The sequence below is a fragment of the Staurois parvus genome, unplaced genomic scaffold (assembly GCF_062004578.1).
Source record: "Staurois parvus isolate SC_StPar_1 unplaced genomic scaffold, SC_StPar_1.0 ptg000879l, whole genome shotgun sequence".
Classification (NCBI taxonomy): domain Eukaryota; kingdom Metazoa; phylum Chordata; class Amphibia; order Anura; family Ranidae; genus Staurois; species Staurois parvus.
This window is the reverse complement of record NW_028318675.1, coordinates 2,164,555-2,308,733: the sequence shown is the minus strand read 5'-3', so window position 1 is coordinate 2,308,733 and position 144,179 is coordinate 2,164,555. Positions and strand designations below refer to the sequence as shown.

The 144,179-nt window shown below is 45.4% G+C and overlaps 2 protein-coding genes across 2 annotated transcripts; one reads left to right on the top strand and one right to left on the bottom strand.

Moving 5' to 3' along the window:
- The first annotated feature begins 28,769 nt into the window (after positions 1-28,769).
- On the top strand, positions 28,770-139,374 carry LOC149443046 (uncharacterized). The gene is made up of 12 exons (XM_089655976.1): positions 28,770-28,799; positions 31,349-32,314; positions 36,346-36,535; positions 37,101-37,337; positions 38,137-38,862; positions 39,940-40,145; positions 50,871-52,183; positions 59,254-59,290; positions 86,218-87,299; positions 88,604-89,030; positions 133,997-134,152; positions 137,152-139,374. The coding sequence occupies exons 1-12, from the start codon at positions 28,770-28,772 to the stop codon at positions 138,346-138,348; spliced, it is 6,567 nt and encodes a 2,188-aa protein (XP_089512102.1). The 3' UTR covers positions 138,349-139,374.
- LOC149443047 (uncharacterized) lies at positions 99,440-102,406 on the bottom strand. Its single transcript, XM_089655992.1, has one exon. It carries the CDS (start codon positions 102,238-102,240, stop codon positions 101,008-101,010), a length of 1,233 nt encoding a protein of 410 aa, XP_089512118.1. The 5' UTR covers positions 102,241-102,406; the 3' UTR covers positions 99,440-101,007.
- Positions 139,375-144,179: the final 4,805 nt, after the last annotated feature.

The following is a 144,179-nucleotide window of genomic DNA, read 5'->3' as shown; positions in this document are numbered from 1 at the left end:
GTTCGTTCTGCTGCACAGCCGCTGAGAGGTCTCCGCTGCGGCAAGACTCTCACGGCCACTCTGCAAGAGCCTGATACTGGGTGAATTAACCCCCGCTGCCACTCTGCAATAACTAGGGATGTGGGGGAGAATTACCACCCACTGTCCCCTGGCTGTCGTCTGCTGTGATTCCGGGCATCCCTGCCGGAGCCGTGAGTGTATGCACCCATTTTATTCCCCTGAACTGTTCCTGTACTCTATCCCCATTTCCCTGCTTGGATTACAAACTGTTGTAGAGACTCTAACTTTGCCCCTGGGATCCGATTACAACTGTTTTGATCCCTCTCCTTGCTACTTCCCCATACCAGGTACTGCCACACTCCCTGCAGACCCCAACTGAGTGACTGTCATTTGCTTTAATAAAGCTTTGTGTTTGCCATCTGCTTTGTGTGTTCTGTCCTGCCTACCCTCCGTCACAATATCATTCTGTAGTTCAGAAAGCTGAATGTCTTTCGTTTGAATTGCACTTTGCAGGTTAACTATTTGCTCTAAGTCTGGCAATTAGCACATACACTGTTATCTTCCTCTGACTTATTCTTTACACAAGCAGCAATCCTAGGAACCTCCAAAATCATGGCGTTAAAAACATTAACTCACTTCATTACATTTCTAACTTGTTTGCTCAATTTCTTAAAGGAAAACCTAGATTTTTCTATGTTAATATTAGCCTGTAAGCACTCATTATACATGTACCGCCAAAGGTCATCATCTTTAACAAATTTAGACAGATTTTGGAATTCTAATTTACTCTCTCTAGATAATTCATCGATAAAATCCATTACTTACCGATTAAGAAGGTCTTTCTTCATGTAACGTTCCTTTTCTCTCTTGGTGGGAAATTACATCACCAAGGAACAGCGTTTTCTTGCATCTGCACAAAATTCTCACCAATTCTGATTCTAGGCTGATTTTGATTATGTCAAAGGGTCATCTGCTGAAGGCTTTTATTTCTCCTGAAAGCTTGACTTCATATTTTGCTGACCTTGCAGCCATCTTCTCTCTCATCAAGGTGAAGGATAAAAAAAGTAAAAAACGATCGATATTCGAAAAAAATCAAACTGGTCTGACTCGCCACTGTAAAATACCAGATTTTCTCGATGTTTTGTTAACTTGTATTGATGAGAAAAGTCCAAAATAGAAAGTCCTTCCAACTCTTACATGACCTCAAAAATGTGTTTAATAATAATATTGCATACAATTAGAAATAAAATATTGGAATACAAAATGTTTAGATAATGTCCAAAAAATAGAGTTATGTTCTTGAGATACAAATTGTATGTAAAATTGTTTGTGTAGTATGAATCTGTAGGCTCCTTAGCCCAGCTTCTAAAAAGTGTGCCACCAAAAAGTCTTTGTTCTGCTCTATAAAGGAGCAATTCAGCCCCCACCTTCTCCTAAAAGTTGGCTGGTTTTCCTCTCTGGTTCTTATAGTCCCACAATAATATCTGGTGACAGATGTATAGAACAAACCTTCAGTCTTCTCCCCTCCCCTAGGAGAGAGTCTGAAAATGAATCCTTGGGACCTCTAATCAAAACTTCACTGACATTCCATCAGTCAGGGGGGATGGGATGTGTTACACATACTGTATATACTATATATATATATATATATATATATATAAAATATTTCCTAAAAATATTCTTAATATAAAAGTTATATCATATATAAATATCCTAATCAAGAAATATTACAGTATAAAATGTGTATGCTTAACATGTATCAAGTAGATTCTTACAAATCTCTATTAGTGAAACTTTAGCTCCTACCCACAGAGATGGGGGAGGAAAGCTAGCAAACCAATTCATGACTAATTACTACCATGTTACTAGAATGTAGAGAAAAGATCCAACACATTCATACATATGTTAGTAATGTCAATAAGCAGATATTAGGTTATGGAAGGCTTCTAACAGGAACATTTCCCTCACTCAGGACAGGAAAGTGGCTTCTCTCCCGTGTGAGACCTCTGATGTGTGTAAAGACTGGACTTCTCTGAAAAACATTTCCCGCAATCAAGACAGGAAAATTGCTTTTCAACCACATGAGACTTCTGATGTCTGACAAGTTTTGATTTTACTACAAAACATTTCCCACACTCAGGACAGGAATATGGCTTCTCTCCTGTGTGCAATTTCTGATGATAATAAAGATTGGGCTTCTTTGAAAAACATTTCCCACACTCAGAACAGAAATATGGCTTCTCCCCTGTGTGAGATCTCTGATGTGTGTACAGACTGGACTTATCTGAAAAACATTTCCTACACTCAGAACAGGAATATGGCTTCTCCCCCGTGTGGGATCTCTGATGCCTGGAAAGATGGGACTTCGCTGAAAAACATTTCCCACACTCAGGACACAAATATGGCTTCTCCCCCGTGTGGGATCTCTGATGTCTGGAAAGATGGGACTTCACTGAAAAACATTTCCCGCACTCAGGACAGGAATACGGCTTTTCCCCCGTGTGACATATTTTATGCACATTAAGATTGTACTTAGAACAGAAACCCTTCCCACACTCAGTACAGGAGAATCGCTTCCCTGTTGGAAGGCTAGCCCGGTCCCGCACAGTCTGAGGTTCCTCAGGATACGAGGAATCCGATGGTCCATCTACACTGGGTGGTGCCGGATGGACATTGGAGGGAGTCGGGTTTTCTCCTGGACTATACTGTGTGATGTCCTCATCTTCTACTTTCCAGTCTGGAGACAAAGTGAGACAATCCTCGGAGGTTTTCCTCATCTCCCGGCCATGGACTAAAATACAAAGACAAAGAGGATTACTAGACAGGAGCTGATTGGTTCCCCCAAACCAGGACTCCGCCCACATCAGGCAGCTTGGTCTCTGAGGAGCTTACAATTCCACCCTCAAGGGAACTAGGAAATGGCTCCTCTGATCTCCTACCAGGTCATTTCTTTATTCATGGACCTTAGTCAGAGAGTGAGGAAACAACCAGAACTGTCTTTTATAGGAGGGACAGTGATGAGGGGATTATAGGACGAGGGTCCCCACCCCCTCTATCACTCATCGCCATCTTCCCAACACAAGAAGTACTGCACTTCCTTATTTAGTCCATGATTTAGTCATGAAGAACAGCGGGGCTGAGCCCCACCAGAGGTCAGAGAGTGAGGATGGGGGGAGAACAACCAAGATGAAGACTGGACTGATCCTGAAGACCACCATCATTGGGGTATTGACTCCTCCCTCATTATCACTTTCTGTTTAAGGGCCCAAAGTTGGAGGATGTTATCACATTATTATCACCATGTAAAAGTCTGTGCTCCAATCACATCATCCGATATAAAATGTCCAGCTGGGAGGAAATGGGTGTAAAATAATTAAGACCTATGTAATGTCCAACTTATATAGGATACAAAAGTTAGGACTATACAGTATTAGTTTTCTTCTATATTTATCTGGTGATCTAGCCAGTAAATCTGTTGTTTTATAAAGACCATTTACCACTGACAGGGGGCTTATAATGATCAGCTTTTATTTATTCATGTAAAACTTTTATCCCAAAAAGAAAAACCTGTTTGATGAAACTGATTATGAAGTGTGAGCTGGAGTTTGGCTTCAATTAGTTACTGTTTTTAAATCTGCTAGTACATCTAAAACCCTCCTGCCCCCAGACTGACCATGCTGCTGTCTCCACAGTGGGGGCGCTCTAATACAGAAGGTGTGTTACTGGCCAGATCACCAGGTGAACACAGGGAAAGAAGCCAAAGAAAAGGAAAGCAGCCTCCACATCCAATGATTGGTAAGCTATAATATGGGACATTTGTGGTTTATCCGCTTGCCGACCCTCCCACAGTGTTGTTACTGCAGCAGGGCGGCACCTGTACGCACAATGCCGTCTTTTAACGTCGCTGTGCAAAACGGGTAAGGGGCGCGCGTGAGGCGTGTTCCCGCCCTACCCTACCCGCCGATCGTGGCAGCGGGTGTCTGTCACCAGCTCCAGGCAGGTCATTTCCCACGGGGTGCCGGTGATTACAAGTAATCACTGACAGATAGCAGGGCTGCAGTGTTTACGTTGCAGCTCTGCTATCTGTCAGTTCCAAACACGCTGAACCTGAGAGCAGACTTTATCTCTAGGGATCAGTGTGTTCCTGTGAAGTACACACCCCCGCCCCCTAGTAAAACACTCCCCTCACAGTTAACCCTTTCATTACCTAAAAAATGTTAACCCCTTCCTCCCCAGTGCCATTAGTACAGGGTCAGTGGTTTTTTTTGCACTGATCACTGTATTGGTGTCACTGGGGATGTCAGTGACCCCAAGTCATTTCCCCCCTATGTCAAAATGTCTGCCGCAGTCCCGCCATAAGTCGCTGATCACTGTCATAAATCGCTGATCACCGCAATAAGTTCCATTATTAGTATAATTAAAAATAAAAATCCCAGTATCTTTCCCGCCATTTGTAGACGCTATAACTTTCACATAAACCAATTAATTTACACGTATTGGGATTATTTTTAAGCAAAGACATGTCGCAGAATACATTTTGGTAGAAATTTATGACTAAATTTGATTTTTAAATTTTTTTACTGGACATGTTTTATAGCAAAAAGTCCAAAATATTGTTTTTTTTTCTCAAAATTGTCAGCCTTTTTTTATAGCGCAAAAAATAAAAAAAACGCACAGGCGATTAAATACCACCGAAAGAAAGCTCAATTTGTGGGAAAAAAAGGATGTAACTTTCATTTATGTACCGTATTGCATGACCGCGCAATTGTCTGTTAAACTAGCACAGCGCTGTATAGCAAAAAATTGCGTAAATTCCATTATCTATCCCATAGTTTGTAGACGCTATAACTATCACACAAAGCAATCAATATACACTTATTGGGATTTTTTTACCAAAAACATGGAGCAGAATACATTTTGGCCTAAATTTATAACTAAAACTTTATAGTTTACTATATATTTTTTATAGCTGAAAGTAAAAAATATTGTTTTTCTTCAAAATTTTTGGTCTTTTTTTATATATAGTGTGAAAAATAAAAAGTGCACAGATGATCAAATTACACCGAAAGAAAGCTCTATTTGTGTGAAAAAAGGACGTAAATTTCATTTGGGTGCAGCATTGCATGACCGCGCAATTATCAGTTGAATTAGTGCAGCGCTGAGTAGCAAAAAGAGGTCATTAAAGGGGGTAAATCCTGAGGGCAAGTGGTTGGTGAAATCTCATCCTATGTCCAGTGATAGCAGTGACATCTACTGGCCACAGTGAGACATCACAAGACAACCTAAACTTAGGGAGAAACCAAGTGAAGAACTATACAATCATCCTGAGCCAAGTACAGCCCAGCCACAAACTAAACCCACATAGTACCTCTATTCAGGACAAGGGGGGCGATACTAATAAATAGTGTAAGGATCACATCAAATTGGTGTTTAGTAATCAGAGATCACTTACAGGGGTTGTAACCCTCAGACATGGAATATGAACAAGGCATATCCCTCTACAGTGTGTACTTGTCTCACTCCAGAGCAATAAGAGTCATTTCTGTCTGCTGTCTCCTTCCTCTGCGATCAGCAGCTGAGTCACTTCTAACAAATCTTCCTGACACCAAGAAAAAAAAAAGATGACAGGGGAGGGAGCTCCAGCACATAGCCTCTGATTGACAGCCTCAGCTCTGTTCCTGTGTGAAGGAAGTGTGTCCCTTCCCATCAATTGTTTCTCAGAGCTCATTTCACTGAGCTCTGAAGAGAGTGACTTCAGCTCTCTGCCCCCTTTTTTCTGACTTCTCAGACAATCTGTAAATATTCTAGACTTTGAACAAATATAGAGAAGAAAGTGCTACAGATACACAGGTACAACGTATGTAGGAGGATTTTTTTTCATCTCTGTGTATCACCTGAGGCCGGTCACTTCTCTGGGTATATGGAGGGTTTACAACCACTTTAAATGCCTACACTAGACAAGTTGCAGAGATCCCACACCGCTGCCTCCCATCTCCTGAGACTGCACTCAGTGACTTGGGGCTGAGACACTACAGACATATCCCTCCACCCGGCACAGCCAGCAGATAACAGAGAAGGTCCCCTGGAGGAGTCAGGCACAAGGCAGGAGACCCCAGTCACATGTCCTGGGTGCCTACATTATGCAATGCTTAGAGTAAAAACCAACATTTTTCTGCCAGCTGAACCCCAGAACCTCCATAAATCCAGTCTAGAGACATAAATTGTGTCTGCAGCACAGAGAAGGAAGATTATCCGAGAGAAATCCAGGAATACAGGACGGGGAACACAGCTCAGGAAAGTGACCAGGGGATTACAGGCTGATATCACCCAGTCCCCGCCCTACTCTGGACCAATCAGTGAGCAGTATGGGTGGAGGAATGGATTTAGTGTTCATGACCCACCTGTGCTGATCTCTGTAGGAGTGTCCTCCTCTATAAATGTCCCCGTTATTCCATCCTCCTCCATAGACTGCTGATCATCCCTCACATACGCCTCTTCTTCTTCTGCTTTCACCTCAAATTCTATATCGATTGGATCTCCACTCTAAATCAAGGAAATGAGAGAGAATATCATCTGTAAAATGTAAGGTCACATAAAATATCCACACATTGTCTCTATGAGTCCATGTTCTAGATGCTCCATCCCACCAACCTTGTAATAGTGAGGGATGGTGTGACCTTCCTGTGTGGAATCCCGGGAATACAGAGGACGGGGACATCTCTCTGGTGGGTTCCTGGTATTAGGTGGCTCCATCATCTCCTTGTGTCCTTCTGAAAACTCCTCCATCACTCCATACTCCTCATCCTCCTCTTTATACTCTTCTTTAACATCAATATTATCATCCCCGAGGATTCCACTCTGAAAGATATAATAAAACATTCATTGTAACAAACATGCTGTGTATAAATCACAACTACCAATAATTGTCAATCATCTACCTGATGATGGTGAGGGATGGTGTGACCTTCCTGTGTGGAATCCCGGGAATACAGAGGACGGGGACATCTCTCTGGTGGGTTCCCATGACTGGATCCATCTGTAGGAAACACACACACTGACTGAATCCATTGTTTCTATGTGTTTATCAGATGATGGGGGATCTAGGTGGATCCTCCGTACTGCTCTCTCCTTTACAATAAAGTCTCCTCTTACCCGGTGATGTGAGGGGCGGCTGATTGTCCATCATGACGTCCTTGTAGAGATCCTTGTGTCCTTCTAAATACTCCCACTCCTCCATGGAGAAATAGACAGTGACACCCTGACACCTTATAGGAACCTGACACACACAATGATACAGTCACCATCCAGACACATCCCTTGTCTGTTACTGGAGAATGTCCCAGAATTCCCGGCACCGCTCACCTCTCCTGTCAGCAGCTCCATCATCTTCTTGGTGACTTCTAGAATCTTCTGCATGTTGTCTCTCTCAGGGTTTAGGGAGTCACATGGAGGCACTGTGATGGTCATATGATCACCTGACTTCAGAAGAGGAAATCTCTGTATTGAGGAACCAATAGGAATATCATGTTAGAATCCCAGAATCCTCCTCACCTCTCCGGTCGGGTCTGTGTGTAGCAATTGTGCACACAGAGATGGACGCGGCCCCCCATTTTGTTAAGAATTTTCTATGTTATACAATTTCTAACTCTCAAGGCAGGCTACCCCCTCCATCTTGTAGATCTCTCTTCCCCCTCCCTCGCTGTGGGGTGACATGTGGCCTGAGTGATGAGAAGGGTCACAGGCAGCCAAAGCACAGCAGAAGCTCCAAGCTATAAAACCTTATGAGCTGGGTGCCTAGCTGTCTAAGAAACTGTGCAATCTGGCACATCGTAAAAGTATAAACTGAGTCCCTCACTGAACTTCAAAAGACCTTCCAAGGGGTTGTAAAAACAGACTTACTTTTAAAAACTCACTTTACATATAAGTTGATATCTTCACGTAGGACATAACTACCTAAACATGGAGCCTATATTCGGAAGGCTCAGATTGAGGCCATTCTCCTGGTATGTGACACCCCTTAGCTGACATACAGAGAAAAACAGAAAAGTATATCTCTTGAACCATTCAAGTGCATATTTCATGTTTCATCTCTAACCATTCCGCAGATGCGGCTGAGTATTAATATACTAGTGACCAGGCCGGCAAATGTACCTAGGAAAAGTTATGAGCCAAAATATTAGCTAGGAGAGATTCTGGTTGTAACTTAGGTCTCCACCCAACACCCCTCCCCAAAAGGAGACCATTGGTTACTACTCCAAAGAGACACCCTGCTGGGATTTGCTAGAAAAAGGCTGTTATGCTTGGAGTGTGGGTGAGAGAAGAGTCTCCTGCTTTTAACATCGAAACTAGCAGTAGAGATAAGAAATCCTTTTTGTCTCATGAGACTTGAAGCTGCTTAACACAAGGCTTTTTGGCTAGTACTTCTCTACCTAAACTTCTTTCTGTTGTCTCTTTGCTGTGTTATTGCTCTCTGTATATTTATATATATTGGTTACATCTTTTTTTTGTAAATATTTTTATTGCACCCTTTTGACCTTTTAGTAATAAAACTTACTTTCTGAAAGTGTTGAACTGTTTCTAAAGCTCTTTAATGCAACTTACGAATTCATGCTGCTGAAGAGTGCTACTGTGTTGTTTAACCCTCTGTATAACCTGCCTGCGGTGACAGTGGTATACAGACGATTATTTCAACCACCCTAGTGTTATTGCTGATATTGTCAAGTTTCCTCTTTCTCTGTACAAAAAGGAGGTGGTGGCAGTGTGAAGGGTTAATTGCGTAATTAACCTGACCCAGTAACAATTGCGCTCAGGCTGCTGGTACATCGATTTGTGGTCCAGTGAGTTGGAAAATCGTTGTGCAGGGTGCAGCTGGCCGTGGCATTGTTACGCATGTGACATTGCGGTTTTAGATTGGCTAGTCCTTCGGTCATGAGTCTGGTGAGAGGGGCAGGGATTTGACATCGCAATCGTCACACTGTGTATTATTAATAGACATAAGAGTGATGTCATGTGACTTCCCAGAATCCTCCTCACCTCTCCGGTCAGGTATGTGTTTTATTAAGAGATAAGAGTGATGTCATGTGACCTCCCAGAATCCTCCTCACCTCTCCGGTCAGGTCTTTGTTTTATTAATAGAGATGAGAGTGATGTCATGTGACCTCCCAGAATTCTCCTCACCTCTCCGGTCAGGTCTGTGTTTTATTAATAGAGATAAGAGTGACGTCATGTGACCTCCCAGAATTCTCCTCACCTCTCCGGTCAGGTCTTTGTTTTATTAATAGAGATGAGAGTGATGTCATGTGACCTCCCAGAATCCTCCTCACCTCTTCGGTCAGGTCTGTGTTTTATTAATAGAGATCAGAGTGATGTCATGTGACCTCCCAGAATTCTCCTCACCTCTCCGGTCAGGTCTGTGTTTTATTAATAGAGATAAGAGTGACGTCATGTGACCTCCCAGAATTCTCCTCACCTCTCCGGTCAGGTCTTTGTTTTATTAATAGAGATGAGAGTGATGTCATGTGACCTCCCAGAATCCTCCTCACCTCTTCGGTCAGGTCTGTGTTTTATTAATAGAGATCAGAGTGATGTCATGTGACCTCCCAGAATTCTCCTCACCTCTCCGGTCAGGTCTGTGTTTTATTAATAGAGATGAGAGTGATGTCATGTGACCTCCCAGAATCCTCCTCACCTCTGCGGTCAGGTCTGTGTTTTATTAAGAGATAAGAGTGATGTCATGTGACCTCCCAGAATCCTCCTCACCTCTCCGGTCAGGTCTGTGTTTTATTAACCTCCCTGATGGTATTCCCGAGTGTAGCTCAGGGTAAGGTTTCAGTACCACAAGCGGTAACCCCGAGCTACACTTGGGAATACCATGTGGCGCTGCTCCGTGATCCCTCGATCTCCCACCTTGTCCTCCGCTCCCACGATGTCCCTCCTGCAGTGTCCCAAGCAATGTTGTTTAACCCTCTGTATAACCTGCCTGCGGTGACAGTGGTATACAGACGATTATTTCAACCACCCTAGTGTTATTGCTGATATTGTCAAGTTTCCTCTTTCTCTGTACAAAAAGGAGGTGGTGGCAGTGTGAAGGGTTAATTGCGTAATTAACCTGACCCAGTAACAATTGCGCTCAGGCTGCTGGTACATCAATTTGTGGTCCAGTGAGTTGGAAAATCGTTGTGCAGGGTGCAGCTGGCCGTGGCATTGTTACGCATGTGACATTGCGGTTTTAGATTGGCTAGTCCTTCGGTCATGAGTCTGGTGAGAGGGGCAGGGATTTGACATCGCAATCGTCACACTGTGTATTATTAATAGACATAAGAGTGCTGTCATGTGACCTCCCAGAATCCTCCTCACCTCTCCGGTCAGGTATGTGTTTTATTAAGAGATAAGAGTGATGTCATGTGACCTCCCAGAATCCTCCTCACCTCTCCGGTCAGGTCTTTGTTTTATTAATAGAGATGAGAGTGATGTCATGTGACCTCCCAGAATTCTCCTCACCTCTGCGGTCAGGTCTGTGTTTTATTAATAGAGATACGAGTGATGTCATGTGACCTCCCAGAATTCTCCTCACCTCTCCGGTCAGGTCTGTGTTTTATTAGCCTCCCTGATGGTATTCCCGAGTGTAGCTCAGGGTAAGGTTTCAGGACCACAAGCGGTAACCCCGAGCTACACTCGGGAATACCATGTGGCGCTGCTCCGTGATCCCTCGATCTCCCACCTTGTCCTCCGCTCCCACGATGTCCCTCCTGCAGTGTCCCAAGCAATGTTGTTTAACCCTCTGTATAACCTGCCTGCGGTGACAGTGGTATACAGACGATTATTTCAACCACCCTAGTGTTATTGCTGATATTGTCAAGTTTCCTCTTTCTCTGTACAAAAAGGAGGTGGTGGCAGTGTGAAGGGTTAATTGCGTAATTAACCTGACCCAGTAACAATTGCGCTCAGGCTGCTGGTACATCGATTTGTGGTCCAGTGAGTTGGAAAATCGTTGTGCAGGGTGCAGCTGGCCGTGGCATTGTTACGCATGTGACATTGCGGTTTTAGATTGGCTAGTCCTTCGGTCATGAGTCTGGTGAGAGGGGCAGGGATTTGACATCGCAATCGTCACACTGTGTATTATTAATAGACATAAGAGTGATGTCATGTGACTTCCCAGAATCCTCCTCACCTCTCCGGTCAGGTATGTGTTTTATTAAGAGATAAGAGTGATGTCATGTGACCTCCCAGAATCCTCCTCACCTCTCCGGTCAGGTCTTTGTTTTATTAATAGAGATGAGAGTGATGTCATGTGACCTCCCAGAATTCTCCTCACCTCTCCGGTCAGGTCTGTGTTTTATTAATAGAGATAAGAGTGACGTCATGTGACCTCCCAGAATTCTCCTCACCTCTCCGGTCAGGTCTTTGTTTTATTAATAGAGATGAGAGTGATGTCATGTGACCTCCCAGAATTCTCCTCACCTCTCCGGTCAGGTCTGTGTTTTATTAATAGAGATACGAGTGATGTCATGTGACCTCCCAGAATTCTCCTCACCTCTCCGGTCAGGTCTGTGTTTTATTAGCCTCCCTGATGGTATTCCCGAGTGTAGCTCAGGGTAAGGTTTCAGGACCACAAGCGGTAACCCCGAGCTACACTCGGGAATACCATGTGGCGCTGCTCCGTGATCCCTCGATCTCCCACCTTGTCCTCCGCTCCCACGATGTCCCTCCTGCAGTGTCCCAAGCAATGTATTCCGGAGGATGCCGTCATCTGTTTTCTGGGTTCCATCCCCTGCGAGCGTCGGGACGTACGAGAAATTTGAAAATGGCAAAAAGTGACATTCACTAAAATCACATAGTATAACATTCCTGTATCAACCCATTTCACATACATTTTGTCCCGAGTGCTTTGTCCGGTGCCCTGACTGCATTTTTACTGTTCTTTCTACCTGGAAACTGAGAAACGTCCATGGCGTCCAAAAAGCGTCCCTTTAGGTCAGACGTAGTTATAGACCGGCTAGAGAACAGCGATAGTAAATCAGAACCACTTGCAGAATTGAGTGATAATGATTCGTGGGGGAAATTCATCATCAGACACTGAAAACGATTCTGTGACTGAGCTCAGCGATGTGCGAACTTGGCGCTATATTTCACATTTCAGTGTTTTTGGTTTGATTATATTATTGAATTAAATGTATTATTATTATTATATTATTATTTTTTATGATTATTTATTAAATTATTATTTATGATTTTGTGTTTCAAGTTTTATCCTCCCCGGGATGTTTACTAGACTCTTGTTCGGACAGATTTCAGTGAGTTATTCCTAAGAATTATAGCCGACAATAAAAAAAATACATATTTCCATGCAAAAAAATGTTCCGCTTTCAGCACAGAAATACTGACATAATCAGACCGCTAGGGAGGTTAATAGAGATGAGAGTGACGTCATGTGACCTCCCAGAATCCTCCCCACCTCTCCGGTCAGGTCTGTGTTGTATTAACAGAGATGAGAGTGATGTCATGTGACCTCCCAGAATCCTCCTCACCTCTCCGGTCAGGTCTGTGTTTTATTAACAGAGATGAGAGTGATGTCATGTGACCTCCCAGAATCCTCCTCACCTCTCCGGTCAGGTCTGTGTTTTATTAATAGAGATGAGAGTGATGTCATGTGACCTCCCAGAATCCTCCTCACCTCTCCGGTCAGGTCCGTGTTTTATTAATAGAGATCAGTGATATCATGTGACCTCCCAGAATCCTCCTCACCTCTCCGGTCAGGTCTGTTTTATTAATAGAGATAAGAGTGACGTCATGTGACCTCCCAGAATCCTCCTCACCTCTCCGGTCAGGTCTGTGTTTTATTAATAGAGATCAGTGATATCATGTGACCTCCCAGAATCCTCCTCACCTCTCCAGTCAGGTCTGTGTTTATTAATAGAGATATGAGTGATGTCATGTGACCTCCCAGAATCCTCCTCACCTCTCCAGTCAGGTCTGTGTTTTATTAATAGAGATAAGCGTGGTCATGTGACCTCCCAGAATCCCCCTCACTTCTCCGGTCAGGTCTGTGTTTTATTAATAGAGATGAGAGTGATGTCATGTGACCTCCCAGAATCCTCCTCACCTCTCCAGTCAGGTCGGTGTTTTATTAAGAGGTACGAGTGATGTCATGTGATCTCCCAGAATCCTCCCCACATCTCTGGTCAGGTCTGTGTTTTATTAATAGAGATGAGAGTGATGTCATGTGACCTCCCAGAATCCTCCTCACCTCTCCGGTCAGGTCTGTGTTTTATTAATAGAGATAAGAGTGATGTCATGTGACCTCCCAGAATCCTCCTCACCTCTCCGGTCAGGTCTGTGTTTTATTAATAGAGATCAGAGTGATGTCATGGGACCTCCCAGAATCCTCCTCACCTCTCCAGTCAGGTCTGTGTTTTATTAAGGTATACGAGGGATGTCATGTGACCTCCCAGAAACCTCCCCACCTCTCCGGTCAGGTCGGTGTTTTATTAAGAGGTACGAGTGATGTAATGTGATCTCCCAGAATCCTCCTCACCTCTCCAGTCAGGTTTGTGTTTTATTAATAGAGATGAGAGTGATGTCATGTGACCTCCCAGAATCCTCCCCACCTCTCCAGTCAGGTCTGTGTTTTATTAATAGAGATCAGAGTGATGTCATGGGACCTCCCAGAATCCTCCTCACCTCTCCAGTCAGGTCTGTGTTTTATTAAGGTATACGAGGGATGTCATGTGACCTCCCAGAAACCTCCCCACCTCTCCGGTCAGGTCGGTGTTTTATTAAGAGGTACGAGTGATGTAATGTGATCTCCCAGAATCCTCCTCACCTCTCCAGTCAGGTTTGTGTTTTATTAATAGAGATGAGAGTGATGTCATGTGACCTCCCAGAATCCTCCTCACCTCTCCAGTCAGGTCTGTGTTTTATTAATAGAGATGGGTGATGTCATGTGACCTCCCAGAATCCTCCTCACCTCTCTGGTCAGGTCTGTGTTTTATTAATAGAGATAAGAGTGATGTCATGTGACCTCCCAGAATCCTCCTCACCTCTTCGGTCAGGTCTGTGTTTTATTACTAGAGATAAGAGTGATGTCATGTGACCTCCCAGAATCCTCCTCACCTCTCCGGTCAGCAGGTAGATGATCTCCAGGGTGAGGTTTAGTATCTTCTCAGTCATGTGACTCCGGTCCTCCTCCATCCTCATTGGTGCCATCATGTGATCTATACAGGTCTCCTTGTAGACGGATAACTTTGGGAAATGAAAGTAAGAATGATTTGGATGGTATTGGTCACACAATAATAGGATGTGGATGTGAGGGGGGAATAGGAGGGTTGCTGGACATATAAGATCTACTTCCCCATGCGAAGACAGTAGTCTGGACTGTTTAGTATTTGCTATATTTTGGAGGTCCCGGGACCCTCTTGACCTGTCAGATCAGAAATCCCCTTTTCTCTGTTGGGTTTGTTTGGTCTCTGAACTGGTTTTGATGAGTATTAGATCTGCAGACAAGGAATGATAAATACGATCCTTCCTATGACTTGTTTGCTCTGAGGCAGTGCTGTGAGGTCAATGTCGGCTCATCATGATGTCCAGGAAGAGGAACTTACTGACTTTTGGCCGGAGTTGCTGGCTAATCAGGACAATTGGCAGACCTCCGGCTGCAGGGCTCCAATCTATGGCAGCCTGCTGACTGACAAGAGTGATGTCACTGTCACTCTCTGCAGTAAGAAAAGAGATTGGATTGGGTAGAAGGAGGATGGTGCTGGTGGAGTAGAGAGCTGTCAGGAAGGAGCCTATTCTGTTCCCTCCAATGACAGCCTAGTGTGGGTAGAAGGAGGACAGCAGGAGGGTTTGAGTATCAAGTATACTGTAGTTTCCAGGACATTGTACAGAGTGGTGGTGGGTTCCTGGGGCTCTGAATTCCAGCACCGGGCACTGCCAGAGCCTGTGTCATGGGAGGTATTAGAGTGTCTCCTGAAGATGTATAGCACTGACCCCCACTTACCTTTTAGTCAAAAATGCACCAAGAGTCCTCCTCTAAGAACAAGTGCCCACCAAGGGGTGAAGGACTGTCCTTCTGCATCCCATTTGGTATCTTGGAATATATTATTTGACCAGTGAGATGGTAAGAAGGTGAAGGTTGTCTTCCTTTCCTGGTAGAAGCTCTGTAAGGAGGTCTGGAAAGTAAGTGCAGGTAAGAGGACAATCAGAGACCAAGAGCCCCCCTCCCTGCCTCAGTGTCCCCCTGAGCCTGACAAACTTCTCTTTCCTCAGAGCCCTGCTCCCCACCAACCCTATCCTACCAGATTCCTTTAGCTACTCTACCCCCTTAAAACCCTTTAACTTCACTATCCCCTCAGGGGCCCCAAAATCTCTCATCCTCAGTAACCCCTGAGAGACCCCTCAGCTCCTCTACTTCCCTCAGACCCCTCAGTATTTCCCTCCCTCTGACACCAATGATGGAACATATTCTTCATGGCCGGCTGGGGAATGTTTCCTTCCTCCTGAGCAGCAATGTAAGGGGCTCTATGCTCCATACTCCTGACCCCGGCACTCCATCATTGTGTTGGCTGCATAGTGTAATGATTGCCCATTGGCTGCCTGTGTAGTGTCATCATTGCCCTTTGTAGGTCATGTATGGTCAGGATGGTCCTTGTCTTGTCTATTTATTGTCAGTGCTGTTTGTTTAGAGGACCATATTACTAGAATTTATCTCCACAATGAGGAGAATGTTCCGGCCCCGGAAGTGGGGGAATGTTCTGCCCCTGAAGGGGTTCATCTGGGTTCCCACACAATATATGTGTGTATCATCATCTGCTGGAGATAAAAGACGTCACAGTGACTATGGAGGAAGAGGATGGACGTGACTACAGAGGAAGAGGACGGACGTGACTACGGAGGAAGAGGACGGACGTGACCGTGGAGGAAGAGGACGGACGTGACCGTGGAGGAAGAGGACGGACGTGACCGTGGAGGAAGAGGACGGACGTGACCGTGGAGGAAGAGGACGGACGTGGCCGTGGAGGAAGAGGACGGACGTGGCCGTGGAGGAAGAGGACGGACGTGGCCGTGGAGGAAGAGGACGGACGTGGCCATGGAGGAAGAGGACGGACGTGGCCATGGAGGAAGAGGACGGACGTGGCCATGGAGGAAGAGGACGGACGTGGCCATGGAGGAAGAGGACGGACGTGGCCATGGAGGAAGAGGACGGACGTGACTATGGAGGAAGAGGACGGACGTGGCCATGGAGGAAGAGGATGGACGTGGCCATGGAGGAAGAGGATGGACGTGACTCTGGAGGAAGAGGACAGACATGACGGGGGTTACTGGGTGTAAATAGAACATAACATCTTATTACCTCCTCTGCTGCCACTTCCAGCAAGGTCTCCTCTCCACTTTCTATGGTATACAACTTCCTGTCTTTATTCCAGATGACTTCCTGTCTGTGCGACATCACTTCCTGTCTTTGCCTGACATCACTTCCTGTCTGTGCCTGACATCACTTCCTGTCTGTGTTCTATAATAACTTCCTTTCTGGATAGAAGTGAGATCACCACCTTGTGGAGTTCACAGGAACTGCAGCCCCAAGAAACATTAAAATAACCGTTCCTGTGGTTTCCATGAAAGATCAAAAATAACTAAAAAAAAGGGGAGGGGAGTCAAATCAGGAAGTAGTAGGGCATGGAGATGTATGGCATCCATGGATCCCATATTTTATCACATTGGTGATGTAGCCGGGGCAGTGTTGTGGATGGCTTTGTACGTTGTGGTTAGTATTTTTGAATTTTATATGTTGGGTTAGTGGAAGTCAGTGAAGGGATTGGCAGAGAGGGGCAGCAGTCACTGATTGGTTGGGTTGTCTAATGAGAGCGATCCCACCAAACCTGATCCTTCTGGGGGAGACAATGCAGAAATATATATCAATCCACTCATAATGACATCATCTTCTGGGAGTGTCTGCACATCCATCCATTTCATACACATTTCATTGTCTCAGCAGATCTCCTGCAGCCTATTAGCACCCATTTCCCTCTCTATGTCTCAGCAGATCTCCTGCAGCCTATTAGCTCCCATTTCCCTCTCTATGTCTCAGCAGATCTCCTGCAGCCTATTAGCGCCCATTTCCCTCTCTATGTCTCGGTAGATCTCCTACAGCCTATTAGCGCCCATTTCCCTCTATGTCTCAGCGGATCTCCTGCAGCCTATTAGCTCCCATTTCCCTTTCTACATCTCAGCGGATCTCCTTCAGCCTATTAGTGCCCATTTCCTTCTCTACGTCTCAGCGGATCTCCTGCAGCCTATTAGTGCCCATTTCCTTCTCTACGTCTCACCGGATCTCCTGCAGCCTATTAGTGCCCATTTCCTTCTCTACGTCTCAGCGGATCTCCTGCAGCCTATTAGCACCCATTTCCCTTTCTACGTCTCAGCGGATCTCCTGCAGTCTATTAGCTCCCATTTCCCTCTCTATGTCTCAGCGGATCTCCTGCAGCCTATTAGGTCCCATTTCCCTCTCTATGTCTCAGCAGATCTCCTGCAGCCTATTAGCGCCCATTTCCCTCTCTATGTCTCAGCAGATCTCCTGCAGCCTATTAGCTCCCATTTCTCTCTCTATGTCTCAGCAGATCTGCTGCAGCCTATTAGCTCCCATGTCCATTTCTATGTCTCAGCAGATCTCCTGCATCCTATTAGCTCCCATTTCTCTCTCTATGTCTCAGTAGTGGTGTGACTACAGATGATCCCTCAATATCACCTCTCCAAGAATAATGTCCCTTCAATCTAATATTCCTGAGACATCTATACAAGTCCTGAGCCAACAACTTCTTCATGATACCTTTAGGGCTGAAGCCCAAACCTTTCCCCAGAAGGTCCATCTTCCCCGATGTCAGTCCAGCTGAGGAGAAGGTGACAATTCCGTCTATTTCTGTTGATGATGAATCGTCTGTTGGGATGGTTGGATGAGTGGGAGATCCCTTGTTGCAGCGTTGATGTTTCCTAGCTCCCCTGTGGCCGGATCTCTGCTGTTTCCTTGATTCCGATGTACAATATGAGGTGGGAGTTGTCCCTCTATAGATCCTAATAAAGTGCCTCCAGCAGAGGAGGGAAGTGATGGGTCAGAGGCTGTAGAAGAAGCTCTAGTGAGCAGTCTAGATGGACGAGGTGAGTCTTGTGTAGGTGGTGCTCCAAGAGTACGCCTGATTAGTAGACGTTTAGATGTTGGACTCCTTCAGCTGCTCGGCTGACAATGCAGACTGCAGTGTAGACTCCACCTGTGTGATCTGTACAGCCAGAACAGGTTCTTCCTTCTGGAGAAATGAAACTCAGAGAACAATGGAGCTTTTGTTTAGGACTTGTGTAAACAGACCACTGGACCCTCCCTGTCTACAAACAGACCATTAGACTCCTCCCTGTCCACAAACAAACCACTGGACTCCTCCCTGTCCACAGACCACTGGACTCCTCCCTGTCCGCAAACAGACCACTGGACTCCTCCCTGTCCACAAACAGACCACTGGACTCCTCCCTGTCCGTAAACAGACCATTAGACTCCTTCCTGTCCAAAAACAGACCACTGGACTCCTCCGTAGCTGCATACAGACCATTGGACTCCTCCCAGTCCACAAACAGACCATTGGACTCCTCCCAGTCCACAAACAGACCACTGGACTCCTCCCTGTCCGTAAACAGACCACTGGACTCCTCCCTGTCCGTAAACAGACCACTGGACTCCTCCCTGTCCGTAAACAGACCACTGGACTCCTCCCTGTCCGTAAACAGACCACTGGACTCCTCCCTGTCCGCAAACAGACCACTGGACCCCTCCCTGTCCGCAAACAGACCACTGGACTCCTCCCTGTCCGCAAACAGACCACTGGACTCCTCCCTGTCCGCAAACAGACCACTGGACTCCTCCCTGTCCGCAAACAGACCACTGGACTCCTCCCTGTCCGCAAACAGACCACTGGACTCCCCCCCTGTCCGCAAACAGACCACTGGACTCCTCCCTGAACACATACAGACCAATGGACTCCTCCCTGAACACATACAGACCAATGGACTCCTCCCTGTCCACAAACAGACCACTGGACTCCTCCCTGTCCGCAAACAGACCACTGGACTCCTCCCTGTCCACAAACAGACCATTGGACTCCTCCCTGTCCGCAAACAGACCACTGGACTCCTCCCTGTCCACAAACAGACCACTGGACTCCTCCCTGTCCACAAACAAAGCTGGGGTCAGTTTACCTCATAGCCCCCTTGGAATACGCTGTGCTTCTAATATTCAGCTAAAGTTATCTTTTTACATAGACAAGACAGCTGTCTTTAGGAACTTCTCAGGAGGACTTTGATCTGGTGTCATTTACCCAAAAAACCCTTCCCCTCCTCCACTAAGAACACCCTCTTCCCCACTAAAGACACCCCCCCCACACACAGAGGACACCCTCCCCCACTACAGACACCCTCTCCACTGAAGACACTCCTCCCCCTCCTTTCCTGTGCTGGGGACACTCTTCTCCTTCTGAGGACACACCTCTCCCTTAGTGTTGTCACCCCTCCCCCACTGAAGACACTCTTTCCACTGAGATCACCCCCTCCAGTTTAACCAGTTGCTCTCCAGTCTATAGCCAGATGGCGGCTGGATGAACAGCTCGCCCCTCCAGGTGGTGCCATATGGCATCCTTTCTGGAGCGTGCACCCTGCAGGGCTGTGGTGCGATCTGTCACCGGCCATGTACCTCAGACACGGCCGATGACAGATCTGTGTACCGGCCCCGTTGCCAGTGCCATGTGACCAATCACTGTAGGTCACATGACAGTTGTATACAATGGATGGCTTCCTTTCATGCCATCCATTGTATACAAGTGTGTCTAGCTGTGAATGGTCACAGCGATCACATGCACAAGCTGCACCAATCACAGCCCAGCTGTGTCATGTGATTAGCTGTAGCCAAATCACAGCTAAGCACAAAAAAACCCCTGAATGAATCAATGTCATTCAGGTAAATGCATAAAACCTCCAGCAGCACTGAATGTCCATTCAGAAAGCATGCTGGGTGCAGGACAGGCCAGTAGCTTGATGGCATATTGAGCAAGTTCTGGCCAGTGATCCATCCTCAAGACCCAGTAACCCAGTGGATGATCAGTTGGAAAGGTCTCCAAGTCTACTCTTACCCCTAGATAATCCTGCACTATATGATGCAGACCCTGCCGATGGATGCTTAAACCTAACAGCCCCGGGCGCTGAGGACTAAAGAACTGTTTAATCAGTCAGCTGACCGCCTTCTCCACCGCTCTTCATTTGACAGAATGAACCCTCAGAAACACGTTGTCCAGGAAATGGTGACCTCCCAGTGTCTGGAAAGGTGTTGCACAATTTCAAGGCATCCTCAGGATGTTTCATCCTCTGCTCCCTCTGGGAAGACTGGATGAGCTCTGCACCTTTACCCTTGTAACGTGGATCAAGAAGGGTTGCCAACCAGTATTGATCCCTCTTCTTGATAACACACATCCTCAGGTCCTTACACAGACTTTGCAGAATCAGGGAGCCCATGCAGTGTAAGTTTGAGGAGGCAGGAGATTCTGAGTCCTCTGGGTCACTGAGGATGACATTGTCAGGAACTACCTCCTCCCAGACATGTACTACTCCTGGCTGGGTTTCTGAGGACTGAAAAGTGTCCCTTGAATACTGCTCTATGTGATCCTCTACTTCCATGTTGCTGCAGTCCTCCTCCTCCTCCACTTCCTCCTCCTGCTGTGTGTTCTGCGGCCCCACAGGAATGGTTTCTGCATAAAGAGAGCCTTGAGAGGACAGGAAATCCTCCTCTTCCTCCCGATGTTCTGCCTCCAGTGCCCTGTCCATGATTCCATGCAGCGTGTGCTCCAGCAGGATGACTACAGGGATAGTGTCACTGATGCATGCAGTGTCACAGCTCACCATCCTTGTGGCCTCCTCAGATGGTGACAGGACAGTGCATGCATCCATTGTCAGCAGCCACTGGTGAGGTGAGAAGAAGCCAAGCTGCCCTGAGCCTGTCCTTGTGCCATTTTCACACAGGTACTCATTGATGGCCCTCTGCTGTGTGTGCAGCCACTGCAGCATCACCAAAGTGGAGTTCCACCGAGTGGACATGTCACAAATGAGTCGTTGGTGGGCAGGTTGAATTTCAGCCAACTGAACACAGGCCGTGTATGACCACCAGAAATGGCCAGACTTTTCTGGCCTGCCTCAGAAGATCTTGAAAGCCTGGGTACCTGTTCAAGAAGCACTGCACCACCAAATTCAGCTTGTGTGCCAAGCATGGAACATGTGCCAAGTGTCCCTGTTGGAGGGTGGAGAGCCCCTTCAGAGCTGACAGAATCTCTGACCTGATGTGGCTCCTGTCCCTTAGACAGACCAGCTGAAGCACCACGTGGCATCTTTTAGCCTGACTGCTTGCAGAGCCCCTTGAACGCTTATGGAGCACTGCTGGTTCAGATGACAATTCAGCAGAAGAGGCCATAGAGGAAGAGGAAGGGGAGAGGGTGGAGCAGACAGATGTGGCAGAATCACCACCAGGTTTTTGGAGGCATGGTGGTGGAACAAGCTCCAGAACTGAACCCTGTCCTGCATCCTTCCCAGCTGCTAGCAGAGTCACCCAGTGTGCCGTGACGGATATGTACCATCCCTGACTGTGCCTGCTGGACCACGTGTCAGTAATGTGGACCTTGCTGCTGACCTCCTTGTCCAACAAGGCCAAAACATGACCTTCCACATGATGGCACAGAGCTGGAATGGCCTTGCATGAAACAAATTGTCTTTTCGGAACCTGTCACTGTGATACAGCACATTCTGCAAATTCCCGGAAGGGGGAAGAGTCCACCAGATGGAAAGGCAGCAGTTGTAACGCAGCAATTTGGCCAGGATAGAATGTGGATGGCTGGGACAGTCTTTTTTTTCATAGTTCAGCAAATGGGGTAGTGAAATGTTCCTGCTGAAATGAACAGGTGGTGTCCTGCTGTCAGATGGGCCACCCACTGCTGTACCATCACTCCTCTCAGTGGAGGCTGTTGAGAAGACCTGACGTTTTACAGTAGAGATCCCAGATGAGGAGCAAGGAGAAGTCTGCACTTTTTCTGGGTCTTTCAGGTGCTGTTACCAGCGGGCTGCATGGCAGCTCATCATACGTCTTGTCAATCATGTGGTGCCCAAGTGGCTGGTGTTTTGGCCACGCTTGGTCTGCTTCAGTCAAAGACTGCAAACAGCAATGCTGCACATGTGTTGAAGAAAGCCCACACCAGAGAACTTGTGGAAGTCTGCCTGGAGTCAGCAGCGCCCCCCACCTGTGGATCTCTGTCGTGTGATGCCATTGGTTGGCTGCCCTTATGCCTGTCCCTGGAGGACATCCTGCCTTGTTGGAGTTCTGCCTCCTCCTCACTGTCCTCCTCTGTTCTCTCAGGCACCCAAGTATGGTCAGTGACCTCATCATCTCCTTCCTCCTCATCAATGGAGCCAACTTGGCAGTGTGCTGCGGCTGGGGGAACAGGACTGACAATTTCTTTTCCCTCACTGGCGCCCCCTCTCTCTAGGCTCACGTCACTCCTTTCCTCATCCTGGGAACCAACATCACAGCATTCAGATTGCTGCACATCCTCCAGCAGCATGGGACTGACACTATGATCCAATCATTCTGGTGACTCCTCCATGCATGATGGTGGGGCTACGGAAGGAGCAGCTGTGGTGGACAAGGAGCCGGAGGAACAGACCACTTTGGCAGCTGTGGTGGAAGGCAAAATAGTATGAGCCTGGATGACAGAGGATGAGGATGACTGACTTATCCACTCCACCACCTCTTCTGCATGTTGTGGATCAATAATACAGTCAGCACTTTGGCCAATCATGGCTCTTCCTGAGAACTCAGCTGTTATTGGCCAAAGCATTGCACCTGACCTGTGGTCAGGTGCAATGCTTTGGCTAATCACAAAGCATGTTTTACATTGTTTGGGAACGCGGGCAAACTTCCTGCATAATGGTGAATACGCAAATGGCTAATGTTCGAGTCAAACTTATGTTTGACTCAAACCGTCATCCCATCCCAACTCAAAATATTATTCTCTGTGGATCTACTGCTTCCACTTTACACCTACTTCAATTGATCTTGTGTTGTTTGCCAGTAAATTGAGAATACTGAACCATGTGCAAATCCATATACAACAAAGTGTTTGTGCTCGGGATGCAGTTCCCTGCAGATCTACTGCTTCCACTTTACACCAACTTCATGTAGCACTACCTCAGAAGGAGCTGAATGTTGCCCCTGGTTTCCCTTTGCTTTGCCCCACAGCAAGGCAAACACACACACTTCTGCTCGTTGTCTCCAATGACCAGTCTAGGGGATGTTTTGTGTTTGGAGTTTATTGTAGAACTGGGGATAGGGATGGGGAATGTAGTCGGATCCTCCAGAATCAGAACTCTTCACACTGAGGACATCTAGCTGATCTCTTAGTAGAACACTTGTGAAGTCTCGGCTGACAGTAGATAGCAGACTTCTCAGTAACAAATAGCAGCAAGTAGTTGTAGGAGAGCCAAGTCCCATTAGCAGTAGCAATACTTGGACAAGCTCTTCAGAACACTAGGCAGGGCTCCCTTTCTCAGACCCAGGCTGACTATCAAGCACCAGAGGGGTAACAAGCACACAGAGCCCCCCAGATCTCTCAGAGTTTGCACTCACAGGTCCAAGGACAGAATGGTTGCCTCCTTCCAATCTTCCAAGCCACTCTCTCCAGTGATACCAGACAGAGCTTTGGCAGACAGCTCCCCTCAGTCAGCTTACTGTAGAATCAGGGTCACTCTCTCTAACTTCAGGCCCTCAGGTCACCCACCCGAGGCCACATAACAGCAAGTGCCAGGCGAGGCAGCCTGCCTCCAGCCTGGCTGGTGCAATCCTCTCCGAGGAAAGACACTGAACCCATGTGCTCTCAGAGTATAAATACCACTCCCAGCATGCAATGGGGCCACCCTCCTCTGCAATTGGCCAGGACTGTATCCATATTCATGCTGGTCATTTGTCTAGCCAATTCCCATGTTCTGGAAGACTCTCATAGCTTCCTGAAGGCGGGCAGAACTCAGACAAACTCCAACAGAACCAGAGCAGCATGAGCAGACCTGACTAATCAATCACAGCTCTCTGTAAATCAGAATACCGACTGAATTTACCTGACAGCCTCTCTGATGAGCAGAGAAACACAGCTATGCTTTACCTGACTCTACACATCCTAGACCTGACCAGGAGGGGGCGCTACATTCATGAAGTGGTGTAAAGTGGAAGCAGTGGATGTGCAGAGAATAGGATTTGGAGCCCCGAGCTCTTTATCTCTGAATGTCTCCACATATTTGTAGTGTATTTGTGATGATTTCTGTGCACACACAATAGGACAGCGCTGTGACACATAATGCTCTTCTAGATGACAGGGAATCCTTCCCTTTGTTACAGCAGCAGTCCGCTAGAAGGTTTTTGTAGGTTTGGAGTTGTTACACATAGCGCGGGTTTTATCCATTTATAGTGATGACATCATTGCCCAAATCTGGGGGTCACCAGCCATTTCCACCCTTTACTCCCAGCTGGGGGGCTTTGTATCCATATACCAGATGTTCTACAGGACTAAATCTGCCATCAATGTTACTGCAAAATCAAAGGAGCCAAAACCCCTCCCCCGAGGAGTCATATATTTCTGTCCCCCTTGGTGGGAGTGGAGGTGACCCCTCTATAAGGATCTACAGTCCATACACACCCAGCACAAGGCCGGGGTCACACTACCAGACGCTTCTCGGGGCTGCAGTTCCTCTGAGCTCCACAAGGTGGGGATCTCACTTCTACCCAGACAGGAAGTCTCTATGGAAGACAGGAAGTGATGTCAGGTACAGACAGGAAGTGATGTCAGGTGCAGACAGGAAGTTATGTAAGGTACAGACAGGAAGTCTCTATGGAAGACAGACAGAAGTGATGTCAGACAGGAAGTGATGTCAGGCACAGACAGGAAGTGATGTCAGGTACAGACAGGAAGTGATGTCAAGTACAGACAGGAAGTTCCATGAATGAGGAAGTAGAGAGGAGACATTCCTGGATCTGGCAGCAGAGGAGGTAATATGTAGATTAACCCCTTCAGGGGGAGGAGTTGATGATAATATATTTGCCCCCAAAGCTGGCCTACATGGTTCAGTTTTATCGTTCAGCCAGCGGGATGACCATAAAAACTGAAGTGATTCCCCCATCCACACATTGGAGGTGAATGGGGGAATCCTCCCCGCTGCACTCTTGTATTCTGAAAATGGGGGGACTCCTCTGCTCTCAGAATACACGGATCAGCACTGAAGCTATTGGCTGCAGCCGATGGGGGAGTGGCTTTTATCCGGCAGTGGCCACACATGGATGGAAATGTGAGCGATCCCTGCTGAACCAGCTGAATTTCCATGGATCTATGGTCACCTTCAGGGACTTCCTCCCCTCCCCCTCATCTCCTTTATGATGGAAGTCATGCTGAGATCATCTCCCATTGGCTGAGCAATATTCTCATTTGTCTCTCAGCTCCTTCTTGCTATTCCTCGTCCTGCCTGTTGTTTCCTTGGATTGATTTTCTGTGTAGTGACCCCGGCTTGGTCTCTTGGATGCGCTCGTCTGTTGCTTGCCCTGACCTTTCTCCTGATTCCTGGATCTCCTCCTCATCTCTCCTCCATATCCTCTTACACAGCTTTTCTCCACACCTGCAGTGACCCTGGGGGGTGGAAACATCACACTGACCTCACAGCTCCTCCCCCCAATGTCCCTCCATCCAGAGTCAGAATCCTATGACATCACACTGACCTCACAGCTCCTCCTCCCAATGTTCCTCCATCCGGAATCAGAGAATCCAATGACATCACACTGACCTCACAGCTCCTCCTCCCAATGTCCCTCCATCCAGAGTCAGAGAATCCTATGACGTCACACTGACCTCACAGCTCCTCCTCCCAATTTCCCTCCATCCAGAGTCAGAGAACCCTATGACATCACACTGACCTCACAGCTCCTCCCCCCAATGTCCCTCCATCCAGAGTCTATATGTCCTATGACATCACACTGACCTCACAGCTCCTCCTCCCAATGTCCCTCCATCCAGAGTCAGAGAATCCTATGACATCACACTGAGCTCACAGCTCCTCCCCCCAATGTCCCTCCATCCAGAGTCTATATGTCCTATGACATCACACTGACCTCACAGCTCCTCCTCCCAATGTCCCTCCATCTAGAGTCAGAGAATCCTATGACATCACACCGACCTCACAGCTCCTCCTCCCAATGTCCCTCCATCCAAAGTCAGAGAATCCTATGACATCACACCGACCTCACAGCTCCTCCCCCAATGTCCTCCATCCAGAGTCAGAGAATCCTATGACATCACACTGACCTCACAGCTCCTCCTCCTAGTGTTCCTCCATCTGGCTTTTTTCTGATGCTCTTAGGATGTGGGGCCCCTTGGTATCCTCACATGTAAAGTGGGACTGTTGGTCCTGCGTTGTATGTAATGACATCAGAATGCTGCAACAAGCCTATACCCTGCGTAGTGTGGGGGTCCTGTGGGGGGGAATTATACCTCAGCCTGAAGTGGGGCTTTAATAAAATGGAGACCTGAATGGAGAGGTGAGGAGGATTCTGGGAATATCATTTGATGTGACTCTTTGTGTTCAGATGTAGAGTTTTCCTCCTGTGAAGTCTGGAGATCATATGACATCACATTGCCTCCACCTCCCTCCCTGATAGAAGAGAGAAAGAAGAAGAAGATTCTAGAAGTCACCAGAGAGATCACTGAGCTGCTGACAGGAGAGGTGAGCGGTGCCGGGAATTCTGGGACATTCTCCAGTAACAGACAAGGGATGTGTCTGGATGGTGACTGTATCATTGTGTGTGTCAGGTTCCTATAAGGTGTCAGGGTGTCACTGTCTATTTCTCCATGGAGGAGTGGGAGTATTTAGAAGGACACAAGGATCTCTACAAGGACGTCATGATGGACAATCAGCCGCCCCTCACATCACCGGGTAAGAGGAGACTTTATTGTAAAGGAGAGAGCAGTACGGAGGATCCACCTAGATCCCCCATCATCTGATAAACACATAGAAACAATGGATTCAGTCAGTGTGTGTGTTTCCTACAGATGGATCCAGTCATGGGAACCCACCAGAGGGATGTCCCCGTCCTCTGTATTCCCGGGATTCCACACAGGAAGGTCACACCATCCCTCACCATCATCAGGTAGATGATGACAATTATTGGTAGTTGTGATTTATACACAGCATGTTTGTTACAATGAATGTTTTATTATATCTTTCAGAGTGGAATCCTCGGGGATGATAATATTGATGTTAAAGAGGAGGATGAGGAGTATGGAGTGATGGAGGAGTTTTCAGAAGGACACAAGGATATGATGGAGCCACCTAATACCAGGAACCCACCAGAGAGATGTCCCCATCCTCTGTATTCCCGGGATTCCACACAGGAAGGTCACACCATCCCTCACCATCATCAGGTAGATGATTGACAATTATTGGTAGTTGTTATTTATACTGTGAAGTGAATACAAAGAGCGCACCAACCTTGCGCATTACCTCAGTAAGCCAAAATGTATTAATTACAGAATAATACTCACAAACACGGAAGTATATCATGTAAGTCCTCAAAGGGACTAAGGATAAAAGCAGCCTGCGCGAGTCCCATCAGAGGAGTGGACACTCAGGAACAGCTGATGCGTTTCGAAGGGCAAACCTTCATCATCAGAGCTTCTGTTCCCTGAGTGTCCACTCCTCTGATAGGACTCCTGCAGGCTGCTTTTATCCTTAGTCCCTTTGAGGACTTACAGTGGGGCAAAAAAGTATTTAGTCACCACCAATTGTGCAAGTTCTCCCACTTACAAAGATGAGAGAGGCCTGTAATTGGCATCATAGGGAGACCTCAACTATGAGAGACAAAATGAGAAAACAAATCCAGACAATCACATTGGCTGATCTGGAAAGAATTTATTTGCAATTTATGGTGGAAAATAAGTATTTGTCACCTACAAACAAGCAAGATTTCTGGCTCTCACAGACCTGTACCTTCTTGTTTAAGAGGCTCCTCTGTCCTGCACTCATTACCTGTATCAATGGCACCTGTTTGAACTTGTTATCAGTATAAAACAGCAATCACGGAGGTTGCCGGGGGCACGCAGGAGAGCGCGATCAGGGAGGACGTCATATGATGCCCACCCAGAACTGTCCAGTCGCAGTGTACCCATCATTCGGCTATCTGCGGTCAGCAAGTCGTTAATACGCATGCAGCATTTTGCCTATATAAAGCCCTATGTCACGTCATGGCGTCAATGGTATCTTCCTCTGATGAAGTGCGTGCACATGTAACTCGTAAGGAGGAGCCAGGACGTCATGACGCTACGCCGCCGGAGCCACGTGGAGGCCCGGCGGCCATCTGTGACTCTGGAGGGTTAGTTCATCTCTGCAATAAATATTATATTTGAATTACTACACTATGGGCACCCTTCCCTGACTCCTTTTGAGGAGTATTTATTTGCAGAGCCCACTTGTGTGATCCAGTTGCCTTCCCATCCTTATCCAGAGAAGGAAGTTATCCTGTAAGTAGGCAGCCTCTCCTACCTATCCCTTAAAGGGACCTCTGGTTACCTGGATCCATGTAATCTGTTACTGGGCATTGCTGACCACAACCCTGAGGGAGGACCATCTAAGCCCTGACCACACCTTTATCTGATGAGGACACCCTGAATATGATACTGCGTATAACTATTACAAATCTGGTGAGTGCGTAATGCTGCCATATTTCTCAGAGCACCACCACAAATTATAACCAGTCACCTGGCACCTTATAGTCACATAGACTGTCATTTATATTGAACTTTTATTATCAGTTTGTTGTCTAATAACTCCTTTTCATGTGATTTATACACAGCATGTTTGTTACAATGAATGTTTTATTATATCTTTCAGAGTGGAATCCTCGGGGATGATAATATTGATGTTAAAGAAGAGTATAAAGAGGAGGATGAGGAGTATGGAGTGATGGAGGAGTTTTCAGAAGGACACAAGGATATGATGGAGCCACCTAATACCAGGAACCCACCAGAGAGATGTCCCCGTCCTCTGTATTCCCGGGATTCCACACAGGAAGATCACACCATCCCTCACTATTACAAGGTTGGTGGGATGGAGAATCTAGAACATGGACTCATGAAGACAATGTGTGGATGTTTATGTGACCTTACATTTTACAGATGATATTTTCTCTCATTTCCTTGATTTAGAGTGGAGATCCAATCGATATAGAATTTGAGGTGAAAGCAGAAGAAGAAGAGGCGTATGTGAGGGATGATCAGCAGTCTATGGAGGAGGATGGAATAACGGGGACATTTATAGAGGAGGACACTCCTACAGAGATCAGCACAGGTGGGTCATGAACACTAAATCCATTCCTCCACCCATACTGCTCACTGATTGGTCCAGAGTAGGGCGGGGACTGGGTGATATCAGCCTGTAATCCCCTGGTCACTTTCCTGAGCTGTGTTCCCCGTCCTGTATTCCTGGATTTCTCTCGGATAATCTTCCTTCTCTGTGCTGCAGACACAATTTATGTATCTAGACTGGATTTATGGAGGTTCTGGGGTTCAGCTGGCAGCAAAATGATGATTTTTACCATAGACGTTACTAGACCTAGGCACCTGGGACATGTGATTTGGGTCTTCTGCCCCATTTCCGGGTCTAGTAAGATCTCTGACCACACAATTCTCCAAGGGTTCCTTGCTCTGTTATTTCCTGGCTGTGCCGGGTGGAGGGATATGTCTGTATAGTCTCAGCCCCAAGTCACTGAGTGCAGTCTCAGGAGATGGGAGGCAGCGGTGTGGGATCTCTGCAACTTGTCTACAGTAAACATTTAATGTTCCTCTGATTACTGAATACCAATATTATGAGTCCTGACCCTTACACTGTATAATTTATATTGTACATTACATACTCCTGACCCCTGCACTATATACTCTATGTTGTACATTACATACTCCTGACCCCTGCACTATATACTCTATGTTGTACATTACATACTCCTGACCCCTGCACTATATACTCTATGTTGTACATTCCATACTCCTGACCCCCGCACTATATACTCCATGTTGTACATTACATCCTCCTGACCCCTGCACTATATACTCTATGTTGTACATTCCATACTCCTGACCCCCGCACTATATACTCCATGTTGTACATTACATACTCCTGACCCCTGCACTATATACTCTGTGTTGTACATTACATACTCCTGACCCCTGCCCTATATACTCTATGTTGTACATTCCATAGTCCTGACCCCTGCACTATATACTCTGTTGTACATTACATACTCCTGATCCCTGCACTATATACTCTATGTTGTACATTACATACTCCTGACCCCTGCACTATATACTCTATGTTGTACATTACATACCCCTGACCCCTGCACTATATACTCTGTGTTGTACATTACATAGTCCTGACTTCTGCTCTCCCCCCTCCCCCCACTGCTATATATACACATAATACGGATCCTCTTTTGTTGCACCCATTTCCTCCCAGCTGGACATTTTATATCGGATGATGTGATTGGAGCACAGACTTTTACATGGTGATAATAATGTGATAACATCCTCCAACTTTGGACCCTTAAACAGAAAGTGATAATGAGGGAGGAGTCAATACCACAATGATGGTGGTCTTCAGGATCAGTCCAGTCTTCATCTTGGTTGTTCTCCCCCCATCCTCACTCTCTGACCTCTGGTGGGGCTCAGCCCCGCTGTTCTTCATGACTAAATCATGGACTAAATAAGGAAGTGCAGTACGTCTTGTGTTGGGAAGATGGCGATGAGTGATAGAGGGGGTGGGGACCCTCGTCCTATAATCCCCTCATCACTGTCCCTCCTATAAAAGACAGTTCTGGTTGTTTCCTCACTCTCTGACTAAGGTCCATGAATAAAGAAATGACCTGGTAGGAGATCAGAGGAGCCATTTCCTAGTTCCCTTGAGGGTGGAATTGTAAGCTCCTCAGAGACCAAGCTGCCTGATGTGGGCGGTGTCCTGGTTTGGGGGAACCAATCAGCTCCTGTCTAGTAATCCTCTTTGTCTTTGTATTTTAGTCCATGGCCGGGAGATGAGGAAAACCTCCGAGGATTGTCTCACTTTGTCTCCAGACTGGAAAGTAGAAGATGAGGACATCACACAGTATAGTCCAGGAGAAAACCCGGCTCCCTCCAATGTCCATCCGGCACCACCCAGTGTAGATGGACCATCGGATTCCTCGTATCCTGAGGAACCTCAGACTGTGCGGGACCGGGCCGGCCTTCCAACAGGGAAGCGCTTCTCCTGTACTGAGTGTGGGAAATGTTTCAACTTTAAATCCAATCTTAGTAGGCATAAAAGATCTCACACGGGGGAGAAGCCATATTCCTGTCCTGAGTGTGGGAAATGTTTTTCAGATAAGTACAGTCTGCGCACACATCAGAGATCTCACATGGGGGAAAAGCCATGTTCCTGTCCTGAGTGTGGGAAATGTTTTTCAGATAAGTCCAGTCTGCACACACATCAGAGATCTCACACGGGGGAAAAGCCGTTTTCCTGTCCTGAGTGTAGGAAATGTTTTTCACAGAAGTCTAATCTTCATAGTCATCAGAGATCTCACACGGGGGAGAAGCCGTATTCCTGCTCTGAGTGTGGGAAATGTTTTTCACAGAAGTCCGATCTTTACAGACATCAGAGATCTCACACGGGGGAGAAGCCATATTCCTGTCCTGAGTGTGGGAAATGTTTTTCAGTGAAATCCAGTCTTTCCAAACATCAGAGATCTCACACGGGGGAAAAGCCGTATTCCTGTCCTGAGTGCCGGAAATGTTTTTCAGATAAGTCTAGTCTGCACACACATCAGAGATCTGTCATGGGGGAACAGCCGTATTCCTGTCCTGAGTGTGGGAAATGTTTTTCACAAAAGTCCCATCTTTTCAGACATCAGAGATCTCACACGGGGAAGAAGCCGTATTCCTGCCCTGAGTGTGGGAAATGTTTTTCACAGAAGTCCCATCTTTTCAGACATCAGAGATCTCACACAGGGGAGAAGCCATATTCCTGTCCTGAGTGTGGGAAATGTTTTTCACAGAAGTCCAGTCTTTCCAAACATCAGAGATCTCACACGGGGGAGAAGCCATATTCCTGTCCTGAGTGTTGGAAATGTTTTTCACAGAATTCTCATCTTTCCAAACATCAGAAATCTCACATGGGGGAGAAGCCACTTTCCTGTCCTGAGTGAGGGAAATGTTCCTCACTGAAGTCCTGTCTTCCTGTACATAAGGGGTCCCACACAACCCTGGAGGTGTATTAGTGCCCTGAGTGCGGGAAATGTCTTCTAGATGAACGTTGCTGGACATCCCAGCTCTCGTGTGGGGAAGAAGCACACCCTGATATACACCTCAGATATACTCCATGGCTGATCTTCATCATGGAAGAAACAGTTCATGAGGAGATCAGAGGTTCCCAAAGACATGGATGAAGTGTGGGACCGGGTTGGCAATTGATAGCAGGAGAAGAATAAAAATAGTCCTTCCCTAGAAAATAAAAAAAGAGTCCTTCCCTAGAGCACTGGGCTGACTTCTCATTGGGGTGCAGCCTATATACTAGAGATGATTTGCACCTATATGGAAGGGGGTCTGCTGTGCTGGGGGAGGGGTTTATTGGAAGACTGGAGGAGTATATAAACTAGGATGGAGGGGGGAGGGAGAATTCAATTATAACGGGGTAGACAGATCAGACAGGTCAGTACTTATTGGGGGGTGGAATGGGGAAAGATGGGGGAGGGCTATGACAGATGATAAGAAGGTTCCCATGTTACAACCAGTGGAATTGGTACCATTTGTATGAAAATAAAAAATACACAAAATCCATGTGAACAAGGTGTCAGAGAATGGACAAGGTGTCAGTGAATGGAGAAGGTGTTGGTGAATTAACAAGGTGTCGGTGAATGAACAAGGTGTCGGTGAATGAACAAAGTGTTGGTGAATTAACAAGGTGTCGGTGAATGAACAAGGTGTCAGTGAGTGAACAAGGTGTCGGTGAATGAACAAGGTGTCAGTGAGTGAACAAGGTGTCAGTGAATGGACAAGGTGTTGGTGAACAGAAAAGGCGTCAGTGAACAGACAAGGCGTCGGTGAATGGACGAGGCGTCAGTGAACGAACAAGGTGTCAGTGAATGGAAGTGTTTGTTCCCCAATGCCAGAAGTGTGCCCAGCACAATCGGTGAGTTGGAAGGTTTGGTGCATTTGATGTAAATCCTAGTTTTCTACATAAAGACTAATTCTTCTGGTATAACTTTAATATACAAGTAGATGAAGATTTTTAGAATAACAACTTTTCATATTAGTTTTTTTCTCCCCAGTTTAATAGGTTAATCATTCATATTTGGACAGCTTTTCTGTTACTTCGGAAGGAGAAAAATAATCATTACCTTAATAATAACAATGTAAATAGATTTATTCATCTGAAACATTCCAGCATTTGTGATTTCCATCCATGTTTGGTCACTAATTTGGCTAAACAAAATATATACAGTTGCGTTCACAATAATAGCAGTGTGATGAAAAAAGTGACTAAAGCTGCAAATCCTTCTAATCCTTTTATTTCCATCCACACAAATGCATTGGGAACACGACACATTCTATTCCAAATCACAACATGAAGAAAAATACATCAAATTTGTGTTGTTCCTCTAAAAAAATGGAAGAAAAGTGAATATTAGACTGTTCAAAAAAATGGCCGTGTTTGTATTCTTCTTTACAAACTCCAACATTCACTATATAAACTGAGAAATGTTTGAAGATTTTGCTTTCCTTTGAATGACTTCATGAATATTTGGTTGTAGTCGCACTGTTTCTGAGAACTGCTGCACATCTGTGTTGCATGGAGTCCCCCAACTTCTGGCCCCTGTGATCAGGTATTCCAGCCCAGGATGATTGGACCACATTCCACAGTTCTTCTCTATTTCTTGGTTTGGCCTCAGAAACGGCATTTTTGATGTCACCCCACAAGTTTTCTATTGGATGAAGATCCGGGGATTGGGCTGGCCACTCCATAACGTCCATCTTGTTGGTCTGGAACCAAGATGTTGCATGTTTACTGGTGTGTTTGGGGTCGTTGTCTTGTTGGAACACCCATTTCAAGGGCATTTCCTCTTCAGCATAAGGCAGCATGACCTTGTGATGGATTTGGTAAAATGCCTATTTCGTTTCCTACTGAATATATATATATATATACGCTATTTCTATAAGTTTTATAAATATTTACTTTTATACTTTAATACATATGTTGTGTGAATATTTTCTGCCTGCTGGGCTTTGTGGTACTATAAGAAATCCTTGCTTAAGAAATGTCTGCTCACACACACAGACCCCCTCCCACCGTGTGATTTGGAAGACAAAAGAATGTTTTCCTATAAGATAAGACTGAAGAAGATCACACCTATACCATGACGGAGATTGTTTTCGTGTGGAAATGACCAATCAAAGACTAATATAATGCTTATGCTGTTGTCACATGACTCTTGCATAATTCTGCATATATAAGCTCACTTTCTCATTATAATAAACTAGAAGTGTTCATAGACTGAACTTGTGTGTCAGCGTGAGTCTCTTCCAGTGTGCGCACATTCCAAAGCTAGCGTCATAAATTAGGACAGGAACAGATAAGCACTGGACATATTTAGTCCTCTACTAAATCAATATGAAGGATGGGACATTCTGGGTAGTCTGTCTCTCTCTGACAAGAAGGACGGGACATTCTGGGTAGTCTGTCTCTCTCTGATATGAAGGACGGGACATTCTGGGTAGTCTGTCTCTCTCTGATATGAAGCACGGGACATTCTGGGTAGTCTGTCTCTCTCTGACATGAAGGACGGGACATTCTGGGTAGTCTGTCTCTCTCTCTGATATGAAGGAGGGGACATTCTGGGTAGTCTGTCTCTCTCTCTCTGATATGAAGGAGGGGACATTCTGGGTAGTCTGTCTCTCTTGGTCTCTGATATGAAGGACGGGACACTCTGGGTAGTCTGTCTCTCACTCTGATATGTAGGACGGGACATTCTGTGTAGTCTGCCTCTCTCTGATATGAAGGACGGGACATTCTGGGTAGTCTGTCTCTGTCTGATATGAAGGACAGGACATTCTGGGTAGTCTGTCTCTCTGATATGATGGACAGGACATTCTGGGTAGTCTGTCTCTCTCTGATATGAAGGATGGGACATTCTAGGTAGTTTGTCTCTCTCTGATATGAAGGGTGGGACATTCTGGGTAGTCTGTCTCTCACTCTGATATGTAGGACGGGACATTCTGCGTAGTCTGCCTCTCTCTGATATGAAGGACGGGACATTCTGGGTAGTCTGTCTCTCTCTCTGATATGAAGGGTGTGACATTCTGCGTAGTCTGCCTCTCTCTGATATGAAGGACGGGACATTCTGGGTAGTCTGTCTCTCTGATATGATGGACAGGACATTCTGGGTAGTCTGTCTCTCTCTGATATGAAGGATGGGACATTCTAGGTAGTTTGTCTCTCTCTGATATGAAGGGTGGGACATTCTGGGTAGTCTGTCTCTGTCTGATATGAAGGACAGGACATTCCGGGTAGTCTGTCTCTCTCTGATATGAAGGATGGGACATTCTGGGTAGTCTGTCTCTGTCTCTGATATGAAGGGTGGTACATTCTGGGTAGTCTTTCTCTCTCTGATAGGAAGGACGGGATATTCTGGGTAGTCTGTCTCTGTCTCTGATATGAAGGACGGGACATTCTGGGTAGTCTGTCTCTCTCTGATATGAAGGACGGGACATTCTGGGTAGTCTGTCTCTGTCTCTGATATGAAGGATCGCTTCTCGGCCTTTTGGCTAAGATCAAGTGCAGTTTTGGCTCCTTGTTTCTTGGCCAGAAGGTGCCTGGGGTACCCGAAGGTCGGCCTTGGGGGGAGCGTCCCTTTTTGGAGGCCCCCCCCTTGCTGCTATTGGCCTAAGGCTTAGTCCCCAGGCAACGAGTTGCGATCGCCCCCACCAGTCTCCCTAGGGTGACTGGTGGTGGGTTGGCGGTAGGCGGACTGCAGGTATGGCGTCAGGTGCTCCGGATGCACCTAATACCTTGAGGCTGGTGGTGGCCGAGCCTAGAAGACGGAATGTCGGTTTGTACTTCATTCAGAAGGAATTGATTGAAGACTGTCTAGGTATGGCGAGAGAATCTATCTTTTGCGTGCAATGTTTCCCCAGTACTGGCTTGTATGATGTTACATTCTGGAAGAGGGAAGATTTGCAGACAGTGTTGCTACGGATGGGCGAGAAGGAAGGTGAGGACATACTGGAAGGTATCACGGTCATGAGCAGTGAGACAAAGGTACGGGTGCCAATAACTGTTCATATGTTTATCCCCTTTGTGAGAGATGAGGAGATTCGGGCTTTCCTCATGCGTTACTGCGTGTCTGTGTCAGCAGGTGTGAAACAGACTAATGTGCTGGGCACATTTAATGGGCATCGGAAGTTCTGGGTGATCTTTAAGCCTGACTTGGGGGGTGCAGGAGGCGTGTGCCACCCCCTCAGACCTTCTCCATTGGCAGTAATAGGGGATACTTATGGTATCCAGGGCAACCCCGATTCTGCAGGCAGTGCTTTGCCTTCGGTCATACCAAGGACCAGTGCGAGGCCGGGCTGGTGTGTCGCAATTGCTTTAAACAGGGACACAGGACATCCGATTGTACGGAGAGAAGGAAATGCCACTTATGTGGCAGTTGTGACCACTTGGCAAGGCAGTGTCCCAAGGTGCCAAAAACCACAGCGGAGGTGGTTGAGGTAGAGGGCAGAAGAACTGAGCCGGAGACACTGTCTTATGCGGATGTGACAAAGGGGGCGGCCCCTGGACAAAATCAAACCATCCTAGAGGGGACCGAAAGGCTGCCTGAGGAAGAGGTGGGGCGAACTGATGTTTGCCTACCTACGGAGGGTGAGCCAGGTCCCCGCCTGTGGAGGCCAGAGGCTTAGAGGGGGCTTCTCCTGGGATAGAGGAGGATGTCCCTGAGAGCTTGATGGCGGAGGGGGAAGTGTTGAAGGATGTGGAGGAGATGGATGAGGAGGAGGTCGCCAAGATGGAGGTGGAGCAACTCTCCTTAAAAAGGAAAATGGAGGCCGCGGGGCCTGTCGCTCCTTCTCAGGAGATTGAGGAATTTCCAGATAGCCCGGCCTCAGGGGTGTCAGAGATGGCGACTGAGTCCGACTCATCGCAGGCCTACGCTAGCACTGGTCAGGTAGCCTGTTTGCAGGAGGTAATGGGGTATGGGAAGACGGAGCCTAAGGAGAAGGTCAAAAAAACAGAGGCTGAGAGATTAGACATGCCCGGTGTTAGGTTGGAGGAGGGGCCCAGGACTCGAAGCGCAAAAGCCAGAGGGAAAGCAAGCAAGAGATGACAAGAAGTATGATCCTTTCCACACATAAGACATGCAACTACGGCTATCCTCTTTGAACGTGAGAAGCATCGGATCGGTACACAGGAGAGCGGCAATTTTTTAAATTTTTGCCAGGTACCATACAGATATCCTTTGCGTGCAGGACTGCAACATGCAAGAGGAGCCGTCGGTTGCAAAATGGAACTATGGGGAAGCTATATGGTCCTTGGATCAAAAAAAATCTAGTGGTGTTGGGATTTTGTTTAAAAATTCAAAAATAAAAATTCTAAGGGAGGTGGAGGTGGGAAGGTGTTTAATAGTTTTCTGTGAATATGGGGGGGTTATGTTTAAAATTTTTTGTGTTTATGCACCTACTGATGGGAAAGGGAGGGTGGAGTTATTCTGTAAAATGAAGTTGTTTTTGGGAGGGAGGGACCCGACTATAATTTTGGGGGATTTTAATTGTATATTGCATGCGGGTGATAGGTGTGGGGGTGGAAGTGGTGGCGGTGTAGATAAATCGGGGAAGGATTTAGGGGATATTCTAAAAATTTTTGGATTAAGGGATGTAGGTGAGGGAGGGGGGTGTAAATATTTTTCGGATAGGGGGAAATTACAATCGAGGATTGACTTTTGCTTTCTGTCTAAAAATTTAGGAGTGGGGTCCTATGCGATTCAGAGGGAGGCCTTCACGGACCATGGCCGGATTGAATGTGTTGTAAGTATGAAGTCAGAGGTAATGTATGGAAAGGGAGTATGGAAATTGAATGTAGAGTTATTGGAGGATGAAAGGATTCAGAATGAATATGTGGTGTTGTTTGAAAAACTGAAAAGAAGGAGGAATGATTTTAAGAATGTGGTGGAATGGTGGGAATGGGTGAAGGTGAGGACGAAAGTATTTTTCATAAAAAAAGGGTGTGAGAAAGCAAAGAAAGAAAGAGAGACGTATGAATGGTGGCAAAAAAGATTGAGGTATTTGGAAGAATTGAGAGAGTGGGGAGAGAATGTAGGGACTGAATTGGTGGAAGCAAGGGAGAAATTGAGGATGTTTTTGGAGCGGAGGGGAAGAGAGATTGTGTCACGAGCAAGAATGGTGTTGAAAGAGAAGGATGAGAAGTGTACAAGTTTTTTCTTTAAGAAGGTGTATGGTGGGAAAGTGGAGATGTCTGGAGTGTTGGATGAGAATGGGTGTGAGGTGAAAGAAAATGAGAAGATGAGTGGAGAGGTTTGGAAGTTTTATAAGAATCTGTTTACTGAGAAGAAGAGGGATGAAAGAATTGAAAGTGAAGTACTGAATGAGGTGAAGGGATGTTTGGAGGTGGAAGATAAGGAATGGTTAGTTGAGGATGTAAGGAAGGAGGAGGTGGAAGAGTGCATGAAAGGTATGAAGAAAGGGAAGACGCCTGGGAGTGATGGACTGCCTGTTGAATTTTATAGTATGTTTTGGAAAGTGATTGGAGAGTGTGTGTATGAGGTGATTGAGAGAGTTTTGGTGGAAGGAAGGATGGCGAGATCGATGGCAGAAAGTGTGATTGTATTATTATATAAGAAGGGGGATAAAAAAGACCTAAAAAACTGGAGACCGATATCATTGTTGAATGTCGATTATAAGATTGTGGCAAAAATGTTGGCGAATAGGATACGTATGGTGGTGGAGAAGTTGGTTGGGGAAGAACAGGTGTGTGCGGTGCCAGAAAGGTCGATTGGTGAGAGCTTGGTAAGTTTGCGAGATGTGTTGTGGTTATGTAAGGAAAGGAAGCAAGAGGTGGCTGTGTTAGCAGTAGATTTTGAAAAGGCGTATGATAGAGTTTTGCATGAATTTATGTTTAAGGTTTTGGAGAAAATGGGGATGTCTGAAAGATTGATAGAATGGGTGAAGTCATTATATAGAGGGATGGTGAGCAAGGTTTTGGTGAATGGATGTTTGACAGAGGAGATAGGTATTGAATCTGGTGTAAGGCAGGGCTGCCCATTGTCGCCCGTGCTGTTTGTCTGTGTGATAGAGCCGTTAATAAGGATGTTGGTTAAAGATAAATGTGTGAGAGGGGTGGAGGTGCCTGGAAGTAGTGGGAAGAGTTTGAAGGTGATTGGATATATGGATGATGTGATGGTGGTGTGTAGAAATGTAGAAAGTTTAAAGAGGGTGAGATTGTTGATAGGGATTTTTTGTATGGCAAGTGGTTTCAGTGTGAATATGGAGAAAAGTGAGTGTAAGTTGTTTGGTGAATGGAGGGAGCGTGAACAATGTGGATGGAAGTTATGTGAAGGGGGGGTAAGGGTGTTGGGTGTTAAGTTTGATGGAGATTTGTATGGGAGAGAGAGTTGGCAAGATGTGTTGGTGAGAATGAAGAAAAAAATAAATTTTTGGTCTATCAGGACTCTAACGTTGGAAGGGAAGGTGTTGATTGTGAGATCGGTTGTGATGCCTATGCTATTGTTCTTGTATTATGTGTTTCCAGCCCCGGATAGAGTGTTGAAGCGAGTGATAAGAATGTGTTATGTGTTTCCAGCCCCGGATCGAGTGTTGAAGCGAGTGATAAGAATGTGTTATGTGTTTTTTTGGTCGTCAAAGATGGAGAAATTGCGGAGAGTGAAAGTGATGAAGAGTGTGATGAATGGTGGAAAAGGAATGATAAATATTGAGAGATTTCTGGTGATAAAGTATGTAAGTATGTGTGTAAGGTTGAGTGGGAAAGAGAATTTGGCAGGATGTATGGTAAGGTATGCTGGGGGGGAGTGTTAAGAAGATGTAAGTTGTGGGAGGTGGATCTGAGGAAGCCAGTATGTTTCAATGCGCCGTGGTTTTATGTGAGGATTGAGAGGTGTGTAAGAAGGTATGAATTACAAGAGGTAACGCGTGGAAAGTGGTGTGAGAGTAGAAAAGTGATGAAAGTGTTGGATGAGAGGGAAGAATTGGAAGGGATTAGTGGGTTGAATGTGGTGCAGAGTGAAAAGGTATGGAAGAAGGTAGCATGTAAATGGTTGGATAATAGACAGAAAGATATTGCATGGATGAGTGTGCATGGATGTTTACCCACAAGAGAGTTTCAGAGGAGAAGAAGATTGGTTGACAGTGAAGTATGTCCGAGAGAGGGGTGTGGAAGGATTGAAAGGGTGGTGCATGTTTTTTGGGAATGTAGTTTTGCTAGGAAAGTATGGAAGAAAATGGAAAAAATGGTGGAAGGGCTGACTGGGGTGGTAAGAGTGACATATGAAATGGTTTTGTATGGGTTGAGTAATGTAGGGGGGAGGAGGAAAGAGTGTTGTGGATAATTGTGAATTGTGTGAAAGAATGCTTGTGGGATGTGCGTAATATTTTGGTTTTCAGACAAGAAAGAGTGGACGTGAAAAATTGTGCGGCCATGGTCCGTGGAAGGATCTATAACTACGCATATTTCGATTTTAAAAAACGAGGAGAAACGGAAGCAAAAGTCATCTGGAAAACTCAAGAGTGGAAGAACTGGTGTACATAGGATGCTTTTCTGAAGTGTTTTTGTACAGTTGTTTTTCTTGGTTCTTGTATATAATTATTTTTGATTTTGTGTGGGGGTTCTGTTGGATATGGAGGGAGGAAGGGAGGAGGGAGGGAAGTTATGTAAGAAATGGGGGTGGGTTTTTGGATTTTTGAATTTTGGTTTTGTATGGTTAGGCTTGGTGGGTGGAATTGCATATGTAATAAGGGGGAGGATGGTATAGGAGGGATTATGTAAATGTATTTTTTCTGGGTTACTTATGGGTTGTTGGTATATGGTTATGTTGTATTATAAGTAAGGGAGAGGGAGGGGGGAGGAGGGGGGGGGAATAGGGAATGTGATGATGTGATATATGGTGATGGGTTTTTGATTGTTGTGGGTGGTTTTTGTATGTAATAAAGGGGAGGGTTTTTTGAGGGAGGGGATATGTAAATGATGTAACATGTTTTGTATCTGATGTGAAGATTGCCTTTTGTTTACTATGTATTATGATATTTTCGTTTGATATATACAGTGGGGATGGAAAGTTTGGACACCCCAGCTAAAAATGTGTATTAATGTGCATAAAGAAGCCAAGGAAAGATGGAAAAATCTCCAAAAGGCATCAAATTACAGATTAGACATTCTTATAATATGTCAACAAAAGTTAGATTTTATTTCCATCATTTACACTTTCAAAATAACAGAAAACAAAAAAATGGCGTCTGCAAAAGTTTGGGCACCCTGCAGACTTAATATCTTGTACTGCCCCCTTTGGCAAGTATCACAGCTTGTAAACGCTTTTTGTAGCCAGCCAAGAGTCTTTCAATTCTTGTTTGAGGTATCTTTGCCCATTCTTCCTTACAAAAGTCTTCCAGTTCTTTGAGATTTCTGGGCTGTCTGTCACGCACGGCTCTTTTAAGGTCTATCCATAGATTTTCAATGATGTTGAGGTCAGGAGATTGTGAAGGCCATGGCAAAACCTTCAGTTTACGCCTCTTGATGTAATCCCCCGTGGATTTCGAGGTGTGTTTAGGATCATTATCCATTTGTAGAAGCCATCCTCTCTTTAACTTCAGCTTTTTCACAGATGGCATCAAGTTACCATCCAAAATTTGCTGAAATTTTATTGAATCCATTTTTCCTTCTATTCGTGAGATGTTCCCTGTGCCACTGACTGCAACACAACCCCAAAGCATGATTGATCCAACCCCATGCTTAACAGTTGGACAGAGGTTCTTTTCATTAACTTCTGTGCCCCTTCTTCTCCGAACGTACCTTTGCTCATTCCGGCCAAAAAGTTCAATTTTAACCTCATCGGTCCACAGAACTTGTTTCCAAAATGCATCAGGCTTGTCTATATGTTCATTTGCAGAGTTCAAATGATGATTTTTGTGGTGAGGACGTAGAAGAGGTTTTCTTCTGATGACTCTTCCATGAAGACCATATTTGTACAAGTATCCCTTTATAGTGGAATAGTGTACCACAACTCCAGTGTCTGCCAGATCTTTCTGGAGGGATCGTGCAGTCAAACGTGGGTTTTGAATTGTTTTTCTTACAATCCTGCGAGCTGTTCTGTCTGATATTTTTCTTGGTCTTCCAGATCTTGCTTTAACTTCCACTGTTCCTGATGACTGCCATTTCTTAATTACATTCCGAACAGAGGATATTGACATCTGAAAACGCTTTGCTATCTTCTTATAGCCTTCTCCAGCTTTGTGAGCGTCAACTATTTTCAGTTTCAGTTTTCTAGACAACTGCTTAGAAGAACCCATGGTGTTGATTGTTGGGGCAAGGTCAGATGAGTCTGGGCATTTAAAACCTTTGAGATTGACATCAACTGGTCTTCCCAGACGATGATTGAGAACAATCCATGACACTGGCAGGTCTCAGCTTGGCAAAGGGGGCAGTGCATGCTATAAATTCTGCAGGGTGCCCAAACTTTTGCAGACGCCATTTTTTTGTTTTCTGTTATTTTGAAAGTGTAAATGATGGAAATAAAATCTAACTTTTGTTGACATATTATAAGAATGTCTAATCTGTAATTTGATGCCTTTTGAAGATTTTTCCATCTTTCCTTGGCTTCTTTATGCACATTAATACAATTTTTTAGCTGGGGTGCCCAAACTTTCGATCCCCACTGTAATTTGGAATTTATGTTTTTATGTTTTTACTTGCAAATTTTAAATAAAAGAATTAAAAAAAAAAGACTTTTCTATCTGTAGTAAAATATATTTTTTAAACAGTTGATTGCATGAGAGTTAGGTTTATTGTTTCTTACATTTTTTAGTTGTTTTTGATCTTCCCTGGTATCTCTGTAAGGTAGATACAATGCTGGAATGGTTATTAGGGGACATTTCTCTTGGCTGCAGTTCCTCTGAACTCCACAAGATGGTGATCTCATTTCTACTACCCAGACAGGACTTCTCTATGGAATACAGACAGGAAGTGATGTCAGGAACAGACAGGAAGTGATCTGGATTTAAAGATAAGAAGTTCCATGCGGTCTGAAGGAGATCGGAGAGGTTGCTGGACGTGGCAGTAGAGGAGGTAATTATTATTATACAGGATTTATGGCACCAACAGTTTGCTCAGCGCTTTACAATATAACGGGAGACAATACAGCAACAATACAGATCAATACAAGAGGGATAGGAGGGTCTGATCCTGGGAGCTTACAATCTAAAAGGGAGGGGCTAGTGGTACAAAAGGTAGTAACTGTGAGGAATGGACTGGTAGGAGGAGTAGAAGATTCCAGTATTAGCTGAGGGCAGGATAGGCTTCCCTGAAGAGAGAGGTTTTCAGAGATCACCTAAAAGTGAACAGAGTAGGCGATAGTCTGATAAATTGGGGTAGAGAGTTCCAGAGGATGGGGGAAGCTCTGGAGGAGTCCTGGAGACAAGCATGGGAGGAGGAGACAAGGGAGCTAGATAGTAGGAGGTCTTGCGAGGGGCGGAGAGGATGGTTTGGGTGATATTTAGAGACAAGATCGGTGATGTAATTTGGGGCAGAGTTATAAATAGCTTTATACGTTATTGTTAGTGTTTTGAATTTTATCCGTTGGGCAATGGGAAGCCAGTGGAGGGATTGGCAGAGAGGGGTGGAGGACACTGAGTGGGGGCCAGTGTAGGGATTGGCAGAGAGAAAAGGGGGTGTTTGTGAGGTTGTAGGGATTGCAAAGATGGGAGAAAACAAGGACTAATGTATTCCCATCAGAGTGAGTGGAGGACCGTATACATTGTGCTAATGCAAAAGATGAGGTTATGTTGAAGAGTTGGGATGTAGCCGGGTTGTTGACATTAATAGGGATGGTAAAATCTCTGAGAATGATAGCGGATAGTTCAGAGGAGAGAAAGTAGGATGTCCAGGCGCAGAAATCATCAAGAAAGCGGGACACGGGTCCAGGAGGCCGATAGATCACTGCAATCTTCAGAGAAATGGGAGAAAACAGCCGGATGCAGTGAACCTTGAAAGAAGAGAAGGATAGAGAGGGAGGGTTAGGGGGGACTTGAAAGGTGCTCAGTGGGGATAGAAGGTCTGGGTGAGTGGGTCCAGAGGAGGCCTCCACAGGAAAGTGCTGTGGGGGAAGCAGAATCTGCTGTTTGGAGCCAGGTTTCTGTAATCGCTAGTAGGTTAAGGGAGCGGGAGACAAAAAGGTCATGGACAGAGGTGAGATTATTACAGACAGAGCGGGCATTCCAGAGCACACAAGAAAAAGGGAGGGTGGTTTTTGGGAGCACGGGAACTCATATTAAATTGAGGGGATTGCGGCTATTCCTGGAGGAAAGAGGGTGCCTGGTGTGGGGGTGAGATACTGGAGAACCAGGGTTTGGGGAGATCCCCAGAGGTTAGGAGAAGAAGGATGCCTGGTGCGGGGGTGAGATAGTGGAGGACCAGAGTTTGGGGAGATATCTCCAGAGGTTAGGAGAAGAAGGGTGCCTGGTGTGGGGGTGAGATAGTGGAGGACCAGGCTTTGGGGAGATATCCCCAGAGGTTAGGAGAAGGATGCCTGGTGTGGGGGTGAGATAGTGGAGGACCAGGGTTTGGGGAGATATCCCCAGAGGTTAGAAGAAGGAGGGTGCCTGGTGTGGCGGTGAGATAGTGGAGGACCAGGGTTTGGGGAGATACCCCCAGAGGTTAGGAGAAGGAGGGTGCCTGGTGTGGGGGTGAGATAGTGGAGGAGCAGGGTTTGGGGAGATATCCCCAGATGTTAGGAGAAGGAGGTTGAGGAAAGAAAGATGGGAGCGGGATGTACACGAGCGCACATGCCTTCCAGACCTGGTGTTTGGGTCAGCAGGAGAGTGAAGTATCAGCAGGAGGTGATGAGAGCAGTAGTAGGGAGATGGTAGCAGTGAGGGGGAGATGTACAAGTTTTGGGGTGGATCAGAGGGGTAAAGAAGTGAGATTTTTGGAATGCAGGAAATTAATATGAAAAGGAGGAGTAGAGGGGACACGGAGTGGCACTCGGACTTGTAAGAGATGTTTCCCGGGGTGTTTGCTTGAAGTCTGTCCAGCATGCAGTAGAGTTTCTTGTATCCTCCTGCTGTTTGAGCTCTTCTGCTTTAGTTCAACTGCTTCTTAGCACTCCATCAATGCAGCACTCACTCAAAAGCAGCACCCCATCAGTGATTGTGCCCCACCATCAGTGATCTCCCCCCATCAGCTGAACTAAATTTATATGGGAGATGGCCCAATGAGCACTCATCTCCGCCCCAATTAGGAACTGATAAGGATCACATGAATAGGGGGGATGATTCTCGAATACAGACCAGACACAGACTACAGTCATTAACCGGTAATAAGATGTTATGTTCTATTTAAACCCAGTAACCCCCCGTCATGTCCGTCCTCTTCCTCCATAGTCATGTCTGTCCTCTTCCTCCATAGTCATGTCCGTCCTCTTCCTCCATAGTCATGCCTGTCCTCTTCCTCCATAGTCATGCCTGTCCTATTTCTCCATAGTCATGCCTGTCCTATTTCTCCATAGTCATGCCTGTCCTATTTCTCCATAGTCATGCCTGTCCTATTTCTCCATAGTCATGCCTGTCCTATTTCTCCATAGTCATGCCTGTCCTCTTCCTCCATAGTCATGCCTGTCCTCTTCCTCCATAGTCACTGTGATGTCTTTTATCTCCAGCAAATAATGATACACACATGTTGATGATACATATCAATATTTAGAAGGACACAAGAATCTCTACAAGGACGTCATGATGGACAATCAGCCGCCCCTCACATCACCGGGTAAGAGGAGACTTTATTGTAAAGGAGAGAGCAGTACGGAGGATCCACCTAGATCCCCCATCATCTGATAAACACATAGAAACAATGGATTCAGTCAGTGTGTGTGTTTCCTACAGATGGATCCAGTCATGGGAACCCACCAGAGAGATGTCCCCGTCCTCTGTATTCCCGGGATTCCACACAGGAAGGTCACACCATCCCTCACCATCATCAGGTAGATGATTGACAATTATTGGTAGCTGTGATTTATACACAGCATGTTTGTTACAATGAATGTTTTATTATATCTTTCAGAGTGGAATCCTCGGGGATGATAATATTGATGTTAAAGAAGAGTATAAAGAGGAGGATGAGGAGTATGGAGTGATGGAGGAGTTTTCAGAAGGACACAAGGATATGATGGAGCCACCTAATACCAGGAACCCACCAGAGAGATGTCCCCGTCCTCTGTATTCCTGGGATTCCACACAGGAAGGTCACACCATCCCTCACTATTACAAGGTTGGTGGGATGGAGCATCTAGAACATAGATTCATAGAGACAATGTGTGGATTTTGTGTGTGATGTCACAATCATAAATCCTATATTTTACAGATGATATTTTCTCTCATTTCCTTGATTTAGAGTGGAGATCCAATCGATATAGAATTTGAGGTGAAAGCAGAAGAAGAAGAGGCGTATGTGAGGGATGATCAGCAGTCTATGGAGGAGGATGGAATAACGGGGACATTTATAGAGGAGGACACTCCTACAGAGATCAGCACAGGTGGGTCATGAACACTAAATCCATTCCTCCACCCATACTGCTCACTGATTGGTCCAGAGTAGGGCGGGGACTGGGTGATATCAGCCTGTAATCCCCTGGTCACTTTCCTGAGCTGTGTTCCCCATCCTGTATTCCTGGATTTCTCTCGGATAATCTTCCTTCTCTGTGCTGCAGACACAATTTATGTATCTAGACTGGATTTATGGAGGTTCTGGGGATCAGCTGGCAGCAAAATGTTGATTGTTACTCTAAGCATTGCATAATGTAGGCACCCAGGACATGTGACTGGGGTCTTCTGCCTTCTTCTCCACCACTGTCCCTGTCAGACACCGCCTGGCGGTACCTCTAGCAGTCCACAGGACAGGATTCCCCAGAGCGCGGCGTCTAAGTCAAAGTCTGCTTTTTCACCAGGACCCCTGATGGTGGGGATGGACTTGGAGCAGACAGTGACCAGGTCGCGGCCCCTGAGTACACCCGCCCGTGGCAGAGGGATCTGCCAGAGGTATAATCAGGTAGAGAGCCTGATGTGAGGAGGTGGAAAGCTGGAGCCATGATGACTTGATCCGTTCAGGATGGATGGATGGCAGAGTGAACATGGTCAGACAGACCAGTTCGGTAACAGTGGGGTCAGCGTGGTATAAGGCAGCAGGCAAAGAGTAGTCGGGTCACTCGCCGGGTTCAGTAACAGGAGTTCAGATCAAATAGGGATATCCAGGAGAGAAGTCAAACAAGCCAGAGGTCTGAGCAGGAGAAGTCAGCAGAGGTCAGAGCAGGAGAAGTCGGCAGAGGTCAGAGCAGGAGAAGTCGGCAGAGGTCAGAGCAGGAGAAGTCGGCAGAGGTCAGAGCAGGAGAAGTCGGCAGAGGTCAGAGCAGGAGAAGTCGGCAGAGGTCAGAGCAGGAGAAGTCGGCAGAGGTCAGGATCAGGAGAAGTCGGCAGAGATCAGGAGAAGTCGGCAGAGGTCAGGATCAGGAGAAGTCGGCAGAGGTCAGGAGAAGTCGGCAGAGGTCAGGATCAGGAGAAGTCGGCAGAGGTCAGGATCAGGAGAAGTCGGCAGAGGTCAGGATCAGGAGAAGTCGGCAGAGGTCAGGATCAGGAGAAGTCGGCAGAGGTCAGGATCAGGAGAAGTCGGTAACAAGTCATCAGCAGATACACAGGAACAGGAACACAGGATACAAGACCATACGGCAATGAGAGTCTGTGCAGGGCAGGTTTAAATAGTGCGCCCTGCCCTGTCATTGGTGCCAGGCGAGCGTCCGCGATCAGGAGTGCGCATGTGTGGCCGCCCAGGTCCTAGTGCCCGCCGGATAGAATAAATTGGTGTTCTGCGCTTGCATAGACTCACTTGCCGCTGCGATCCCTGACAGTCCCTCATATCCTTTTCCACCATTGACCCCCACAGATCCTTCTCCCCCATTGACCCCCCACAGATCCTTCTCCTCCATTGACCCCCCACAGATCCTTCTCCACCATTGACCCCCCACAGATCCTTCTCCACCATCGACCCCTTCAGATCCTTCTCCACCATTGCCCCCCCCAGTTGTACCCCCCTAGTATGTATGGTGCATATTCTTAGCCCCCAAGTGCAGAACCTTACATTTATCACCATTAGCCCTCATTGGCCCCATAGTCCCCCAATTACACAGAGCATTGAGGTCGGCTTGTAAGTTGGAGACATCCTGTAAGGACGTTATTCCCCGGCACAGCTTGGTGTCATCTGCAAAGACTGGAATGGGGTTTATAATCTCACACCCCATATTGTTTATAAATATTAAAAAGTAGGGGTCCCAACATTGTACCCCACTAATGACACTGAACCTTGGGGTACACCACTAATAACACTGAACACTGGGGTACACCACTAATAACACTGAACCTTGGGGTACCCCACTAACACTGAACCTTGGGGTACCCCACTAATACTGAACCTTGGGGTCCCCCACTAATAGCACAGAACCTTGGGGTACCCCACTAATAACACTGAACACTGGGGTACACCACTAATAACACTGAACCTTGGGGTACCCCACTAACACTGAACCTTGGGGTACCCCACTAATACTGAACCTTGGGGTCCCCCACTAATAGCACAGAACCTTGGGGTACCCCACTAATCACACTGAACCTTGGGGTACCCCACTGACACCCCCAGACCATTCAGAGTATGAATCATTAACCACTACTCTCTGAATACGATCTTTCAGCCAGTTTTCTATTCATTTACATTCAGATTTTTCCAGCCCATAGAGCTTACCTTACACATTAGCCGTGTGTGGGAAACTGTGTCCAAGTATACCACGTCCACCGCCACCCCTCTGTCCAAGTGTACCACGTCCACCGCCACCCCTCTGTCCAAGTGTACCACGTCCACCGCCACCCCTCTGTCCAAGTGTACCACGTCCACCGCCACCCCTCTGTCCAAGTGTACCACGTCCACCGCCACCCCTCTGTCCAAGTGTACCACGTCCACCGCCACCCCTCTGTCCAAGTGTACCACGTCCACCGCCACCCCTCTGTCCAAGTGTACCACGTCCACCCCTCTGTCCAAGTGTACCACGTCCACCCCTCTGTCCAAGTGTACCACGTCCACCCCTCTGTCCAAGTGTACCACGTCCACCCTTCTTTCCAAGTGTACCACGTCCACAGCCACCCCTCTGTCCAAGTATACGACATCCACAGCCACCCCCCTGTCCAAGTGTACCAATCCACCGCCACCCCTCTGTCCAAGGATTTGCTTACCTCCAATCTAACCTGTTTCTTGATGGTTTAATCCCAGCTCACCTCTACATGTTGTCTACAGTAAACATTTAATCTTCCACTGATTACTGAATACCAATATTATGAGTCCTGATCCTTACACTGTATAATTTATATTGTACATTCCATACTCCTGACCCCTGCACTATATACTCCATGTTGTACATTCCATACTCCTGACCCCTGCACTATATACTCCATGTTGTACATGACATACTCCTGACCCTTGCACTATATAATCCATGTTGTACATGACATACTCCTGACCCCTGCACTATATAATCCATGTTGTACATTACATACTCCTGACCCCTGCACTATATACTCCATGTTGTACATTACATACTCCTGACCCCTGCACTATATACTCCATGTTGCACATGACATCCTCCTGACCCCTGCACTATATACTCTATGTTGTACATTATATACTCCTGACCCCTGCACTATATACTCTATGTTGTACATTACATACTCCTGACCCCTGCACTATATACTCTATGTTGTACATTCCACAGTCCTGACTTCTGCTCTCCCCCCTCCCCCCACTGCTATATATACACATAATATGGATTCTCTTTTGTTCCTCCCATTTCCTCCCAGCTGGACATTTTATATCGGATGATGTGATTGGAGCACAGACTTTTACATGGTGATAATAATGTGATAACATCCTCCAACTTTGGACTCTTAAACAGAAAGTGATAATGAGGGAGGAGTCAATACCCCAATGATGGTGGTCTTCAGGATCAGTCCAGTCTTCATCTTGGTTGTTCTCCCCCCATCCTCACTCTCTGACCTCTGGTGGGGCTCAGCCCCGCTGTTCTTCATGACTAAATCATGGACTAAATAAGGAAGTGCAGTACTTCTTGTGTTGGGAAGATGGTGATGAGTGATAGAGGGGGTGGGGACCCTCGTCCTATAATCCCCTCATCACTGTCCCTCCTATAAAAGACAGTTCTGGTTGTTTCCTCACTCTCTGACTGAGGTCCATGAATAAAGAAATGACCTGGTAGGAGATCAGAGGAGCCATTTCCTAGTTCCCTTGAGGGTGGAATTGTAAGCTCCTCATAGACCAAGCTGCCTGATGTGGGCGGAGTCCTGGTTTGGGGGAACCATCAGCTCCTGTGTAGTAATCCTCTTTGTCTTTGTATTTTAGTCCATGGCCGGGAGATGAGGAAAACCTCAGAGGATTGTCTCACTTTGTCTCCAGACTGGAAAGTAGAAGATGAGGACATCACACAGTATAGTCCAGGAGAAAACCCGGCTCCCTCCAATGTCCATCCGGCACCACCCAGTGTAGATGGACCATCGGATTCCTCGTATCCTGAGGAACCTCAGACTGTGCGGGACCGGACCGGCCTTCCAACAGGGAAGAACTTCTCCTGTACTGAGTGCGGAAAGAGGTTCCATTCTACATACCATCTTAATAGGCATAAAAGATTTCACACGGGGGAGAAGCCATATTCCTGTCCTGAGTGCGGGAAATGTTTTTCATGCAAGTACCGTCTTTCCATACATCAGAGGTCTCACACAGGGGAAAAGCCGTATTCCTGTCCTGAGTGTGGGAAATGTTTTTCAACTAAGTATTATCTTTACACACATCAGAGATCTCACACGGGGGAGAAGCTGTATTCCTGTTCTGACTGCGGGAAATGTTTTTCATGCAAGTCCAGTCTTACCATACATCAGAGGTCTCACACAGGGGAAAAGCTGTATTCCTGTCCTGAGTGTGGGAAATGTTTTTCAACGAAGACCTATCTTTACACACATCAGAGATCTCACACGGGGGAGAAGCCATATTCCTGTGTTGAGTGCGGGAAATGTTTTTCATTTAAGTCCAATCTTAACACACATCAGCGATCTCACACGGGGGCGAAGAAATTTTCCTGTCCTGAGTGCGGGAAATGTTTTTCATTTAAGTCCTATCTTTACAAACATCAGCGATCTCACACGGGCGAGAAGCCGTATTCCTGTCCTGAGTGCGGGAAATGTTTTTCAGTGAAGTCCCATCTTTACACACATCAGAGATCTCACACAGGGGAAAAGCCATATTCCTGTCTTGAGTGCGGGAAATGTTTTTCACAGAACTCCAATCTTTACAAACATCAGAGATATCACAAAGGGGAGAAGCCGTATTCCTGTCCTGAGTGCGGTAAATGTTTTTCATGGAAGTCCAGTCTTTACACGCATCAGAGATCTCACGTGGGGGAGAAGCCGTATTCCTGTCCTGAGTGCGGGAAATGTTTTTCACAGAAGTCCGATCTTTACATACATCAGAGATCTCATACGGGGGAAAAGCCGTATTGCTGTCCTGAGTGTGGAAAATGTTTTTCTCAGAAGACCCATCTTTCCACACATCAGAGATCTCATACAGGGGAGAAGCCGTATTCCTGTCCTGAGTGTGGGAAATGTTTTTCATGGAAGTCCAGTCTTTCCAGACATCAGAGACATCACACAGGGGTGAAGCCACTTTCCTGTCCTAAGTGAGGGAAATGTTCCTCACTGAAGTCCTGTCTTCCTGTACATCAGGGGTCCCACACAACCCTGGAGGTGTATTAGTGCCTTGAGTGCGGGAAATGTCTTCTAGATGAATGTTGCTGGACATCCCAGCTCTCATGTGGGGAAGAAGCACACCCTGATATACACCTCAGATATACTCCATGGCTGATCTTCATCATGGAAGAAACAGTTGATAAGGAGATGAGAGGCCCCCAAAGACATGGATGAAGTGCAGTAAATGTCGGGGTGCAGAGTGGTCAGTAGATCCTGGAAATGAAGGACACAACTTCAGCCCTTCTTGGGTGTCGGAGTTGCGTTTCCTGATAATGATATAGCGGGTTACAGAGCTAGAAGCCGGGAGAGCCCAGATCTCGTTATCGGGGAACTTTACACAGACAACAAGAACTTCTGAAGTTGATGTCCTTCATTTCAAGGCTCTACAGAACAGTGGTGACCCCGAAGCGTCTCTCTGTCTTCAGTCCATCCTTCTCCCATCCCCCAACAGGAGGGAAGGAGAACTCCGCCCCAAACTAGGGGGGAACTTTCCTCTCATTATTTCCCTTGGCTTCTGTGTGGGTTTGGGTGGTTGGAGGAGTGCGGCACGAGAGGGAACACCGCTTGTTGTTCTATGTCTACATATGGGGTCTGGGTAGAGGGGATCCACCGGAAAATGTTTCTACTCTTTGATGTTCTGCAAATCGTTTCTGTTTTCACTTTGAAGGGCGATATTATGTGTGATTTGTAAAAGGGATTGCCCAATAGATACCGCCCCACTTAGAGAATAGATGAAGTAATATGACCAGCATTCATTCAGCCATGTCACATGTTGATCTTTTCATACAGGGATTTCCTATGATCATTGGCTCCAACTAGTGGCAATAATGTGGTATTAAACTGTTTTTCCTGATTGAGGTATTTTGGAAGTAATACATCATTATGGCCACTAGAGGGAGCTGACGATTATAGGAAATCACTGAGTTTATTAAGATATGGCCAGAATTTGTCACAGCTGGACACATACTTGTCACACTCCCCCAATATATATTTTGCATAGTCCCCTTAGTTTACTATGTTAGGGGTAGTTCTGTACAAATACCTGAGATCATACATTTTCAAACATTGAAGATATAAATGACATAAAACCACAGAATTAAACCAACTATTGATTTAAAACCAAAAATACCTCATTTGGCCTTTAGATGACGCTAAGTATCCTAGCAATTAGCAACATCTAGTGTCCAAAGTGTCAGGGAACACCTGAACAATTGATTTAGCTGACTAAATCAATTGTTCAGGTGTTCCCTGACACTTTGGACACTAGATGGTGCTAATTGCTAGGATACTTAGCGTCATCTAAAGGCCAAATGAGGTATTTTTGGTTTTAATCACAGTGTCTCCAATACAAAAAATGATTTATAAAAATAACTTAATCTGAAAAATTCTTTAAATACTCAAACAAGATCTGTGTAGGTATAGACTGCAGAGTATGAAAATCAATATTTATTTACATAAGTCACTTACAAACACCATAAACAATAGTCAGATTGTGATTTACACTGACACTAAGATGTTTCTGTAAAAGCTCTAAAATAGAGTGAATTAAATTCAATAATCAGTCTCCCTGTAAACATCATAACCAATAAAAATGGACAATAGTCTGTCTCCTGCAGAAGGAATAAACTGCAAAATAGTCCACCTGTATGGCCTAAGAACAGGAACATTTTTATAAATGACTTAACTTGAAGTGATGTTATCATGGGGAGAGTTATTAGGTTACAAAGGAATGTGGCAATTGACTTACTAATCTAAGCAAGCAAAATCAACAGAAAATATATAAATACCCTCCAAGTATCAGGTCATCTTTTTGGAGAACTGATGATCAGACTCAAAGATGGCTGCCAATTAACGGTTGGGATTGAGCTTCCACAAAATGGTCTCTTCTTCAGTTGATGAGTGTCTTTAGATGATCTGAGTGTGAGATGATGTCTACCTTCCAGATGGCTGTGTAGATGGTCCTTCCTCTGTGAGTGTTCCTGCCGGTTTTATCTAGTTATGACTAATAGATTCATCAAATCTGAATAAACCTGGCCAGGAGGTGGAACCTTCTCTGTGATTGGGGAATCTGATTATCTAACCCAGGGGTGGGCAAACTTTTTGACTTGAGGGCCGCAATGGGTTCATATATTGGATCCGGGGGCCGGACCAAAAGTAAATGAATGATGTGTATGTGTCATCCATAGTAAGTATAGTAATATTCCCCCATAGTAAGCATAGTACTTAATCCCCCATATAGTAATTCATCCCCCATAGTAATTCATCCCCCATATAGTAATTCATCCCCCATAGTAATTAATCCCCCATATAGTAATTCATCCCCCATAGTAATTAATCCCCCATATAGTAATTCATCCCCCATAGTAATTCATCCCCCATATAGTAATTCATCCCCCATAGTAATTCATCCCCCATATAGTAATTCATCCCCCCTATAGTAATTCATTCCCCATATTAATTAATTCCCCATATTAAGTCCCCAAGTCCCCCCTGTGTCAATTCACTTACCTTTGCTCCGCGCGTTCCTCTCGCCGTGTTCCCGCGCCGTTCCGGTCTTCAGGGCGGACTGTGAGAGGAGCCTAGCTCCCCTCCCCTCACGCTGCCCCGCCTACACACATTCTGACAGCCGATGTTTGCCACGCTCCGCGGGCCGGATTAAAAGGTCCGCCGGGCCTTAGTTTGCCCATTGCTGATCTAACCCATGTTTACTCAAGCATTACCTCCCATGGCCACTGGGTGTCATCCTTGGATAAGAATTGTCTGGTCTGAGTTTTTTGGGGAAGGAAGTAACTAATCTATGATTGGGAAAAATGAATATTTCACTATAACAGATTTGCCCTTGTGAAATCTGTAGAATGCCTTGGAGAGTAGATATTATTCCTCGTTTACAATCATTACGTTTTGGTGTAACAGTGATTAAATGGAGAATTGTAACTATCAGGAGGTTGGATTACATAAAGCAATTAGAATAATAGTTGTACACACAGAGGAGAGATAATAAAAATAATAATTTGTATACTGATCTACTGATTGATTACGGCTTTGGTAGCATGCATACAATATTCCTAACAATACCGATAAACTCCAACACACTAAATATATATCATGGGATTACAAATCAGCAAACATACCATAATATACGTCCTACATTCTTATGAGACAATCTGGTATTTTATCCCCATCACGTCTTTTTGTATAATCTGAAATATATGGAAACAGGGAGGTTCCTTTTTGTACCTTTTCACCAAAACTAAATGAGTCTCAGCAGTGTTACTGGAGTCACCTTGTTACATAGTTACAGAGTTCATCTGGATGGAAAAAAGACACCAATCCATCCAGTCCATCCAACAGAAAAAACAAAACACACATATAGAACATTACATGAGGAAATGCACATCTTACCGTAAAGGTCTCAGTAATCTATAAACAGAAGAATCCAGAAAAGAACTCTCACAGATCTGCAGCTTTGTAGAGTTAGCATTCATAATACGCGTCTCAAAAATGAAAGAAAGACTTGTTAATCAGAGTCTAGCATCAAGTCAATGAAACTCCTGAGATATGGATCTGGTCAGTGAAGTCTCAGAGGGGGCTGTTAATCAGTTTCAGCTGCTTTGGTGTTAATGAAATTATCAACAGGTGCACTAGATGGGCAACAATTAGAGAACCCTCAAAACAGGAATTTACAGGTGGAGGCCACTGACTTTTTTTCCCTACTCATCTTTTCTGACTGTTCTTCACTAATTTTTCTTTTGGCTAGGGTCAGTGTCACTACTGTTAGCATGAGGTCGTACCTGGACCCTACAGAGGTTGCACAGGCAGTCCAGCTCCTCCAGGATGACACATCAATACCTGCCATTGACAGAAGGTTTGCTGTGTCTCCCAGCACAGTCTCAAGAGCATGGAGGAGATTCCAGGAGACAAGAGCATGGAGGTGATTCCAGGAGACAGGCAGTTACTCTAGGAGAGCTGGAAAGGGTCGTAGAAGTTCCTTAACCCACCAGCAGAACTGTATCTGCTCCTTTATGCAAGGAGGGACTTCTTGAGGGTGGCCTGAGGGCCCGACATCCTCTAGTGGGCCCTGTGCTCACTACCCGGCACCATAGTGCTGGATTGGCATTTGCCGTTGAACACCAGAATTGGCAGGTCCAACACTGCTGCCCTGTGCTTTTCACAGATGAGGGCAGGTTCACCCTGAGCACATGTGACAGACATGAAAGGACATAGCATCTGAAAGGACAGAGCAGCTTCTAGGCTAGAGGTGTCACCTGGATGCCAATACAATGTTGTCACCTATGTAGCCAGAGTTTGCCACCTTCTTGAACCTAGAAGAAGAATCCTAGTCATTTTGGCTACAAGAGTCAGCAGGAGACCGTGAGAAGGCTCCGAAGTGTCTGTCAGCTTTGATTTATATCCACAAATCAAAGGAATGTATTTCATCTCTCATAAAAGCTAAAATATTTGTTGCAGAGAGATGAAAATACTTCCTTCTGATTGGACACACTGTAGGCTACATCTGCATGTAAAACTGTATTTGTAGCCCCTGTGGAATCCCAGAGAAACACAGGAAACGGTTCTATGGTGCCTGATTGCAACAGCTGAACAGCGATTGGTACTGTTGTGTTTGGACTAACACACTGGTGTCGGAAATTCTATCGCTGACCAAGTGATCCAAACCATTCCTGGCCCATTCAGCTCTGGGCACTTCAGAACCCAGAACATCCTATGGGCTGCTACAGGAACACCCCCCAGGGTTGATTGGCCAAGGGCTAATGTGCAGCCCACATCCATATTTCAATAAATTGAGGACCCTGAGATATGGACGGGGTGATTTGTACGGAGCCGGTTCCATGTGACTGATGAATCGTGGACTTTCTCTGACTTGCTCCAGTCACAGGATAAATCTTGGTAAAAGTTTTATTTCTGTTTTTATTCCCTTTTATTTTATAATGAATAGCCAATTGTGTGTCTTTTTGTATTTTCTGCAACTTTTTTTTCTTTGTACATATTTAATACACTGCCCACTTTTGGGATATTAAATCATAAAATGAATAAGTGACTTCTGTGTACTAAGCTCGAGCTCATATCTCCGGAGAGATTGTTGTATTGTAGAGTCTATGTGCTCGGTCTACGTTCATCACCAATCTGTATGCAATTGTACTGTGTGTTGGCAGATTGCCTGCAGATTGAAACATAGCAGCTCTGTCAGACGGAGATCTGTGTGTGTGTGGTGGCCCAGTAGACCAGTCTGTGGAAAAACTGTTGGGTGGTGGCAAGCTACCGTGTGTTGTGTGTCTGGTGTGGGGGTGTGTGGACAGTGGAAGAGTGATTAACACCGAGGTTCTAGCTTGTAGGATAGCTGGAGGAATCCTAGAAGGGTGTGCCAATTGCTAGACTGCTCCTCAATCCTTAGTGTGCATCAGATTGTATATAAGATTCATATCTGCCTGTGTGTGGTCAGCCAGCTGGAGTGGAGTCTCCCTCTAGTGGTGGCCAGAGGTAGTGCGGGCTGTGAAAGGGTATCCTGACCAGTCTTATATGCTCAAAGTCTCCCTCATTCCCTCTTTACCCCAAGTCACGGGCGGACCACGCCTTGGTTAGCTAGTCGTCATGGGCGTGCATTTTATCCGTGACACTGTATAATCCATGATGTGGGACTTCTCTTGTCCTCATTACATTGGAGTACAGAAACTCTTCCATTGTGACATTTATTCCCAAGCTCTCCTAGAATCACTCAGCTTGGAATAATGGCCGCTGTGTCTGCAGAAACGTAGAGAATACTTCCATATACCGCGTCTCTTCCACTTGTTCATCCTTCTCGTTGGCAGAACAATGACATCTCAGCTAGACTAGAGGATGTGGGGACCACCACGGGATTATTTGGTGTTTGTAATCAACTTCCTGCACTGAGGGGTCCCAGCTTCCATTCCTTCTCTATACACAGAGCAAAATACTTCAGTTGGGAAGAAGTTTGTCCTTTGCGGGACTTGAGACCTGAAAATGACCCTTGTCTATTATTTGGTATAATAACTCCCATGGTTCAACCTGGGGAAACGATGAGAATATGATCTTCCTCATAGAAATTCTAACAAAAGGCAACATTTTCCACTTTATGTCAAAATTCATTTTAAATTGCTCCCCATTCACACAGGAGGAATGTACATGCTTTGTCACTGAGCGCACTGCCATACAAATTTTTTTATGAATAGACCCCTAAATGTCAGGAGATATAATATATTCTATTATATTGTATTATATTATGTTATGTTAAATTATATAAAGACGGGAAGTATGGAGCAGATAAATGAACAGACCTCCTAGTAATGTCATTACCAGGCTGCAGCTAGGGGGAGCTCTAATGTTTGAAGTGTTCCCACAGGAGAGTGATTCCTTCTAGCTCACATATACTTTTTGTATGTCTAGTAAAATTGGACTTTTGAGGTAGAAGATTATACATTGTATCGCCCTCCTAGTTCAGCCAGGGGGATCTAGACCCTAATGATTGGTCAGAAGCTGCTTAGCAGCTCAGGTGTGATAGCCAGAGGGGTCAAAATGTGGTCAGGGCTGAGAGACTCTGCAAGCCAGCCCCTCTGGAATTTCCCCCTGCTCTAAGGCTTTTGGAAGAGGGTCTTGGAGGCAGTGGGTGGATCTGAGGAGTGGATGACTGCAGTCTTGAGGGACATAAAACATACATAAATAGTGTTGTGCTAACTCATATAGATACAATAGTCCATAAACAGGTTCCAATGTGATAGTTCAATCAAAATATGAAATATAAATATACATATAAAGTGCTGGAATGGTGAACATCTAATAAGGTGCTTGAATGGTGAAGAATCACTACGATGTGCTCCGAATAAATAAAGTCTATTTGAAAAACACGGTGCTCCACCTTAACTCAATGTTCCTCCACCTAAAAAAATGTATGGATGGCCGTTCTCCTCCTACCATGGACCTATGAATGAATACAGGTCAACGAAGCCTGGTAATTCCGATGCTCTAGATGTCAGCAGATGACAGGCACCACCTTCCATAACAAGGTAAAATGGAATTCTTCTCACATGATAGAAGCAGTAACATAGTGAATTTCAAAACTCCCGCAATGACGTCACTAGGCTCCGCCCCACGTGTTATGCCACCAACCACGTGGCTTCGCCAGGGAAAAGCCCGCCCAGTGATGTTCACACACTTATATGCATCTAGGTAACCATGACTGCCATTCCTACTCCGTTCTGTGGAGCCTGCAACATCGCTGGATGTCACATTTCACATGGAACAAAACCTTTTATCATGATACACCAATAATCCGACCTACATTTATTATACAACAATATTATTCAAATAAAAACTTTAAAAAGATCAGAAAAAGGTTTTAAAAAATCCTGTGATCTTGTACAGCCCCATTTTGTGGTCAAAAAGAATAACATCACCCAAGTAAAAATTCATTATAAATCATACTTAACACTAATCATATTAATAAAAAGGAAAAATAAAACTATTAAAATAATTATTATATGGCCGATAAAAACAGATAAAACCCACATTAATAATTATTGATAAAACTATTTAGGCAAATTCTACATTATGTCCTGATGGATAAAACGTCTGCATTTCGTATATCCAAAAATATTATTATCATTATTATACAGGATTTATGGCGCCAACAGTTTACGCAGCGGTTTACAATATAAGGGGGGCGGTACAATTACAATACATTTCAGTACAGAAGGAATAGGAGGGCCCGGCTCATGGAGCTTACAATCTGAAGGAAGGGGGAGGGGATATAAAAGGTGATAGCTGCGGGGGATGATCTGGTGGAGGTGATTCAAGTCCAGTTCTTAGGTGGAGGTGGGGTAGGCTTCCCTGAAGAAGTGAGTTTTCAAAGATCGCTTAAAGGCAGACAGGGTGGGGGCTGACCGGACATGCTGTGGTAGGGAGTTCCAGAGGATGGGAGAGGCTCTGGAGAAGTCCTGGAGGCGAGCGTGGGAGGAGGTGATGAGGGAGCTAAAGAGGAGGATATCATGGGAGGAGCGGAGTGGGTGATTTGGGCAGTATCTGTGGATGAGGTTGGTGATGTAGCTAGGGGCAGTGTTGTGGATGGCTTTATAAGCTGTGGTTAGTATTTTGAATTTTATATGTTGGGTTAGTGAAAGCCAGTGGAGGGATTGGCAGAGAGGGGCAGCAGTCGCTGATCGGTTGGTAAGGTGTATGAGTCTAGCAGCAGTCGCTGATCGGTTGGTAAGGTGTATGAGTCTAGCAGCAGTCGCTGATCGGTCGGTAAGGTGTATGAGTCTGGTAGCAGTCGCTGATTGGTTGGTAAGATGGATGAATCTAGCAGCAGTCGCTGACCAGTTGGTAAGGTGTATGAGTTTAGCGGCAGTCGCTGATTGGTTGGTAAGGTGTATGAGTCTAGGGGCAGTCACTGATCGGTTGGTAAGGTGGATAAGTTTAGCAGCAGTCGCTGATCGGTTGGTAAGGTGTATGAGTCTAGCGGCACTCACTGATCGGTTGGTATGGTGTATGAGTCTAGCGGCAGTCACTGATCGGTTGGTATGGTGTATGAGTCTAGCAGCAGTCGCTGATCGGTTGGTAAGGTGTATGAGTCTAGCAGCAGTCGCTGAACGGTCGGTAAGGTGTATGAGTCTAGCAACAGTCGCTGATCGGTCGGTAAGGTGTATGAGTCTAGTGGCAGTCTCTGATCGGTTGGTAAGGTGTATGAGTCTAGCAGCAGTCGCTGATCGGTTGGTAAGGTATATGAGTCTAGCGGCAGTCGCTGATCGTTGGTAAGGTGTATGAGTCTAGCAGCTGTCTCTGATCAGTTGGTAAGGTGTATGAGTCTAGTGGCAGTCTCTGATCGGTTGGTAAGGTGTAGGAGTCTAGCAGCAGTCGCTGATCGGTTGGTATGGTGTATGAGTCTAGCGGCAGTCACTGATCGGTTGGTATGGTGTATGAGTCTAGCAGCAGTCGCTGATCGGTTGGTAAGGTGTATGAGTCTAGCAGCAGTCGCTGAACGGTCGGTAAGGTGTATGAGTCTAGCAACAGTCGCTGATCGGTCGGTAAGGTGTATGAGTCTAGTGGCAGTCTCTGATCGGTTGGTAAGGTGTATGAGTCTAGCAGCAGTCGCTGATCGGTTGGTAAGGTATATGAGTCTAGCGGCAGTCGCTGATCGTTGGTAAGGTGTATGAGTCTAGCAGCTGTCTCTGATCAGTTGGTAAGGTGTATGAGTCTAGTGGCAGTCTCTGATCGGTTGGTAAGGTGTATGAGTCTAGCAGCAGTCACTGATTGGTTGGTAAGGTGTATGAGTCTAGCAGCAGTCGCTGATCGGTCGGTAAGTTGTATGAGTCTAGCAACAGTCGCTGATCGGTTGGTAAGGTGTATGAGTCTAGCAGCAGTCGCTGATCGGTTGGTAAGATGTATGAGTCTAGCAGCAGCATTTATAATAGACTGAAGGGGGATAGCCTGTGTTACGGTAGACCAGTGAGGAGGGAGTTGCAGTTATCGAGGTGGGATATAACCAAGGTGTGGATAAGTTGTTTTGTGGTGTCATTGGTAAGGAAGGGGCGAATTTTGGAAATGTTCCGGAGGTTGAGGTAGCAGGATTTAGCCAGTGAGTGGATGTGGGGCCCAAAGGAGAGGTCAGAGTCTAGGATTACGCCTAGCACCCTGGCATGAGGGGAAGGACCAATGGTTGTGCTGTTGATCTTAATGGTAAAGTCATGAGTGGGGGATCGGGGAGGAGGAAATATTACAGCTCAATTTTTGAAAGATTGAGTTTCCGATAGTGATGTGACATCCATGCTGATATGTCGCTCAGTAGATTTGTGATACGTGAGGAGATTGAGGGGGTGAGCTGGGGAGTGGAGACATATCTCGGTGTCATCAGCATAGAGGTGGTATTGGAAGCCATGGGAGGTTATCAGATGGCCCAGGGAGGAGGTATAGAGAGAGAAAAGGAGGGGCCCAAGAACAGAGCCTTGGGATACCCCAACAGAAAGAGGAAGCGGAGCGGAGGAGGAGGAGTTGTATGTGACGCTGAAAGTGCACTGAGAAAGGTAAGAGGAGAACCAGGAGAGAGCAGAGTCATGGAGACCAATGGAGTGGAGTTTACTGAGGAGGAACGTGTGGTCAACTGTGTCAAAGGCAGCGGAAAGGTCAAGGAGTATGAGTATAGAGTATTGGCCATTGATTGGGATGAGTATGGAGTAGTGGCCATTGGTTGGGATGAGTATGGAGTAGAGGCCATTGGTTGGGAGGAGTACGGATTATGGCCATTCGTTGGGATGAGTATGGAGTAATGGCCATTGGTTGGGATGAGTATGGAGTAAAGGCCATTGGTTGGGATGAGTATGGAGTAATGGCCATTGGTTAGGATGAGTATGGAGTAGTGGCCGTTGGTTTTAGCAGTTAGTAGGTCATTAGTGAGTTTTAGTAGGGCAGTTTCTGTGGAATGTTGTGGGCAGAAGCCAGACTGTCGGGGATCAAGAAGGTTGTTGTCGGTGAGGTAGCAGTTCATATAGTTGTGAACAAGGCGCTCGGGAAGCTTGGAGGCAAACGGGAGCAGGGAGATGGGTCTTAAGTTATACAAACAGGTGGGGTCCAGCGAGGGTTTTTTGAGGATGGGGTAACCAGTGAATGTTTGAGTGTCGAGGGAGAGGTGCCCATGGAGAGTGAGAGGTTGAAGATATGGGTTACAGAACTTAGGATAGAGCAGGAAGGAGGCTGCAACAGTCGTGAGGGACAGGATCCAGGGGACAGGTGGTGAAGTGGGCCTTGGAAAGGAGTTTGGTAACTTCCTCAGTGGTAACAGGGTCAAAGGAGGAGAGTGTAGAGTTTGGTGTTGGGCCTGGTATGTTGGTTAGAGGAGGAAGCTTGACACTGGAGATCTCATCACGAATTATGTCGATCTTCTTCTTGAAGTGACTGGCAAAAAGATTCTCACTGACTTAGAACCCGAACCTTATTACTACCCCTCCAGTGGGGATGGTACCCCAAAATAATAAACTGGAAGGATCTTTATTATGCACAGTAGTAAAATGTCTGGGTACATTATGGTTTTTGAATCCTTTAGCGATATTCTGAACATGTTCCCTAATCCTCTCCCATAAAGGTCTTTTTGTGCGTCCAACGTATTGTATCCACAGCCACATTCCAGCACATAAACTCCCCCTTCTGTCTTGTATGTAATACAATCTCTAATTAAATTACCTTTATTTGTACTTGTTGCTTTAAAATTAATTATTTTCCGATTAATCCCTTTAGTTCTTGTACATCCATAGCATTTTTTGCATGGAAAAAATCCTTTACCCGTGAAGAAAGAAAACTCACTTTTCTTAGGAGGATTCACCACATTTTTAACTGTATTTATCAAAATATTTACCAACCCAACCAAAGTTTGTATATAGGAGAGCCCCAAGGTTGTGTGACCGCAGAGCTAAAAATGTGGTGAATCCCCCGAAGAAAAGTGAGTTTTCTTTCTTCACTGGTAAAGGAATATTATGTTTTTATTTTATTGCTTTTTACCTGTTTACTGGCTAGATTGGATATATGTCAGGTATTCTATTTCTCTGCGGTTAGGAACCTTTCTTATACATGTCTGTTACAGACCCCATGGTGCCGGGAAGCGTCTACAGTGGGGCAAAAAAGTATTTAGTCCGCCACCAATTGTGCAAGTTCTCCCACTTACAAAGATGAGAGAGGCCTGTAATTGGCATCATAGGGAGACCTCAACTATGAGAGACAAAATGAGAAAACAAATCCAGACAATCACATTGGCTGATCTGGAAAGAATTTATTTGCAAATTATGGTGGAAAATAAGTATTTGGTCACCTACAAACAAGCAAGATTTCTGGCTCTCACAGACCTGTACCTTCTTCTTTAAGAGGCTCCTCTGTCCTGCACTCATTACCTGTATCAATGGCACCTGTTTGAACTTGTTATCAGTATAAAAGACACCTGTCCACAACCTCAAACAGTCACACTCCAAACTCCACTATGGTGAAGACCAAAGAGCTGTCGAAGGACACCAGAAACAAAATTGTAGACCTGCACCAGGCTGGGAAGACTGAATCTGCAATAGGCAAGCAGCTTGGTGTGAACAAATCAACTGTGGGAGCAATAATTAGAAAATGGAAGACATACAAGACCACTGATAATCTCCCTCAATCTGGGGCTCCACGCAAGATGTCACCCCATGGGGTCAAACTGATCACAAGAATGGTGAGCAAAAATCCCAGGACCACACAAGGGGACCTAGTGAATGACCTGCAGAGAGCTGGGACCAACGTAACAAAGGCTACCATCAGTAACACACTACGCTGCCAGGGACTCAGATCCTGCGATGCCAGACGTGTCCCCCTGCTTAAGCCAGTACATGTCCAGGCCCGTCTGAAGTTTGCTAGAGAGCATTTGGATGATCCAGAAGAGGATTGGGAGAATGTCATATGGTCAGATGAAACCAAAATAGAACTGTTTGGTAGAAACACAACTCGTCGTGTTTGGAGGAGAGAGAATGCTGAGTTGGATCCAAAGAACACCATACCTACTGTGAAGCATGGGGGTGGCAACATCATGCTTTGGGGCTGTTTCTTCACAAAGAGACCAGGACAACTGATCCTTGTACAGGACAGAATGAATGGGGCCATGCGTGAGATTTTGAGTGCAAACCTCCTTCCATCAGCAAGGGCATTGAAGATGAAACGTGGCTGGGTCTTCCAACATGACAATGATCCCAAACATACCGCCAGGCAACGAAGGAGTGGCTTCGTAAGAAGCATTTCAAGGTCCTGGAGTGGCCTAGCCAGTCTCCAGATCTCAACCCCATAGAAAACCTTTGGAGGGAGTTGAAAGTCCGTGTTGCCCAGCGACAGCCCCAAAACATCCCTGCTCTAGAGGAGATCTGCATGGAGGATGGGCCAACATACCAGCAAGAGTGTGTGCCAACCTTGTGAAGACTTCCAGGAAACGTTTGACCTCTGTCATTGCCAACAAAGGATATATAACAAAGTATTGACATGAACTTTTGGTATTGAGCAAATACTTATTTTCCACCATAATTTGCAAATAAATTCTTTCCAAATCAGCCAATGTGATTGTCTGGATTTTTTTCTAATTTTGTCTCTCATAGTTGAGGTCTACCTATGATGCCAATTACAGGCCTCTCTCATCTTTGTAAGTGGGAGAACTTGCACAATTGGTGGCTGACTAAATACTTTTTTGCCCCACTGTATGTGCTCTTCCTAATTGGAAGACTCTCCCCACTACTATGCTTTGGTGGAGACTCTTCCAGTCCTTGACCTTGTGTCTGGGTTATTTGGTGTTTTACAGTTTTATGCTGCATATTGTTGTTTTACCACTTGAACTGACGATAGCCATTTTCTGGGTGTCTTTTGTCTCTCCCCTATTTCTTCCTTATTTTTTTATTGTTTTTTATTGAGGGTCATCTCGGGAATTTTTATTTGGTTATGGATTCTTGATCTCCCCTATGGGGGGATGTGTGGGTCTCCCCATCGCTGTCTTGCATTTTTCTATGTCCACCTTAAGACCTAATAGTGTTTTTGTTCCCTTACTCTCCCATAATGTGCAGGTTCGGGATTCCCCTCTAAGCGTCTCAAGTTTTTTTCTCGTTATAAGTCCCTGGGAGCTGATATAGTTGCTCTGCAGGAAACCTCTTTCACTCTTTCACACCACGTTATATTCATAGAGATTTCCCTGTGTGCTTTTTTGCTAATGCATCTGGGAAAAAACGAGGGGTAGCGTTCTGTTTGGCCCGGCGGTTATCCTTTACTGAATCTAAAGTAATACAAGACAAGGAAGGGCGATATCTATTGGTTAAAGGCCACTTGGGGGGAAACTTAGTGACTTTCCTGATTTACTACACCCCTAATGTGAATCAATTAGCCTTTTTTCGATCCCTGTTTCAATCTTTAGCTCCAGAACTGGAAGGCGGAGTCATTTTAGTGGGGGATTTGAATTTGGCTTTAGATCAAATGCTTGATAAATCTCATGTGACCAAACTTGTGTCCCCCCGAAACAAAGTCGCAAATTTGCTCAACTTTTATATCGCTATAATTTGGTGGATGCATGGAGAGAGGCCAATCCTACTTCTAGAGACTACTCTCATTTCTCTAGAGCTCACAACCGGTATTCACATATAGACCACATCTTTCTCCCTACAGAGCTGCTGCCTAAGTTGTGTTCGGCTAAAATTGTATGAACACCCTGGTCAGATCATGACCCGGTGATGCTAACAATCTCCAATTTAACTGCCAATCTGGCCAAGTCACACTGGTGATTGAATGAGTCCCTTCTTAGCAATGAGTCAACTCGCCTTGAAGTGGTGGAGCATTTGAACTCTTACTTTCCCATTAGTACAGCGGAAGACACGACCCCGGCTATTAACTGGGCAGCTCCGAAAGCTTCTATCAGAGGTTTTTATATCCAACAAGTCTCTAGACTAAAGTGATCTCGTGAAGAGTTGATTTCTGCCAAAACTAAGGAAGACGAGGCTTTACTGGCCCAACATAAAATTTCTCCAACCCCGGACTTGTTACTTAAGGTAGAACAGGCTCGTTTGGAGCTTAATCTTTGTCTCACCACAAAACCGGAAAACCAGCTTTGATGAAGGAATCATAACTTCTTCACATGGCGAGACAAACTGGATTCTAAACTTTCCCCTAAACATACTTACTCGGCGCTTCCTAAGCTTAGCCTTCCTGGAGGTCACATCTCACAGGATCCTCAGAAATCCTTCAGGAATTTAATACGTTTTATTCTACCTTATATAGTCCACCCCAGTTTGTTGAGCCTTCCATGCTTCAAGATTTTGTAGGACCCTTGCAGCTCTCTTCCCTTGCCGACGCCCTGTCAGGAATGGACTTGCCAATAATGGTGGGACTCACCTGCCTTGTGGGCTGCAGTACCAGGGCTGGCCAGCGGGTGCTCTCAGCAATCAGAGACTCACCCCTGCAGTCAGCCAAACACCTGAAGCTGATTGCAGGGGTTGTATTTAAGGAATGACCAGACTCACAGTCAAGGCCTTGGTGTGTGCTTTCATGGGCCCCTGTATCCTGTATTCCTGTTTCTGTCTGACTTGTTGCCGATCCTGACCTCTGCTGACTTCTCCTGCTTGACCTCTGGCTTGTGACCCCGACCATTCGCCTGCCTGACCCTCTGCACTGCGCTGCCCGTGAGATACTGAACCCAGCTTGTGACCCTGACCACTCTTCCGCCTGTTCCTGGTACTCCATTTTGCCCGTTTGCTACTGACCTGGCCTGCCTGACGACTCTTGCATTGTATGTATTGTTATCTGTGGGTGGGTTGGTTTGGTTTGTTTGCACTGTGTTTATGTTTAGTTTTGCACTGCGTTTTGTATTGTTAGTCTTAATAAATTATATTGTTTATACCATATCTGAAGCCTGCGTTTCCCTGCGTCAGTCCACACACCTCTGGTCATACCTAGAATCTTGACACGCCCACAGGGAACTTATGGAACGACCTATAACTAGTGAGGAACTTGGTAAAGTTATTAAAATGCTAACATCACATAAGTCCCCGGGCCCCGACGGTTTACCAGATGTTTACTATAAAACCTTCTCTGACCATCTTCTCCCCCATATGGCTCTTTACTTCAGTTCCTTGAGAGAAGACGGGTGATTCCTTTAGATGAAAATAAAGCAGATATTAGTGTTATTCCTAAACCTAATAAAAACGCAACTGATATCCTTAACTGTTTCCATACCGGGCAATTTTCCCCCTTCCTGCCCAGGCCATTTTTCAGGTTTCAGCGCTCTCACACTTTGAATGACAATTGCGCGGTCATACAACATTGTACCCAAACTAAAATTTTTTCATTTTCTTCACACAACTAGAGCTTTCTTTTGGTGGTATTTAATCACTGCCGGGGTTTTTATTTTTTGCTAAATTAACAAAAAAAGACCAAAAATTTTGAAAAAAAACACATTTTTCTTTGTTTCTGTTATAAAAGTTTACAAATAAATAATTGTTCTTCATAAATTTAGGCCGAGATGTATTCTGCTACATGTCTTTGGTGAAAATAACCCAAATTAGGATGTATTTTTTAGTTTGTAGGAAAGTTATAGAGTTCACAAACTATGGTATAGATCTGAATATTGATCAATCCTGAAGTACTGACAGCCAATCTAATTTCTTGAGGTCCAAGAATGTCAGAACAGTACAGATATCCCCCAAATGTCAGGACAGGACAGATATCCCCCAAATGTCAGGACAGTACAGATATCCCCCAAATGTCAGGACAGTACAGATATCCCCCAAATGTCAGGACAGTACAGATATCCCCCAAATGTCAGGACAGGACAGATATCCCCCAAATGTCAGGACAGTACAGATATCCCCCAAATGTCAGGACAGTACAGATATCCCCCAAATGTCAGAATGGTACAGATATCCCCCAAATGTCAGGACGGTACAGATATCCCCCAAATGTCAGGACAGTACAGATATCCCCCAAATGTCAGGACAGGACAGATATCCCCCAAATGTCAGGACAGTACAGATATCCCCCAAATGTCAGGACAGTACAGATATCCCCCAAATGTCAGGACAGGACAGATATCCCCCAAATGTCAGGACTAGAGATGAGCGAATCGAAGTAGCCGAAGTGGAATTCGAGTCGAATATCGGAAAAATTTCGATTCGCGCCGAATCCGAAAAATAGCCTAATTCGGACGCGCGAATCGAAATTTTTCCGAAAATGGCGGCTGACATGTGCGGCGACGGAGCGGGGATGTCTGGGAAGGCGCGCAGACAAGGCGCGCTGACCCATAATGCATTCCTCAACGACATGTGATCGCATCAGCCAATCAGCAGCCAGCCAGCCAGCACTGTGTAATGGTCGAGCTATAAATAGCGGCCATTTTGGAATTCTTCATTTGCCTGCAGTCATTGAACAGAGGCAGACCGCTCTGTATTAGGGACAGGGACAGAGTTAGGGCCACAGAAACGATACTTGGGGACAGAGAAACGTTACTTAGGGACAGAGAAGCATTACTCAGGGACACAGAATTGTTAATTAGGGCCACAGAATCGTTACTTAGGGACAAAGAAACGCTAGTTAGGGCCACAGAATTCATACTCAGGGACAGACAGAATTGTTACTGAGTGCCAGAGAATTGTTACTTAGGGCCACAGAAACGTTATTAGGGCCACAGAATTGTTACTCAGGGACAGACAGAATTGTTACTGAGTGCCAGAGAATTGTTACTTAGGGCCACAGAAACGTTATTAGGGCCACAGAATTGTTACTCAGGGACAGACAGAATTGTTACTGAGTGCCAGAGAATTGTTACTTAGGGCCACAGAAACGTTATTAGGGCCACAGAATTGTTACTCAGGGACAGACAGAATTGTTACTGAGTGCCAGAGAATTGTTACTCAGGGACAGACACAGAATTGTTACTGAGGGCCACAGAACTGTTACTTAGGGCCACAGAATTGTTACTCGCACAGACACAGAATTGTTACTCGCACAGACACAGAATTGTTACTGAGGGCCACAGAACTGTTACTTAGGGCCACAGAATTGTTACTCGCACAGACACAGAATTGTTACTCAGGGACACAGAATTGTTACTGAGGGCCACAGAACTGTTACTTAGGGCCACAGAATTGTTACTCGCACAGACACAGAATTGTTACTCGCACAGACACAGAATTGTTACTGAGGGCCACAGAACTGTTACTTAGGGCCACAGAATTGTTACTCGCACAGACACAGAATTGTTACTCGCACAGACACAGAATTGTTACTGAGGGCCACAGAACTGTTACTTAGGGCCACAGAATTGTTACTCGCACAGACACAGAATTGTTACTCAGGGACACAGAATTGTTGCTCAGGGCCACAGAACTGTTACTTGGGGCCACAGAATTGTTACTCGCACAGACACAGAATTGTTACTCGCACAGACACAGAATTGTTACTGAGGGCCACAGAACTGTTACTTAGGGCCACAGAATTGTTACTCGCACAGACACAGAATTGTTACACAGGGACACAGAATTGTTACTGAGGGCCACAGAACCGTTACTTAGGGCCACAGAATTGTTACTGAGGGCCACAAAACTGTTACTTAGGGCCACAGAATTGTTACTCGCACAGACACAGAATTGTTACTCGCACAGACACAGAATTGTTACTGAGGGCCACAGAACTGTTACTTAGGGCCACAGAATTGTTACTCGCACAGACACAGAATTGTTACTCAGGGACACAGAATTGTTACTGAGGGCCACAGAACTGTTACTTAGGGCCACAGAATTGTTACTCGCACAGACACAGAATTGTTACTCGCACAGACACAGAATTGTTACTGAGGGCCACAGAACTGTTACTTAGGGCCACAGAATTGTTACTCGCACAGACACAGAATTGTTACTCGCACAGACACAGAATTGTTACTGAGGGCCACAGAACTGTTACTTAGGGCCACAGAATTGTTACTCGCACAGACACAGAATTGTTACTGAGGGCCACAGAACCGTTACTTAGGGCCACATAAACGTTAATCAGGGACACAGAATTGTTACTGAGGGCCACAGAACCGTTACTTGGGGCCACAGAAACGTTAATCAGGGACACAGAATTGTTACTGAGGGCCACAGAACCGTTACTTGGGGCCACAGAAACGTTAATCAGGGACACAGAATTGTTACTGAGGGCCACAGAACTGTTACTTAGGGCCACAGAATTGTTACTCGCACAGACACAGAATTGTTACTCAGGGACACAGAACTGTTACTGAGGGCCACAGAACTGTTACTTAGGGCCACAGAATTGTTACTCGCACAGACACAGAATTGTTACTCGCACAGACACAGAATTGTTACTGAGGGCCACAGAACTGTTACTTGGGGCCACAGAAACGTTAATCAGGGACACAGAATTGTTACTGAGGGCCACAGAACTGTTACTTAGGGCCACAGAATTGTTACTCGCACAGACACAGAATTGTTACTCGCACAGACACAGAATTGTTACTGAGGGCCACAGAACTGTTACTTAGGGCCACAGAATTGTTACTCGCACAGACACAGAATTGTTACTCGCACAGACACAGAATTGTTACTGAGGGCCACAGAACTGTTACTTAGGGCCACAGAATTGTTACTCGCACAGACACAGAATTGTTACTGAGGGCCACAGAACCGTTACTTAGGGCCACATAAACGTTAATCAGGGACACAGAATTGTTACTGAGGGCCACAGAACCGTTACTTGGGGCCACAGAAACGTTAATCAGGGACACAGAATTGTTACTGAGGGCCACAGAACCGTTACTTGGGGCCACAGAAACGTTAATCAGGGACACAGAATTGTTACTGAGGGCCACAGAACTGTTACTTAGGGCCACAGAATTGTTACTCGCACAGACACAGAATTGTTACTCAGGGACACAGAACTGTTACTGAGGGCCACAGAACTGTTACTTAGGGCCACAGAATTGTTACTCGCACAGACACAGAATTGTTACTCGCACAGACACAGAATTGTTACTGAGGGCCACAGAACTGTTACTTGGGGCCACAGAAACGTTAATCAGGGACACAGAATTGTTACTGAAGGCCACAGAACTGTTACTTAGGGCCACAGAATTGTTACTCGCACAGACACAGAATTGTTACTCGCACAGACACAGAATTGTTACTGAGGGCCACAGAACTGTTACTTAGGGCCACAGAATTGTTACTCGGACAGACACAGAATTGTTACTCAGGGACACAGAATTGTTACTCAGGGACACATAATCGTTTAATTAAAGAGTATGTCAGACAACATGCAGAGGAGTGGCAGAGGAGGCAATGTTTTAGGAGCGAGCAGACGTGGCAGCAGAGGAAGGGGTCGAGGCAGCACTATTCGCAGCCAGAGGCCAGTGCTTCCGGTGTCATCCAGCGGTCGTGTCTCCACCGACAACCCTGCCGTCATTGATTGGTTGGCTCGGTCGTCTTCCTCTTCCCAGGTCACCTCTGACACCTACAGCCAACGGTCGGTGGGTACGTCAGACACAACCGTTAGTTGGCATGGCCCGGGAGCAAGCCCACTGAAATCACGTGTCCTCTACCTGCCCCTGTCCTTTGCTGTTCCCTCACCAAGCGAAGTATTGCATGCTGTGGGCTCAGCCCCACTGTACAGTGAGGAAGAGCTAACAGAGGGCGGTCAGGAACGGGGGGAGACATCGGCCTTTTCAGCAGCCAGGCGAAGAAGTACTGATGAGGAGGTTGATCGCACTTGGCTGCCTCGTCGTCATCAGGCAATTTCTTCCGCATCATCAGGAGAAGAGGGTGCCAGCTTGGCAGCGAGCGAAACAGTCGGTGGGTTGCCCAGGAGGCAGCAGGGTCGCATCAGTGTCAGTGGAGCCAAACGTCCACGGAGTAGAGCACCAGCTCCACTGCAGCCTACCACCACGGCCAGTAGTGGTGCCGGTGCGCATGGAGGAAGTAGCAGTCAGCCAGTGAGGAGTAGCGGGGGCAAAGTTTCCTACTCGGTGGTGTGGCAATTTTTCGTCAAGCCGCCCGAGGAAGTAAACGTAGCCGTATGTCGACTATGTGGCCAGAAATGCAAGCGTGGCCAGGGGGCCCATGTTGGGACTACAGCGTTGCGTCAGCATATGCAGCGTCACCATTCGGTGGCCTGGGAAAACCGTGATAAAGATACGGCGGTTCTGCCTGCCCCAGCCCCCGCTCCATCACCCGCTCCGTTACTTGCTCCGTCACCCGACGTCGTCAATCACCCTCTATCAGCCAGTCAAGGCTCCAACACCTCTGCTGAGGGGAGTTGTCGCTCGTTGGCATCTTCCGCTCGTTCAGATGCTCCTTCTCCTGCTACTCCTCTTCTCGGATTCCGTCAACAGTCTTTCTTGGAATCCGTTTCCAAGAGACAACAGTTTGCGAGCACGCACCCGACGGTGCAAAAGCTGAACGTCCTCCTGTCCAAGTTGCTGGTGCTGCAGTCCCTCCCTTTCCAACTGGTGGACTCAGCACCTTTCCGAGAAATGATGGCTTGTGCCGCGCCGCGGTGGAGAGTGCCAAGCCGTCATTTCTTCGCCATAAAGGCAGTGCCAGCCCTGCATTCACATGTAGAAGAGATGGTGGGCCAGTCTTTGAGCATGTCAGTCTCTGCCAAAGTGCACGGCAGCGCCGACGCGTGGAGCTGTAACTACGGTCAGGGACAGTATATGTCATTTACGGCCCACTGGGTGAACGTGGTGCCGGCACAGCCGCACCAGCAACTTGGACAGGTCACGACGCTTTTGCCTCCACGTTTGCACGTCCTTGGTCCAGCAAACATGTCCGCCTCTACCACCTCTTTTTCCGCCGTGTCCTCAGCCGCCACCCCCGTGCCAAGTCCCATTACCCGACCGGCATATCACATGTGCAGGGCGCAACGGTGTCACGCTGTGCTGCACCTGGTATGCCTTGGCGAACGTAGTCACACAGGGGAGGAACTTCTGAGTGTAATGAACAGAGAAATCGACAGATGGCTGTCTCCGCGCAAACTGAAAATCGGAACCATGTTGACCGACAACGGAAAGAACATGGTGTCTGCTCTGCGTCAAGGAAGGTTGTGCCATGCGCCATGCATGGCTCACGTGTTCAATCTGGTTGTCAAGCGGTTCCTAAAATCCACCATCCCACTGCAAGACATCCTTAAAATGTCACGTAAACTGTGCATGCATTTCAGCCATTCCTACACCGCAAAGAACACCCTCATTGAGCTGCAGCGGCAGAACGGAATTCCACAGCATCGCCTGATCTGCGACGTTGCAACAAGGTGGAATTCAACCCTACACATGTTAGACCGCCTTTACGAGCAGCGAAAGGCCATCACCGATTTCCTGATGTTACAAGCGGATAAAGGTACTCCCCTGTGTAACTTAGATGTCAGCCATTGGCAGCTCATGCGTGACACCTGCCGCTTGCTCAGGCCCTTTGAGGAGGCCACGCTATTCGTGAGTCGGCAGGACTATGGGATGAACGACGTCATTCCTCTGTTGCACGTCCTGGAACAAATGCTGTTAACAATGGCTGGTCAGGGTGCGGTAGACGTGGCGCACAGATCTCAACGCCACATGACCCCTGTGGGGGCAGGACAGGAAGAAGAGGAGGAGGTAGAGGAGGACATTTGTGCTCAGGAATTATTGAGTGAAATGGGTGGTTTTTCCACTCAGCGGACAGGAGTGGAGGAGCATGAGCATCTGGTAGAGGAGGAGGAGGAGACAGAGGACCCAGACGCACCGTGGCAGTATGCTGTGGAGATGGAGGCAGGGAGTCCCTCGCATTCCTTGGCACAAATGGCCCATAGCATGCTCGGTTGCTTGCGTAGCGACAGCCGAATAATAACCATCAGACAGAGGGATGACTTTTGGCTGTCCACCTTGTTGGACCCTCGCTACCGGTCCAAAATGGTGGCCTTTTTCACACCTGCTGAGAGGGAGGCCAAAATTACGTACTATAAAAACCACCTATGTAGTCAGTTGGTCTCTGCCTTTGTGCGCCAACGTCCATCCTCAGACACTGTGGGCCCTGTGCGCTCGCGTTCCGCTGCCATGGCAGCAGGGGAGGGGTGGGGTGGTAGGAGCAGTGGCAGCTCCACCAGCAGTGGCTGCCTCAGTCTGCAGTCGATGATGAGTAGCTTTCTTCACCAGCGCAGTGAGGAAACTACTAACCAGCCGCAGCAGCAGCAGCATCAGGTGGACCTGGAGCAGGAGCTCAAACAACAGGCTTGGGCCTACTTGGACAGCACCCTGCCAACCGAGGTAGACAATCCCCTTGACTACTGGGCAACGAAACTTGACCTTTGGCCCCAACTAGCTGAATTTGCCCTTGAAAGGCTGTCATGCCCGGCCAGTAGCGTGGCATTGGAGCGCGTGTTTAGTGCGGCAGGAGGTATTGTAACTCCGCGGAGGACACGACTGTCCACCCAAAGTGTGGAGAGACTCACGTTTGTGAAAATGAATCAGGCGTGGATTAGTCTGGATTTCAAACCACCAGTTCCTGACACAACTGACTAAATCCGCCATGAATCATGCCTCAAACATGTGCCACTTTCAGGTCTCCTCACACTGCTGGTGTGTTGAATTTTTTGACATAGGGTGCTGGCAGATTACGGGCCTCCTATAGCTGCTGCCAGGCCCCTAATCTGCCATAGGCCCCTATATACCACCTTCTCATGCTGCTGCCAGGTCCAGAGTCTCTCATGGGTCCCTGTACGGCCTCCCATTGCTGCTGTCTCCATTGCCACACTCTGCCATGTGCCACTTTCAGGTCTCCTCACACTGCTGGTGTGTTGAATTTTTTGACATAGGGTGCTGGCAGATTACGGGCCTCCCATAGCTGCTGCCAGGCCCCTAATCTGCCATGGGCCCCTATATACCGCCTCCTCATGCTGCTGCCAGGTCCAGAGTCTCTCATGGGTCCCTGTACGGCCTCCCATTGCTGCTGTCTCCCTCGCCACACTCTGCCATGTGCCACTTTCAGGTCTCCTCACACACTGCTGTTGTGTTGAATTTTTTGACATAGGGTGCTGACAGATTACGGGCCTCCTATAGCTGCTGCCAGGCCCCTAATCTGCCATAGGCCCCTATATACCGCCTCCTCATGCTGCTGCTAGGTCCAGAGTCTCTCATGGGTCCCTGTACGGCCTCCCATTGCTGCTGTCTCCATCGCCACACTCTGCCATGTGCCACATTCAGGTCTCTTCACACTGCTGGTGTGTTGAATTTTTTGACATAGGGTGCTGGCAGATTACGGGCCTCCTATAGCTGCTGCCAGGCCCCTAATCTGCCATAGGCCCCTATATACCGCCTCCTCATGCTGCTGCCAGGTCCAGAGTCTCTCATGGGTCCCTGTACGGCCTCCCATTGCTGCTGTCTCCATCGCCACACTCTGCCATGTGCCACTTTCAGGTCTCCTCACACTGCTGGTGTGTTGAATTTTTTGACATAGGGTGCTGGCAGATTACGGGCCTCCTATAGCTGCTGCCAGGCCCCTAATCTGCCATGGGCCCCTATATACCGCCTCCTCATGCTGCTGCCAGGTCCAGAGTCTCTCATGGGTCCCTGTACGGCCTCCCATTGCTGCTGTCTCCATCTCCACACTCTGCCATGTGCCACTTTCAGGTCTCCTCACACACTGCTGTTGTGTTGAATTTTTTGACATAGGGTGCTGGCAGATAACGGGCCTCCTATAGCTGCTGCCAGGCCCCTAATCTGCCATAGGCCCCTATATACCGCCTCCTCATGCTGCTGCTAGGTCCAGAGTCTCTCATGGGTCCCTGTACGGCCTCCCATTGCTGCTGTCTCCATCGCCACACTCTGCCATGTGCCACTTTCAGGTCTCCTCACAGTGCTGGTGTGTTGAATTTTTTGACATAGGGTGCTGGCAGATTACGGGCCTCCCATAGCTGCTGCCAGGCCCCTAATCTGCCATGGGCCCCTATATACCGCCTCCTCATGCTGCTGCCAAGTCCAGAGTCTCTCATGGGTCCCTGTACGGCCTCCCATTGCTGCTGTTTCCACACTCTGCCATGTGCCACATTCAGGTCTCTTCACACTGCTGTTGTGTGGAATTTTTTGACATAGGGTGCTGGCAGATTACGGGCCTCCCATTGCTGCTGCCAGGCCCATAATCTGCCATGGGCCCCTGTACCGCCTCTTCATGCTGCTGCCAGGTCCAGAGTGTCTCATGGGTCCCTGTACGGCCTCCCATTGCTGCTGCCAGGAGGCAGCAGGGTCGCAGCAGTGTCAGTGGAGGCAAACGGCCACGGAGTAGAGCACCAGCTCCACTGCAGCCTACCACCACGGCCAGTAGTGGTGCCGGTGTGCACGGAGGAAGTAGCAGTCAGCCAGTGAGGAGTAGCGGAGGCAAAGTTTCCTACTCTGCGGTGTGGCAATTTTTCGTCAAGCCGCCCGAGGAAGTAAACGTAGCCGTATGTCGACTATGTGGCCAGAAAGTCAAGCGTGGCCAGGGGGCCCATGTTGGGACTACAGCGTTGCGTCAGCATATGCAGCGTCGCCATTCGGTGGCCTGGGAAAAACGTGATAAAGATACGGCGGTTCTGCCTGCCCCAGCCCAGGGTTCCATTTTGTCATAGGGTGCTGGCAGATTACGGGCCTCCCATAGGTGCCGCCAGGCCCCAAATCGGCCATGGGCCCCCGTACCGCCTGGTCACGCTGCTGCTGGGCCCACAGTGTGACCTGGGTCCCTGTACGGCCTCCCATTGCTTCCACTCTGCCATGTGCCACTTTGAGGTCTCCTCACACTCCTGCGGTTTTCCTGCGGTTTTCCATTTTGTCATAGGTTGCTGGCAGATTAGCGGCCTTCCATAGGTGCCGCCAGGCCCCATATCGGCCATGGGCCCCCGTACCGCCTGGTCACGCTGCTGCTGGTCCCACAGTGTGACCTGGGTCCCTGTACGGCCTCCCATTGCTTCCACTCTGCCATGTGCCACTTTGAGGTCTCCTCACACTGCTGGTGTGTTCAATTTTTTGACATAGGGTGCTGGCAGATTACGGGCCTCCCATTGCTGCTGCCAGGCACGTAATCTGCCATGGGCCCCCGTACCGACTCCTCATGCTGTGACGTTGCAACAAGGTGTAATTCAACCCTACATATGTTAGACCGCCTTTACGAACAGCTAAAGGCCATCACAGATTTCCTGATGTTAAAAGCGGATAAAGGTACTCCCTGTGTAACTTAGATGTCAGCCATTGTCAGCTCATGCGTGACACCTGCGCTTGCTCAGGCCCTTTGAGGAGGCCACGCTATTCGTGAGTCGGCAGGACTATGGGATGAACGAGGTCAAATCGGCCATGGGCCCCCGTACCGCCTGTTCACGCTGATGCTGGTCCCACAGTGTGACCTGGGTCCCTGTACCGCCTCCCATTGCTCCCACTCTGCCATGTGCCACTTTGAGGTCTCCTCACACTCCTGCGGTTTTCCATTTTGTCATAGGTTGCTGGCAGATTACAGGCCTTCCATAGGTGCCACCAGGCCCCAAATCGGCCCTGTCTATCTATCTGAGGCAAAAGGGCCTCTGGATCTGGAGATATTGCTACACCCAAAGCGGATGTCAGTGTTGGAGAGGGAGGATCCGTGTGGTCTCTGGAGCTGCATACCTGGCTGGTCTTTTGGATTATATCATACACAGGCGCATTTAAAATGTGCGGTCGGTGAGTGTGCAATCTTGCTATTTTCCAGTCACCTATTGAGGAGAAGACCTGCACATATTTGGTTTTATTGTCACAAGAAAGACTCTATGAATTTATACTAATTTTATCATATTTCAGCGCTGCACTATATATATGTATAATGTCTCTGTTATGAGGTCTAGTGATCCCTTGAAGTGTTCCAGCAGCTGGTTTTTCTGAGCGCTTGCTATATTCACAATTCATTTTCAGATAGAAGATATTATATATAAATGTTCAGATATAATCAAATTGCCACTTTTATCCACTCGAAAATTGTTTTACTAGATGGAGCGCCCATTCTTACCAGTTTTGAACTTTCCTGTCAGCATACAAATCTCTCTAGAGGCCGTATTTGTGTGGTGTACATCCTTCTTGCTGATCCAAACTGTAACTCCCCTATATGGATCAATGGGAACGGGACCTGAATGTTAGTTATGATCTATCTGATTGGCAAAACATAGCCCTGGAATTATCTAAAGATTCCATCAATACTACCTGAATTGAAGCAAACTATAAAACTATTGCGATGGTACCGGGTCCCAACTCGGACGGCGAGGACCATCCTTCTGCCTCACCAATATGCTTTCAGTGTTGCTGCCAGATGGGTTCTATGTTCCACGTTTGGTGGCAATGTCTGATAGTTACTAGATTTTGGATCCGCATGTCTAACCTTATGTACAGGGTGATGGGGGTTAATGTTGGTAGGGCCCCGGAAACGGCCCTCTTCCATAAATTTCCACTTACAGTACCAAAAAAGACCCTTAACCACTTGCTGATCGCAGATAGCCGAATGACGGCTTTACTTCAGTGGGCCGGTTCTGGGAGGGCATCATATGATGTCCTCCCACTCGCCCCCGGAGCACGCACTCTGCGATCTCCATGATTGCTGTGTTCTATGGACACAGCTGATCACATGATGTGGTAAAAGGCCAATCACAGCGGCCTTTTAGCACGTGATCAGCCATGTCCAATGACACAGCAGATCACCGGGAAATGCAGTTGTTAGTTATTGGCTGCACTTTCCTCGTGCTGTCACAGTGTGAGGAAGGTACTGCGGATAACTAAATTGTCAGAGGAGGGATTGGCACTGATCATAAGGGCACTGATGTTCAGTGCCCAGCAGTGCCACCCACCTGTGCCCACCATTGCCACCCACCAGTGCCTCTCAGAAGTGTCATCAGTCAGTGGCCAGCAGTGCTGCCAGTCAGTGCCACCCATCAGTGCCATCTATCAGTGCCCAACATTGTTGCATATCAGTGCAGTATCATCAGTGCCACATATCAGTGCCCATCAGTGCTTCCTATCAGTGCAGCCTCATCAACGCACATTAGTGAAGGATAAAAATTACCTCTTTGCAAAATTTTATAATAGAAACAAAGAAAACTTTTTTCACATTTTTGCTCTTTTTTTGTTTAGAGCTCAAAAAATAAACCCCCCCAGCGGCGAGTAAATACGACCAAAAGAAAGTTCTATTTGTGTGAAAAAAAATGCTAAAAATGTCATATGGGTACAATGTTGCATGACCGCACAATTGTCATTCAAAGTGCGACAGCTCTGAAAGCTGAAAATTGTCCTGGTCAGGAAGGGGGAATATGTGACCGGTAGGCGAGGGGTTAAGCATCTTACTTCTATGCTGTTAGCAGCGAGAATCACTATTGCTGAATATTAGAAGAGATCAATTATTCCGCTTCAATATGTTCACAACAAATGAGATTGGATCCTGATTAACGACAGACTCACCTGTGTTTTACATCATAATACCAACATGTGTGATAAAACGTGGGATCCGTGGAGTCCATATATCTCCGTGCCCTAGTACTTCCTGATTTGGCTCTCCTCTCTTCTCCTTCCCTCCTCTCCTCTCTTCTCCTTCCCTCCCCTCTCCTCTCCTCTCCTCCCCTCCCCTCCTCTCTCCTCTTCCTCCCCTCTCCTCCTCCTCCCCTCCTCTCTCCTCCTCATCCCCTCTCCTCCTCCTCCCCTCCTCTCTCCTCTTCCTCCCCTCTCCTCCTCCTCTCCTCTCATTACTGTTACCCTCTTTTCTTCCTTTCTGCTGTCTCTTTTATTTCCCATGTTCTGGTGCTAGTGTAGTTCCATGTTGTATGTGTTGTGCACTATGTGTGGTGTGTATGATGAATGCTCTGTGTGATCCATATGTCTCCTATTATTGCTTCCCCTGTACAAGGTGGACTTAATGCTGGGAATGTTCTATGTGACGTCTCCAGTCATTATTGCACACATTTCCTGCTTCCCTGCGGGATGTCTGTTGTTGATTCATCCGCCTGTTTGTTGGGGAGATTTCATACCTTATTTTATAACATGACACTTGTCTGTTACATTTTCTGTAACTTCAAACATTTCAATAAAAATATTGGAAAATAAATAGTTGGTTGCATAAGAGATAGATTTATTTTTTCTCAGTTTTTTTTTAGTTATTTTTCATCTTTCATGGAAACCACAGAAACTGATATTTTAATGTTTCTCAGGGCTGCAGTTCCTCTGAACTCCACAAGGTGGTGATCTCACTTCTATCCAGAAAGGAATTATTGTAGAACACAGACAGGAAGTGATGTCAGGTACACACAGGAAGTGATGTCAGGCACAGACAGGAAGTCATCTGGAATAAAGTTCCATACCATATGAAGTGGTGAGGAGACGGTGGAAGTAGCAGCAGAGGAGGTAATAAGATGTTATGTTCTATTTACACCCAGTAATCCCCTATCATGTCCATCCTCTTCCTCCATAGTCACGTCCATCCTCTTCCTCCACAGTCACGTCCGTCCTCTTCCTCCATAGTCACGTCCGTCCTCTTCCTCCATAGTCACGTCCATCCTCTTCCTCCATGGTCATTTCTGTCCTCTTCCTCCATAGTCCAGTCCGTCCTCTTCCTCCATAGTCACGTCCGTCCTCTTCCTCCATAGCCACGTCCGTCCTCTTCCTCCATAGTCACGTCCGTCCTCTTCCTCCATAGTCACGTCCGTCCTCTTCCTCCATAGTCACGTCCGTCCTCTTCCTCCATAGTCACGTCCGTCCTCTTCCTCCATAGTCATGTCCGTCCTCTTCCTCCATAGTCATGTCCGTCCTCTTCCTCCATAGTCACTGTGACGTCTTTTATCTCCAGCAGATGATGATACACACGTATATAGTGTGGGAACCCAGATTAACCCCTTCAGGGGCAGAACATTCCCCCACTTCCGGGGCCGGAACATTCTCCTCATTGTGGAGATAAATTCTAGTAATATGGTCCTCTAAACAAACAGCACTGACAATAAATAGACAAGACAAGGACCATCCTGACCATACATGGCCTACAAAGGACAATGATGACACTACACAGGCAGCCAATGGGCAATCATTACACTATGCAGCCAACACAATGATGGAGTGCCGGGGTCAGGAGTATGGAGCATAGAGCCCCTTACATTGCTGCTCAGGAGGAAGAAAACATTCCCCAGCCGGCCATGAAGAATATGTTCCATCATTGGTGTCAGAGGGAGGAAAATTTTGATGGAAGTAGAGGAGCTGAGGGGTCTCTCAGGTGTTACTGAGGATGGTAAACTTTGGGGCCCCTCAGAGAGTAGTGGAGTTCAAAGACTTTTAGGGGGTAGAGTAGCTGAAGGAATCTGGGTGATTAGGGTTGGCGGGGAGCAGGGCTCTGAGGAAAGAAAAGGTTGTTAGGCTCAGGGGGACTCTGAGGTAGGGAGGGGGGCTCTTGGTCTCTGGTTGTCCTCTTACCTGCACTTACTTTCCAGACCTCCTTACAGAACTCCTACCAGGAAAGGAAGACAACCTTCACCTTCTTACCATCTCACTGGTCATATATTATTTTCCAAGATACCAAGTGGAATGAAGAAGGACAATCTTTCCCCCCTTGGTGGGCACTTGTTCTTAGAGGAGGTCTGTTGGTGTATTATCGACTAAAAGGTAGTCAGGGGTCAGTGCTGAACATCTTCAGGAGACAGTCCAATACCTTCCCATGACACAGGCTCTGGCAGTGCCCGGTGCTGGAATTCAGAGCCCCAGGAACCCACCACCACTCTGTACAATGTCCTGGATACTACAGTATACTTGGTAACCAAACCCCTCCCCCTCCTGTCCTCCTTCTACCCACACTAGGCTGTCATTGGAGGGAAGAGACAGAATTATCCTGATTAGCCAGGAAAAGTCATCACGTTCCCTGTCCTGGACATCATGATGAGCCGACATTGACCTCACAGCACTTCCTCAGAGCAAACAAGTCATATGAAGGATCGTATTTATCATTCCTTGTCTGCAGATCTAAAACTCATCAAAACCAGTTCAGAGACCAAACAAACCCAACAGAGAAAAGGGTCCCCGGACCTCAAAATTGTAGTAAACACTAAACAGTCCAAACAAAATGTCTTCCCATGGGGGGAGTAGTTCTTCAATGTGCAGCAACCCTCCTATTCCCCCCTCACATCCACATCCTATTATTGTGTGACCAATACCATCCAAATCATTCTTACTTTCATTTCCCAAAGTTATCCGTCTACAAGGAGACCTGTATAGATCACATGATGGCACCAATGAGGATGGAGGAGGACCGGAGTCACATGACTGAGAAGATACTAAACCTCACCCTGGAGATCATCTACCTGCTGACCGGAGAGGTGAGGAGGATTCTGGGGGGTCACATGACATCACTCTCATCTCTATAATACACGGACCTGACCGGAGAGGTGAGGAGGATTCTGGGAGGTCACATGACATCACTCTTATCTCTGTTAATAAAACACAGACCTGACTGGAGAGGTGAGGAGGATTCTGGGAGTCTAACATGATATTCCTATTGGTTCCTCAGAGATTTCCTCTTCTGAAGTCAGGTGATCATATGACCATCACAGTGCCTCCATGTGACTCCCTAAACCCTGAGAGACACAACATGCAGAAGATTCTAGAAGTCACCAAGAAGATGATGGAGTTGCTGACAGGAGAGGTGAGCGGTGCCGGGAATTCTGGGACATTCTCCAGTAACAGACAAGGGATGTGTCTGGATGGTGACTGTATCATTGTGTGTGTCAGGTTCCTATAAGGTGTCAGGGTGTCACTGTCTATTTCTCCATGGAGGAGTGGGAGTATTTAGAAGGACACAAGGATCTCTACAAGGACGTCATGATGGACAATCAGCCGCCCCTCACATCACCGGGTAAGAGGAGACTTTATTGTAAAGGAGAGAGCAGTACGGAGGATCCACCTAGATCCCCCATCATCTGATAAACACATAGAAACAATGGATTCAGTCAGTGTGTGTGTTTCCTACAGATGGATCCAGTCATGGGAACCCACCAGAGAGATGTCCCCATCCTCTGTATTCCCGGGATTCCACACAGGAAGGTCACACCATCCCTCACCATCATCAGGTAGATGAGGAACAATCACTGATAGTATCATTAGGATCTGTACATTATCTGCATTGTTACCATTGATGGCATTTTTATTATATATTCAGAGTGGAAACCTGAGAGATCCTAAAGTTCAGGTTAAAGAAGAGATAAAAGAGGAGGAGGATGAGGATGGGGTGATGGAGGAGTCAGAGCTTCTGAAAGAACACAAAGATCTGTACCAGGACACCATGGTGGAGTCATCCAGCTACAGGAACCCACCAGAGAGATGTCCTCGTCCTCTGTATTCCCAGGATTCCACACAGGAAGGTCACACCATCCCTCATCATTGCAAGGTTGGTGGGATGGAACATCTAGAACATGGACTTTTGGAGACAATGGATTTTGTGTGTGATGTCACAATCATAAATCTTACATTTTTCAGATGATATTTTCTCTCATTTCCTTGATTTAGAGTGGAGATCCAATCGATATAGAATTTGAGGTGAAAGCAGAAGAAGAAGAGGCGTATGTGAGGGATGATCAGCAGTCTATGGAGGAGGATGGAATAACGGGGACATTTATAGAGGAGGACACTCCTACAGAGATCAGCACAGGTGGGTCATGAACACTAAATCCATTCCTCCACCCATACTGCTCACTGATTGGTCCAGAGTAGGGCGGGGACTGGGTGATATCAGCCTGTAATCCCCTGGTCACTTTCCTGAGCTGTGTTCCCCGTCCTGTATTCCTGGATTTCTCTCGGATAATCTTCCTTCTCTGTGCTGCAGACACAATTTATGTCTCTAGACTGGATTTATGGGGGTTCTGGGGTTCAGCTGGCAGCAAAATGTTGATGTTCACAATAGGTGTTGATTGACCTGGGACATGTATATTGGGTCTTCTACCCCTTATCCTGGGGCTAACAGGATCTCTGACAGAACAATTCTCCCAGGGTTCCTTGCTCTGTGGTCTGCTGGCTGTGCCGGGTGGAGGGATATGTCTGTATAGTCTCAGACCCAAGTCACTGAGTGCAGTCTCAGGAGATGGGAGGCAGCGGTGTGGGATCTCTGCAACTTGTCTACAGTAAACATTTAAGCTTCCACTGATTACTGAATACTAATATTATGAGTCCTGACCCCTGCACTATATACTCTATGTTGTACTTTACATACTCCTGACCCCTGCACTATATACTCTATGTTGTACATTACATACTCCTGACCCCTGCACTATATACTCTATGTTGTACATTACATACGCCTGACCCCTGCACTATATACTCTGTTGTACATTACATACTCCTGACCCCTGCACTATATACTCTATGTTGTATATTACATACTCCTGACCCCTGCACTATATACTCTATGTTGTATATTACATACTCCTGACCCCTGCACTATATACTCTATGTTGTACATTACATACTCCTGACCCATGCACTATATACTCTGTTGTACATTACATACTCCTGACCCCTGCACTATATACTCTATGTTATACATTACATACTCCTGACCCCTGCACTATATACTCTATGTTGTACATTACATACTCCTGACCCCTGCACTATATACTCTGTTGTACATTACATACTCCTGACCCCTGCACTATATACTCCATGTTGTACATTACATACTCCTGACCCCTGCACTATATACTCTGTTTTACATTACATACTCCTGACCCCTGCACTATATACTCTATGTTGTACATTACATACTCCTGACCCCTGCACTATATACTCTATGTTGTACATTACATACTCCTGACTTCTGCTCTCCCCCTCCCCCCACTGCTATATATACACATAATATGGATTCTCTTTTGTTACACCCATTTCCTCCCAGCTGGACATTTTATATCGGATGATGTGATTGGAGCACAGACTTTTACATGGTGATAATAATGTGATAACATCCTCCAACTTTGGACCCTTAAACAGAAAGTGATAATGAGGGAGGAGTCAATACCCCAATGATGGTGGTCTTCAGGATCAGTCCAGTCTTCATCTTGGTTGTTCTCCCCCCATCCTCACTCTCTGACCTCTGGTGGGGCTCAGCCCCGCTGTTCTTCATGACTAAATCATGGATTAAATAAGGAAGTGCAGTACTTCTTGTGTTGGGAAGATGGCGATGAGTGATAGAGGGGGTGGGGACCCTCGTCCTATAATCCCCTCATCACTGTCCCTCCTATAAAAGACAGTTCTGGTTGTTTCCTCACTCTCTGACTAAGGTCCATGAATAAAGAAATGACCTGGTAGGAGATCAGAGGAGCCATTTCCTAGTTCCCTTGAGGGTGGAATTGTAAGCTCCTCAGAGACCAAGCTGCCTGATTTGGGCGGAGTCCCGGTTTGGGGGAACCAATCAGCTCCTGTCTAGTAATCCTCTTTGTCTTTTGTATTTTAGTCCATGGCCGGGAGATGAGGAAAACCTCCGAGGATTGTCTCACTTTGTCTCCAGACTGGAAAGTAGAAGATGAGGACATCACACAGTATATTCCAGGAGAAAACCCGGCTCCCTCCAATGTCCATCCGGCACCACCCAGTGTAGATGGACCATCGGATTCCTCGTATCCTGAGGAATCTCAGACTGTGCGGGACCGGGCCAGCCTTCCAACAGGGAAGAGGTTCTTCTGTACTGAGTGCGGAAAGAGGTTCTGTTCTACATACAATCTTAATGTGCATAAAAGATCGCACACAGGGGAGAAATTGTATTCCTGTTCTGAGTGCGGGAAATGTTTTTCACAGAAGTCCAGTCTTTACAGACATCAGAGATCTCACACAGGGGAGAAGCCGTATTCCTGTCCTGAGTGTGGGAAATGTTTTTCACAGAAGTCCGGTCTTTACACACATCAAAGGTCTCACTCGGGGGAGAAGCCATATTCCTGTCCTGAGTGCGGGAAATGTTTTTCAGTGAAGTTCAATCTTTACACACATCAGAGATCTCACACAGAGGAGAAGCCGTATTCCTGTCCTGAGTGCAGGAAATGCTTTTCATTGAAGTCCTATCTTCATAAACATCAGAGATCTCATACGAGGGAGAAGTCGTATTCCTGTCCTGAGTGTGGGAAATGCTTTTCAGAGAAGTCCATTCTTCATAAACATCAGAGATCTCACACGGGGGAGAAGTCGTATTCCTGTTCTGAGTGTGGGAAATGTTTTTCAGATAAGTCCCATCTTTCCAGGCATCAGAGATCTCACACAGGGGAGAAGCCACATTCCTGTCCTGAGTGCGGGAAATGTTTTTCAGTGAAGTTCAATCTTTACACACATCAGAGATCTCACACAGAGGAGAAGCCGTATTCCTGTCCTGAGTGCAGGAAATGCTTTTCATTGAAGTCCTATCTTCATAAACATCAGAGATCTCACACGGGGGAGAAGTCGTATTCCTGTTCTGAGTGCGGGAAATGCTTTTCGCAGAAGTCCTATCTTCATAAACATCAGAGATCTCACACGGGGGAGAAGCCGTACTCTTGTTCCTAGTGCTGGAAATATTTTTCAGTGAAGTCCCATCTTTACATACATCATAGATCTCACACAGGAGAGAAGCCATATTTTTGTCCTGTGTGCGGGAAATGTTTTTCAGTGAAGTTCAATCTTTACAGACATCAGAGATCTTATAGGGGGGAGAAGCCGTATTCCTGTCCTGAGTGCAGGAAATGCTTTTCATTGAAGTCCAATCTTTATAGACATAAGAGATCTCACACGGGGAGAAGCCATATTCCTGTCCTGAGTGCGGGAAATGTTTTTCACAGAAGTCCCATCTTTCCAGACATCAGAGATCTCACACAGGGGAGAAGCCACTTTCCTGTCCTGAGTGAGGGAAATGTTTCTCACTGAAGTCCTGTCTTCCTGTACATCAGGGGTCCCACACAACCCTGGAGGTGTATTAGTGCCTTGAGTGCGGGAAATGTCTTCTAGATGAATGTTGCTGGACATCCCAGCTCTCATGTGGGGAAGAAGCACCCCCTGATATACACCTCAGATATACTCCATGGCTGATCTTCATCATGGAAGGAACAGTTGATAAGAAGATCAGAGGCCCCCAAAGACATGGATGAAGTGTGGGACCGGGTTGGCCATTGATATCAGGAGAAGAATAACAATGGAGTCCTGCCCTAGAGCCCTGAATAAAGATGATGGTTTTACTATTTCCATATTTTTATTTACTATTTCCATATGTTTGGAATTTAATATTTTATGTTTTAATTGGCTCTGAATACAGGCAGTCCCCGAGTTAAGTACATTCGGCTTACGTAATACTCATACTTACGTACACTTCCCTCGGGACCGGAAGTCAAGCTGTCAGCATTCTTGTGCAGCAAGCTGATAAGAGACTAGCTGATAAGAGACATCAGAGAGACATAAGAGACAGAGACATCCATTGCTCGTTACTTGTGGGGCTAGCAGTGTCTGCCCACTATCTCCAAAGTGATTTAAGACTGTCTGTCTGCACCTCCGGGGAGAGGAAAGGAGAGGCTGTCAGGCTGCTCACTGAAGTGATCCTCCGTCTGTGCAGGGGGGAGGGGGCAGCGTGTGCTGTGTAAAGGAGAGCAGAGTTCTCTCATACAGTACATTACAGTACAGTGTATTTTTACCCTGCAATAATGCCTCCAAAGCAAAAAGCTGATGCAAGTGCTGGCACAGCAAAGAAAAGAAAAACAATCTCCTTGGAAGATAAAGTAGAAATAATAAAGAGATCAGAGAGTGGTGAAAAATCATCATCCATTTGCAAAGCATATGGTTATGCTCCGTCAACAATTTCAACAATTTTAAAAGATAAGAGTAGAATAATGGAGCATGTAAAATGCTACATCCCAACCAATGCTACAATTATTACCAAGCAACGCAGTGATGAAATTGCAGAAACCAGGCAAACTGTGGTTGCGATTGGCAATCAACTGCATTTAGACATCACTGAAAATGATGTCATAGTGTTACTCGACTCCCATGGCAAAGAACTAACCAATGAAGACCTTATGGAACTAGATGAGCAGATAGAATTTAGAGAAGAAACTCAGGGGCTAGAAACTCCACAAACCAAAAAGTTTTCTACAAAAGCGTTAGCTAATGCTTTTGATCTCATTGAAGCAGGAATGGCAAATTTAGAGGAGCAAGATCCTGATACAGAGAGGTTTGCAAAAGTTTATCGTGCAGTTACTGAAGGTCTGAAATGCTATAAGACTATTTATGAAGAGAAAAAGAAAAGCTCTGTACAAACCTCCCTTGATGCCTACTTTACAAAATTGACCCCAGCAGCAAAATCAAGCTCTGCATTACATTTGGATGTCGGAGACACTGTTGCTGCCCAATCCTCTCCAACATGCCATCCTCTGCCAAGATAGTTTAAAGTTGTACTCTACACTGTACAAGAGTTTACAGTATAATATTTGAATGTTGAATTTGATGTTTAAACATTTACATGCACATAAAAGTTAAATATGTTAAGGCAAACATGTGTCCAAGCTGCAGTTCTTATGCAAAACACCAGTTTAGAGCCTCTTGAGGTTTTACTGCTTTCTGTAACCTTATTACAAAAACGTAATCTAATATCCTGTCGTTTGGTTAGTAGTTAGTGCTTATAAAAGTGCCTGATTCAACTTATGAACAAATTCGACTTATGAACAAACCTACAGTCCCTATCTTGTACGTAACCCGGGGACTGCCTGTATTACATTTTGTTAATTGTCTTTTCTATACACTCTTCATCTTTTATATTTGTAATAATAAAGTATTTTTTATCAGACATGTTTAATATTATAATGGCTCTGTAATCCAATAGTTTTGTTGTTATGACATTATGGCACTTGTAGTCCTCCAGGTGAATGGCAATACGCTATATCTAGTTTGATGACATCATGTTGTTGTGTATACATTGTATATTATAATCCCAGTTGGCACACTCCCTATAATTGGCAGAGTATTATTATTCATTATTTTATATATACATTCATTCTTCCATATCATTTTAGGGGTCTACAACAAAATGGAGAGCGTCTCCTGTATTATCCCTATAATTAATATTGTTATCCTTCAATAAAATGGCGGCCGTTATGTATAGTCATTTATTTCTTTAGCCGCTCTTATTTGTGTCCTTTATTTATCATCCTATTGTTCAGCATTTATTATTCATTCCTTTGTATTGCATTCCCTGGTGGGCTGAGTGGTTTTCCCTAAGCGGTTCAGTTTTGTCCGGCTTCCTTTGCCAGAATTCCACAAAATGGCGCCCGCGTCACGCATGCGCGCGGGAGCTCTAAATAGCGGACATCGTCAGCAGCAAGGCTATCCCTTCGATAACGTGTTGTTGCATGAAACGCATAAGGGAGGAGCCTTGCCATGCTGACGTCATGTTGCCGAGGCCGCATGTTGGTCTGGCGGCCATCTTTATCACTGCATATGTAAGTTTGATTTTTTCGACATCAATATTTGGATTCTTTGCCCATATCTATTACAGAGTTCCTACACTATAATATCCATGTGTGGTGGCTGATTACTGAGCCGTGGAAGGTGGAAGAGTAACATCTGACAGTATCGGTGTACCTTGGCTGGATTGGATATTAAGGAGCAGTTCCTCCCCCACTCCCTGTAATGGATTGGTCCATTAGTGATGTCTGGAGTGTGGCCCCTGCTGTGTGTGTGCCAGTGGAGCCCCCTTCTGCCCTGACCACATCCATGATGACCACCAGGGTCCTGTTTGGAGGGTATTGTTACATGTGCATATAACTTCCTGTAAGAGCAAGAACATACCAATCTATCACCATCTGAAGTCACAAGCACTGGAGCAGGGGCGGACTGACAACTCATGGGGCCCCCGGGCAATAGGGGATCATGGGGCCCCTGTATCCTTGCCCAATCTCAAAAAAGCCTATGAAAAAGGTACCAGGGGCATCTCATGGGGCCCCCTACTGACCCCGGGCCCTCAGGCAGTGCCCGAGTTTCCAAATGGTCAGTCCACCCCTGCACTGGAGTTATTTCCAATATTCCTGCTTCCCAGTCACCAGAATCACTATTATACTTGAAGTGTTATAACGATCACCATCTCGATTCTCATCCAGTCACGAGTTTGCTGGAATATGGATTCATCAGCACGTTTTTGCACTTTATGAACTTTATTTATTTATGTTTACACTTATACATTTTAGTGGAATATTTATGGATTTATTTGTGCTTATTTTGGTTTTAATCCATTCACCATATTTCTTGTCACTGGATTTTCTCCAGGTCTTTGTTTTCACCAGATCCTTTGTATTAGCGCTGCATACCTATTGACCATTTAGCAGAGGATTTCGGGGTTCTGTCCTTGTATGCCAGCAGCTCATTTGTGTGTTTTGTGCGCTCACCTATACTCTATTGATTACATCGGAACATGTTGTTTCCTTTCCAAGTCGGCAGATCTTCCACAAAACTGTTCCACACACAGATGGAATCCGTGACGACAACAAACTCCTTGATATTATGGTCTGTAGCAATGTGAACAGTTCTGTATACAGCTGGGAATTCCAGCACTTGGCTGCTCTTGGCACCAATACTGCCCCCTACTGATACATTTGGGAATTGTCCTGTCCGGGTGATTCCAATGCCGGCTACTCATTGTCTTTCCTGGTCTATGGGGGTGTGATCAGCACAGCCATCAATATATACACATGGGAGGAATGGACAGTAGTCCTCGTCATCGGCCTTGTAAGGGGAAGATCATTGTTCTTCTAAGAAGTCATCTAATGGCTCTTCTGTATGAGAAGGAGCTGAACAATCCTGGAGTTGGCCGGACCTCGGGATACAACTCTTTATTTCCTTTATATGGGACTTGTAATGGCCATCCTTGTGAGGATGATGTCCAGGCAGGGATTCTGCTGGGTGATAAATTACCATCTCGGATTTGTCACTTTGTAAATATTGCAGAGGTTGATGTTCAGTTATATTATTATTTCCTCACCCTGAATGTAACTTTTACAGTTTTGAAGGGCCCAGACTGGGGCTAGTAATGCTTTCTCACAGTCATTGGATGTGATGTGTACAGGTGACAGGGAATTACTGGCATAGGCAATGATTGGTTCAGATTGTCTTGTTGTTGATCCAGTACAGCATTGATACTGAGGTTTGTGAATCCAGTTCCCAGATAGAAGGGTTTTCCTCCTTCTGGATAAGCCAGGCACGGGGCTTGGGTGAGTTTCCTTGTCAGCTCATTCATGGCTCGCTCCTGAGCCCCCCCCCATGTCCATGGTATATTCTTCTTTAGTAATGTCAATAAAGGTTTCCTGATTTCTGCCTAGTCATCAATAAACGTAGGTGAGTAATTCATCACACCCACAAATGATCTCACGTCACTGATGTTGGGAGGTGTTTTACACTTCATCACGGCCTCCACTTTCTTCTTTTGTGGATTTAGGCCTTCAGAGGTCACTTCATGTCCAAGGAAGGTGACTTTGGTACGGCACCATTGGGCTTTCTGTAATGACATTGTAACACCTGCCTCTCTCAGCTGATTTAGCCCGTCTCATGTTTTGGATATGCTTTTCAACAGAAGTACTTTTCAATAAAATATCATCCACATATGTTACATTTCCTCTCTCTGCAGCATCAGGCATGGCCTTATGTAAGAACCAGCAAATTCATGGCCTGAGTTTATGTAACCTAAAGACATACGGGTCCAGGTATATTGTTCTTTATCCAAGGTGAAGGCCAGTCTGCATTGGTCTCCAGGACTTATCCTGACTGTCCAATAACCTTGGGCACAATCCACGCAGTAAAGATCTTGGCTCCCTGCATCTGTACCAAGCATTGGTCAATATATGGGAGGGGTCAGCCGGACATATATACACATTTGTTGAGCTGTGTGAAGTCGGCACACAGACTCCATTGACCATTTGGTTTAAGGATCCCTAAGACAGGATTATTATAAGAACTGTGCACCGGTCTTATCATACCTCTCTGTAAGGTTCCTTATGATTTCTGACAACGAATCGTAACACGCTAGAGGAAGTCCATATTGCATGATATAGACGGGAGGTACATCAGGATCAGTCTGGATCCCGGCTATGTGAATGTCTGTAACACCAGTCATACGAATCTTTACAAACATATCCTGGAATCCCATAAGGACTTCATTTAGCCGTTGGTGCTCTGGGTCATTAGATCATCCATCAGTGAAGGATATTTACATTTTCATCGTCTTCCTCAAGCCTGTCAGTGAGGTCATGATATTCCTTTGTTCATTAAGAGGAGGATTAAATATAAGAGAGGATTCCTCCACCTTACAAGTACCTATCTCAGAATGGAAAGCATACATTGAGCGAATGGTGAACAATCCTTCAGGAGAAGAATGAAATGTTTGCTCAGATATCTGTTCCTCGGTAAGGTATTGTTCAGGAATAAGGCCAATACTTGTATTATGAACCCCAAAGGTGCAAGAATAGGAATCTAAAGCCAAACCAATTATAGTGTTTTTGGGCAAAGAGATTTCATTTGGGGCTCCATTATTAATAATTATTTGGGTTTTCAATGGCTGGATATTCACCATTGGTGTAGGATTTACCAAAATTCCTGATTGTTGCATCTTCTTTGAGAGACATATAAACGCATCAGGATTCTTTTTGTCCTTTTTGTACCTGTATAGGTACATCATGTGGTACTAATATGTTTCCTGCATATGGCACTATCTGGGATGATTTAAGGGCTTCATGTTCATCTATAAAGTTACATAGATCCCCTTTAATCTGGTCCACAATGTGGAATTTACCAGATCTGTGTGTATGGCAAAGCGATGTACTAGATCATTGCCAATGTAAATCTGATACCGGGGCTCAGTGATTACCAGGAATAAATGATGGGCCGTTTTACCCCCAACTGAAATGGATAACATGCATTTGGCAATAATATTATGACTTTTGGAGTCATTATCCAGATCATGGATCCAGTTATCCTGAGGGTTGGGATACCTGACTACTTTAGGATTAGACATTTGTTTTAGTAGATCTCTACTAATGTAACTATTTCCCGGCGTAAAGCCAGTTTAGCCTTTTTAGTTCTTCCCAGGTCATTGACTTTGAAGGGAAAGAACACATCCTCATTCACCTTTCCAATCCTTGCTAGGAATTGTGTATGATTACTGAACCCAGTAGAGTCAGTATCTTCTCTATGGAGGTGAATAGAACGTCCCCTTCCAGGCAGACATCTCTGACTCTTTCAGGGGACACACATCTGGTGTTCTCCTCCTGTCCACATAAGGTGGAGGTAGGTGTTGCCTGTAAGAAGGAAACATCTGGAATTTGGCTGTTCCTGAAATGGACCTCAATAGAGTCCGGTCTTTCCTCCATCACGTGGCAGTTACACGGATTGTGATAGGATTGGGAGTGCTCATAATTAATTGGCACATTGACCTGTGACCATATAACCTCACTGATAAAATCAATGACAGGGTTTCATCTCTGAAGGAGATCTATAGCAATAATTAGGGGTCATAGGGCAAACCAACTAGCAGTGTGGGATGGCAGATTCTTTTATTTCCCACTATGAAATGTAGCCAAGCCGTACCTGATACCTTCATGGCTGTACCGGATACACTCACAGGTTTTGCTGGGAAACTTTTCACCTTTATATTTCCCTGAAGAGAAGTCTTGGATTTGTTGGAAATCTTTCTGAGTTCTAATAGTTGCTTGGCTCCCCGTGTCTAATAAAGCCGTGATCTTTGGTAAATGATGATGTCATTCCACTTCAATGGAATACCTTTTGTCAATGTCCTGTAATGGGCAGAGGTACCTTGGGTGAGAAGTGAAGGTGTCTTTATGCTTTGTCTCATCCGCTGACCCCCCCTTCTTCTTCACATGGAAGCTCCTTGGACGGCTTGTCACGTTTTCATTGTGGAGGATTCTGTGGGCTGTAATACAGAAACACAAACATTCTGCCCCCCCTTACCTTTTGGCATAGGACAGGTTCAATCCTTCTCAGACATACAGACACTTGGCTTCATTTGTGCTCTCTTGTTTATCGGGACATTACAGGCATTATCATTGTTCGATGCTTTAACCTGTTCCTTCCTGCTTCCTACTGAGGACGATTTTCTGCAGGATTGGGATTCCCGAAAAAAGGATTCTTAGTGTTAGCAGTGAAGAAATTGGTTATTTCCCCATTTGTTCTGCTAATACACTGAACTGACCTGCATCTGCTCCAGGCTTCATACAGATTACTTCTACTTTTCCAATGAACTTTTGGGTTTGGAGTTCTTGAATTGGATGTCTGGGATCTGACAGAACTTTCTGTTTCAGAACCAGATTGGACCTTTTTCTGGTTGGACCTGTAATTCCGGTAATAACCTCCCTGATTTCTCCTGTCGCTTAGTAAATTGCTGCTTTTTGTCTGAGTTGTCAGTGACGGGGACCTTCTTGAAATCCAGATTGGGTTTAGACTTCTTCTGACTGAGAGGTCTGGAGCTTCAACAACTTCAGCATAACTCCTTTTTGGGGATTCAAACTTTCTGGGATCCTTTTTAATCTGAGTCTCAGCTATGTTTTCTGTGGGCTTTGTAAATCTCCTGCCCTGAGACTCTTCCCCATGCTGTAATCCAGCGTAGAGGGCGGTCCTCTCTGTCAGCAGCCAATCCAGAGTATTTCTGGGATTGTAATCTCGGGCCAAAATCATTTCTTTTTTATTTGGGAAAGCATCATAAAACAATTGGACACATTCAGGGCTGTCATAATCAGGATCTTTTCCAGCCAGGCTGTAGGCATTCTTGAGAACTGACAAAACCTCTCGGGGACTTTGATTTGGCCGACATTTTAAAGTCAAAATGTCTCTTTTATCAGCAGTAGCTGAGCGGTAGGGACCAAATTCTGCTTTTATTTCTGATACCACTTCAGACCATCTTATTACACCCGTGTCTCTGAGGAAGGTAAAGAAATTCCTGCGCTTTGGCTGAGACACCCATGGGACAAATTCAGTTTTCTGTTTGTCAGAATTCAAACTTCCGGTCATCATCGCCTCCTCGTAGGTTTCTGTGTGATCAATTATAGAAGGCGATCCTTTCTTAGTAAAGAGGCCCACAGTTTCTGTTAGGAATGGTATCACTTTGGTGGTATCATACACAGGCCTCTGGGATTTTCTCTCACTTTTGGGGTGTTTATTAAGTGAGATGGGTCTTAATTTAGGAAGATAATGTTCCCTACTGGAAGGCATTTCATCCTCATCTGGGGGGTCACTGTAGTTACTCTCAGATTCTGAAGCCTCTGATTTTAATGGGATTACAATTTTAGGGCTCAAAGAATGGTCTGGGTGTGAGCTGCTAAAGGGTTCAATGACATTTGTAGTCTGCCAAGTAGAAGGTTTAACCCTTGTACTGCTGGCTTTTACCTCCTGTGTCTCCGGTACCAATTGCTGATATGTGCGGTTTTGGACATCTACCTCATGCTGGAGATGGGTATTCGCAATCCTCAGCTTTTCACATTCTCATTTCTAAAGTTGATTTTATCCCTTTACAGTCAGACAACTCCTCAGAGATCTGATCTAGATTCTTAACCACCTCCCATCTGGCCGTTGTATATAAACAGCCAGATGGTGGCAGTGTCATGTTTCACATGACTGTCTTATGCCTTTAAGTGTTTTCTATATTTTTTCTCTGCTCCTTCCTTTCCTTTGGTTTAGTTAATGTTGTATAGATAGCCCTCCCCCTTTCCCAGGAATGCATTGCAGCTCTAGCCTCATGTCATGGAGCAGGAAACATTATGATCTTTTGACCTATCGAATGTTCATTGTTGTAAGATTCTCTCAGTTTATGGAATAAACTTCACAAGATCTACAAGATGTCTTATTGATTGAGTCACTGACTGTGGTATCCAGCTGAGGTTGAAGTTATAGCTATCTCATCACAACTTTAAGTTACAGAGATCACACTATCAATGCTTAGATTGGAGAGACAGAACAGGCAGTGCAGGGGCAGGTGGCTGTTTATAAACAGCCTCCCCGCCCCTTGCTTGTTCGCGCTCCCTGGGAGCAACGCGATCCGGTGCCCGCTGTGTCCTCCAGACACAGTGGAACACCGATCGTCGTATGGGACCTCTGTGTGAGGTGCCAATCATGTGATCACTGATTGGCCAATCAGTGAGCACATGCAGAGTAGTAAGCAAGATGTCACTTCTGACATCATTGCTTACTATGTGTGAAATCTGTGAATGATCACAGAGGTCACATAGTACAGGGCTATTCACAACAGCCTTGTACCATGTGACAAGCTGTGACCAATCACAGCTCACACAGTATTTATCAATGGCTGCAAGAATGCAGCCAGAGTGAAGGAGAAATGATTGCTTTTACAGCCTTTATGGGTGTAAAATAATCAGTGTAAAAAAAAAAATCTTCATTATCCCCCACAAGTAGTACAGTGTCACCATGGTGACGCTGTAATACTAGGGTGACAGTAGGTAAAAAAAAACCCATAAATAATAATTTAAAAATGTAAAAAAAAATGTTTAAAAGATATAATTTTTGGTTATAAACTAATTTGGGTCTTTTTTTTACTAAAAAGGTAACGGAATCAATTTTGGCCAAGATTTATGATGAAATATTATTTGGTTTTAGTGGTTAGTAAGTCGTTTGTGAGTTTTAGGAGAGCAGTTTCTGTGGAGTGTTATGGGTGAAATCCAGACTGAAGGGGATCCAGAAGGTTATATTCAATAAGGTGGCAGCCCAGTCGGTTGTAGACTAGACGTTCAAGGAGTTTGGGGGCAAAGGGGGGTAAGGAGATGGGTCTTAGGTTACCAAGATTGGTGAGGTCCAGTGAGGCTTTTTTAGCCTAGCGCATGTTTTAGAGAGTTGAGGAAGATGCCAGTAGAAAGGGAGAGATTGAAGATATGAGTTAAAGAATGAAGGATAGAGCCAGAGGGTGACCGTAGTATTCACGAGGGAACAGGGGGCAGGTGGTTAGGTGGGCTTTAGAAAACAGTTTACCAACCTCCTCTATAGTAGCTGGGTTACACAAGGGAAGTATAGATTGTGCAGGTGGACAAGGAGTGTAGGGTGAGGGAGATGTCTGGTGGACAAGGAGTGTAGGGTAAGGGAGATGTCTGGTGGACAAGGAGTGTAGGGTAAGGGAGATGTCTGGTGGACAAGGAGTGTAGGGTAAGGAAGATGTCTGGTGGACAAGGAGTGTAGGGTGAGGGAGATGTCTGGTGGACAAGGAGTGTAGGGTGAGGGAGATGTCTGGTGGACAAGGAGTGTAGGGTGAGGGAGATGTCTGGTGGACAAGGAGTGTAGGGTAAGGGAGATGTCTGGTGGACAAGGAGTGTAGGGTAAGGGAGATGTCTGGTGGACAAGGAGTGTAGGGTAAGGAAGATGTCTGGTGGACAAGGAGTGTAGGGTAAGGGAGATGTCTGGTGGACAAGGAGTGTAGGGTGAGGGAGATGTCTGGTGGACAAGGAGTGTAGGGTAAGGGAGATGTCTGGTGGACAAGGAGTGTAGGGTGAGGGAGATGTCTGGTGGACAAGGAGTGTAGGGTGAGGAAGATGTCTGGTGGACAAGGAGTGTAGGGTGAGATATCTGTACAGTGGAGATCTCATCACAAATTGTATCATTCTTATTTTTGAAGTGATTAGCGATCTCCTGGGCAGTGAGTGAGTTAGGGGGTGGAGGTAGAGAAGGATGAAGTAGAGAGTTAAAGGTAGAAAGGAGTTGATGGGATTGCATGAGAGGGTGTTAATGAGAGTGATAAACTAGGTCTGTTTGGCAGTGTGGAGACAAGAATTGTATTTTTGAAGGGCAGATTTATATTGGTAGAAGTCTTGCTGGGTCCTAGTCTTACGCCATAAAAGCTCAAGAGCACGGCTACGTGTTTTGAGGCATCTGGTATTGCTTGTTTGCCAGGGCTGTAGCAGTCGGGGCCTAATTCTGTGTGTAGTGAGGGGGGCCAATGTGTCCACGGTGGATGACAGTGAACTATTGTAGACAGAAGTGGCCAGGTTGGGGAAGGACATGACTGAGATTTTGTCATAGAGACAATCTGTTGCCAAAAAAAGAAGTGAAGGGTTAAGATAACGAAGGTTTTTACGGGTAACTGGTAGTTGGAAGACAAGGAGGAGGAAGCCAAGGAGAGAGTGAAGCTGATAAGGGATCAGAGAGAGGAAGAGGGAAGTTGGAGGTTGCACGGAGTGCATAGGTAGGAGAATACAAGGTGGAGGCAGTTACCATTGGAGTGAGTAGAAGCATGCGTCCATTGTTTTAGGTCAAAAGAAGTGGTTAAGCTCAGAAGTTTAGAGGTAGCAGAAGTGTTACAATTAACAGGGACGTTGATGTCACCAAGAATGATTGTGGGAATTTCAGAAGAGAGAAAGTAAGGCAGCCTGCCAGGGAAGTCATCAAGGAAGCTTGATATCGGTCCAGGAGGACGATAGATCACAGCAATTCTTAAAGAAACTGGAGAGAACAGACAAATACAGTGAACTTCAAATGAGGAGAGGGACAGAGAGGGAGGTGAATGGAGGACCTGAAAAGTGCTTTGAGGGGATAGGAGGATTCCTACTCCACCTCCTTTCCATCCACTAGGCCTGGGAGAGAGAGTCCAGAGGAGACCACCATGGGAAGGGGCAGCAGGAGAGGGAGAGTCAGCTTCATGAAGTCAGGTTTCTGTAACTGCAAGCAAGTTAAAGGAGTTTGTGATAAAAAGGTCATGGACAGAGGTGAGATCATTACAGACAGAGCGGGCATTCCAGAGGACACAGGAAATCATCATCATCATCAGGTCACCTGATCTCCCTTGGAATGACTGGTGACTGCATTGGTTTGTGGTGTGGATGGATCTGAACCTCCTTTTGTCACCTCTTCCTTTATATCTTGGTTGAATATACAGATGTTGTTACGTTCAGCACTTTGTTGGCTGTCTTGGTTGTACATTACTATAATATGTCTGCTGTCCAAGTAAGATGAGTGCACATTGCAGGCCGGAGTCTTCTCTTCATCACCCTGCTGGTCATTGATCATCAACACAATGGAGGAGTTTATTTTTTTAATTACTTTTATTTTTCCTTCATGGTCTTTTTTTCAATTTTGATGAACAATTACATTTTGTAAAATGCAATAAAAAAATAAAAAGAATCTCCTTACATTTAGGGGTCCATTCATAAAAGATGTCATAAGAATTTATCTGGCATGAGTGCGTGTCCATTCCTTCTGTGTGACTGGGGGAATGATGGCTGTTATTAGGATATTTGCTGGTCGAATGATCTCCATTGATTTAAAATGGAAAATACCACATGTGCCACTAGATAGAGAGTATTGCTAAAAAACGTAGCGCCATCTACAGGCCAAATGTGGTATTTTCCATATTAAATCAATGACTGGTTGAATATTGTTGGTTTATTGGACTTTTGTTCTTCTATGTCTGATGTACTCATACCTGCAGGAGTATGATCTCAGGGATTAGTATGACACCGTGCCTGAAGAAAAAAACTAACTACCTAAAGAAAATGTGTTGGACAAACGTGATGATCATTCATCCGCCATGACAAATTCTGGCCCTACATTAACACAGTGATTTCTTATGATCATCAGCTCCATCTAGTGACCAAAATGGGGGATTTTTCCTAAAATGAACTCAGAGTAAAAATAAAACAAAACTGCATTCTGGCCACTAGCTGGAATAAATCAGAGTATGAAATTATTATTATTATACAGGATTTATGGCGCCAACAGTTTGCTCAGCACTTTACAATATAACAGGAGACAATACAACAACAATAAAGATCAATACAAGAGGGATAGGAGGGCCTGATCCTCAGAGCTTACAATCTAAGAGATAAAATACATCCAATATTCATCACAGCTGGGCGAATGCCGGTCACATCTGTTCAATTAAATATTTTTTACAAATAGAATGCAAAATCTCCCACCACAAAATATACTCAGCCAATGACAGGTCAGGACTCCATTGTTATTCTTCTTCTGCCATCAATGGCCAACCCGGTCCCACACTTCATCCATGTCTTTGGGGACCTCTGATCTCCTTATGAACTGTTTCTTCCATGATGAAGATCAGCCATGGAGTATGTCTGAGGTGTATATCAGGGTGTGCTTCTTCCCCACATGAGAGCTGGGATGTCCAGCAACATTCATCTAGAAAACATTTCCCACACTCAAGGCACTAATACACCTCCAGGTTGTGTGGGACCCCTGATGTACAGGAAGACAGGACTTCAGTGAGAAACATTTCCCTCACTCATGTCCGGAACGCGGCTTCTTCCCCTTGTGAGATCTCTGATGTCCAGAAAGATAGGACTTCTGTGAAAAACATTTCCCGCACTCAGGACAGGAATACGGTTTCTCCCCTGTGTGCAATTTCCGATGTTTGTAAAGATCAGACTTCTGTAAAAAACTTTTCCCGCACTCAGGACAGGAATATGGCTTTTCCCCTGTGTGAGACCTCTGATGTCTGTAAAGATTGGACTTGTCTGAAAAACATTTCCCACACTCAGGACAGGAATACGGCTTCTCTCCTGAGTGAGATCTCTGATGTGTGTCAAGATGGAACTTAAATGAAAAACATTTCCCACACTCAGAACAGGAAAGTGGCTTCTCCCCTTTGTGAGATCGCTGATGTGTGTAAAAATCTGAAGTGTCTAAAAAACATTTCTTGCACTTAGGACAGGAATACGGCTTCTCAACCGTGTGATATCTCTGATGTCTGTTCAGACTGGACTTCCATGAAAAACATTTCCCGCACTCAGGACAGGAATATGGCTTTTCTCCTGTGTGAGATCTCTGATGTTTGTGATAAAAGGACTTGTCTGAAAAACATTTCCCGCACTCAGGACAGGCGTATGGTTTTTCCCCCTTGTGAATCCTTTCATGTGTGACAAGATCTGATTTTACTACAAAACATTTCCCGCACACAGAACAGGAATACGGCTTCTCCCCCTTGTGAAACCTCTGATGTCTGTAAAGTTGGAACTTTCTTAAAAAACATTTCCCACAGTCAGGACAGGAGTGCGGTTTTTCCCCCGTGTGACGCCTTTGATGGGTGACAACATCTGATTTTAGTACAAAACATTTCCCACACTCAGAACAGGAATATGGCTTCTCACCTGTGTGAAACCTCTGATGTCTGTAAAGTTGGGACTTCCTTAAAAAACATTTCCCGCACTTAGGACAGGAATACGGCTTCTCACCTGTGTGAGATCTTATATGGACATTAAGACCATATTTAGAACGGAAACCTTTTCCACACTCAGTACAGGAGAAGCTCTTCCCTGTTGGAAGGCCGGCCCGGTCCCGCATAGTCTGAGGTTCCTCAGGATACGAGGAATCCGATGGTCCATCTACACTGGGTGGGGCCGGATGGACATTGGAGGGAGGCGGGTTTTCTCCTAGAATATACTGTATGATGTCCTCATCTTCTACTTTCCATTCTGGAGACAAAGTGAGACAATCCTCTGAGGTTTTCCTCATCTCCCGGCCATGGACTAAAATACAAAGACAAAGAGGATTACTAGACAGAAGCTGATTGGTTTCCCCAAACAGGACTCCGCCCACATCAGGCAGCTTGGTCTAGATGGGTGACTTCCATCATGACTTTGTACACGACTTTCCAGAAACATGATGCTACTTCAAAGCAAACATCGAAGGGATTATAAAGTCCCAAGCAGATTCCATTCACACCTGAGCATAGCCGAAATGTAAGTTCCCACTGTGACAGACCCAACCGGGACAGGGGCTTTTGGAGGGGACTACAGGCTGGCCTCTTGCCTACTGACCATGGCCCTGGTGTCTGAGGGGGCTCTATTCTTTGGTGTGTGCCTGGGGGGACCTTTGGAGTAGCTTACTTGGGACTCAAGTCCATATCTCCCCAAAACACACAGACTCTGAGAACTGGAGGACCAACATACAGATTTGGGGTCCCTGTCCCCAAACTAGAATTGACTGTTTTCAATCCCCCTCCTTCCTAGACTCAGAGACTCTAAGAAGATGTTGATATAATCAGTAAAACAACCTGATGCTGAGGACTCTTGCTGGAATCTGTTTATTAAGGTGTTATGTGTCTTTCTCCCAGTGTGTGCCTCCTAGGTGTGCATTGTTAATGGAGTCACCTATTGTTTGTCTGTTGGGAAGTCCTTCTGGAGGTGCCTACATGATAGGATTAGACCGATGTCAGCTTCACCTCGTTATCTAACCAGCGTGGGATGTTTACCCTGATGGAGGTCCTTCTGGAGGTGCCTACATGAAAGGATTAGACCGATGTCAGCTTCACCTCGTTATCTAACCAGCGTGGGATGTTTACCCTGATGGAGGTCCTTCTGGAGGTGCCTACATGAAAGGATTAGACCGATGTCAGCTTCACCTCGTTATCTAACCAGTGTGGGATGTTTATCCTGATGGAGGTCCTTCTGGAGGTGCCCACATGATAGGATTAGACCGATGTCAGCTCCACCTCGTTATCTAACCAGTGTGGGATGTTTATCCTGATGGAGGTCCTTCTGGAGGTGCCTACATGATAGGATTAGACCGATGTCAGCTCCACCTCGTTATCTAACCAGTGTGGGATGTTTATCCTGATGGAGGTCCTTCTGGAGGTGCCTACATGATAGGATTAGACCGATGTCAGCTCCACCTCGTTATCTAACCAGTGTGGGATGTTTATCCTGATGGAGGTCCTTCTGGAGGTGCCTACATGATAGGATTAGACCGATGTCAGCTTCACCTCGTTATCTAACCAGTGTGAGATGTTTATCCTGATGGAGGTCCTTCTGGAGGTGCCCACGTGATAGGATTAGACCGATGTCAGCTTCACCTCGTTATCTAACCAGTGTGGGATGTTTATCCTGATGGAGGTCCTTCTGGAGGTGCCCACATGATAGGATTAGACCGATGTCAGCTTCACCTCATTATCTAACCAGTGTGGGATGTTTATCCTGATGGAGGTCCTTCTGGAGGTGCCCACGTGATAGGATTAGACCGATGTCAGCTTCACCTCGTTATCTAACCAGTGTGGGATGTTTATCCTGATGGAGGTCTTTCTGGAGGTGCCCACATGATAGGATTAGACCGATGTCAGCTTCACCTCGTTATCTAACCAGTGTGGGATGTTTATCCTGATGGAGGTCTTTCTGGAGGTGCCCACATGATAGGATTAGACCGATGTCAGCTTCATCTCGTTATCTAACCAGTGTGGGATGTTTATCCTGATGGAAGTCCTTCTGGAGGTGCCTACATGATAGGATTAGACCGATGTCAGCCTCACCTCGTTATCTAACCAGTGTGGGATGTTTATCCTGATGGAGGTCCTTCTGGAGGTGCCCACATGATAGGATTAGACCGATGTCAGCCTCACCTCGTTATCTAACCAGTGTGGGATGTTTATCCTGATGGAGGTCCTTCTGGAGGTGCCCACATGATAGGATTAGACCGATGTCAGCTTCACCTGGTTATCTAACCAGTGTGGGATGTTTATCCTGATGCAGGTCCTTCTGGAGGTGCCTACGTGATAGGATTAGACCGATGTCAGCTTCACCTCGTTATCTAACCAGTGTGGGATGTTTATCCTGATGGAGGTCCTTCTGGAGGTGCCTACATGATAGGATTAGACCGATGTCAGCTTCACCTCGTTATCTAACCAGTGTGGGATGTTTATCCTGATGGAGGTCCTTCTGGAGGTGCCTACATGATAGGATTAGACCGATGTCAGCTTCACCTCGTTATCTAACCAGTGTGGGATGTTTATCCTGATGGAGGTCCTTCTGGAGGTGCCTACGTGATAGGATTAGACCGATGTCAGCTTCACCTCATTATCTAACCAGTGTGGGATGTTTATGCCGATGGATACTATTTGTGGGGACTGCCCCTATTTCTGGAGTGTATAAAAACTGTATTTCTGTTCAGTAAAGTCGTTCTTGTTTGACATCTAAGCTAGTCTCGTCTAGTCTTGGGTGCAATGCCCGGCTACAATACCTTGGGCCTATGTCCTGGAGGTGAGGAAGTGGTTCTATGATGGAATCACCCATTTGGGGTGATAGGCATTCCGTCACATTTAGTGACAAGCAGTGGGATGTTTCCTGCAGTCTGGGACATCCAAACCACCACTGGGATCTGAGGTCCGGTTAGCAGAAGAGGAGAGGTATGGACACCAGCCGCCATGGAAGAGGAATACGTAAGGAGGGTGCAAGAGATGCGGATGCAGCACAGAGGACCGGTGCCAGTGCAGGTCCTGCAGGGATGAGATGACTCTGTCCGCTGGCAGCTGTGGAAGGAAGAGCTAGACTGAGAGCAGCGCAGCCAAGGAAAGTCTCCTCCATCCAGGACAGGTACTGGTCGCAGTATGAAGTGCGGGTGCTGTTATTGGGGGAATAGCTGCACAAGGAGTGGACAGTTGGGTTAGAAGGCTGGTCCAAGCAGAAATGCTGCTGATTGAGAGCTTCAGAGCCTTCCGCTGGCATGTAGCCCAGGGGTGCCCTCGGACAGAAGACAACAGCCTGATGGAAGGCTTTGGCTATGATGGCTTGGGGCTGTTGTACTGGAGGCTGTCACAGGATCCTGACTTCAGGAATGATCTGGAATGGCATTTGGAGGAAATCATGGATTACAGGGACCAGATGCTGAACATCTCAGAAGTGCGCTGGGCACAGGAAGATATGGAGTTTCTAGGCCTTCAGGAATGGGAGGTGGAACAAGCATATAAAAGACTACTCATCAGTATGGCCAGCACCCATGGATGGGATGGATTATGAGTTACCCACCGAAGTGCTGCAAGCCTGTGCCCTGGATTTTCAGCAATTCCAGAGACTGAGAATTTATTAGACTTTTCTGCTAAGGAGGAACAACGCAGTTTACACATGAAAAACACACAAAAAAATAAGTGGGAATATGTGTTTATGCTACATTCAGGTGAGAATGGGATATACTAGGGAGAAAGTTTTTAGAAAGCAAGGATGACCAGGGAGAAGATGTCAGGGTTAAAAAAAAAACAAAACACATCATGCTTCAGAAGTAGCAGAAAATATGCAGCAATTAAGAAAAACATACAACGTACTGGTGACTTTACATTGAAGTCTATGGGAGTTGTGCTGCATAAGAATTAGGGCAGCATAGTGGCTCAGTGGTTAGCACTTCTGCCAGGCAGCACTAGGCTTGCCGGTTAAAATCCCAACCACAGCACCACGTGCCTGGAGTTTACATGTTCTCCCTGTGCCTGCGTGGGTTTCCTCCGGGTACTCCGGTTTCCTCCCACACTACAAAGACATGCTGGTAGGTTAATTGGCTCCTGTCTAAATTGTTCCTTAGTATGTGTATGTATGAATGTAAGTTAGGGACCATAGATTGTACACCCCTTGAGGGTTAGGGACTGATGTGAATGTAAAGCGCTGCGTAAATTTATTGCGCTATATAAAGTACCTGAAATAAATAAAATAATATAATAATAATTGCAGTGACTCATGGCACAGCCAAGAAAACTAGGAAATGGCTCCTCTGACCTCCTACCAGATCATTTCTTTATTCATGGACCTTAGTCAGAGAGTGAGGAAACAACCAGAACTGTCTTTTATAGGAGGGACAGTGATGAGGGGATTATAGGACGAGGGTCCCCACCCCCTCTATCAGGGGTCAGGAGTATGTAATGTGCAATATAAATTATACAGTGTAAGGGTCAGACTGCACTCTGGGGTCTTGGGTCTGAGACTATACAGTCATATCCCTCCACCCAGCACAGCCAGCAGATAACAGAGCAAGGAATCCTGGGACATTGCTCTCTCAGTAAACTTGCTAGACCCACTAATGGGGAAGCAGATACAAGACTCACACCCCAGGTGCCTAGGTCTAGTAACACTTATGGTGAAAATCAACATTTTTCTGCCAGCTGAACCCAGAACCTCCATAAATCCAGTCTAGATACATAAATTGTGTCTGCAGCACAGAGAAGGAAGATTATCCGAGAGAAATCCAGGAATACAGGACGGGGAACACAGCTCAGGAAAGTGACCAGGGGATTACAGGCTGATATCACCCAGTCCCCGCCCTACTCTGGACCAATCAGTGAGCAGTATGGGTGGAGGAATGGATTTAGTGTTCATGACCCACCTGTGCTGATCTCTGTAGGAGTGTCCTCCTCTATAAATGTCCCCGTTATTCCATCCTCCTCCATAGACTGCTGATCATCCCTCACATACGCCTCTTCTTCTTCTGCTTTCACCTCAAATTCTATATCGATTGGATCTCCACTCTAAATCAAGGAAATGAGAGAAAATATCATCTGTAAAATATAAGCTTTAATATTGTGACATCACTTAAAACGTTCACATCATCTATAAAATATATTAATTCACAGAAAATATCAACACATCACCTTTACAAGTCCATGTTCTAGATTCTCCATCCCACCAACCTTGCAATGGTGAGGGATGGTGTGACCTTCCTATGTGGAATCCCGGGAATACAGAGGACGGGGACATCTCTCTGGTGGGTTCCTGGTATTAGGTGGCTCCATCATATCCTTGTGTCCTTCTGAAAACTCCTCCATCACTCCATACTCCTCATCCTCCTCTTTATACTCTTCTTTAACAACAATAATATAATCATCAAGGTTTCCACTCTGAAAGATATAATAAAACATTCATTGTAACAAACATGCTGTGTATAAATCACAACTACCAATAATTGTCATCATCTACCTGATGATGGTGAGGGATGGTGTGACCTTCCTGTGTGGAATCCCGGGAATACAGAGGACGGGGACATCTCTCTGGTGGGTTCCTGGTATTAGGTGGCTCCATCATATCCTTGTGTCCTTCTGAAAACTCCTCCATCACTCCATACTCCTCATCCTCCTCTTTATACTCTTCTTTAACATCAATATTATCATCCCCGAGGATTCCACTCTGAAAGATATAATAAAACATTCATTGTAACAAACATGCTGTGTATAAATCACAACTACCAATAATTGTCATCATCTACCTGATGATGGTGAGGGATGGTGTGACCTTCCTGTGTGGAATCCCGGGAATACAGAGGACGGGGACATCTCTCTGGTGGGTTCCCATGACTGGATCCATCTGTAGGAAACACACACACTGACTGAATCCATTGTTTCTATGTGTTTATCAGATGATGGGGGATCTAGGTGGATCCTCCGTACTGCTCTCTCCTTTACAATAAAGTCTCCTCTTACCCGGTGATGTGAGGGGCGGCTGATTGTCCATCATGACGTCCTTGTAGAGATCCTTGTGTCCTTCTAAATACTCCCACTCCTCCATGGAGAAATAGACAGTGACACCCTGACACCTTATAGGAACCTGACACACACAATGATACAGTCACCATCCAGACACATCCCTTGTCTGTTACTGGAGAATGTCCCAGAATTCCCGGCACCGCTCACCTCTCCTGTCAGCAGCTCAGTGATCTCTCTGGTGACTTCTAGAATCTTCTTCTTCTTTCTCTCTTCTATCAGGGAGGGAGGTGGAGGCAATGTGATGTCATATGATCTCCAGACTTCACAGGAGGAAAACTCTACATCTGAACACAAATAGTCACATCAAATGATATTCCCAGAATCCTCCTCACCTCTCCATTCAGGTCTCCATTTTATTAAATCCCCACTTCAGACTGAGATATATAGCGCATCCAAGAGACCAAGCCGGGGTCACTACACAGAAAATCAATCCAAGGAAACAACAGGCAGGACGAGGAATAGCAAGAAGGAGCTGAGAGACAAATGAGAATATTGCTCAGCCAATGGGAGATGATCTCAGCATGACTTCCATCATGAAGGAGATGAGGGGGAGGGGAGGAAGTCACTGAAGGTGACCATAGATCCATGGAAATTCAGCTGGTTCAGCAGGGATCGCTCACATTTCCATCCATGTGTGGTCACTGCCGGATAAAAGCCACTCCCCCAGCGGCTGCAGCCAATAGCTTCATTGCTGATCTGTGTATTCTGAGAGCGGAGGAGTCCCCCCATTGTCAGAATCCAATGTGTGGATGGGGGAATCACTTCAGTTTTTATGGTCATCCCGCTGGCTGAATGATAAAACTGAACCATGTAGGCCAGCTTTGGGAGCAAGATATATTAATCATGATTATTTTATATTATTATTATACAAGATTTATGGCGCCAACAGTTTGCTCAGCGCTTTACAATATAACAGGAGACAATACACAACAATACAGTTCAATACAAGAGAGTTAGGAGGGCCCTGATCCTGGGAGCTTACAATCTAGGAGGGAGGGGCTGGTGGTACAAAAGGTAATAACTGTGGGGGATGGACTGGTAGGAGGAGTAGAAGATTTCGTTATTGGCTGAAGGCAGGATAGGCTTCCTTGAAGAGATAGGTTTTCAGGGATCGCCTAAAAGGGAACATAATAAGTGATAGTCAGATATATTGGGATAGAGAGTTCCAGAGGATTGGGAAGGCTCTGGAGAAGTCCTGGAGACAAGCATGGGAGGAAGAGACAAGGGACCTAGAGAGCAGGAGGTCGAGAGGACAGTTTGGGTGATATTTAGAGACAAGATCGGTGATGTAATTTGGGGCAGAGTTATAAATGGCTTTATATGTTATTGTTAATGTTTTGAATTTTATTTGTTGGCCAATGGGAAGCCAGTGGAGGGATTGGCAGAAAGGGGTGGAGGCCAGTGGAGGGATTGGCAGAGAGGGGTGGAGGACACTGAGTGGAGGCCAGTGGAGGGATTGGCAGAGAGGGATTGAGGACACTGAGTGGAGGCCAGTGGAGGGATTGGCAGAGAAGGGTGGAGGACACTGAATGGAGGCCAGTGGAGGGATTAGCAGAGAGAGGTGGAGGACACTGAATGGAGGCCAGTGGAGGGATTGGCAGATACAGAACGGTTAGTAAGGTGGATGAGCCTGGCAGCAGCATTCATGATAGACTGAAGAGGGGATAGCCTGCGATGAGGTCGGCCAATGAGGAGGGAGTTACAATAGTCAAGGCGAGATATAACAAGGGAGTGAATAAGTTGCTTAGTGGTTTCCGAGGTTAGGAACGGGCGTATCTTGGAGATGTTGCGGAGGTGAAGTCTACAAGATTTAGACAGTGATTGGATTTGGGGGTGAGAGGAACGGATGGGAGTCTAGGATTACACCTAGTACCCTGGCATGAGGGGAGGGACTGATGGTTGTATTATTGATCTTGATGGAGAAGTCAGGGGAGGGGGCACGGGCTGGGGGAATACTAAGAGCTCAGTTTTGGAAAGATTGAGTTTGAGGAAGTGGAGTGACATCCATGCCGATATGTCTGATGAAAAACAATGGTGAACCATCTGTGCTACCCTGAATAAACTATTGTTCTAGGAATGGGTTGCTGCTACCTGGCTATACACCTGGATAGAATGGGATCAAAATTATAACAAAATTGGTGCTGCGCTCCCACACTTGTACTTATATAAATAATTACATCAAAATGAGGTTTCAGTGACACCCCTAGTGAATCCTCCTGAGTGTAATTATCACAAACCCAATTCTTCATATTATTATACAATCTTATACAGTGATGTTTGATAAACCATATGAAATAAAATATAAATGTGCAAAACACATAAAAACACAATACAAAAACCCACTTGTGTCCCTAAACAGGGTGAAATCACAAACCGGTACTAAACCACACGTGATAAAACACTTGGTATAAATTAATGTCCAAAGGTGCAGTGGAAATAGACTGACAAATGGCACTATTGTGCCTATAGAAACAACCAATAGGACGGTCAGGATAAATGGACCCTGACTATAGGACAATCTACAAGGACTATAATGAATCCTTCAACATAAATGTGTGACCACCACTTAACAAGTGCCCACACGTACCAAGGTGTAAATTGCCGTGCTCCAGTCCCCAAACTTGGGACTATACTGCTATATAAATATAAAAAAAAAAATTAAATCAAATATTGAGTGAAGTCACAAATGAAAATCCAGTGACACTCTATGATAAACACATAACTTATATCAATTTATAAAAAAAAGTCCACAAAACACGTGCCACCAATTATTAATAAACAAAAACATAATTGTCCATGTGTGTAATCTTCAATAAGGCTGGATATATAGAAACCTCCAGCCATCAATAGAAATCTGGCAGGTGAACAAAAAGTGTAATCCTTCACCGGTAAGATTGCCCCCCTCACCTTCATGAAGCGACCCCACAGGGTCAAAGTGCTTTTCTGCTATTAAGCAAAGCCAACCGCTCAATCCTCCACGTCAGATTCGGTATCACAAACAGTGGTGGTGTCCCCCTTCAGAACTTACAGGTATCACCTCTCCTGATATCTGGATGGTTTTCATATGATCTAATTGTACCTCAGCTTCCTCATCGGTGTTTATAAAACAAGAAGAATCCTTCCATCATGTGATATTGTTTCATTTATTGATGTAAAAGAATTCTATAAATGCTCACTCACATGTGATATGAGAAAACAATGCTCACAGATCCTCATATGAACTCCTGGGTGTACTCCTATGGGTGTATCAAGATGGCCCTTCTGCCAGAAGTGATGTCACCACGTCTCTATCTATTTATATAGCAGTATAGTCCCAAGTTTGGGGACTGGAGCACGGCAATTTACACCTTAGTATGTGTGGGAACTTGTAGAGTGGTGGTCAAACATTTATGTTGAAGGATTCATTATAGTCCTTGTAGATTGTCCTAGAGTCAGGGTCCATTTATCCTGACCGTCCTATTGGTTGTTTCTGTAGGCACAATAGTGCCATTTGTCAGTCTATTTCCACTGCACCTTTGGGCATTCACTTCTGCCAAGTGTTTTATAACGTGTGGTTTAGTACCGGTTTGTGATTTCATCCTGTTTAGGGACACAAGTGGGTTTATGCATTGAGTTATTATGTGTTTTGCACATTTATATTTTATTTCATATGGTTTATCAAACATCACTGTATAAGATTGTATAATAATATGAAGAATTGGGTTTGTGATAATTACACTCAGGAGGAGTCACTAGGGGTGTCACTGAAACCTCATTTTGATGTAATTATTTATATAAGTACAAGTGTGGGAGCGCAGCACCAATTGTATCATAATTTTCATGCCGATATGTCACTTAGTAGGTTAGTAATGCGAGAGGAGACTGAAGGGGTGAGGTGAGGAGGAGACTGAAGGGGTGAGGTGAGGAGGAGACTGAAGGGGTGAGGAGACTGAAGGGGTGAGGTGAGGAGGAGACTGAAGGGGTGAGGTGAGGAGGAGACTGAAGGGGTGGGGTGAGGGGTAGAAAGATAAATTTGTGTGTCATCAGCATAGAGATGGTACTTAAAGTCATGGGAGTTTTTCAAGTGACCAAGGGAGGAGGTGTAGATGGAGAAGAGAAGGGGTCCAAGGACAGAACCTTGAGGGACCCCTACAGAGAGAGGGAGTGAAGAGGAGGATATATATATATATATATGAGGAGTTATAGGTAATGCTGAAGGAGCGCTGCAATAGGTAGGAGGAGAACAAGGAGAAAGCAGAGTCTTGGAGGCCAAAAGAGGAGTTTTTTGAGGAGGAGAGGATGGTCAACAGTATCAAAGGCCATGGAGAGGTCAAGTAGTAAGAGTATGGAGTAGTGGTCATTGGTTGGGATTAGTATGGAGTAGTGGCCATTGGTTGGGATGAGTACAGAGTAGTGGCCATTGGTTGGGATCAGTACAGAGTAGTGGCCATTGGTTTTAGCAGTTAGTAGATCATTAGTGAGTTTTAGTAGGGTGGTGTTAGTGGAGTGGAGTGAGTGAAAGCCAGACTGTAAAGGGTGAAGAAGTTTGTTGTCGGTGAGGTGGGAGCTCAGGCGATTGTAGACTAAGCGTTCTAGGAGTTTAGAGGTAAATGGCAGCAGAGAGATGGGTCTTATGTTGTTCAGGTTGGTGGGGTCCAAGGAGGGCTTGTTAAGTATGGGAGTGATGTGCGCTTGCTTTAGAGGGGAGGGGAAGGCACCAGTAGAGAGGGAAAGATTGAAGATGTGAGTGAGGGAGCATAGGATGGAAGAAGAGGGTGACCGTAGTAGTTGTGAGGGGACAGGATCCAGGGGGCAGGTAGTGAGACGGGCTTCTTTTTTTTTTTTTTTTTTTTTAATTCAAATATTTATTAAATTTTCATATTTATAATTAAATATAAAGAGAAAAAAAAAAAGAGGAACATGAAAGAAGAACATAATGCATTTCATATACATTCTCATATAATATTCTTACTCTTATTCTCTTTCTATTACCTCCTTTTTCTTCTTTTCCCTTCCCTCTACCCTTATGCCCTACCCCTTCCCTCCCCCCTCCCACTCTGCATTTTTCTCTTACTTCCATCTATATAAAATTAAGAATCTTCTCCTAGCATTACTTCATATATATTCCTATGGTGTACAAAGTCTTCCCATTTTTCCCATCTCCTGTTATATATCTCCATCTTATCTTCCTGGGTATAGTATAGTTTCTCCATCCTACTAATCTGATTTACTCTTTCTACCCAATCCTTCTCTTTCGGAACCTCCAAGCTATGCCAGAATTTAGGTATCAAACCCTTCGCTGCGTTCACAAAGTACCATATACCCGAGTTTTTATATTTATTCACTGGTAAATCTGTTTTATGTAATAAACACACTTGTGGGTCTAATCCTATCTTTATTCCTGAGATTTTCTCAATTAAGTTGACCGTTGTCTCCCAAAAATTTTGTATCCTTGGGCACTCCCACCAGATGTGAAACCATGTACCAATCTTTCCACAACCACGCCAACACTCTTGTGTTTTCTCTATACCTATTTTGTGCTCCAGAATTGGTGTAATGTGCCATCTTACTAAACTTTTATAGTTTACCTCCACCTCTCTCATGCTAGTGTTCTCGTGTGTGAGTCTATATATCTTCCTCTGTTTATCCTCATCTATCTCCACTCCTAAATCCCTTTCCCATTTTGCTATATAGTTTGGTTTTAATTCCGTAACTAATTCGGTAAGAATTTTATAAATTTTTGCCGTGCCCCGTTTTCCAACTCCCCGTGATTCCAGTAACCTCTCAAACATGTTCCACTCCTTTCTCCCTCTTATGGGTTTCGGAAGACTCTCAACAAAGTGATTTAATTGGTGATATTTCCACTCATCAATCTTAATAAAAAGTTCCCCTCCACTCTTTTTTAAATCTTTCAATGTTTTCAACTTCTTTCCGTCCATAATATCCCTTAGTTGAATGTCTTCCTTTTTAATCCATTTTCCCATACTCCCCTCAATACCTGGTGGAAAGTATTCCATATTCCTTAGTGACATTAATTGTGAATTAAAATCCCAGTGCATATACTTGTGTAGATTATCCCAAACCCTTAAAACGTTCAATGTAAACACACTCGTGGTTTCTTTTAACCCTCTATATTGTGTTGGTGCCCATATGTTTCTACTCAGGTCAACTCCGCTCAGATCATTTTCTATCTTCACCCATCTTTTCCCCCTTTTATTGTGTGTCCAATCATAAATTCTTGTTAAAATTACAGCATTATAGTATCTCCTAAAGTCTGGCACTCCCAGTCCCCCTCTCTCTTTTCGTCTACTTATCAAATCATACGATATTCTAGATTTTTTATTTTTCCATATAAATTTTGTTATCATCTTTTTAATTTCTTTAAAAAATGCTTCTGGGAGTTTTATTGGGATCATTTGATATTTATACAAAACTTTGGGTACAATTATCATTTTTATCAGATTTATTCGTCCTAACCAGGAGGGGATTCCTCCACCCAATTTCTTCAGTTCCTCCTTAATCTCGTTTAAAAGGGAAATATAATTTAATTTGTACAATTTTGAATATGAAGCAGTAAGTTTGACTCCTAAATATTTTATCTCTCTATCTCTCCATGTAAAAGGGAATTCTTTTTTTATCTTTTCTTTCTCACTATTCGGGAGATTTATATTCAAGATCTCAGTTTTTGTCGGGTTGATTTTTAGATTTGATATTTCTCCATATTCCTTTAAGCTTTTCATTAAATTCGGGAGTGTTATCCTAGGATTACCCACGTAGAACAACAGATCGTCTGCAAAAGCTGCCACCTTATGTTCCGTTTCCCCTATTTGTATTCCCTTTATATCTGTATTCCTCCTAATTGTTTCTAGTAAGGGTTCCAATGTTAACACATACAACAAAGGGGACAGTGGACATCCCTGTCTAGTCCCATTTGACATCCTTATAGGTGCCGATTTTTCACCATTGACCAAAATAACCGCGGATGGCATTTTATACAATTTTCCTATCCATTCCCTCATTCTACTACCTACCCCCATGATCTCTAGGGTGTCCATCATAAAGCTCCAGTTTACTCTATCAAAAGCTTTTTCAGCATCGATCGAGAGAATCACTGCCGGGGTTTTCCCTTTCTTAGCTTTCTGGATCAACAACAGAGTTCTAATTCCGTTATCTCTACCCTCCCTCCCTGATACAAAGCCAACCTGATCTCCCTGGATCCATTCTGGCATCAAGTCCTTGATCCTATTTGCTAAGACTTTCGCATATAACTTTGTATCTACATTTAGGAGTGCAATTGGCCTATAGCTTGAACATTGAGTAGGATCCTTCCCTTCCTTGTGTATAAGTGTTACATGAGCTTGTAGGGATTCCTGTCTAATCTCCATTTCTCCCCCCAGGGCATTCATATATTCCTTCAACTTTGGTATTAATAGTTCACTATATTTTTTATAATACCTCACGGTATATCCGTCTGGGCCAGGACTTTTCCCCACCTTAGTGTCTTTTAATGCTATTTTTATTTCCTCCTGTGTGATTTCTAATTCCAGGGATTTCAATAGATCTTTATCTATCTTTGGTAGTCCTGCATTTTTTAAATATGCCTTTCTTTTTTCTCTGTTCTCATTTTCACTATTATTTACTAAGTTTTGAGACTTAATATTATACAACTTATTGTAATACTCCTCAAACACCTTCCCAATCTCTTTAGTAGAGTGAGCCGTTTCTCCCTTGGGGTTTCTTATTTTTTCTATGTAATTTCTATTTTTCTTTTTTCTCAGGGCCTTCATTATATATTTTCCTGGACGATCTCCCCATCTGTACCTCTCCGCTGCAACTTTATTAAGTACTCTCCTCATCTCTTCTTCCATTAATATCTCCAATTCTTTCTTCTTTCCTATTATCTTCTGTCTTATCTCACATGTTATTCTATTTTTGTGGATCTGTTCCAGGTCATTTATATCTTTTAAGATCCCTGTCATTTTCTTACTCCTTTCTCTTTTCTTTTTTGCCCCTACCGCAATCAATATACCCCTAATATATACCTTATGGGACTCCCAGACAGTGGCCATTGAAACATCTCCTGTTTCGTTCTCCTGAAAATATCTTTCTATTTCCCGTCTGATCTGCTGATCAGTCTCTTGATCTAATAGAAGGGCCTCGTTTAATCTCCATCCCACCCCCCTTGTCAGTTGTCTCCCCCATCTCACCTTCATTATAACTGGGGCATGGTCTGAGAGAGTCATTGTCTCTATTTCTACTTTGGCCACCCTCTCGATAAGTTGATGTTCTACCATTATATAGTCCAGTCTAGAATAAATCTCGTGTGCATTAGAGAAGAAAGTATAGTCCTTTTCCTTTCCATGCATTATCCTCCATATATCCACTAGTTGACCTTCATGTATCTCCTTCTTCAAAGCCTTCATAGACCTACCTCCCTCTCGTTGCACACGAGATGTTGTATCCATCTGTGGATCTAGACATAAATTCAAGTCTCCCGCCATTATCAATCTTCCCTTTTTAAAGTCCCTCAATTTTCTTAATATCCCTTTCAGGTATACCTCTGGTCTCTTATTTGGGCAATAAATATTCGCCACTGTACACTCCATTTCCTGTAATCTGCCCCTCAGAAACAAGAATCTCCCCTCAGGATCTGTCTCTCTCTCTTCCACCTCCCACCTTACATTTTTAGCGAACCCAATTGCCACCCCTTTGGCTCTCTTAATTGGGGAGTCTGCATAGAACCATGTTGGATAATTTCTAGTATTTAATTTAATATTTGACTTAATCTCAAAATGCGTCTCCTGTAGAAAAACTACCGAGGCTTCTCTGTGTTGTAACTCCTTAAATAGCTTAAATCTCTTCCCAGGACTATTCAACCCTTTTACATTATATGTTATAAATTTTATATCTTCCATAATTCTTGAGTACATCTCATCCCTATGCAGAGTATTTTTAAAACCTTCCCCCTATACCATCTTTCACCTCCTCCCCCCCCACCGCCCTCCCTCTTCACCTCCCCCCTCCCCAGCACCTCACTCCTCCCTCCCCCCTCGAACCCCCCCCTCCCATCAGGCCTATTTTTTACCATCTAATCCTTTGTGAGCTTACTGTCACATTTGGATCTTGGCCCTGAGGTTGAACTCTAACCCTGTACGGTTCACCGTCCCTCCAATTCCCTCAATGTTCCCCTTTCCATCCCTTCTTTATTCTTTCTTCTAATTTGCTGCCATTGCTCTTTTCCCTCGGCGTTTTCCCCTCCCTCAACCTCCCAACCTGGAACCTCTACTCTTTGGATGTTAAGTTTGTCAAAAAAATCTCTCAAATCTTCAGGAAATCTCAGGTATGCAGTAACTCCATTCTTCCAACCGATTAGACACATTGAGCCACTCCATCTATACTGTATGTTTTGTTTTTTCATCTGTTCTATTAAAGGTCTCAGTGATCTCTTTCTCCATAATGTCTCAGGTGTCAAGTCTGCAAAGATTTGTATGTTTTTTCCTTCATACTCAATATTATATCTTCCTTTTATCTTCTTCCATATTTCTTCTCTCTCTCCAATTTTATTAAATTGAACCACTACATCTCTCGGTCTCTCTTCCACCCGGTCTCGTTGGGCCTTTCCTGATCTATATATATTGTCCAATATGCATGTCTCTGTTCTAGGTCTACCCATAATGGAGTTTAAGATTTTTTGTATCGTCTCTCTTAATTCTTTATCTTGTATAAGCTCCGGAATTCCTTTTATCCTGAGATTATTTTTCCTGTGTATGTTACCTTGTATCTCCAGTTTATATCCCAGTTTTTTCTGTTCTTGCCTAATCTTTAATATCTGGTTATTCAGTTCAGAAAGAGTTTGAGCATGTTTATTGATTTTTTCTTCTGTATCTTCTACTCTAGTCAAGAGATGTCCCAGATCTTTCCGAATAATTCCCATTTCCTGTTTAATTGATTTTTCCAAATTTTTAAACATTTCTGCCATTTCCTTTTTATTTGGGATTTGTAGTTCTCCTTCATTTTCCTTTAACTCTATTTCTCCTGATATTTGTTGATTATTATCCATTTCCACTGGAGATCTGGCGCTTTTATCCATACTGTTCTCCATTATACTTTTTTCACCTGCCCCCTGAGTTCTTTCTGGGGTCACATTACCTTGAGATGTAAATTTTCTAATTGTTCCTGATTGGGCATGTTTAGGGGCATTCCCTTTACTATTTTTGCTCTTCATATTTTTAAATGTATCCGAGTTCTCCTTTTAAACTTTAAGATATGTACTGATAATAAGTCCTTTAGGTAAGTTCTACTTTCTTCAACCTATTTGGTGGTTCCCCTTTTTTCTCTATATGTATTTCTTCTGCCACACCAAGAAGTTATCCATAAACACATTTGATATATAGTCCAGATAGTCTCACTCACCCTCCTTCTAGCTGCTTCATTTCAGTGAGGCTGTCAGCATTCTGGTGTGGCTCTGCTCCTTTTCCCTTCAGCTACGGGGGGGGGGGGGGAGAGGGGTTAGAAGAGGGGGGGGGGGAGGTGAGGGGGGGGTTCTCCGAGGCTCTTTTCTTCTCTCTCTCTCCGTTTCTCTCGTGGGTACCGACGATCATGTATATCTCTCTGCCAGAGCGGCTTCGGTTTCAAAGGAAGCCAGCCGTTTCTCTCTCCCTCCTCTCCTGTTGAGTCGGAAAGCCGCGGTCTCCCTCTGCCTCAGGAAGCCGGCCGGCTTCTCCGTCTCCCAGTACTGCCCTTCGGCGGGTCACGTGGCCACCTCCCGTCACCCGCAGTCCCAGCAGTCACAGGCGAGAGATTCCCAGCCGTCTCACCGTCCAGAACTCCCGCAGCTCCGTCTCTTCCGCTTCACTCTCAGGACCCCCCTCTTCCGTAAGATCTCAGTCGGGGACTTTAGCAGCTTCCATGGGGAACATCAAGGGAAGGAGGGCGGTTATCCTGCGGAGAGCGCTCACATCGCCCTCTCTCACACCGCCAAGATTAGGCTCCTCCTTCAAATCAGAGCACTGTTAACCTGTGTACTGAGGACTCTTGAGACGGGCTTCTGAGAAAACCTTAGTGACCTCTTCAGTAGTAGCGAGGTCAGAAGAGGAAAGTGTTGAGGGAGGTTTAGTATAAGGTATGCTAAGTGGGATGGATGTCTGTGCAGTGGTGATGTCCCTACGAATTGCATCAATCTTGTTTTTGAAATTATTTGCAATCTCATGAGCAGTGAGTGAAGTGCTGGGTGGAGGTGGAGAAAGTAGAGAGTTATAAGTAGAGAAGAGACAACGAGGACTGGATGACAAAGTATTCATGAAAGTGACAAAGTCGTCTTGTTTGGCAGCATGGAGGGAGGAATTGTATGTGAAGAAAGCAGATTTATATCGGGTGAATGCTTGCTGGGATTTGGTTTTACACCACAATCGCTCCAGCGCACGACTATGTCACTTAAGATGTCCGGTGTGGTCAGTTTGCCAAGGTTGTAATGGTCGGGGCCTGATGCTTCGTGTGGTTAGAGGACCAAGTGAGTCTAATGCAGATGACAGTGAACTGTTATAGACAGCAGTGGCCAGGTCAGGGCAGGACAGGAGAGAGATTCTGTCATAGAGTTGGTCAGTTGCAGAGTGGAAAGGAGCCGGGTTCAAGTTGTGAAGGTTTCTGCGGGTAATTGTTGGCTGCTTGGAGGGATAGGTGTTTGAAGATGAGGAGACTGTGAAGGTGATGAGATTGTGATCAGAGAGAGGAAAGGGGGTGTTTGTGAGGTTGTAGGGAGTGCAAAGATGGGAGAAAACAAGGTCTAATGTATTCCCATCAGAGTGAGTGGAGGACGGTATACATTGTGTTAGGGCAAAGATCAACTGATCCCCCTGAAGGGATTCATATACAGATTACCTCCTCTGCTTCCACTTTGCATCTACTTCAATCACTCTCCACCCTTTACTCTCCGCTGGGGGGCTTTGTATCCATATAGCAGATGTTCTAGAGGACCAAATCTGCAATCAATGTTACTGCAAAATCAAGCCTCTATGGAAGACAGGAAGTGATGTCAGGTATAGACAGGCAGTGATGTCAGGTAAAGGCAGGAAGTGATGTCAGGTACAGGCAGGGAGATCCATGAATGAGGAAGCGGAGAGTTGACATTCCTGGATCTGGCGGCAGAGGAGGTAATACGTAGATGAACCCCTTCAGGGGGAGGAGTTGATGATAATATATTTGCTCCCAAAGCTGGCCTACATGGTTCAGTTTTATCGTTCAGCCAGCGGGATGACCATAAAAACTGAAGTGATTCCCCCATCCACACATTGGAGGTGGATGGGGGAATCCTCCCCGCTGCACTCTTGTATTCTGACAATGGGGGGACTCCTCCGCTCTCAGAATACACAGATCAGCACTGAAGCTATTGGCTGCAGCCGCTGGGGGAGTGGCTTTTATCCGGCAGTGGCCACACATGGATGGAAATGTGAGCGATCCCTGCTGAACCAGCTGAATTTCCATGGATCTATGGTCACCTTCAGTGACTTCCTCCCCTCCCCCTCATCTCCTTCATAATGGAAGTCATGCTGAGATCATCTCCCATTGGCTGAGCAATATTCTCATTTGTCTCTCAGCTCCTTCTTGCTATTCCTCGTCCTGCCTGTTGTTTCCTTGGATTGATTTTCTGTGTAGTGACCCCGGCTTGGTCTCTTGGATGCGCTATAAATCTCAGCCTGAAGTGGGGATTTAATAAAATGGAGACCTGAATGGAGAGGTGAGGAGGATTCTGGGAATATCATTTGATGTGACTCTTTGTGTTCAGATGTAGAGTTTTCCTCCTGTGAAGTCTGGAGATCATATGACATCACATTGCCTCCACCTCCCTCCCTGATAGAAGAGAGAAAGAAGAAGAAGATTCTAGAAGTCACCAGAGAGATCACTGAGCTGCTGACAGGAGAGGTGAGCGGTGCCGGGAATTCTGGGACATTCTCCAGTAACAGACAAGGGATGTGTCTGGATGGTGACTGTATCATTGTGTGTGTCAGGTTCCTATAAGGTGTCAGGGTGTCACTGTCTATTTCTCCATGGAGGAGTGGGAGTATTTAGAAGGACACAAGGATCTCTACAAGGACGTCATGATGGACAATCAGCCGCCCCTCACATCACCGGGTAAGAGGAGACTTTATTGTAAAGGAGAGAGCAGTACGGAGGATCCACCTAGATCCCCCATCATCTGATAAACACATAGAAACAATGGATTCAGTCAGTGGAACCCACACAGATCCTACAGATGGATCCAGTCATGGGAACCCACCAGAGAGATGTCCCCGTCCTCTGGATTCCCGGGATTCCACACAGGAAGGTCACACCATCCCTCACCATCATCAGGTAGATGATGACAATTATTGGTAGTTGTGATTTATACACAGCATGTTTGTTACAATGAATGTTTTATTATATCTTTCAGAGTGGAATCCTCGGGGATGATAATATTGATGTTAAAGAAGAGTATAAAGAGGAGGATGAGGAGTATGGAGTGATGGTGGAGTTTTCAGAAGGACACAAGGATATGATGGAGCCACCTAATACCAGGAACCCACCAGAGAGATGTCCCCGTCCTCTGTATTCCCGGGATTCCACACAGGAAGGTCACACCATCCCTCACTATTACAAGGTTGGTGGGATGGAGCATCCAGAGCATGGATTCATAGAGACAATGTGTGGATTTTGTGTGTGATGTCACAATAATGAAACTTATATTTTACAGATGATATTCTCTCTCATTCTCTTGGTTTAGGTTGAAGATCTGATGTATATAAAAGTTGAGGTGAAAGCAGAAGAAGAAGAGGCGTATGTGAGGGATGATCAGCAGTCTATGGAGGAGGATGGAATAACGGGGACATTTATAGAGGAGGACACTCCTACAGAGATCAGCACAGGTGGGTCATGAACACTAAATCCATTCCTCCACCCATACTGCTCACTGATTGGTCCAGAGTAGGGCGGGGACTGGGTGATATCAGCCTGTAATCCCCTGGTCACTTTCCTGAGCTGTGTTCCCCGTCCTGTATTCCTGGATTTCTCTCGGATAATCTTCCTTCTCTGTGCTGCAGACACAATTTATGTCTCTAGACTGGATTTATGGAGGTTCTGGGGATCAGCTGGCAGCAAAATGTTGATTTTCACCATAGACATTGCAAGGATTCATCCTATGTCTGTAGCCTTTAAATGTCTTCGGTAATTTCTAGCCTCTGAGCTCAGGAGGAATAAAGCTCCGGACACCGAAGTGTGCAAACTGAATCTCTGAAAGTTTAATACGTGCTATCAGGTTTTACAAATTCAGAATTACGAATGATATATTGTAATGACAAATGATATATTGCACTCTTATCGAGAGAGATAACAACCACAAATGACTGAAGACCTCCATATAAGGCAGTTCCATCTACAGAATAGAAACTGAATTCATGAAGCAAAGAGTTGTTACAATTGACATATAAACACGAAACTAACTTGTTCACACATCTACAATGGAGGCATTAAACACAATGGATGTCAGTTTATAAGACATGTTTCCTTACAGTTCCTCCCTTTTGTCACGTAGTAACACATCAAATTTCACAGTTGTTGTTTCTAATATGCATCCTGATTGGCAAAAAACTTGTTAAAAATGCACATGCAAAATTTAGCAGCAACATAAAACATAACTATTAGAAAAAAACATAATAAAATCAGCATGCCTACTTTCTTAAACCATCCAAAAAAATCTCCAAATCTTCCCAACCCTTTAAAAGGGTTCCAGCCATCTTCAGCTATGGATGGAGCTGGGGCTTGTAAAGCATTTACCTGGTCTCTATGATTCTCAATGACTTCATAGTAGTCTGGGATCCCAGCAGACGTGTTATGTATCCATGTACAACACTCATAGTCAGTAGTAGACTCACACAGCCCTGTCATCTTCAGCTATGGATGGAGCTGGGGCTTGTAAAGCATTTACCTGGTCTCTATGACTCTCAATGACTTCATAGTAGTCTGGGATCCCAGCAGACGTGTTATGTATCCATGTACAACACTCATAGTCAGTAGTAGACTCACACAGCCCGGTCATCTTCAGCTATGGATGGAGCTGGGGCTTGTAAAGCATTTACCTGGTCTCTATGACTCTCAATGACTTCATAGTAGTCTGGGATCCCAGCAGACGTGTTATGTATCCATGTACAACTCTCATAGTCAGTAGTAGACTCACACAGCCCGGTCATCTTCAGCTATGGATGGAGCTGGGGCTTGTAAAGCATTTACCTGGTCTCTATGATTCTCAATGACTTCATAGTAGTCTGGGATCCCAGCAGACGTGTTATGTATCCATGTACAACACTCATAGTCAGTAGTAGACTCACAGATCCCTATCAATGCTGCTCCCATTTGTTCTATTCCCATTTCATTCATGAGTACCTGTTTTCTTCATGCCCGTAGTTCAACATTCACAAGACTTACTTCTAGTTGTGTTTCATTTATAATCTGATCCATAATAAGTGAATAATTATTTAACCTTCTCCTCAATTCTATCCCCACCCAGTCCATGCAGGAACCATGGCCAGGCTTGGTCTTCTGTTTTATACAAGTCCCTCTCATGCCTACATTTCATAGGATATCGGGGATGACTACTAGCCAGTAAAGCATCACTGTGTGTCCCCCCATGACATCCATTACTGGTACCAAGGTGGCTAAGTAACACCATCCTTCCTGTCCTTGGGGGGTCCATGGATTACAAGTTTTCCCACAACATACCTGGACCCCTTCAGTAAAATCTACTGATTGATCTTTCCATACTTGACTTACATTTGGGTTAGGGTAACCAACTAAATCTGGGTTAATGAAAACTCGCCCTACTCCATAGTATTTCCTGTGGGATGCATTGTTAGGAATGTTTTCTATGTATTTTCCATCCATTCTTAGTAGTGTTTACTTGTACAAAGTCACCGTCCTCAGGTGCTTCCCAGTGACATTAAGTTTAGACTGACTACAACATTCTTCTCCTTCATTTGATTTGCTGCCTCAATGAAAACACCATTCAGGTTCCATCATAACTCCCAACACTTCAGATTTCAGCCTTGTAGTAACATTTGTGAGGATAATACTCAGATTACCAATAAACATTCATGTCACATTTTTTGGTGCCGCATACAAAGGAATGTTCATAGTTTCGGGGTGGAGTATACTGCAAACCCAACAACTCTGGAATCCCGAGAGCTTGGCATACCTATACTTACATTTCAATAGTGACATATTCTCAGTCAATGATCTTTTCTGCTGCTTTTTTATTAGTCCGCTGTCATTTACGGTCTTATTGTTGTGGCCACAGATTGGTGGCCATTCTTCTGGATGATAGTAGCAGTGACTAGCCCAGTAAGCCACTGAAACACTTATCACTGAGAGGCAACCAATCAAAAGAAAGTTCTTCCAGGCTGTCTCTGGATGAAGCAGCATTCTGGAGATTGAAGAACACTGGTAGGTCCGTCTCCTTTTCCTGTTCCGTCTGTTGCTCCTGGTTCCTTGGAGGTTCCTTGGAGGTTCCGGGATCCTCTTTACTCTAGAAGCATCTATCCAGACGTTGGAATCAGCAGTCAGAACTGCGGTTCTCATCACAGCCGTCACTATGGTAGTTTCTTCGTATGGCGGATCTGTGGTCTTGTGAAGATCCTTAACCACTACCCGATCTCTTGGCTTGTACGGGTGGGTTGGATCATCTGTGGGAAGAGGGAATGAGAGAGAGACATCACCGTATACAGGTGAAACTCAAAAAATGAGAATATGGTGCAAAAGTTCATTTATTTCAGTGCAGCAACTTAAAAGGTGAAACTAATATATGAGACTCATTCCATGCAAAGCAAGATAGTTCAAGCCGTGATTTGTCATTGTGATGATTATGGCTTACAGCTCATGAAAACCCCAAATCCACAATCTCAGAAAATGAGAATATTGTGAAAAGGTGGAATAATCTCGGCTCAAAGTGTCCCACTCTAATCAGCTCATTCAGCCATAACACCTGCAAAGGGTTCCTGATCCTTTAAATGGTCTCTCAGTCTGGTTCAGTAGGAATCACAATCATGGGAAAGACTGCTGACCTGACATCATCATTGACACCCTCCATAAGGAGGGAAAGCCTCAAAAGGTAATTTCAAAAGAAGTTGGATGTTCCCAAAGTGCTGTATCAAAGCACATTAATAGAAAGTTATGTGGAAGGGAAAACTGTGGAAGAAAAAGGTGCACAAGCAGCAGGGATGAGCGCAGCCTGGAGAGGATTGTCAGGAAAAGGCCATTCAAAAGTGTTGGGGACTTTCACAAGGAGTGGACTGAGCCTGGAGTCAGTGCATCAAGAGCCACCACACACAGACGGATCCTGGACATGGGCTTCAAATGTTGTATTTCTCTTGTCAAGCCGCTCCTGAACAGCAAACAATGTCAGAAGCGTCTTACCTGGGCTAAAGAAAAACAGACCTGGTCTGTTGCTCAGTGGTCCAAAGTCCTCTTTTCTGATGAGAACAACTTTTACATCTCATTTGGATACCAAGGACCCCGAGTATGGAGGAAGAATGGAGAGGCCCAAGGACCCTGAGTATGGAGGAAGAATGGAGAGGCCCAAGGACCCCGAGTATGGAGGAAGAATGGAGAGGCCCAAGGACCCCGAGTATGGAGGAAGAATGGAGAGGCCCAAGGACCCCGAGTATGGAGGAGGAATGGAGAGGCCCAAGGACCCCGAGTATGGAGGAAGAATGGAGAGGCCCAAGGAGCCCGAGTATGGAGGAAGAATAGAGAGGCCCAAGGACCCAGAGTATGGAGGAAGAATGGAGAGGCCCAAGGACCCCGAGTATGGAGGAAGAATGGAGAGGCCCAAGGACCCCGAGTATGGAGGAAGAATGGAGAGGCCCAAGGACCCCGAGTATGGAGGAAGAATGGAGAGGCACAAGGACCCCGAGTATGGAGGAAGAATGGAGAGGCCCAAGGACCCCGAGTATGGAGGAAGAATGGAGAGGCCCAAGGACCCCGAGTATGGAGGAAGAATGGAGAGGCCCAAGGACCCCGAGTATGGAGGAAGAATGGAGAGGCCCAAGGACCCCGAGTATGGAGGAAGAATGGAGAGGCACACACTGCAAGATGCTTGAAGTCCAGTGTGAAGTTTCCACAGTCTGTGTTGATTTGGGGAGCCATGTCATCTGCTGGTGCTGGTGTTGCCAAGAGAAAGATGAGAGACATGAGACCGAACAATGCAGAAGAGCTGAAGGCTGCTATTGAAGCATCCTGGTCTTCCATAACACCTCAGCAGTGCCACAGGCTGATAGCTTCCATGCCACGCTGCATTGAGGCAGTAATTGCTGCAAAAGGGGCCCAAACCAAGTACTGAGTACATATGCAGCTTCTGCTTTTCAGAGGTCCGATATTGTTCTATGTACAATCCGTGTTTTATTGATTGCATGGAATATTCTCATTTTCTGAGATTGTGGATTTGGGGTTTTCATGAGCTGTAAGCCATAATCATCACAATGATGACAAATCACGGCTTGAACTATCTTGCTTTGCATTTAATGAGTCTATCTCATATATTAGTTTCACCTTTTAAGTTGCTGCACTGAAATAAATGAACTTTTCCACGATATTCTCATTTTTCGAGTTTTACCTGTACACCATTCAGCACCCTAATCAATTCCTGCACATATCTTTCTGGGATTAATTCTAAATCACCTGACATAACTACCAAAGGACCTCTTGTCCAGGGGGTGGGGAATGGCCTGCCCATAAGAATTTCAAAGGGGGAAAGCTTGGTGCCTTTATGTGGTGTCATCCTCATCTCAGCCAGAACAGCTGGAAAGTACGCTTCCCATCCCTTCAATGTCCCCCCTGTTGCCTTCCTTAGTTTTTCCTTCAGGGTCCTATTTGCCCGTCCTACCTGACCAGAACTCTGTGTGGTAGAATATATGGAACTTCCAGTCAATGCTCATCAGTTTGGCTACCTGTTGTGTAACCTTTGATGTAAATGCTGGTCCTTTGTCTGAGTCTATTGACCAGACATCCCCATCGAGGGATGATTTCTTTGCAAAGGATTTTAGCAACGCTCCTTGCATCCTCTTTGTTACAAATGCTTCAGGCCAGCGACTAAAGCCACCACTATCACCAGCAGAAACTTGCCTCGTCCACTACTGTTTCTGATGCATGTAACACACCGCCCTATTTGTTCTTGTGTCTGCTTAGTAAGATTTGGAACACAAAATCTTTTCTTTATTTCATCTTTCACTACCTGCCAACCCCGATGTCCTATGCCATGGAACTGCGCCATAATGAGAGGAGCGCTGTGACGTGGGAGTCCTAGGATACCTCCTTTTGACATTAGACAATTACGTCTCATGTCAACTCCTTCTGCTGCCAGTATGCTACATCCTCTTCATTTGCTGTATATTGCAGCTCCTTGAGAAGAGAATGTTCCGGTAACATCGGTGGATCTAAAATGGCCAATAGACATTTGTGAGTTTACAAGAGGTGTTGCTGTAGGCGGCATTTTTAGCAGTGCAATCAGCAAATGCCTTGCCTTTGGCTACAAAATCAGAGGAAGATGTGTGTGAATTACATCTAATTCCTGCAATGGACCTAGGTTTATGAATGGCTTCCAGAAGATTGTTTATTAGGTCCCCATGTGATACTCCTTTTCCATCTGCAGTGGAGAATCCCCTTCTCTGCCATATTTTACCAAAATCATGGACAACTCCAAAAGCATACCTAGAATCTGTGTAAACATTTACATCTTGATTCTCACAAAGTTCACAAGTCCTTGTTAGTGCAATCAATTCTGCAGCTTGGGCTGATTTGTGAGTGAGGGGTAATGCCTCCTGAACAATGTCAGGTAACTGGACCACTGCATACCCTGGTATAAAGGTATCATCAGAAGGTCTGGGACAAGAACCATCTACTAATATGTCCAGAGCTTCCGGAATGGGTGTTGTATGTCTATTCTGGGAGAGGTATCTTCATGTATGACCTGAACACAATCATGTTCCTCGGGTGGGTTGTCAGCTTGGACTGATTTGTGAGTGAGGGGTAATGCCTCATGAACAATGTCAGGTAACGGGACCACTGCATACCCTGGTATAAAGGTATCATCAGAAGGTCTGGAACAAGAACCATCTACAAATATGTCCAGAGCTTCCGGAATGGGTGTTTGTTGTATGTCTATTCTGGGAGAGGTATCTTCATGTATGACCTGAACACAATCATGTTCCTCGGTGGGTTGTCAGTTTCACCGTTTATCCCTAGCAAATAATTTAACATAGCTAGGGGACCTGAGTTTGAACTTGCATATTTTACTTCCAAATTTGTAGTTGATGTCAAAATCACTTGATAACCGCTTGCCCTTTGTGCTGTCATGTGCTGCGTAGTGAGGTTCTTAAGGACATGTAGTACATGATGTGTGGTGTGAAGGATGGTTTTATGTCCCAGAGTCACACTCATTGAGTCTTCCACTGCCATGGCACAGATGGCCAGGGCTCTCAGACATGCCAGCATGCCCTGAACCAGACTTGGCACTACTTTTGAAAAATAGGCAACTGGCCTCGTGTCCTCCATGATCCTGAGTGACCACAGCCATCATGGTTTTACAATTGTCACCAGCATACACATGAAAATCAATATTGTAATTCACTAAACCCAGAGCAGGAGAGGAAACTAATGAGGACCTCAAGGTTTGGTAGGCATTGGTGGATTCTTCATCCCACTCAATAAGGTCTGAAGCCTCAGCCTTAGTGTGCTGCCTGACTATGTTGTCATAATGGGAGCAGTCAGGTATCCATTAGAGACAATAGTTGACTATGCCAAGGAAAGAGAGCAGTTACTTTTTAGTTTTTGGGCGGGGCAGACCCATAATAGCTTGGATCCTGGACTGGCTCACCATTCTGGTGCCTTGTGACAGAATGAATCCCAAGTAATCCACCAAAGTTTGACAACATTATACCTTATGCCTTGCCACCTTGTGTTCCTCTGTACCCAGAAAATTTAACAGAGATATTCTGTCCTGCCTACAAGACTCCCTGTTGAGTGAACAAAGTAACAAGTCATCCACATACTGGAGTAACATGGAACCATGGCGGGGTGCCCAACCCTTTAAGGATTCTTGGAGGGCCATGGAATATACAGCCTGAGAATCCACATAGCCTTGGGGCAATCTGGCCCAGGTTAACTGTTTGTTGGCCAGAGTAAAACTTAACAGTATTTGTGTCTCTGTCAATTGGGATGGAAAAAAAATGCATTGCTTAAATCAATCACAGTATAACACTGCGTATCATGTGGAATGGAGGTAATCAATGAGGGCACATCTGGGGCAATGGGTGCAATTGGAAAAATTAGATTGTTAATGGCTCTGAGAACTTGCACTAAATGGTAAGTACCATCAGCACTCTTCACTGGATTTACTGGGGTGTTGTATGGGGAAACCACAGGTTTCAAAACACTTTCCTTGAGGAGCTTCTCTACTATTCCATCTACCATTCTTTACTATTCCATATACCATCTACTATTGTCTACTATTCCATATACCATCAATCTTTTCTTGTGACAAAGGATACTGCTTTTGGTACACTGGACCAACTCCAGGTTTAGGTCTGGCCTTGTAAGGTGTACAGGGAATGTACCCTACATGTAGCTTACTGTTGGCCCAGACTTCAGGCTTCACTTGTCTAAATCTTCCATGCCCACAAAACAGTGAGATGACTCCATGTGCACCCCTCCCTTCTCACTTATCCTGAGTGTGGCCTTGAATTTTCCCAACAGATCTCTGCCTAGCAAATTCACAGGGCATCCTGATATGATCTTGAAAGAATGTTTCACTATGGAACTTTTCCCGTGAGAATCAGAAACACACAAAGGGGGTGTCTCCCAGGTTTTGGCACATGTCCCAGTGATACCAATTGAAGGTTCACATTCTACTCTTGTTCCCTCACAATGATCCTCCCTTAAACTGGACCTGCTAGCTCCCGTGTCAATTAAGAAATCCATTTTTCTGTCATTGACCATTAGTGTAATTTGGGGAAGCTGATCATGGCTTGCAGTCATTTGGGGGAATGCCAAAAAAGGTGTAATCATAAATATACCTTCTTCATTGACTGCCATGATAACATTCATTTTACTAAGTAAATCTCTTCCTAACAGACTATCTGGGCAATCAGGGATTACAGTAAATTCATGCCAAATAATCTGTTCCTCTCCTCTTTTGTCAGGGTTCCCTTGCACAAGCAAAGGGGAGTCTTAAAAGTTGGGAGAACTGCTCCACTAATTCCCATCGAAGGTTCACATAATAAGAGTGGTTCCACATCATTTTCTTCCTTTTATAACTGAATGAGTTGAACCCGTGTCAACTACGAATGCTAATATTTTTCCTGCTACCCTTCTAACCATTAAAGGTTCCTGTTCAGGAGTATGTGAGACAACTGGACAAGTGAGGGAGCTATTACCTTCGGGGCAGATCTATTGTGGACCTTGGTTCTGCCAACCGATCGGGTACTTGACGGGTGGATTTCTGCACTTTGTCTCCTGTGGTATGGATTTGTTCCCTCTAAGTTGTGGGCAGTCCTTCTTCCAATGACTTTCCTGTAATCTTTTGGTCTCCCATCTCCTCTACCTTTATATCCTTTTCTCTCCCTGTTTCCATTTCTACCTCTTTCTCTGGGATTGTAACTATGTTGTAATCCCTGAAAATGTGCTTTCTTGGTGGATTTGGGAACCTCAAAACATCCAGTGGCGTCTTTCTCCATCACTTGCTTTTCAAATGTACTTGCATCCATCTCTATCCAGTCTGAAATAAGCTGTCTTATTACCAGTGTAATTTCAGGTGTGAATCCTGCCATCAAGGTTTGGATATATATATATAATGCCCATTTCTGCACTAGCCATATCCATCCCAGCTTCTTCCTTCCAAACTTTCCTCAATCTTTTCCCATGCTCTGTCACCGTCTTTTGTCCCTTGCTTACAAGCAACACCAGTTGCTAACGATTTCCTACTTTTCCATATTCTCTCCATCTCTGCTGTCACCTCTTACCATACTTTTTTCTGAGTGTCTTCTTTCAGCCATGTTTGAGTGGCTGCTAGGGTTCCAGGATGAACCAAAACATGTATGGTAGACATCTTTGTCCAGTCAAACCCTGAGTCCATGTCATATCCTACAATTCCATCAATTATTAATTTCATGTCATGTTGTGAACACTGTCTGCCTTGGGTGGCTCTCTTTAAATAATTTATGCAGGCAGTTGGATTCTTTCTGGGGTCTGGACTATTCTTTATGATGTCATTCATTCGGTCATATCCATGGGTTTAATTACGATATCATTTCCCATCACAATAAATGGGAAAGCTAAATTTTCTCCCTTTTTCACTTTTTCCTTTTACATTGCTTCTCAAAGTTTTGTCATTGGGGGCTGCAGTCCTCTTTGTAGATGTAAGTGTAATGGTTAGTGGACTCTGTGTAGTTCTGGCAATTTGCCACTCAGGACTGCCATCTGATCTGTCTCCTTCTTCTTCCTTGGGACTGCCATCTGATCTGTCTCCTTCTTCTTCCTCGGGACTGCCATCTGATCTGTCGCCTTCCTCTTCCTTGGGACTGCCATCTGATCTGTTTCCTTCCTGGAGACTGCCATCTGATCTGTCTCCTTCCTCTTCCTCGGGACCGCCATCTGATCTGTCGCCTTCCTCTTCCTCGGGACTGCCATCTGATCTGTCTCCTTCCTCTCTTCCTCGGGACCATCATCTGGTCTGTCTCCTTCTCTTTCTCGGGACCATCATCTGGTCTGTCTCCTTCCTCTCTTCTGCAGGATTGTCATCTGATCTGTCTCCTTCCTCTCTTCCTCAAGACTGCCATCTGATCTGTCTCCTTCCTCCCTTCCTCGGGACTGTCATCTGATCTGTCTCCTTCCTCTCTTCCTCGGGACTGCCATCTGATCTGTCTCCTTCCTTGGGACTGCCGTCTGATCTGTGTGTAGTTCTGGTAATTTGCCACTCGGAACTGCCATCTGATCTGTCTCCTTCCTCTTCTTCGGGACTGCCATCTGATCTGTCTCCTTCCTCTCTTCCTTGGGACCGCCATCTGATCTGTCTCCTTCCTCGGGATTGTCATCTGATCTGTATCCTTCCTCTCTTCCTCGGGACTGCCATCTGATCTGTCTCCTTCCTCTCTTCCTCAGGACTACCATCTGATCTGTCTCCTTCCTCTCTTCCTTGGGACTGCCATCTGATCTGCCTCCTTCCTCTTCCTCGGGACTGCCATCTGATCTGTCTCCTTCCTCTCTTCCTCGGGACTGCCATCTGATCTGTCTCCTTCCTTTCTTCCTTGGGACTTCCATTTGATCTGTCTCCTTCCTTGGGACTGCCATCTGATCTGTCTCCTTCCTTGGGACTGCCATCTGATCTGTGTGTAGTTCTGGTAATTTGCCACTCGGGACTGCCATCTGATCTGTCTCCTTCCTTGGGATTGTCATCTGATCTGTTTCCTTCCTCTCCTCCTCGGGACTGCCATCTGATCTGTATCCTTCCTCTCTTCCTCGGGACTGCCATCTGATCTGTATCCTTCCTCTCTTCCTCGGGACTGCCATCTGATCTGTCTCCTTCCTCTCTTCCTCGGGACTACCATCTGATCTGTCTCCTTCCTCTCTTCCTTGGGACTGCCATCTGATATGTCTTCTTCCTCTCTTTCTTGAGACCGCCATCTGATCTGTCTCCTTCCTTGGGACTGCCATCTGATCTGTCTCCTTCCTCTTTTCCTTGGGACTGCCATCTGATCTGTGTGTAGTTCTGGTAATTTGCCACTCGGGACTGCCATCTGATCTGTCTTCTTCCTCTCTTTCTCGAGACCGCCATCTGATCTGTGTGTAGTTCTGGTAATTTGCCACTTGGGACTGCCATCTGATCTGTCTCCTTCCTCTCTTCCTCGGGGCTGCCATCTGATCTGTCTCCTTCCTCTCTTCCTCGGGACCGCCATCTGATCTGTCTCCTTCCTCTCTTCCTCGGGGCTGCCATCTGATCTGTCTCCTTCCTCTCTTCCTCAGGACCGCCATCTGATCTGTCTCCTTCCTCTCTTCCTTGGGACTACCATCTGATCTGTCTCCTTCCTCTCTTCCTTGGGACTGCCATCTGATATGTCTTCTTCCTCTCTTTCTTGAGACCGCCATCTGATCTGTCTCCTTCCTTGGGACTGCCATCTGATCTGTCTCCTTCCTCTTTTCCTTGGGACTGCCATCTGATCTGGGTGTAGTTCTGGTAATTTGCCACTCGGGACTGCCATCTGATCTGTCTTCTTCCTCTCTTTCTCGAGACCGCCATCTGATCTGTGTGTAGTTCTGGTAATTTGCCACTTGGGACTGCCATCTGATCTGTCTCCTTCCTCTTCCTCGGGGCTGCCATCTGATCTGTCTCCTTCCTCTTCCTTGGGGCTGCCATCTGATCTGTCTCCTTCCTCTTCCTCGGGACCGCCATCTGATCTGTCTCCTTCCTCTCTTCCTCCTACAGCCCCTCCCTCCTCCTCCCATACTGTACTATCTGGACTCTGTATCTCCACTGCTTGTTCTATGGGAGGCTGTAGTGGTCTATCTGAAATCCTCATCCTCTGTCTTTGGTAATGCTGGATATACTTGTGTAGAAGTTGGCGGGGCAGATGCTGGGGGTTAAAAAGTGGAGATTAAAATTCCTGGGCTCCGGAGCGTAACCAGACTCATATCTGAGCCAGTGAATACCCGCAGATTTCATGTATTTATAGTCCCAGCTCGGGCAAGTTAAAAACCAAGAAAAAGATGTCTTATCTCCTAAACACAGTCCCCTTATCATGTCCATATGAATCTTATCATTAGACCCATCTCTAGGAAAGGGACCACTGCTTTTCATATCCAGGGACCATTCTGCAATACTGTCTGTGAAAGGAACCACATAGTAATCATCCCATGGTGATACTCTGATCACATATTCTTTACACGTTAGCCTAGACAATTCCGGATTCTCTTGTCTTTCTTTCTTTTTCTCAGCAATATCACTTAACACTTTACGCGGAAGCCTTGGAATTTTTGACAGAGATCCCTTACTTTGGATCTTTCCCATACTGGAAGAGGAAACAGCTGTTAGACAAAGCAATAAATGATTACAATATCAGTACTTATTCCCTGAAGCGGAGAGGTTGTCATGTCAGCAAAGCCTTCTCCACAGTTCAGGAGTTTAACCCCTAAAAGTACAAATCCTTGTAATAAACCTGTTCTGAAGAAACACAAATACTACATAGCAGTTCCATAACACACAGCAAATAGGCACTTCTACTTCTAAAATGGCAGAAATAACCGAGGACTCCTGTGAATTCACAATACATCTGCTGAGGCAATTTCCCCCAGAGGCTTCCAAAACCTCTGAATTTCCTTTGAGGATCCACCTCATAGACTCTCCGTGAGATCCAACAATCTCACATGGAAACTTTGACTGCTGTCCCGGGGTCTTTAAAGGGGATTTGATCCGGCAAAACTAAGACAAAATAGCTCAGCTTACCTGACCAGCCTCACCTTTAATCCCGACTTCTGACACCAGATTGCAAGGATTCAACCTATGTCTGTAGCCCTTTAAATGTCTTCGGTAATTTCTGCCCTCTGAGCTCAGGAGGAATAAAGCTCCGGACACCGAAGTGTGCAAACTAAATCTCTGAACGTTTAATGCGTGCGAGCAGGTTTTACAAATGCAGAATGACCAACGAAATATTGTAATGACCAATAATATATTGTAATGACCAACAAAATATTGTAATGACCAACGATATATTGTAATGACCAACGATATATTGTAATGACCAACGATATATTGTAATGACCAACGAAATATTGCAATGACCAACGATATATTTGTAACGACCAACGATATATTGTAATGACCAACGAAATATTGTAATGACCAACGATATATTGTAATGACCAACGAAATATTGTAATGACCAATGATATATTGTAATGACCAATAATATATTGCAATGACCAACGAAATATTGCAATGACCAACGAAATATTGCAATGACCAACGAAATATTGTAATGACCAATGAAATATTGCAATGACCAACGAAATATTGCAATGACCAACGAAATATTGCAATGACCAACGAAATATTGTAATGACCAACGAAATATTGCAATGACCAACGATATATTTGTAATGACCAACGATATATTGTAATGACCAACGATATATTGTAATGACCAACGATATATTGTAATGACCAATGAAATATTGTAATGACCAACGATGTATTGTAATGACCAATGATATATTGCACTCTTATCAAGAAATATAATGACCACAAATGACTGAAGACCACCATATAAGGCAGTTCCATCTACAGAATGGGAACTGAATTCATGAAACAAACAGTTGTTACAAGTGACATATAAACACCAAACTAACTTGTTCACACATCTACAATGGAGGCATTAAACACAATGGATGCCAGTTTATAAGACATTTTTCCTTACAGGGGTATCTGTACCGTCCTGACATTTGGGGGATTTGTACCGTCCTGACATTTGGGGGGATTTGTACCGTCCTAACATTTGGGGGTATTTGTACCGTCCTGACATTTGGGGGATTTGTACCATCCTGACATTTGGGTGATTTGTACCGTCCTGACATTTGGGGGATTTGTACCATCCTGACATTTGGGAGGGATTTGTACCGTCCTGACATTTGGGGGGGTATTTGTACCGTCCTGACAATTGGGGGATATCTGTACTGTCCTGACATTTGGGGGGGTATTTGTACCATCCTGACAATTGGGGGGGTATTTGTACCATCCTGACATTTGGGAGGGATTTGTGGCGTCCTGACAATTGGGGGGATATTTGTACCGTCCTGACATTGGGGGGGATTTGTACCGTCCTGACATTTGGGGGGGATTTGTACCGTCCTGACAATTGGGGGGGATTTGTGCCGTCCTGACAATTGGGGGGATTTGTGCCGTCCTGACATTGGGGGGATTTGTACCGTCCTGACATTTGGGGGGATTTGCGCTCTCCTGACATTTGGGGGGATTTGTACCGTCCTGACATTTGGGTGGTTTGTACCGTCCTGACATTTGGGTGGTTTGTACCGTCCTGACATTTGGCAGATATCTGTACCGTCCTGACATTTGGGGGGGATTTGTACCGTCCTGACATTTGGGGGATATCTGTACTAACCTGACATTTGGCAGATATCTGTACCGTCCTGACATTTGGGGGGATTTGCACTCTCCTGACATTTGGGGGGATTTGTACTATTCCTGGCATTTTAAGGGCCTCAGGAAATGATGTCGGTACATCAGGATGGGTCAGTTTTCAGTGATCGGTACCATAGTATGTAGACTCTATAACTTTCTCACAGACTATATAATATACACTGATTTGGGTTATTTTACCAAAGAAATGGAGCAGTATAGATTTTGGTCAAATGTATGAAGAAAAATTACTTATTTGCAAATTTTTATAGCAGAAACAGAAAAATGAATTTTGTTTGCAAAATTTTTATTCTTTTTTTGTTTATATCTAAAAAAACACAAGTGGTGATCAAATACCACCAAAAAGTAAGCTCAGTTTGCTTGATAAAAATGATAGAAATGTAATATGGGTACAGCATTGCATGACCGAGTAATTGTCATTCAAAGTATGAGAGTGCTGAGAGCTGAAAATTGGCCGGGGCAGGAAGGAGGGGAAAGTGATCAGTAATGAGAAAGTGATAATGAGAGAGGAGTCAATACCCCAATGATGGTGGTCTTCAGGATCAGTCCAGTCTTCATCTTGGTTGTTCTCCCCCCATCCTCACTCTCTGACCTCTGGTGGGGCTCAGCCCCGCTGTTCTTCATGACTAAATCATGGACTAAATAAGGAAGTGCAGTACTTCTTGTGTTGGGAAGATGGCGATGAGTGATAGAGGGGGTGGGGACCCTCGTCCTATAATCCCCTCATCACTGTCCCTCCTATAAAAGACAGTTCTGGTTGTTTCCTCACTCTCTGACTAAGGTCCATGAATAAAGAAATGACCTGGTAGGAGATCAGAGGAGCCATTTCCTAGTTCCCTTGAGGGTGGATTTGTAATCTCCTCAGAGACCAAGCTGCCTGATGTGGGCGGAGTCCTGGTTTGGGGGAACCAATCAGCTTCTGTCTAGTAATCCTCTTTGTCTTTGTATTTTAGTCCATGGCCGGGAGATGAGGAAAACCTCCGAGGATTGTCTCACTTTGTCTCCAGACTGGAAAGTAGAAGATGAGGACATCACACAATATAGTCCAGGAGAAAACCCGGCTCCCTCCAATGTCCATCCGACACCACCCAGTGTAGATGGACCATCGGATTCCTCGTATCCTGAGGAACCTCAGACTGTGCGGGACCGGGCCGGCCTTCCAACAGGGAAGAGCTTCTCCTGTACTGAGTGCGGGAAATGTTTCCAATCTAAATCTGGTCTTAATGTGCATAAAAAAACTCACACAGGGGAGAAGCCGTATTCCTGTCCTGAGTGCGGGAAATGTTTTTTAAGGAAGTCCCATTTTTACAAACATCAGAGATCTCATACGGGGGAGAAGCCGTATTCCTGCCCTAAGTGCGGGAAAAGTTTTTTGCAGAAGTCCCATCTTTACAGACATCAGAGATCTCACATGGGGGAGAAGCCGTATTCCTGTTCTGCGTGCAGGAAATGTTTTTTGCAGAACTCCGATCTTTACAGACATCAGAGATCTCACACAGGGGAGAAGCCTTATTCCTGTCCTGAGTGCGGGAAATGTTTTTCACAGAAGTCCGATCTTTACACACATCAGAGATCTCACACGGGGGAGAAGCCGTATTCCTGTCGTGAGTGCGGGAAATGTTTTTCAGACAAGTCCAATCTTTACACACATCAGAGAACTCACACGGGAGAGAAGTTATATTCCTGTCCTGATTGCAGAAAATGTTTTTCAAAGAAGTCCCATCTTTACACACATCAGAGATCTCACACGGGGGAGAAGCCATATTCCTGTCCTGAGTGCGGGAAATGTTTTGCACAAAAATCAGATCTTGTCAAACATGAAAGGTCTCACACAGGTGAGAAGCCGTATTCTTGTCCTGAGTGTGAGAAATGTTTTTCAGTGAAGTCCAGTCTTTACACACATCAAACATCTCACACGGGGGAGAAGCCGTATTCCTGTCCTGAGTGCGGGAAATGTTTTTCAGACAAGTCCAATCTTTCCAGACATCAGAGATCTCACATGGGGGAGAAGCCATATTCCTGTCCTGAGTGTGGAAAATGTTTTTCAAATAAGTCCAATCTTTCCAGACATCAGAGATTTCACACAGGAAGAAGCCATTTTCCTGTCCTGAGTGAGGGAATTGTTCCTCACTGAAGTCCTGTCTTCCTGTACATCAGGGGTCCCACACAACCCTGGAGATGTATTAGTGCCTTGAGTGTGGGAAATGTCTTCTAGATGAATGTTGCTGGACATCCCAGTTCTCATGTAGGGAAGAAGCACACCCTGATATACACCTCAGATATACTCCATGGCTGATCTTCATCATGGAAGAAACAGTTGATAAGGAGATCAGAGGCCCCCAAAGACATGGATGAAGTGCAGTAAATGTCGGGGTGCAGAGTGGTCAGTAGATCCTGGAAATGAAGGACACAACTTCAGCCCTTCTTGGGTGTCGGAGTTGCGTTTCCTGATAATGATATAGCGGGTTACAGAGCTAGAAGCCGGGAGAGCCCAGATCTCGTTATCGGGGAACTTTACACAGACAACAAGAACTTCTGAAGTTGATGTCCTTCATTTCAAGGCTCTACAGAACAGTGGTGACCCCGAAGCGTCTCTCTGTCTTCAGTCCATCCTTCTCCCATCCCCCAACAGGAGGGAAAGAGAACTCCGCCCCAAACTAGGGGGGAACTTTCCTCTCATTATTTCCCTTTGCTTCCGTGTGGGTTTGGGTGGTTGGAGGAGTGCGGCACGAGAAGGAACACAGCTTGTTGTTCTATGTCTACATATGGGGTCTGGGTAGAGGGGATCCACTGGAAAATATTTCTACTCTTTGATTTTGTGCAAATTGTTTCTGTTTTCACTTTGAAGGGCGATATTATGTGTGGTTTGTAAAAGGGATTGGCCCAATAGATACCACCCTACTTAGAGAATAGATGAACTACTATGACCAGCATTCATTCAGCCATGTCACATGTTGGGATCTTTTCTACAATACTTTGTTATAATAATGGAACACGTTGTGTATTGTATTGTACACCAATAATAATGACTCCGCCCCCACATTCCAGACAAGGGAACTTCCTGACCAATCGGATTCCTTCTTTTACCATTTACTGATTTTTTTTCTGCAATCTTGTTAAAAGTGAAATTAGAATAAAAAATGTATTGAACAGAAAAAAATCCTGTGTGTGTGCAATGATGACTACGTTGTGTATCCAGAAACGGCTGGTCGGTGACACTTCCATATACAGCCCAATGAAGTGACAAGGAAGCCCTAGAACCCTTTGGAGGAACCCTGGCTGAGAAAGGCTGGACTAGGCAGTCACATATCTCTGCCCCCCTTGCAGGGTTCCCAACCCTCCGTGACTTTTATTACTGACACAACATGAACATTTACTGACGGAGGACATGTTTTACCTGACATCCTGAAAAATGACAGAACTCCTGTTAGGATGTCAGACGATGGATATTGAATCCATATAACAGGACATGTGATCACTGACAATCCCCAGAACAAGCCATCTGCCTGGTTTACACCTAATAATTCAATCCATGGTGACCACAAATCAGCCCAACGCAGACACATGAAAACCAAGTTCTGCTCGGCATGCCATGGAGAGTAATGGGCACGGTCAGATGGGAGGGGCTTAGAAGAGGATGATGCCACAGACCCGCCCCCTGATCACCTACCTCTAAATGAAGAAAGCAGCTGATTGGGTGAGTACACATTGCTGGGACCTCCATGCTTAGCTTCACAGTGCGGCAATTTTACCTTCACATGCCGAGTCTCACAGGTGGCACCGCCTGTCATCCATTGTGCTGAAATGTCATTGCAGCAACTCAGAATGGTCCTCAGTAGTCTGTATGGCCCCCATGTGCTTGTATTCATGCCTGACAACATCGGGGGAGGGTCGTAATAAGATATCACCAGCAAGACTCCCATCATCCATCCATTACACATCTGCATCAGAGGCTGGTCAGGAGCTCTGAGGAAAGGGATTCATCCCCGAAACGCGTCAGCCATTTGACCGCACTGACACTTGGAACACCTTGCTTGCCATTGTGGCCATCGTCATTATGCAAATGCTTTTTAGATACATGCTTCATCCGTGAGTCTGGTTTTATTTTTCACTCCTTTCAATAAACCTTGGATAATGCACAAGGTGTGTGCGCACCTGTTTATTCTCTATCTAGTGGCTGATCTCCCCGTCTGAGGAGGGCTGCACCCCTGAAGCATTTCCTTTGGTTGTCGCTGTCCTGGTTCCCTTGGCTTCCCTTTTGGCTGTGCATATCCTGAGGCGCTGGAGACTACATACGATATCCGGTTTGGTTGCAACCTGGTGGCTTCAGATGGACCAAAACATGATATCCTAGAGGTGTTCTGTTGGATTTAGGTCAGGTAAGTGAAAGGATTGATTTTCTTATCCCCTCAGAGACCCCCGGTCTGTGGAGAGATTCCTGGTTTATCAGCAGAATTCTGGGAACACCCCTTGAACACAGAAATAACGGCAGCTTATGTTCAGAGATGTTCAAAGTTTATTAGACATTACTAAGATTATATAGAATACAGAAATAATAAGGGGGGGGGGAGAGTTCTAAAACTGTAATTGTAAGTTTCCATCATCAGCTGACTACATGAAACATGACATATACATTTCTTGGTATAAACTGTTTCTGCTAGTTTTCTGAGAAATAGCCGGGCAAAGAAAACTTCAGGGGCATGTTATCTTTTGTTGATACATCCTTCAGCAAACTAAAACAGTTCCATTAAACTTCTAATATATCTGCAAAAACCTAACTTAATACTTAAAATGGCGTACATCAACACAATGGAGGTTCTCTAGATCCTTTCAATCCCCTCTTAGATCATGAACATGATTTCAATTCTTTACCTCATTCATCTTTTTGTACATAGCCAGGTAACCTTCATTTGTATTTTGTGGCTTGGTAGCTCTAGCAATGCAATATAATAAGCATTTAAAACATAGATATAAAAATAAAACAAAAAACAATATCATGACTATTCTTACAGCGATACCTTTCATCCATGAAAAGATGGAACCAAATCCTGATCCTAGCCAATCAAAAGGAGTCCATCCATCTTTTCCTATAGCTCTAGCTTCTTCCATTAAACCATCTTCCTGTTCCCTGTGTTGCTTTATTATTTCATAATAATCTGGAACAGTCATTGTGGTATTATATATCCAAGTACAACATTCAGAATCCTCTGTCATCTCACACAGACCTGTCAGAGCAGCACTCATGCTTTCAATAGCTAATTCTTGCATCTCCAGCTGTTCTCTAATAGCTCTGGTCTCAGTATTTAGCAACCCCATGTCCTTAGAGTTCCTCTCCAGTATATCATCAATAATGTTTGTGTAATTATTTATTTTGTTCATGAGTGTTATTCCCCATCCCGTGTAGGTAGGGAACCATGACCAAACCTTATCACCTGTAGAGAATAGATCTACCTTTTCTTGTTTGGTTTCCCTTCTCTGTCTCAGAGTTAGTTGGTGTTTTGGGTATGTACTGGCTTTTACCTGGTGTTCCTTCTGGTCTATAGCTGCCATGATTGGCACTAATTGGGCTACATAGCACCAGCCCTGGACATTACTCAGTATCCAAGGGTAACAGATCTTACCACAACAGATATAGGTATTGTTTCCCAAGGAGATCTGCAATTTTTGTATTGCAAAGTGAAATTCAGGGGTGACAACAAGTGTGAAATACAAAAAAAAGTTTTCCAAACATAGTTTTTCCCACATTATCTTGTATCCCTTCTAAACTTTTATTCAGGGCTCTACCATTTACTTGCCAGAGTTTCACAGAAGAAGTTCCATCCCTCCTTCCAGGATCAGATATGTTTAATATGGACTGAGAACACATTCCCTTTCCCTTGTGGGAAGTATTCCCCAGTCTAAAACACCAATCGGGGAGCTGAGTGACTCCCAGAGTTGGAAAAGATATGGCGGCATTAGAAGTAATATTGGTCAAACCAATACTTACATTCCCTGTTATTAACAAAAATATTTTGACTGGAGCGGCCAGAAGAGGAATTTCCTATGTGCTCGGATGTAACTTACTACAGATCCAACATTTATCAGAACCTGACTTTTGAGAATAAGCAGATTTAAACTGCATCATCAACATTTTCCTGAAAAAGGATTGTTCTCTTCAAAGCTTCTTTTTGACTTTCTTTCACTTTTGGTTATCTGGGTCTTATTTAAATCTAGTCCTTGACCACAGATACCTTTTATTAGGCCCAAGTCCTCAGGGTGATAAATACAATTAGTTATGATCCATACTGGCAGGAAAAAGAGCAGAGTCAGTGTGATCAATAGGACCCAGATCTTCAAAGCACCATGAGGGGCAGTAAGGAATGTCATCTTCAGGGCCTTTTTCACTGACTTCACCCGCTCTTCGAGGATTTTCCTCTCATACTTCACCTCCTTTTCCATCTCGTGTTTCTCAGGTGCTTGGTTCACCTTCTTCACTCGACTAGCATGGATCCAGGACTGAGAATTGTCCACCAGAACGGCCGTTCTGGTAACCGCTATCACCGTAGTAGGCGGTCCAAAGGGGTAGCCTTGCTTCTTGTCTTTAGCGAGTTGGCGGACCACTACGACATCTCCCACTTGGAAAGGGTGTGTTGGTTCCTGGAAAGATAAAGGAGAGGTGCGAGCAACATTTCTATCTGATCTAAAGTCTGAATCAATTTTCTCACATATTCTTGTTGTACCAGGTCAAGGTCCCCTCTTTCTTTTTTTTGTTTACAAACGATTTTATTGTACATGAGTAGACAGTAAAACAACAGCACAGTATGAAAGTGATATTGTCAACAAAAATAAGGCATATTTGAAATGTACAATACATAAAAGTATATTAACATAAAAAAGAAGATAGAGGAAAAAAGGAAGTTATGAGTGCATGAGATACATAAATGATAAAATAGATTGAGTGATACGTCTATCAACAATACATGTCAGCCAATCTTTACCGGGGATGTTGTCAATCATGCAATAAATGTCTACAATCCTTCCATGACTCCCATTTTTTATTGTATAAGTACATCTTATCCAGTAGTGTATAATGAATACGTTCCATAAGCATTACAGCGTCAATTCTGTGTAAAACGGAGTCCAAGGGTACAACATGCAGGGCAATGGACCATAAAGTGGCAATACATAATGTATGTAGCAATCTCAGAGTGGCATCAGGGACCCCTGGGATATGAACCCCCAATAAACAGGTCTGTATGGACAATTGTATCGGGTTGCCCGATAGTGAGGTAGCCACCTCAGATATCTTACGCCAGATCAAAGATATGTTCGGGCAATCCCAAAATATATGGACCAGAGTACCTGTAAGGCCACAGCCCCGGAAACATAAAGGGGATGTTTGTGGAAACAATGTATGTAGTCTTGACGGGGTATAATACCATCTGGTTAAAACTTTAAGGGCCGTCTCACGAACCGAAAGAGATCTAGAGCTCTTGCATATATTATCCACCATAGAATCCCAATCCTCATCCGAAAAAGTGATACCACAATCCTCCTCCCACCTTCGTCTGTACAAAGGGGGAGCATGAAAAAGACAGATCAAAAATTGGTGATAAAGAACTGAAATAAGACCCCCACCTCTGGGAGAGTCACGGCTGATACGCTCAAAAAAAGAGATCGGAGAAGATGGGGTAAGGCCAAAGTGCGCATTAAAAAAGTGCCTAATCTGTCTATAATGGAGGTACTCACGAAGAGGAACATCAAATAACACACGCAGCATATTGAAGGTAATGTAAGATCCTCCTCTTTGGAAATCAGATAATCTGATAAAGAATCGATCATACCACCAACGAAATATGTGAGGGGAAGAAAAGGCTACAACAAAAGTAGGATCACCAAAAAATGACACACCTGTGGGAATATGGGAGACTAAACTCAATTTAGCCTTGTATCTGGACCAAAGTGTCAGCGAGTGGGTCACTATAG

What these genes read in the sequence shown, in the direction of transcription:
- LOC149443046 (XM_089655976.1), top strand. Translation starts at nt 28,770, where the DNA reads ATGATACTGCGTATAACTATTACAAATCTG. An exon ending in GCAGGCCTACGCTAGCACTG is followed by an intron (nt 37,338 to 38,136) that starts GTCAGGTAGCCT and finishes CTAAAAATTTAG; the next exon opens with GAGTGGGGTCCTATGCGATT. An exon ending in AAGAGAAAAAGAAAAGCTCT is followed by an intron (nt 89,031 to 133,996) that starts GTACAAACCTCC and finishes TCTTTTTCTCAG; the next exon opens with CAATATCACTTAACACTTTA.
- LOC149443047 (XM_089655992.1), bottom strand. Translation starts at nt 102,240, where the DNA reads ATGAGGAAAACCTCAGAGGATTGTCTCACTTTGTCTCCAGAATGGAAA.